This window comes from Archocentrus centrarchus, chromosome 16 (assembly GCF_007364275.1).
Source record: "Archocentrus centrarchus isolate MPI-CPG fArcCen1 chromosome 16, fArcCen1, whole genome shotgun sequence".
Lineage (NCBI taxonomy): Eukaryota > Metazoa > Chordata > Actinopteri > Cichliformes > Cichlidae > Archocentrus > Archocentrus centrarchus.
Window position 1 is genome coordinate 34,218,021 of NC_044361.1, and position 137,710 is coordinate 34,355,730.

Consider the following 137,710-nt stretch of genomic DNA (forward strand, 5'->3'; position numbering starts at 1 on the left):
TCAGGTTAGAAATATGATGTGTTTTGTTTCTGTCTGATTTTTGTTATTTTTACTCAGGACTCCTCAGTGATTCCCTCTCTATGCCCCCCACCCCAATATTGGAGACAGGCTCATTTGTCCCACCCAGAAATTACATGGAAAATTACGGAGGAGAAAAATACTTGATTTTGAAATCTTTAACTCGCGTGCTTTTATTTTGAAGTCGCAACATAGCTCATGTCACTGCGCTAAACTTGACTTACTGGACAAGAAGTCAATTTGTGAGCAATTTGTTGCTGCAAACGAGAGGCGGAAAAAAACGTTTTGTCTAGGCCAATGTTTTTTAACCTTCTGTGTGCTCCGCAGGGATGTAAAGTGCAACTGCACGCTGTTGTCAGTGAGGCACACAGCTTGTCTATTAAATGTAAGTGTTATCACTTTTATTTATTTCTGTTGGTTATTTTTTATTGATATTCATTTATTAGATTTGTTTATTTGTTTGTTTGCCAAACAAACCTGGTTTCAAACTGAATACATATTTTAATAGCTGTTTTTTTTTTTTTACTTGATATTAAAAAGTAAATAATTTGTTCATTACATTATCTGTGAGGGTTCTTTAATGTCAGAACATTGTTTAAATAAAGAAAAAGTTCTATTGCCAGTCAATCTACATAAATGCATTTTTGACCAGTATTAAATGTTTTTGACCAATAAACATATCAAACTTTGCACTTGTGCATGCTACTAAATTATTTTTGTCCTACTGAAATGTTGCGCTTGCTAGTACCAGTGCGGCCACCTGATAAAGTAAGTGTACAGCCCTGGAATGACATGATGCTCGATAAAGGACTCAAGCTTTTTGGTTTGGTGGCTTGTCCACGTCTTACAATTATAAAACAAAGAAAACAAAAGAAAAAAGGAAAACATCAAATAGCATTTTTTTATGTTTTGCTCAGAGGATTTACAGATCTGTCAGGTTTCTGATATGTTTCCCCCCCAATAGTAAACTCACTCCTACACCCTTGGATTCTGGTGATCACTTTCAGAGGTCTGTGTGGTCAAATGCCTGCATACATTAGTGAGCTCTTACAGCCATACATGACGTACAGACCACTGAGGTCTTCTGACAAAAATCTGTTGCAGGTTCCTCGCTCTAAACTCAAACTAAAGGAGACCGTGCATTTGAGGTTGGGGCTCCTAAATTTAAGAACGCACTACCATCACACCTGAGATCTGCAGACTCTGCTGAACCATTTAAAGAGCAGCTCAAGACTCATTTGTACAGGTTTTCTTTTAACTAGTGGTTTGTGTGTGTATTACTGTGTATTAGTGTTTCTTCTTGGCTTGTTGTGAAGCACTTTGTGATTTTTGTATCTAGAAATACATTTTACTTGCTTACTTCAATCCAGCCATGACGTGACTGAGAAATTTGAGTTCATCATACATCTGTCATTGCACATCTGGCTCTCTAACACCCGTTTAGACAAACGAGCCTGTGATGAGTTGATCAAATCCTCCCTGGTGTCATTTGAATACTGACACAAGCCTTCATACGAAGGTGTTAGCATGGTCTCTGAGTGTGGTCTGCTCCAGTCTGACTCTATAGAAGTGGTTTAAAATAGATTTAGTCAGCAGGAAGTGAAGCCAAGAGCTTCAGCAGCTTCTTTAGTTAAAGTTTTAAACCCGCCGGCTAGAAACAGCTAAACTGATCAGATATCTCACATGTTGGGTTTCACATCAACCCAACATGTGACGCTCTGATCTAACATGTTACCACATTTTCTCTAACACTGAACTCGGATCAGCAACAGTAAGAGGGACAGCCAATTGTTTTGGCTGAGCCCTTTGAGTTTCCATGAGCCCCCTGATCCCATCGGGCCCTGTGGTCTTTGCAGAGTAACCCATCCTCTGTGTGCACGAGCATGAACCTTTCATTTCACTGAACTAAAGGTCCAGACACCCAGAACAGACACCCTAAAACTTTACAATAAAGAACCATTTGATACATGGTCCTCCAAGGACAACAAACTCTGATGGAGAAACTGGGAACAAACCAGTGCACAGACGCTCTGAGGCTGGGGTTTACATCGATCTCTGGCTCCCCCTGCTGGAGCAGAAGAAGCTGAGTAATTCTCTACATTTGCATCCATTGACTGTATGGGGGCAACACACACACACACACACACAGAGAAATTCCTTAAATTTCACTCACTTACACCAGAGGTCGGTACAGCTGCTATTAAGGGGAAAGTTAACGACCAAAGCAGTTTCTGCTGGCACCCTGCTGGACTGCAGAGGAACTGCAGCTGTGGTGCTTCTGCTGTGACCTTTAGATGATGGTTTGTTGATTTGAAAAAGCACACAAAACTGAATTCAGTTTCCACAATATTTTTATGTCTTGAAGTGAAAATAATAACTGAACCAGAGCAATAAAATGAACAAAATATATGAAAAATAGGAATAACAGAAAGAAACAAAGACAAACTCAAACTTTTACTTTAACTTTTCCTCTGCTTCTTTCAGCTTTATGAGCACTGATAACAGCAAAAATCAGCACAAAGCTCTGACAGAAACTTAGTGATGTGTGAACACTGGCTAGATTTAGTTAGCAAGTACAGCTGCTGCGCTCTGGACAGCAGAGACAGCCTGAGAGGACTGAGAGTGGAGAAGGTTAAAGTGTGAACTAAAAGCAGAGGTTTGGTTCTTCCTTCTGAGATTAAAGAAATAAGACTGGATGAGATTCAAGCTGTAAGATTCAAATTTCAAATGCTGGTCAGAATGAAGACAGAGGTTCTTAGGGAGACTCTTCCTGAAGTTTGGCTTTTTCTCTTGTTCCTGAAAATAAACAGAAATCATATTTGATGCTCATCATTTCTTTATAGTATAAGTTAATTAGTAGTATATGTTAATCAGTGGTGTTTTTCATACCTGAATCAGTGGTGGACTTTCACTGGAGTGTACTGTACAGGGCACCTGAAATTAAGAAAACTGTTCTCAGGTCTGTTTGCAGATTGATCCGACAGCCACACAGTGTCCACAGATTAGAGACCAGAGGCAGTTTTTAAACTCTAAACCACACATCCATCGTCTGCATGTATATTCTATTACCCTGGAGTCACACAGGCCTAGAGGCCTGTATATCATTTCCACCTCTACATGTTTATTGTTGGACTCTTCTAGAGCAGCTCTGCATGATTCACAGCTCACAGTAATTCTGGGTGAAGTCTGTCTGTGTGAAGCAGCTTCTGTCCTGGCTAAAAGCTCACTTTCTCCTGATCGATCAGCTTCCAAAATCAATTTGTCACGTTTAAAGTCAAAACGATCATTTCAGACGACAATAATTTGTTTCTCAAACAGGACTCACAGGAAATAGAGGCGGGCATGGTGACCTCTGAATAAACCGCCTGAAGCTCCTCTCCTGCTGCTGCTGAGGCCGACCGGTGATGGTTTTCCACTTCAGGTTTCACATCACAACAGAGACAAGAACCGAAATAATCAGGGAAACATAAATGTCGTGTTTCAGGTTATGGAAGACAAACAACAGGAATTACAGAACGATTACATTAATAAACCTGAGCAAACACAAAAACTACAGAATGTGTTTGAGGCTATAATTCATCAGGTTTACAGTTCTAGGCATTCCAGGATCCATGTGTGCGGCATTGAGTCATAGGCTTTCTTGTAGTCAATCCAGGCGGTGCACAGGTTGGTCAGTCGGGTCTTACAGCCTCGAGCGACTGCTCTATCTACTAGTAGCTGGTGTTTTGCTCCCCTGGGCTCTCTGCCTATCCCTTTCTGGGCCTCGCTCATGTATTGTGCCACATGCCTACTCATCTTAGCTGCTATGATGCCTGACAGGAGTTTCCATGTTGTACTGAGGCAGGTTGTGGGCCGGTAGTTGGATGGGACTGGTCCCTTCTGGGGGGTCCTTGGGGATCAGGACTGTCCAGCCCTCAGTCAGCCATTCTGGGTGTGTCTTAGCCTGTAGCAGCTGGTTCATTTGTGCTGCCAGGCGCTCATGGAGTGCAGTTAGCTCCTTTAGCCAGTAGGTGTGAATCATATCAGGGCCTGGTGCTGTCCAGCTCTTCATGTGTGAGACTCTTTCTTGGATGTCTGCCACTGTGATGGTTACTGGGGCCTGTTCAGGGAGGTTGCTGTGGTCTGCTCTTAGATCCACTAGCCACTGAGCATTGGTGTTGTGTGACGCATCCACCTCCCATATGCTCTTCCAGTATTGCTCCGTCTCCAGCCTTGGTGGGGGTGCTATTCTCATATTGTTCCCCTGCCACTGAAAGTATACCTTGGATGGTTCGGTGGAGAACATCCGGTTTATTTTCCTGGCTTCTATCTCTCTGGTATACCTCCTTAGGCAGTTAGCCAAGGCTGTCTTTATAAATAAGATGTGCAAAAAACAAATGAACGGCCATAAACACTTTGTTTCTCTAACAGAACTCACAGGAAGTGGAACTGGGCATGGCAGCCTCTGAATAAACCATCTGCAGCTCTTCTCCTTCAGCTGGACCGTCTGAGACCTGCTGAGGACGTTTCTCCACTGCAGGAGCAAACATCATAACAGCAGAGCAGAACATATCAGATTATTTGTGTTATTTAACAACAGAAACTCAAACCTGCAAACTCTACTCCTGCTGCTCAATAACAAATGCATCCTTTTTTAAAAAGTCGTATTTTTTAATGAATCTTTCATCCAGAATTTTATATTAAAAGAGAACCTTTAAAGGCTGTTATTAATCATTTAAATCCTTTAGGGATTTCTTGACCTGTGTAACACTGAGGGTTACAGAGCTGACCTGCAGACTGACAAACACATGAATTAAAAAAAAGACGAGAAAGATAGAAAAAATAGGGAAAAATTAAACAAAAACAAACAATAAATTAATACATTGAACTAAAGAAATAAATTAATAAAGTGAGTGAATTTCCCTCAAAAAAATAATAGTGATAATAATAGTTTAAAAAAAGGAAGTGGAGTCGGGCTTCACAGCCACTGAGTAAAAGGCCTGAAGTTGTCCTCCTTCAGCTGGCTGATGATGGCGCCCTTCAGACAGAAGAAAAACATGACACAGAGCTAAAGAACAGACGTATCAGCTGCAGCAAGTCTAGATTAAATATTGGAATTATTCAACTCCCAAAACAAAGAGCAGGAATTACAGAAAACTAAAGTGTGGAAATAAACCTGATGAGGGCACTATCTGCTTTCACCTTTGCAACTAACCGCCCTAAAAATGAACTTGAACTTTTGTAGTTTCAGGACTTCATGTTGTAATTCTGCTATGTTAAACTGGCAGAAACAGGAGCTCACTCAGACAGAACAAGACGACTCCTGCAATGACCACCAGGATCGCGATGACACCGCACACGATCAGAAGGATCTTTGGAGGATGGCTCTGATCGTGAAGGTCACTGGTTGGATACGTGCTCGCTGCATAGGTCAAACTGTTCTCCGCCCTGCAGGTGATCTCTTTGTCCTCCTCCAGGTACGGCACACAGCTGGTCACATGGTACGGGCCAGACTCTGACGCCTCTCCCTGGTTCTCTAACATGTACGCGGAGGCTGACAGCCAGACAATTTTAGGCAATGGGTTGCCTTCAACTTCGCACTGCAGCCTCTGGGGGGCGCTGTTTGAGCCACAGGGCATCTCCACCACAGAAAGGTTCAGGATCTGAGGTTCACCTGACAACAAGCAAAAAAGAGATGATTAAAAATGATTTTTCTGTGATGTGAAGGCTGCCTTGGTGCCTTCCACAGAGATCCTCAAAGTGAGAGCCGAGCTTCTTGTATTTCTGTTCAGACGTCCAGCAACAGAAAAACACTTTTAATTATTCTCATTTTTTCTTTGTGTTTATCTGTTTTGTATTTTATTGCTGTCTTTTAACTGGAAACACTTTGTTCAACTATATTGTCTTCTTTTAAAGTGCTCTTTAAAATAAAGTTGGACTGACCCTGAAAAGGATAAGCAGCGATGGATGGATGGATTATAATTGGTTGGTTATATATTTACATGTTTACTCACTTCCTGTTTTATTTTGATAGTGTCATGTGTTGTGATTTGGGGCTATATGAATAAAACTGAACTGAATTGAAACCAAAGCCTTAGTTTGCACGAGTCCTTCAGTCCAACACGGAGCAACCTTACCTTCAACATAAAGCTCTGTCTTTGCTTCTTTAACACCCCACCGCCCATCGAGCTCCACTCGGCAGAAGTACACCCTGTTATCGGTCAGCTGTACCTTCCTGATGAGGAGCGATGCATTCCCCTGTCGAGGATCTCCTTTCAGGGAGTATTTTAAATCAGCAGATGCACAGAGTTTGTCTCCTTCAGTTGACTCATTTTTAACTGAACACTCAAAGAAAGGGGGAGCGTGTGATGTCCTCCATTTAACAGTGATCATCCCTGAATAGTCCTGCTGTTTGGGGGTGAAGACACAGCCGAGGACAGCATCCTCTCCTCTGGAGACTGTGACCACAGGAGAGACGGTCAGCTTCCACCCGGCCGAGACAGAACCTGGCAGAACGTATCTGGATGGTTAGGTTTCATGTTTGAACTCAGTCTATCATTAAAACTGTTTAATCTCTTGATGCTTCTGGTCCAAAGATGATCTGTTTATTGATCTGTGGCCTCATTTAAATCTCTGGAGTATGTCAGTGATTTTCCTGCTGCTTATGGAGGTGTACTGCAGTTTGGGCTGCTTCACCCTGTGGTGAACTTTGACCTTTTTGTTGCCACACATTGTTTCCTGCCTCTGTCTAACCTCTGTGCTGTGGTGTTCACCACCAGCCTCTGTGTCTTTCAGTAGTGAAACAGAAATACGAAGCCAGTCGTTTTTGTCAGCCACTCGTTAAAGTCTCTGAGTTAAAGGGGCTGTCTGTCACTTCAGCAATCATCTCTAAGTGAATAAGAGTTAAAGGATCATCCAGCTCTGAAAGTCAGGCTCTCTCTGCTCTGATGAGTCTTATAACTGCACTGCAGCGACAGAGCGATTCCCCAAAGTGCCTCCTTTAAAATCCTGCTTGAAGCCAGAATAAAGGCTCTTACCTGAGACGATCGCACACAGAATAAGAGACAAACACTGCTGCCACATCCTCGGGCTGCACACAGACACACACAAATATAACCTTCAAATAGCCCAACATCAAACTCAGGAAGTGAAAAGTGTCTTAAGTAAAGTGATCATTTCCTGCCAGTTGAGAGAAGTGAGAGAGACAGAGGGCACAGTGACCACCTCTACCTGATTTCACAGTTTGCTGCATGTTTTCTTTGTTTTCATGTTTCTGAATTGTGACTTTTGCTGCTTGGAGTCTCGAGCTCTTTATGAAAGCCTGCATCTGCGATGGAGCTGCTTTTCTCTCTCTCAGTGCACGCAGTGAGTCGATGCTCTGATATCACTGACTCGAGCCTAACCTGAACATGTGACAGCTTTGCTGTCTCACTGAGACGCTCATTTCCAGCTCTGTGTTTCTGTTCTGGTCCTCTGCTCCATCCTCGCGTCATTTGAGTTCCTGGTTCCTGTTTTGACTTCACTGTTGTTCTTGTGATGACTTTCAGGTTAGAAATATGATGTGTTTTGGTTTCTGTCTGAGTTTTATTATTTTTATTCTGGTCTCCTCAGTGCATCCCCCCAGCTCATCTGTGCCTCCCGCTTCCTGATTTCTTTTAGTCACTGCAAAAAGAGCTTCAAAGGTTACTCCAAGCAGAGTTTCAGAGTTAAAGAAACTTTGAGTCAAACACAGGTTTTATGCATATTTAATGCTGGCAGAAGCTTAGTTTAGTTCATATTTACACAGGGACAAGAATATTACATGAAGCAGGCAGCACAGCATTTATAAAATAAGCTCATTTGCAATGGCTGTCCCCATAAACTCACAATAATAGTCTGAAAAAAGGCTTCTTTAAGTTTCTTGAAGACTTTTCACCTCTCATCCAAAAGGCTTCTTCAGTTCTACCATGACCTGGATGACTGAGAACATATACCCTCTTTGTGTTTGGCCCCCAGTGATCCAGTGCAATGTCCCTTCAGAGGCCTTCAGGTCCTTTTTTATTTGGAAGGTTAACGATATCAGAGCTAACATAAATCCCTCTGTTTCTTCCTCTGTGTTATTCCCAACTCTGCCATTAATCCTGCAGAACTTCTCACTAATATCATTAAATGTGGCTGATAGCATGAAGCCTTCCTCCTGTTCATTTGATGTTGTCCCCACATTTCTATTCAAAAAGGTTTTCTACTCCACTGGGTCATGTGTATTAATAATCACTGGTTACTGGCTCTGTCCCCTGGTATTTGACCTATGTTGTTTACACTGTATTTATTGTTACCTCTCACAGACATTTTGGGCACCTTTAAAGAGGTCTCATATCAATGTTATGCAGATGATATCCAACTGTACTTTTCCTTTTCCCCTCTTAAAAAAACGATCTATTCTTCAGGACTGTGCTAATGCTATGAAGAGCTCGATGACTGCTAATTATCTTTCACTCAAATTCAGGTGCTACATTTGCTCTCAGTGCTTAGATGCTCTTAGCTTTGATAAATGTGTTAATAGCTTTTTTCATCAGTGAAATATTGCCTGCCTCAGTTGAATCGTGTCCAAATCAGTGCTTTTTATGCTTTTATCTCCCCACGATTGGACTACTGTAATTCAATGTATACTGTTCTCAATATATGATCTCTGGATCGCCTGCAGTTGGTCCAAATTGCAGCTGCGAGGCTACTTAATCGATCCCCTGAGTGGTCTCATGTAGCACCTATTTTGTCATCTCTGCACCGGCTCCCCATAAAGTTCAGACTTCAGTTTAAGATCCTGGTGATCACTTTCAGAGGTCTGCGTGGTCAAATGGCTGCATGCATTAGCGAGCTGTTGCAGCCATACCTAATATACAGACCACTGAGTTTGTGGTTCCTCGCTCTAAACTCAAACTAAAGGAGAATGTGCGTTTGAGGTTGGGGCTCCTAAATTTTTGTGTGTATTACAATTTCTTCTTTGCTTGTTGTGAAGCATTTTGTCCTTTTTTTTATCTAGAAATACATTTTACTGCTTACTTCAATCCAGCCATGATGTGAGTGACTGAGAAATCTGAGTTTATCATATTTCTGCCACTGCACATCTGGCGCACCTGGCGGCACTGTACCACTCATTTAGACGAGGAGGTGTCTGCTGACACACGTCTGAGTGTGGTCTGCTTCAGTCTGACTCTTTATAAATGGCTTAAAATAGAATTCAGTGTTTCTAAATCTTCTTCATGTTTATTATTTTCAAGCTAGCATGAAAATATGTCATACTTTTAGACCCAAATCCTCTTTAAGGTTAACTTTTTTGGCAGTCCTTTAAAAAAAAATGTATTTCCAGTTATGGAGTGAAACTATGGACCCATCGAGAGGAAGCCTTACACTGCTGCAGTTTAAATCCATATATATATAAAATAATTACACAATCCAAGTTAGATGAGCTGTAACTTTCAGTGACTCAATTTATTTAGTTTCTCACCTGTTTTTGAGTATGTGACTCTAATTTCTGTGGCACCTTTCAAGATAATTACATAGTGCTTCATAACAAACTAGCATAACAGAAAAAGAAACAAAGTTTACAGGCCTGAAATGTAGAGGAATTCTTTTGAGAAAAAAAAAATGTCAAGCTGGGACAAAGGTATGATGCATGATCTGCAAAACATGAAGTCAGCCCCACTCTCACCAAGGTTCAGTAACCTCTACCCAGCGCTGCCTTGGTCGCCGATGCTGCTGTGCACAGACACCGTGCAGGATGCACTGAGCCCAGCGCCGCTGGGATCGAGGTGGTTGGAATGTGGGAAACACGGCTGCTCGTGTAAGGCTGAGAGGACGGCCGTGGCAACTCAGCCTGGAAAAGTTAAGAAGCTATGAATGTGTGTGGAGACGTTAACTGGCCAATTAAAGATCACAGAGACTGCTCAGAGATCATCAGGTTCTGCTTTGTTTTGTTGTTTTTAATTTTGATTTGGGTTAAACGTCTAGCAAGTTGCATTTTACTGTGCAGCTGCCGGGTCTGTGTTTATTGATCGGTGGGCATGTACACTTCATCACTCTACAGGTAGATCCACAGAGCTCCTCGGGACATGTTTACAAAGCAGCTGGAAATCTGGGCTGACAGGAGACGAGAAATCCAAGCTGATTTATCTTGGAAATTCAAACTTCTTAAACAACAGTAAACACTTTAATAATGTGAAGTAATAACTGATTTAGAATCTGAATTGAAATAATTGCCAGTATTGATTTGACCTTGACCCTGAATCCCATGAATGAACTCGTCTGAGGTGATTTGTGGTTGTAATTTTTGAAAAAGAGTAAAAAAGGGGGTAAAGTTAAAAAAGATGTATTTATTTTACTAGAACGTGGTTCACTGATATGATATATGATATGTGATATGATATGATATATGATATATGATATGATACAGTCAATCAGTGAACCACAGCCGACTCTGTGTTCTCATTCAGCGTAGTTTGATTTTCACCTTCACAGCAGGCCTTACTGTGGTCGGCCTGAGATAAAGCAAAGGATGGAGGGCTGCCCTCACTGAGTGTAGAGACTCTCGGCCAATCCCCAAGTTTGTCTGTCATAGCCGGCACACACCTGCTGCTCTGCACGAGTACATGAAAACTAAATGCGGACCACAAACACCAAAAGAAGAGGACAGCAAGTCTCTCTGGTTGCGGGTACAGAGTGCAGATTGCCAGTGGAGGGAAGCGTACAGCATGCAGCTGCTGGGAAGTCAACAACATCTGAACCCAGTGAGCTGCAGCTCACTTCCAGCCCACCAACCTGACACCAGACACAGCAGCAGGTTAGAATCACGTAGAACAACATTTATACATTTCCTAAATCCCCAAATGAATACACACATTCCCATGAAAACAATTTCCCCCCCAGCAGAGAGTCTTTATCACACTGAAAACATGCTGTAAATAAGCTTTACATGTTCACTCTGAAACTCTGAGCATCACCTGCTGCTGACGGTTTTAGTTTTTAGTGTCTCAGCTGCAGACTCGCTGCTGTTTAAAGCTTTGAGAGTAAAGATTACACCGTGATGGCCCCCTGCTTTGGCCAGGGCCTGCTGTTGTCTGTCTCTGTGCTGTCTTGCAGGTTCCTGGTGGGCGGGGTTAATAAGTGCACCTGGGAGCACCTGACCTCTCCCTGGAGCATTTAAGAGCTGGCTGTCTCAGCCATTCATCCAGCACCACGGTTATTTGTTTGGTTGGCTTTATCTTGGTTTGTTAGGTTTTACAATACGAGACATTATGAATACTTCGTGTCCATTCATTCATCCAACAGTGTGGCACAGTGGGGCTTAACTTAGCAATGTTTTTTAGGTGGTAAAGACTGAACCAGAGATTGGACCATCCAGAGTGAAGGCGGAATCATTGATTTTGGAAAAAATCGTACAATTATTTAACATGATTACTCAGTGACTTTGTAAACACTCTGTATTTGCTGCACAGTGAATGGCATCTGCTGCACTTCTACAATCTCTTGAAAATAAATACTAAAATAAAAATAAAACACAGGATGTATAAATAAACTACGACGTAAATACACTATAAATTATAACTCAATAAATAGAAAGTTAAAACCAGTTATCATGATGATGGCATCAATAAGAAGAAGAAACAGGGCCGAGTTATTTGGACTAAATACATTTTCTCCCATGTTGGTGCACTGCAGCAGCACGCACAGATCCTGCACATGTACACAAAATTATATTAAATTACTTCCACTCCGGCTGGCCCGTCACAGCAAACAGAAAACACGTTCAGTTTCAGACTAAATGTAATTAACACACAACGCATCTCACACAAGAGCCACAATGTCGCTAGACACTTAATATAGGTCACGCTGTAGCTCCCATAGACTCAGGCTGCAGCATGCATCAAGAGTATACCTGCAGAGTGTAATGTGACAAAATAATTCTAACAATATTTTTTACACCGTGTAGTTTTACATGAGGAAATGTTTCCTGTTCTGAAAACACGTCGAGTGTTTTTGTTGCTGTGGCTCAGATCTGAGATCATTCATGCAAAGAACACAGAAACATGACGGGAGTAAAAATAGAACAACGGAAAATCAGGCGCTGACATGAGAGGTGTCTGGGAGAGACTGACTCACACACACACACACACACACACACACACACACACAGCCGTCCTGTTTCTTTTTCTTATCTCCTCTGTGCTCTGATCATGGATGCCCGGCTGGTCTGCAGCTCTCTGACTCTGTTGCTGTCCATCACAGGAGGTGAGCTGATTTACACACAGAAACATCATCTTAAATATTTCAGGATGTGATGACATTTCTGTGGTTTCACTGCTGTAAAAATATAGATAGATTCTTCCAGGCAAACAGCAGGACTTTAGACTTTAGACAAATGTCGGAGCAAGTTTCAAAATAAGGTAAATGAATAATCGGTGTGCTGAGCACTGAATAATTATTTCAGTTTGCTGTATTTGACATGAATGTGTCTCCTGCGTCTCTGGATCACATCAGAGTTTCACAGGGTGCCTTAAACCTGCATTATTTGTAATGTCTACCAGAGGGTGACTGCTCCAGTTATAAAGAGTCTGGTTGTGCAGAAGTCTGAAAATGAGCCTGCAGCTCACCTGATCACTTTCCTGATGAGTTTATGGTCTCAGCTGCAGCTTCTGAGTCTTAATGAATGAAACAAAGTTCATATTTGAAATTGTGGTCCTGTTAGAGTCAGAAAGGAGGGTAAAGCAGGGTGTGTTGAGCACCCAGTGGCTGAATCACCATGAACCATTATAAACACATGCTATTAATCATTTTGCTAACAGCACCTCAAGGACTCTAACAGCCCATAACAGGCCTGATACGCCATCCTCCCAAAACGCCCTGACAGGACGTCCTGAAGAATGCAGTTAAATATCCACAAATGATGTGAAACCTGGCTGGGCAAAGTTGTTCACACCCTCAAACATCCTAGACAGGATAAAGTGCTTATCCGGTGTCCACAGCTAGGACAAAAACAGTACTGTACGGACAGATTCTCCTCTGCAGTACCCCAGAGAGAGAGGGATGTGTGAGCCCCTTGAAGCTGGACCACACCCTCTGAGACCACCTTTGAGACCACCACACCAGTCTCCAAACCTCCATATAACACTGCAGAAGCCAAAACAGGCCCACAACTACCCAGAGCTTTGATTACGTCTCTCAGCTGGTTCGAGAATGCATCTGTATCCTCCCAGCAGAGCTCAGGAAGGTCTCGGCTTCTTTGCTGCCCCCTCAACACAGACACAGATAATGGATGGCAGAAAGTGGATGACAGACGGACAGCAGTTGAGAAAATTTTCTGTGTAACGTAACTGAAAGTCAGAGGTCAATAGTGCAAATTCAGTGTGACCCACGGAGACACAGCTGATGCATTAGTGGGTTTAGACCTTAGACGAAGTTGCAGAATAAAGCCCAGCACAGAAACCAAACCAGAGACCGACATTACTGCAGAACCTCTACAGCAGGGATCCTCACATCCAGGCCTCGAGAGCTGGTGTCCTGCAGCTTTTAGACCCGTCCCTGATCCAACACACCTGAATCAAATGGCTGAATTACCTCCTCAGTATGCAGTCAAGTTCTCTCGAGGCTCTCGAGGCCTGAATGTGGGGATCCCGGCTCTACAGCATCCAAACCCAAACCACAGGGCTGCAGCACCAGCTAGTGGCAGGTGCCTGCGTAACACCTCAGATCCTACAGTTAACCACAGAAGTGCATGGATAACCAAAACGTTTAGTTTAACTTTCTTCTGGGGCTGAACTGCAAAGGCAGAAACTTACTCCTTCCTCTTATAACTGTTTTTATTTGAATCTGTACCAATCTGAGCAAAATTTCAGGAAAACTATAAGGCAAGCTGTAACTGTCAACATGCCCTTAGCTTGTTTTTATTTACTTACTTACTTACTTTTACTTTATTGATTCCACAATGGGGAAATTATAGTTAACAGAACACCCATCCAAGAAAAGACAAACAACCAGACAAACAGGGAGATAATCACCGAGAGGCGCTGCCGTTACGAAAGAGGGAAACAGAGCAAAAACATTAGGACAGCTGAAAAAAATCATCTCATAATTTGCTCCATAATGGGGGCACATATGAGGTTAGAAAAACCTCTGCATAGTAAGCACATATAGCACATAGCATGGGAGCACTAGGGTGGGGAGGGGCAGGGTGGAAGGAAGCCAGCAGAGGCGAGACGGGGGGGGGGGGGGGGTCGGGCTACTGTGGGGCTGAGTCAAACTCCCCCCTCGGCTAACTGTTCTGATGAGATGTGGAATGTTCATCAGCAGCTTGGTGTAGAGAAATCACTTCACACAGGTCAGAAGACAGGACAGCCGGGGGGGGGGGGTAGAACATCTGTTTACAAAACATCCAGGAGAAAACTGAGAAAACCAGCAATCCAAGGCTGTCAGGGAGCCAAATCTCAGATTCTAAAATTGTTTTTGGTACAGGCTGTACTGATTAATTTGTTGACAGCCTTTAGTCTTTCTGGCGCCTGGTGAAAAATCCAATCATCCAAATTTTCTTGGTCCATTCCTTGCTGTGCCGAAACAGATACGTCTCCAAGATCTAATCCTTCCAATTCAGCTCCAGATATACTGAGTCTGAGTTTGAGTTTGTACTGGTTTTCATTCCCGTCACAAGCAGCCTTACCAAGGTCCAAATGGCTGCCCAGACTTCCCGAATTTCACGATAAGCCAGGTATCCCCAAGTCCAATCGGGAGAAATCCTGGTATCAATAAGCCAAACATATATGCCACGTCCTCAATCGACAGGATGGCCAGGCACGTCAGCTTCCACTCTCCACAGGAATCATAATGTAGCCAGCCGGGTATGTCAGTCGGGTAAGAGAAAAGAGGGTTCTCCTTTCCCCAGTCTCCTCATGGTGAAAATTTGATCATCAGTAGCGTTGAGAGACCAGCTGACAGATCCATAACTTTAATTTCCAGTTCAGAAGATGTGTGAAGAGAGGCTCTAAAACAGCGAAGCAGCAAGCAGGGTAAACAAGGACGGGTTAGGGAGAGAAGAAAAATGTGTCCGTCTCCGCTGAGAGCAAGAGAAAAAAAAATATCAGTTTGAAGATTATTTCACTGAAAGAAACTTGCATGAACGCGTCAGAAGGCTGTAGAACTCAAACTCATCTTTAAGTGCCAAATGATATCAGAACATCTTGGCGTTGACATTAATTTTTTTAAGTTTTTCTTAGAGACTTAAGACCTAAATTTACCGATGCCATCCCCCACCCCCCCATCAGCCCTCAGCTCTGCAGATGACGGCTGGTTCGTGAAAGTTCAGCCAGAGGTACGAGGCATCGAGGGCTACCCGGTCGTGCTACCCTGCACCTTGAGCCACCCACAGCACTCCCAGCATTCCTCCCTGCAGGTTGTGTGGCGTCTGGGCCACGGCCAGAGTGCCATCATCCTGTACCGCTGCACCAGCAAGCCCGGGACCCCTACCTGTGAGCCGGGGCCAAAGCAGGACCAGCGCTACCGGCTGGAGGGAAACCCAAGGGAACACGACCTGTCGCTGCGCATCAGTGGCGCCACCCTGCAGGACAATGGACGCTACTACTGCCGAGTGGAGATTCAAGGGCGAGAACACATCAGCTCTGAGGACAAGATGGGGACCAGACTGCGAGTGGAAGGTATGATCCAAATAACTAACCACAGCTAACCCAGAACCAGTTCAGTCCATTACTTCTTCTCCTCCAGCATGGTCCATCGTTCATTTTGAAATACAATGCAGCAGAATCTGGGATGGTGGTAACAGTCTTGTGACACTGGCACCAGTTGTTCTATGGTGGAAACGCTTGGATTACTTGGAGTTCTAGATGAGGCATGCCATGTAAGTGGAAAGGAGGTATGAGATGCTTCCTTTAAACCTCACAGATCATCTACATTTTTCAGAAAAACAATAAAAGTAAAGCTCTACACATCAACCTTTGAGACCTCTGCTTTCGCTCGTGACCCTTGGGCAGCCCTTTAGAGGGGCCAGATGCCTGGGTTTGAGCTTCCCTCACACAGGTCACACTGCTACAGGACAAGAACTTAGTCCTCCTATTTAAATACATGTTACTGAGAATACTTTTGTCCTTAGAAGTCTAAATGCAGGACTTTTATGTGATACTTTGTTGAAATACAGGATGATTAAATTCAGGATTATTAAATTCAGCAAGTGCATCAATATCCAAAATTACTGGGCCAAGTTAACCTGGTCTGAACTGATGCTGAGAACCTGTAAAATCAGTGCGTGTGAAGTAGGATTCACACTTCAATAGTTACTTCCTCCAAAACACTGACATATCTATTGGACCCCATTCCTAATAGACTGCTACCATTAATTGATACTTCAATCTTAAATGTGATCAATCTATCTTTATTAGTTGGCTGTGTTCCCCAGGCTTTTAAGGTGGCAATAATGATGACACACATCAATTAGTTAAACTGCAGGAATATCTTAAAACCGTAAAGTCCTGGATGACCTCTAATTTCCTGCTTCTAAATTCAGATAAAACTGAAGTTCTTGTACTTGGCCCCAATAATCTTAGAAACATGGCGTCATACTTACTCTGGATGGCATTACTTTGGCCTCCAGTAACACTGTGAGAAATCTTGGAGTCATTTTTGACCAGCATTTGTCCTTCAATGCACATATTAAACAAATATGTAGGACCACTTTATTACATTTGCGCAATATTTCTAAAATTAGAAACATCCTTTCTCAGGCTGATGCTGAAAAGCTAATTCATGCATTTATTACTTCTAGGGTGGACTATTGTAATTCATTATTATCAGGCTGTCCTAAAAGCTCCCTGAAAAGCCTTCAGCTGATCCAAAATGCTGCAGCTAGAGTACTGACAGGGACTAGAATGAGACAGCAGATTTCTCCCATATTGGCTTCTCTTCATTGGCTCCCTGTTAAATCTAGAATAGAATTTAAAATCCTTCTCCTCACACACAAGGTCTTGAATAATCAGGCCCCATCTTATCTCAAAGACCTCAAAGACTTCTAACAGAGCACTTCACTCTCAGACTGCTGGCTTACTTGTGGTTCCTAGTTTACTTAATAGTAGAATGGGAGGCAGAGCCTTCAGCTTTCAGGCCCCTCTTCTGTGGAACCAGCTCCCAGTTTGGATTCAGGAGACAGACACCCTCTCTATTTTTAAGATTAGGCTTAAAACTTTCCTTTTTGATCAAGCTTATAGTTAGGGCTGGATCAGGTGACCCTGAACCCTCTCTCAATTATGCTGCTATAGGCCTAGGCTGCTGGGGGGTTCCAATGATGCACTGAGTGTTTCTCCTTCATTACCTCTTTTCACTGTGGTTATACCCCACTCTACATTTAATCATTAGTTATTATTAATCTCTGGCTCTCTTACACAGCATGTCTTTCGTCCTATCTCTCTCCCCTCACCTCCAACTGAACTGAATAGGATTAAAATGTATGAAGGGTTCCGCAGAGTCTGATTCCTCCTCCTCTTCCTCCAGCTCCTCCAAAGATCCTGACCCTGTCGGTGGAGGGCACTGAACAGTCCGGGTACAGAGCTCTGTGTCAGGTCCGGGGATCCCCGCTGCCGGACGTGCAGTGGCTCAGCCCGGATGACCTGCTAGAGGGATCTCTTGTTGGGCCAGTGGCTCAGGGCTCTGCAGGTCACTACCATACCGTCAGTCAGCTGAGAGACGTAGAGCCGGGCCAGCAGTACACCTGCAGCGCCTCCAACCCACTGGGCAAAGAGCAGGCCACCCTGTACGTCCTGCCCCCACAGCCCTCACTGTCTCTGGCTGTAGCTTCGCCTCCTCTTCTGCTCCTCCTGTCAGTGTCTCTGGGAGCAAAAGTCCTCCTACTAGTGGGGATGGGGGTGTGGATGGTGCAAGGAGGAGCTCTGCAGGGAATCAGCTGCAGGAAAAAATGACCTGGTCTCATTTAGAGACACTTCACTTAGTGTATGAGCATAATGTGGCTGTGAGCTGATTGAAGACTCTAAATGAGAAACTGTACAACCCAGAATGGCTGTAAAATATAAACAGTTTCATGCTGAATTTTAATAAACACCTAAAGTTCATCTTATCTGTAGCTGAGCTACATTAGTGTATATCACGCAAGTCGCTAATTAAAAAAAGAGTTATGGCAATAAATACTTCTATCCTTATTTTTGCAGAAGTTTAGAATTGTTTTAATAATAGAAAGCTGCTTGTTTTTCTCACATGACAAGTTTTTCGTGTTAACTAAATTAACTATTAAAACTTTTTAATTACCCAAACAATGTCTGGTATATTTTGAAACTATTACATATACATGGAGGAAATACACTTGCAGACAAACAGAATAACACAACATGGGGTGATTAGTTTGATGGGAAAACACCAGGGAGCACAGCTGATCCTAACCAGCCAAAACAAGATCATTGTAATTATTGTAGGGTCGTTACCTTACAATAAAAAGCACCTAGAGGTGACTGTTTGCTGTGATTTGGTGCTAAAGAAATAGATTGAATTAAATTGAATCAAAGAAGCAAAACTAAATACAACACACAAGACAAATAAAACAAGTGGATATCTGATACAGTGATGGGGGCATAACAACAAGATGCAGGGAACACAGGAGGGCAAGGAAACTGATCATTATAATTACAAAACACAAAAGAAAACACAATTTAGGCTGAAAATAAAATAATGGAAAACAAAACAAGAATCACAACATGAAACTCTAAAGAACCCAGAACAAACTAAGAACAAAACATAACATTAAACTAAAGTGAAAGTGAACTCACCCAGGATCACCAAAACTGGATCACAGAAGATTAAGAAAAATCTAACCTTACTAGTAAGGTGTACCCAATAAAGTGTCCAGTAAGTATACATGTACAGAAAGTTGAATTATTTGTTTTCTGTTAGAAAAGATGATGCATTTCACTGAAAATCTCTTTCCTTTAGGCAATAAAGCTTTTAGAAAAAGATGATACACTTTTTAGAAAGAGTATCATCTGCAAACTGTTTGACTGCAAATGTGAAATTCATGTTATTTGCTTCAATGTCACAAATGTTGGTGTTTGACATTAAATCTATTCAATGGTAATGTGTTTTCCCTTACTTAAATTCTGAGACAATCTACACATCTCAATGATTTCCATTTTTTCTTTAATTAAAAAGTCCAAATACTTAAACAGGCTGAAGTCGGACTGACAGTCTGTTTGACAGTGAAGCCTATTTTGGGAGTTTAAACGTGTATGAATTTTACATGTTTTTGTGCAGATTCATTGGAGGAAACACATCAACGTCCATCCAGGTTCCCACAGTAAAACAGATTTATTGATGTTTAAATGGATCCATCATTGACTGCAAGGACGTTCACAACAAAAAAACAAATCACAAAAGTGGTCCATAAATTATCACCTCTGACCAATCAGATTCAACCCTTCTGAGTCTAAACCACTAAATAAAATGAAGCATCAGACTGCAGAGGTTATATGTTGAAAGAGGGCAACAAACATGCTTGTCTCCACACACTAAAATCAGACATGAATTTACACCTTCAGTTAAATATAAGGATCTATCAGAATAAAACAGAGAATGCTCTGATCATTTAATGAAATTTGCTAAAATCAAACAAAACACAGTCAGCAAATGTAAAACACACATTTATCCATAAAGTTGCTTCAAAACAAATGCAACAAACTATGAGAAACCCATTAAAATCTCAGATTATTACAGTGAACAGACAGATATATGAGATATAATCCCTTTAAACTTAAAATATCTTTGCTGCATGAAGGCGGCTCCGTCACGGCTCCTGGGCAGGTTATGGAGTGCTGCATTTTCACTGATCCTTTCATTTACAGTCTGCTTTGAATGAGATTTAGATTCTCTGTTATAGTACAGCCAGTGAAAAAGTGTGTGAAGGTTGATGGGTTTAGCTTGAACAGTATGCATCTATGGTGTGAATTTGGACATGCTAGGCTACATCGTTCTTGAGTTATTGTATTCCCAAGAGTTTCAGAAAGCTCAACTTCTGACCTTTACCTTCAGGTCAAGGTCACCGAGATTCCGATATGTCTTGAGATGTTTTAGTAGATGCATCTGTGGTGTGAATTTGAAAATCCAAGGTGGTTTCGAGTTGTGGCCAATGTTAAAGATTTTGTGGAACAGATGTGGCGATGCAACAACAGCTCGACTTTTTCTTCAAAACAGCAAATGAAGCTCAGCTGTAACGTTACAGCAGCATAAACTGTGAGTCGTGCTGTCACTGGAATTGAATGTATTCTGTTGGTGATGCAGAAAATGTAAAAATGTTTCTATGTTTGTTAATCTGCTGCTAAGCATTTTTGTTCTTGGAAGATCTTTACTCTACAGAAACTGACGTTCTTTTGTTCGGCCCAGTCATTACATCGCCCTGCTCAGCGGCATTGTAAAATCATCTCCTTACAGGCTTGCTGTTACTTTTATTATTATATTCTGAATTTTGAACCTGAGCTCATCCAGTTTTGTTAGGCTAGCTAAAATCAAACCTTCACTGGCACCTGCTCAGTCCTGTGTTACCCAGTTCACTAATGTACTAACTCCTGTTATATTTTGGTCCAAATGTTACCTGTTTCTGGATAAAATATTCCATAAATATCTTATGCATGACTTTGGACTGTGGGAGGAGGCTTAAAGTCACACAGGAACAGGGAGAGCATGCAGACCTTCTTGCTGTGGGGTGACAGCTCTAACCACTGCACCACTCTGCTGTGAAATATACTTTATATGTATTTTTTTTTTTAAAGCTGCTAAACATACACAGACATACACACAGTTATTGTCATCGCAGGTATCTACAGCACTGTGGAGCATGCTTGTCAGATGGCTGCAGAGAACTGGAGAACACAGGAACAACTCCTTACTCGCAGGGACCGCTGTGGACGGGCCTGACAGAGAGCACAGAGCAATCTGCACCTTTACTTCATGCTACTAACAACAGAACAGAAAACCCTTTGACTAAACTGAAATGCACATACTCTAATATCATAGTATGGTATATATAAGTGGAATAACATTTTGACCTGTTTTTCCTACAGTGCCATAAAAATATGAATAACAGAGAATGGCAGCTACAGTATGGATATATATATATTAACCTGTCATAGTAATGGCTTAGCCGGTGCTAACATGCAGCATAACTTCAGAGATGTCAGTGTCTCACTGCTTAGCTTTGGAGTGCTTTTGTCCTATATGGGAAGAAGGGTTGGCTTTTTGTAGCAGATAGGATGAGCATCTGTACAGCATTCTTCATCTCTCCAGCGAAACTCCTTCCCTTGTACCACACTCATGATGGCACACTGACCGCCATCCTCCCCACTGGGCTCATTCTGATCCCAGTTGGTCTCGATGACACTATCCCCATTCAACCAGTACCACTCCCCATTCAGGGAACGCCTCCTCATGCCGATCCACACATCCTGCATGCTGTTGTTACTGGTTGAATTGGTCTGGGGAAGTTTGGCATAGACTTGTTTCTGGAAGATTCTTTTAGACAAGCTTATCAGCTCCAGGTTGTTTTCTTTGCAGTTCTTCAGAGATTCACGCCAGCCGTCGGCTTTTTGTCCCACTTGTAGAACCTCAGGAATCAATGCGCAGCCCCTGAAATCTGTTCAGGAGCGCCGAAAAAAGAGCAGACAGCTGAAATTAGAGGGAGTGTTTCATAATGCTGGTATTTGGTAATAATTACGTTAAAACTCCTGTCCCTACAGAGGCACAGGAGTTTTACCGTAATTATTCTCACATTATATATTTGAAGAAATTAGTTACATGCACGCATGTCTGTCTTTGCTCCTGGGCTTTTGTTTCTTCGGTGTTTCTTTGATTAAATCTGTTCTGCCTTTGATTTCAGAGCAGCTCTCTGTTACTGCATTTCATGTTTTTTATGATCCATCCTGTCAGCTGCTTTGTGTGTTGCTGCTGTGATTCCACACAGACCTGCTATAATAATACTTTTAATTTATAATAATGCTAATTTCTGCTACCAGCCCATCTCGATGAATACAAATACTGTGAGAATGCTCAGTTTTTAATGTAATTTGAGAAAAGGAAATATTTTCTATATTCTACATTCACTGCAGTACTGTTTAACCGTAAGTGGGGATTAAGTGGAGGTTGGTGTCCCTCACCTGGGGTTGAACTGATGATGGGTGCTGGATTCCCAAATATAGTTGTCCTATTCTTTCCAGCAAAGTAGACAGCCATTTTGGAGTAAGAATGCCAGATGACGTGTTTACCCGATGGCAGAGAAATGCTGGTAGAGGTGTAGTTTGTCCCCTGCAGGTCCTGCCAGTTTGGATTTGATATAGTATCATTTCCAACACGAACCCCATCAGCGGCACTCTTCTGGACCACAATCACCGCATAGTTCACGAAGTCAGCGATGGCTGTCACGACAAAACAGGCGCCGAAGTTTGCCTCTGGGATCAGAGAGATGAGTAAGCCCGGACGGTAGAAGATGGCTGTGCCGGCTATCTCATGCATTGGTGTGTTGGCGCTGTAGGACACGACACTGGTGGAGTTTCTCGTTGCCAAAAGCACCAATGTCTGTGCTACAGCTCCTGTGGTCAGAAATGGAGGAATTAAGTACGTCAGGTTCTGGTCTGGGGTGGGCGGCAGGATGGTGTACAACATCCCGCAGCTGCAGGCGGCCCGGGTCGCACAGGGGTGACCAAACAGGACAGCCACCGGCTTTTCGGCCGTCACATTTTTAAATGCTTTATTGCCCTCCAGCCAGATCTGAGCAAGCTGCCCTGCCTGCAGTGAGACTTGTGTTGTCGCTGATCCTGTAATGGTCACTTTGTTTTGGCTGTCACCACCGTTAACGATAATGAGTTTGAACGGGTTTCGCTCAGTTACGGTTTGCACAACTAAGTTAGAGTCGGTGGTGTCAGTGATTTCGGGTATTGGAGGGATGAGGTACGTCGTGCTGAGTTTTTCTGTGGGTATGACGAGCGCAGTCTGCAGACTGCCTTGTTTAAGGTTGACTGCTTGAACAGTGATATCTTTATTGCTGGTAATGGTGAGAGTCCTGTTTGAGATATTTTGCTTATCGAGTTCCACTGTTGCATTCAGAGAGACATTCCTCACCTCTCCAGCCATCATTGTAAATGGCACTTCAGAGTTGTTGTACTCTTTAACTTTGACACTTGTGTCATCAACCAAAGCAGTGATTTGGACCATGTTTTTAGGTGTGCTGGGGTGGTAGATGGCGATGTTCTCTGGAAAAACAGCAATAAATTTCATGCCAGTGTTGTTGTAGGGTTCAGTGTCTGTGGATTCTGTAGAAAGAAAAGATAGTAGCTGTTTAATGATACTGCAGCGAACAAGGGAGGAAATAAAACTCGGGGTAAATCATGGAGTTTCTTCTTCTTTCAGCTGATCCCTTTAAGGGTCACAACAGTAGATCATCTACCTCCATCTTACCCTATCTGTAACTACCAACCCACTGCATGTCCTTCACTACATCCATGAAGCTCCTCTGAGGTCTTCCTCTTTTCCTCTCTCCCTCCTCTGCACATGTCCAAACCATCTCAGCCTCTCTGACTCTGAGCTGTCCCTCTGATGGACTCGTTTCTAACCCTGTCCCTCTGCTCACTCCCAGAGAAGATCTCAACATCTTCAGCTCAGCCTCCTGTCTTTGTGTCAGAGCCACCATCTCACTGTGGAATCACAGAGAACAAACTGAAAACTGCAGTCACATGATGAGGAGATGGTCATGAATGATGGATGGCCAAATTTAAATCAGGTAAGGTTTTTGATTTGATCGCTTCGCACCTGAAAGGGTTGCAAAATATGGAAATCATCTAAAAACTGAGGTCAAAGCTGATCGCAGCTTTGTGTTAAAGATGATCGTCGCCACCCTGACCTCATGAATGATTCATGCTCTTATTGCTTCAGGCTTTGATTCACAGTTCAGAATGATCCTTATTTATCTTATATATCTTAGTTTTGCCCTTCAGGTTGTCGACTTCTCCCTCACAAACAGGAGGTTTGATCAGCAGGTGGGTGGGGCCTCTCTGCCTGGTATAACCATATTAGGGATATACCGTCTATGACACAATAAAGATCCAGAAGCAGAAAAAATGTCTAAAATGTGAGTGTTTAGAGCAGGTTAAAGTCTGAGCTCATGGCACCAGGATTTTAATCTGGAAGAACATCTTTATGACAGAAATCAGCAAAAACAGAGTAGGTCCACCTTAAAACAATTTAAACAGGTGAATTTTTTAAAAAAAAGAGAAACTTTTCTGTTTGTCTCCTGTGTTTAACGTTCTCACTCGTCACTATTATATAAATATGATTAAAAAGAAAGGAACTCTTCCCCCGTAAAGCTGTTATGAAGGGGAAAATTACCTCCAGAGACCAAAGCAGGTTCTGTATCAGGGTGTAAACATGTTTGTGTCCGCTGGAAAGAATAAGATTATATTGGAGGTTGGAGTAATGCCAGCAGGCTACAACTAAACAGCTAAAGTTTTAAAGGAGGAACATGCCAGTAACCCCCACAGGGGCACTGGTTTTGGAATGAAGGGTTGCTCACAATAACGTAAAAGTAAAATAGTAATTACAAATGTTGAGTTTGGCATTTTAAATTCTTCTAATATTTTTTTTATCCTTTAGCTCCACCTAAACAAACATCATGCTTTGTTGTCCATCTTTATATACAGTCTGTGGTATTTTGCATGTTGTACCTGTAACCCCCCCCCCCAAAAAAAAAAAAAACTGCAGGTGAACCAAAAGAAGCTCAGGTGTGGTGATTATTGGGTTTACCTGAGCTCCTGCCTGCCAGCAGCAGAAGGAGGAGGAGCGCCACGGGATACATGGTGGTGAGAAAAAAACCTGACGTCTCCCTGCAAAGTGCAAACACACGTTTAGCTCTCAGAATAAAGAAACAAAGGTTTTAACATCACGTTAATGTGAGTCAAACGCTTTTGTGCTGAGGAGGCAACAAAACATCATCAAACAAGGCATGAATCCATAACTGATAAAAACACTGCAAACAAACATGGATTTGATGTAGCGTGGACCAAAAGCCACGTTTAGTTTCCAGTCCATTCAGTTTTAAGGCCTTTCTTGCTGTACACATATTTAACACCAAAGTACATCACAAACAGATGCAACAAAACAGATACACAAGATCAAAATATACAAATACAAAATAAATAAGGAGAAAAATAAGATCAGACTAAATTAATCGTGTAACTATGACAAATGTAAGATAAAAATCAAGAATTTGATTAAACAAAACCCAAAGACGGCGAGTTTTTGATGGAACATGAAGTCTGCTGATGATTGTAACAATAAACATGAAAGGGTTAAAAGCCCTGGATAAAATATTTAGTGTGAAACAACAAACTGCTCTGTAATCAAACTGCTCTGTAATCGATCCCTGATTCAAGCAGCAAACGTTAAAAACAGCCTAAAATCATCGTTTTCTGTCTTTGATAAGGAATCTTACCTGCTGGTCAGTGGTCAGCGGCTGACTGTGGGGAGTTTTCCAGAGTCACCTTCTTTCCTCTCCTTCAGGTATGGAAATAATCGTTTGTCTGTCAAATTTGAGCTGCTTTGGAAGCTGTTTGCATGACATGCACATCAGTGCGGGTGTGGCAGGTGTGGCAGGTGTCGACAGCCTCCTTCTGAATGCTTTGATTTAACTTTGATTCGCAGGTCACATTTCAGATGTAATCAAACATCACATTTTCAGGAAAAGACGTCTTTTTAATTTCACCTCTGTGTCATTTTAAGCAAATATAAACGGATGCTTTCTTTCATCTGATCAGCTGAAGGCTGTGTAATTATAGCTCTATTGCTGTAAAACTGCAGGGCTTTCAGCCGTCAGGGTGGAGGTCACGTCGTCTTCATCAGGTGCTTGTTTCTCACCGGGGTAATGAAGTACACATGAGCTTCAAAATGTGAGGACAGAAGCGTCTGTTTGAGGAGCTGAGGACATATTTTAAAAGTGGAGACTTTTTTGAAACACTGGATGATAAAAATGCAAAAATGTAATATTTGATCACACAAAGACATCTTGCCTTTGAATTCATAACGTTTTCTATATGTTAAATGTCTGCCCATTTCTATCCACCCTCATGTTTTCTGAGCCTTTCTTTTTCATAGATCTCTATGGATACGTGTCACACTCAGTATATTATAGCCGTTCACCTGATTTCCCAAAACCCTAACCCAAAGCAGAAATTCTGAGCTAACGTCAAATTAAACCCATTTTCTGGGTTTCTTTGCGTGTGTTTTATTCTGTAGCACTCTAACATGATGCGGTGCAGGGATACAGTTTGCGGTGTGTAACAGGGATGTTGGGTGTGGTTATGCGCCACAAGCTTCTGCTGCAGGGTTGATTTGGTTGTTGTTTCCTGAACTGACCTGGCATCAGTTTGAAAGTCAAATCAGCCTGAGTGTCATAAACTCTGGACCTCGAGTCTTATTTTCTAGGCACTATTTAAATTGCCTGGTTAAAGGACAGCACGTCCCACCTGTGGCATTTAAAGTGTTTCATTTCATTTGTATCGCTGCGCCACATCATGTTAGAGTGTTATAAAACACACGCAAAAGAGTAATGTCGACCCTGGAAGAAAAAACTGATTTTTCCTCATTTTCTCAAACATCCTGTTAAAATAGTTTCATTTGGTTTTAGTGCAACAATTTAATAAAACAAAATATTATATTATCTGAGCTCATCTGGACTTATAGTTCTCAGTTTTTCCACAGGGGGTGCTGTTTCCAACTCATTAGCACTGAACAATTTATGTCCTGATTACAGCCTGACAGGGTTTCTGTGTTTCTTTGGAACTAAATTAAAGGAACACACACACCCACACCCACACACACACACACCGTAATCCTTGCTTCAAACCATTAGGTTGTGTTGTTGTTGTGTAACTGTGAGAGCTCTTATCTAACAACTGTCAGAGCAGCACTTTCCAGGACAGGACAGCTGTGTCTCTGAGGGCTGCAGAGGGATCTTTGTAAGAAAACTCAGGTGTTTTTCAACAGCTGGGGGATTTTTTTGTTTGTTTGTTTTACAGTATAAAATGTAATGTCACAGCTCACTCAGACCCTGTGAAACACTAAACCAGGGATCCTCACATCCAGGCCTCGAGAGCCCCTGTCCTGCAGGTTTTAGATGTGTCCCTGATCCAGCACACCTGATTCAAATGGCTGAATTACCTCCTCAGTATGCAGTCAAGTTCTCCAGAGTCCTGCAAATGACTTCTATATTTGACTCAGGTGTGTTGAAGCAGAGACACATCTAAAAGGCGCAGGACACCGGCTCTCGAGGCCTGGATGTGAGGATCCCTGCACTTAACAGTCATACAGTACAGCACTGGTAATCTCCACAAGGGAAACACAGAGCTCATGTTACAGGTCATGAGGTACCTGCGCTCACATGATTTCCCTCCTGTCACCAGGTTCTACACACAGACTCAAACATTCAGCATGAGCATCGCCTTCAGCCGTAGGTCGCAGCCTGTCTGCTGTGAGCCTTACATCACTGAAACATGAGCAGCCCGTATTCCGACTTACTGAGAAAACATGTCTGCATGGCAATGCTTAATGTCCAAAAAGAAGATGGCCAAATGGCAACAAAAAGCAGTAATAGATTCCCTCTTTTACTGGAGCTCATTCATCAAAATCTCTTCATTTTCTGTGTCATATAAACAAAGATGTCACCAAAGATACATGCAAGGGAAACGCCCACCCTGTTAACAGCATTCCCCTGCTGCTAATGAAGCCCCCACCCACCCTCCGATTTCATGTTAAAGACACTGCAGTGCACAGGTTTATAGATATATCCAATCCAAATTTATTTATAAAGCACAATTAAAACAACAAGGTTGGCCAAAGTGCTGACATGAAAAAAGGGTAACACAAGGAAACAAATACACCACACACACACGCGCGCACACACATGAATAAATATATCTAAGAAATCACAAATATATAAAAATATGGTATTTGGAAGATACTTTGTAATTATAATTATGTCACATGACTGTTCAGCCAATCAAGGATACGGTAGTTTTTTCATGCTTCCAGAGGAAACTCTGAGTCGTGGGCTTGCAGCTCTCTCCTGTGTCCTGACCTGGACTGAAGGAACACGGCATTCTGGGAGAGAGCAACGCGCCCTGAAAGATAATCATTTAGAGCATGTTTGGCTTTTCTGTCTTATTCTGCTTGCTTTTCATAGAAGATATAAAGCTAATTAGTGTGTGGCAATGAGTCGCAGTGAAGGAGTGCACCTTAGCCTTCAACACTGTGTTTGGTGCTGAGAGATGAAGTCACAGAGGCGGTGTTATCACTTTCCAGAGCTGTGGGAAGCTGCAGAGGCACCTCTTCCTTATCTCGTTTCATTAATATACTGGTTCAAATGCTTTGCAAGTAAATAAATCCTTCATGATTCTTTGTTCTGAGTTCTGTGTCTGTTTCCTGGACTGCAGCCACACAGATCACATAAGAGGGGAAGATGGAGGAGACAGGTGAATTGTCAAAGGTGCTGCCACAGCATGACAACTCATAATCTTTGAAAATGAACCTTGAGCACACACTGTTGCTGTTACGGTCAGAGACGCTCTCCTCCCTGCAGGGTAAAATCTGCAGTCTGCTGAACAGAGAGGCCTGGGATGATGTCACAGCCTGAAATACTGTCTCAGTCCACAGCCGTGAGAGTCGATTATAGTTTGACATCATTACAGTGAGAATATTTATTAAAAAGCCCTCATCTTTTAAAGTAGACCCTTTCTCATGTCCCCACAGTACAGACCTACAAATGTCCTGTGTGTGTGTGTGTGTGTGTGTGTGTGTGTGTGTGTGTGTGTGTGTGTGTGGTTCCTCTAATCTGTAATCTGCCTCTGGATTACAGTTTGCAGGAAGTCTTAAATAATGACATCACTGTGCTGCTGTGGCCCCGCCTCTCTGTGATCTCACACACAGAGCGGCGCTCGGACCTCGCTGACAGCAGCAGCATGGCCACGTTCGTCTCAGTGAGTACATTTTATTTCTTTTATATCTGCTTCATTCACGTCTCAGGATCATCGAGACCTTTTTTTTCCCTCTGTTTGATGACAGTGATGAACGATTCTGAACCTGCTGTATTTGGACTTTATTCCAGTATTTGATTCCAGCTCAGGATATTTTCCTGAAGTCTGTTTGTTATATTTATATTTCCCAGATTTTCCTCTTTCACCAAACAACAAAACAAACATGTATTACACATTCTGACCAAAAACAACGAGTTTATGACGGAGCTTCAGCTGCTGGACTGAACTGTTCCTGTTATTTTGTCCTGCCTGGTGGACGTGCACACACTGCTGAAATGTGCAGGACTTCAGGTGTTTAATGTTCAGACATAAATTCAAACTAATTGTTATTTTTTAAGTTTGGATTTTTTTTTGCTTTTGAAATTGAGGACGTTTAGTTTTCAGTTTATTTTTAGTCAAATTTATTCAAAGGTGGGGGACAGTTTAATATTTGCTCTTTAATAATAAAATGTGGCTGTCGTTGAACATGGTGACAGTTTTTGAATTGTCAGTTTGGGAAATTCAGGAAATCTTTTGCAAAGAGGGGAAATTTTTAGAAAGTGAAGAAAATGTTTCAGGAACCTTTTAAAAGTCAGACTTTTTTTGAAAATGAGTGGTTTTTAAACATTACTCCACATAAAGACAAAAACAGTGTCTTTGAGTACAAATAGTTTTAAATTTGAATCTGTCCATGTCCTCTCGTTTCAGCAGAAAATACAGGAACTATTTCTGTGATTTCATTAAAATCAAATTCCAAAAATGATGCTCCACCCATAAAATAACTGCTTGAGGAATTAATCAGTATGAAAACAGATGCTGTCAGGAAGCAGCCAGTATTTAGAGGCTCTGTGTGCTGCTGCTGTTGAATGAGGTCTGACTAAAGCAGAAGTAGGTCTGTGGCGGCGGCGGCGGCCCCTGGGAGCCGCCCTGCAGACGAAGCGCTCAATTTAGACCCAACGTCCTCTGAGATCAGCTGACAGGAAACAGATCCAGTCTGTCCTTGACAAACATGAATGCATGAATACTAAACTTCAGTCCTTAAATAGAAGTGAGCTGTTCTGCTGCTTATGACAGGGGGTTATTTTCAGCAGTAGATTAATCCAGCTGTGGTGCATCCTATAAAAACAGATAGCTGGAGATGTTGTAACCCTTTAAAGGACACACTCCTCTTATTTCTGTGTTTCAGTTGGTGACGTGTCACCACTGCCCCGTCACCTCAACTCGCCGCGGTCTCATCTACAGAGACTCTCTCTCAGCTCTGTCCAGGAACCTGAGGGCGCCCGGGGTCCCCTGCCACCCCCCGGGCCCTTGGGCCCGCCACAGCAGACACCACTGCAGACTCACCAGGTAACACATCGAAATACAGTGAAATACATTTCACTGTGCATTGTGTATAACTGTGCACGTGACAAATAAACCTCATTTTATCTTATCTAACTTCACTGAGAACCTCTGTCCTTCCCCACAGAGCTGACCTCCCAGAATCCATTGGTCTGGCTGGCTCCAAGCCATCAGGCAGCATGAAGCACCTGGTCTTTGCTCACCTGAGGAGGATGCTGACTCCAAACCCAGCCCAGCAGCAGAGAGGCCTCCGCCTGCCGGGCTGACCTCTGAGCAGCTGCCGGGAAGCAGGTAGTGGTGGTGAGTTGCAGTGGGAGCTGCTGGACACCAGAGGGCACCACAGAGGTTCAGATGGAGTCTGAGGATGGAGGTGATCTAACGTGATAAATATTCCCCTTTCCCTCACCTCCACCCAGCACCTGTGGGATGGAGCCTGGACTAACCAGCCCTCTCTGAACAATCCCATCCTCAGCATCAGGAGGAAGGACAGAAGCAGAGGAGTGAAGGCAGCTGACCAAAGCTTCTCCATGGCAGAGGGCCTGAACACCACAGCACCGTGGCTCATGACTCAAACTGATGAAGACACTAAATATAAAAGTATAATTAGTGAATATGTTTATCTGCTGGAAATGAATCCCTCTAAAACATTTCTTTATTTGAGACATTTGCTGTTTTTTGTGTTTCAGTGTGTGAATCACTGAGATCCACTTCTTAACTACAAGCAGCAGCAGCAGCAGTGTAGCTCAGGCTTTAGGAGGAATGATTAAACTGAGTTTAGACACTTAAATTTAAGATAAATATACTTGATTTAACAAGTCTTTAATGTTTCCTGATGTTTGTGTGTTACTTTAGCTCAGGTAGGCACTTAAAACCGTGTTAGGTGGTTAATAACTGTGTAGCTACAGCTGAGCTAACTGTGACTGTGGAGTTATAAAATATTGCCAAGTGTAATTTAATGAAACAGGAGAATAAACTGAGTGCTTTGGATGTTAATGAAACTATATATTTACTTCTGTTCCTGCTTCTGTACAAAGGTCTGTGTGCTTCACAGGTTTATGACGCTGAACTGAGATCTGTTTAATACCTGAAATAAATACAAATGTGTTTCCAGCTTCTGCTTCTGAGTGTCTTCATTGATAGTTTGCTGCTGAATGTTCACTCAGCTCCATACAGTCGGGATGCTGTGAGGGATGTAAATAAAAACTGAATGCAGTAAATCTCATATTTTATTGACAGCAGAACATAGAAAAGATATAAGAAGTTTGAGAAAATGAATCACTTTAAGAAAAACTGAGCTCATTTTGAATTTGATGGCAGTAACAGGTCTCGGAGTTGTTGCAGGGCTGTGCAGCATCCTGCTTCCAGTTAACCTGATTGGCTGATAAATGTTCCTCCAGCTCTTTCTTTTAGCTCCACTTTACCTTTCCAGCCTTCTGTTACCCTGTCCCAACTTCTGAGACGCGTTGCTGCCATCAAATTCAAAATTAGCTCATATATATATATTTTTTTTAATTTGTTCTTTTCTCAGTTTAAACCTCTGACATACTTTTTATGTACTACTGTGAATAAAATGTGGGTGTTAAGCTCTGTGAAAACCTGGACACAAGCGGAGAGTACGGTGGTAACGTTAGACGAGTCTTTATCAGGAAACAACAGTCTTTGAAGCCGGTTTGGCGGCTGAGGCAGAGTCCCCACAGGTTTCTCTCTCTCTGCTTCTCGTCCTCTTCTGTAGGTGAGCCTCCAGTCTCTCACTCCGGGTCAGCTGGTGTGCTGGAGAGAACAGGTGAGCTGGCAAGAGCCCAGTCATCCGAACATGAAAAGGTTTTTGAGGAGCCGAGCTTGTGTTTGCAATGAAACAATCTTGCGTCGACTTGGGAGAAGCTCCAGTGTCTTACAGTCAGGATCTACAATAGGTGAGTAATTAGATGCAGGACCACAGGTGCTTGATTACATGGGCGGAGAACTTTCCTAGATCGTGCGTCTGGAAAACAAAGCAGAGTCCCCACTGGAGGAGGAGGAGGAGAGAGAGGGAGGGAGCAAAAGGGCAGGTCAGCCAGGAGGACACAGATCGGATGGGATTATGAGGGCATTTGAAACAGCTGATGGTGGAGGCAACAGTTCAGGGAACTCATGTTCAAGAAACCAGTTTGAGATGATCTGAGCTTTGTGACATGGTGAGTTATCCTGCTGGAAGCAGCCATCAGAAGCTGGTACGCTGTGGTCATAAAAGAATGGACGTGTTCAGCAGCAACACTCAGGAAGGCTGAGGTGTTTAAATGATGCTCAGCTGGCACTAAGGGGCTTAAAGTGTACCATGAAAATATCCCCCACACATCACACCAGCAGCAGCCTGACCTCTGATACGAGGCAGCATGGATCCATGCTTTCATCTTATTTTTTCCAAATTCAGACCATCTGAATATTGCAGCAGAAATCGAGACTCATCAGACCAGCCAGTATTTTCTCAATCTTCTGCTGTCCGGTTTTGGTGAGCGTGGGTGAGTCGTAGCTGACAGGATGTCTGTGACTCTGCATTGTGAGTTTTTCAGTGTTTTTGTATTTAGTTTGTTCTTGGTACTTTAGCCTTTCATATTCCAGCTTTGGTTCCTGTTTTCTTTCCATGACTATTTTCAGCTTAGATTGTGTTTTCTTTCATATTTTGTAATTATAATTATAACTTACTGTTAACCCCCTGACTTTCAGTTTTCCTGTCCTCCTATGTTCCCTGTATCTTTAGTCCCTGTCGCTGTATTAAATATCCACTTGTTTACTCGTGTTGTATTTTGCTAGGCGCTTGTCTGGTGTGTATTTAGTTTCTCCTCTCCAGTCTTGTTTTCCCTGGTTAGCTTCAGCAGGCCTCCCAGGTGTTTTCCATCTCCCTAATTACCCCATTTTGTGTTGTACTGTTTGTCTACAAGTGTGTTTCCTCCATGTATTCCTGTTTCGATTATATTAACTCTGTTTTCACCATCTGGACTTGCTGCTTCGCTTGAATACGTTTATTTAAATTTGTCTCGTTGTGGGTCACAGTTCCACGACAATGACACAGGAGTTGCACCTGTGTGCTCTTCTGCTGCTGCAGCCCATCTGCTTCAAGGTTCAATGTGCTGTGCGTTAGGAGATGCTCTTCTGCATACTTTGGTTGTAACAAGTGTATCTGAGTTGCTTTTCATTCCTATCAGCTGGAAGCAGTTTGTCCTCCTCTCACATCAACGAGCTGCTGCTCACTGGATATATTCTTTCTTTTCCCTTTTTGAATGCCCACAAATCAATGAACTGAATGACATAAAGAAGAGTTGGCTGAAATTCCTCCACAATGATGTGTGAGACTGACAAAAGTTATACATAAAATGATTGTTTCCAGTTTTTGCTGCTAAATGTGGCTCCACAACCTATTGAATTATGGGGTGCACAATAGTTATCTTTAAATGTAAAATTTCTAGGCATGCTGTTTTTACAGTCAACCCCACAACTGGCACTTTTACAGTTTGTTTCAATATCTATACTTTATAATTCAATTGAATTTGATTAAAGTCTATTCATAGACCCAAACTGCATCTTTCACAACAACAGTCCTCCTCGTTTTGTATTCTAAAGAAAAGACCAGAGACTTTGGTGAATGAAAAACTACTGCTCAAACTGCACTGCACCTCAGATCTATGGGACTGTTGGAGAATTTAAAGGTCAAAATGAGTGTTTCACAGATCTGAAACTGTGTTTTTTACATTCTTACACTTCTCACGGACAAAGTTCCTGTGACAGACCCTGTATGGCTTTTCAGTCTCTTGTGTGTTTCATAAGTAATAAATGCCTTAAAAATCTTTGTTTTAAACATTTACTGAATTCTGCTGGTTAACCAAATTCAGGTTTGATAAAAAAATATATATATATCAGCTGAAAGGAGGACATTGTTTCTATCTGCAGTAAGAAGGAGCAGCAGCAGCAATCTCAGAGCAAAGCAGAAATCAGTGACATGAAATATGACATTAACCTACACGCAACATTAAAACAACCTGGGTGGAGGTGGGTTACAAAGCAGCTTGCAGAGCTGAGATTTACCATTTGGATGTTTTGGGCTCAGCTGTTCAGCAGCCTTTCTTCACAGTTAAAAATCAGAGACTCTGCTGCTTAATATCACAAGAAAAACCAAACTGGAAGCTAAATTCAGATTAATCTGTTTTCTTCATTATGTGCTCTGATGAATATTAATCAAACTGCTTCTTCTTCCTTTCTGAAAAGCTGAAACTCATTTTCAGAGTGAGAAGAGAAAGTGGAGGCAGCAGAAGGTGGAAATGTTGCAGCTCTCCTCTGGCTTCAGAGCATACAGGCTACTGCGACGTCTTAATGTAGGCGCAGAGGAACGAACAATAAAGAGGATGGAGTCACATAACTCCCGGTAGGTCAAAGGTCATCTGAAATGTTCTTTAGAAAGCTGTGCAGTCTCCTGCTGACAGCTCACCATTTAATCTGCTCTGTTAATGAAAACCAGAATGAGTGAAACTGTTTTTACCTGCAGAGCAGCAGGAAATTACCTGAACCTGCTCCAAGTGTCAGCTGAATCAGACCAATGCACTTATTACTTTTAATAATAATTACAGGAAATGATCAAATCCTGTAGTAATAAATGTCAAACAATATATTTTAAGCTGGGCAGTATCTCAATCAAGCTTACAATACTTAATTAAACCTGTTCTGCAGTTCCTTATTTCCTGTGGCACGTCCCCTGTTCCGGTGCTGCATGTTCATTTTAAATGTCATCAAAATCTGTGATTTGTCCTCAGTAAACTTTGTGGTGTAAATGTTCCACATTAAAAGATAAGAACCTAAAATTATTAAAAGAAAAACTAAAAAGTACTTAAATTAGCACAGAGGTATTCCTCAGGGTTCAGTTTTCGGTCCTCTGAATTTTAACTTCTATTCTGCTTTTCCTTATTTTCTGTCATGCATACACTACACAGACATATTTTTCAGTCCCATGGCCACAGGTGTATAAAATCCAGCACTGAGGGACGCAGTCTGCCTTTACAAATGGGTAATTTGAAGGAGCACACTGCTCAGTACAACAGCATGCACCATTACAGGTAGGCACTTTGTGATTTTTTTTTCCCCCTCCTAGATGCTCCACAATCAGCTGTAAGTGGCATTATTGCAAAGTGGAAGTGTTTGGAAATCACTGCAATTCAGCCCTGAAGGTGCAAATAAACGAGAGAAGCTCAGAAGATACTGAGAAACATTTAATCCTTTTAATTTCACATGATTACAAATATTCATAATGAGGAGTCGTTTCAACATTTTAAGAAAGTTTCTCGTGTGTTTCACAAATTTATGAATTAATCATTTCTAGTTATTTTTGCCTTGTAACTACAATATCACAGTAAAGCTAAAGCTCATGCATGAGTTCATCAGAATAATGAGACTTTTTACTATGTTAAAACACAGTTATAACTAAATCATATTTGACTTGTTCAGAGATTTTATTTACAACTCATGATTTCAGAACTCTTCCTGTTTCTCATGATTATTTAAATTTTTGTATAACATGTTTCTTTCTTCTCATTTTGTTTATTTCTTCTTTCACTGAGGACTTGATATGAACTCACGATCCTGCCAAAGCACGAGTATCATAAACTTTCTCTTGTGTGTCATAGACATGAGCGCCCACTCCTCCTTTCTTATCTGCTCTTTCATAGCGTAACACTGATAAATCGTCTCAGCACTGACAGCTTTTTGTGCTTTCTAGCTTTTCAACTGTTCAAATCGAATGAAGTGTTTGTCTTTGAGTCCAAACTGCTGCGCAGCATCACATAAAACCACCTCCACTGTTGTTTTTCTGATAGAAAACCTTGAAAAAGTCTGCGATGGCTGCCAGGGGCTCTCTTGTGGCTTTGTGGGAAGAACAATGACTTTTCTGTAATGAAATAATCTGTCAGGATTACAGAGGCCGACAGCTCCAGCAGGAGGGAAACGCTACACAAACACTGATCTGCTAATCACAGATAAGCCGTGAGAAGGTCGGTTTGCTGTGAAACTGTGTCAGAGCTGAATCGTCCAGCGTGATTTAATCTCACTTTAACAATTATTCTTTGTTTTACATCCACAGCTGAACTTCATTAGGATCTCTCAGGGTTCCCACAGGAGGAGGAAGGCTGCTGCCTTCATGAGCTGTCCTACAGAGTGGGGAAAATGTCGAGTCTTCCTGGAAATTCTTGGGTTCTCTCTCTGAACTGCATGTTTGAGATCTCCCCAAAGTGGCTCATTGATCGCTGAGGTCAGAAGACTGTGAGATGGATGCTCGAGAACCTTCACTGACGGGTTGAATTGGCCTTCTGCTTCAGATCTTTGTCCAGTGTTTTCTGATGATATGCTTCATTCATGCTGCCATCAGTTTTCGGCTAAATTCCCCGTGTCTCTGTATCTCACACATCCCCAAAGCATCAGAGGTCCACCTCCACACTTTTCATCGCAGGCCTTGTTGACCGCTCTCCAAACCTGGTGTTTATGGTTGTGACCATACAGTTCAGGTTTGGCCTCTCTGACCAGGTGCTGTTTGGCTTATTGTAAGCGTGCTGTTTGGTAGCGTTGATGCAGTTTTTAGTTGGAGCACCCCCTCATTGTGGATATGGAAACATTCAGAGTGCTTCTTGCAATGAAGGCTGCATTTCGGCAGAAGCAGGCTGAGGATTCTGGCAGTAGGCTGATCTCTTCGTTGGCCTACCTGAACGTTGCTTGGTATCAGTCAGGAGCTGCTGGAGACCAAAAACAGAGTTAAAAGTGAAAACAGACTGAGATTCAGTCTGTTATTGCAGGCTTGGAACATTCTTGAAAACGCTGCCCTCCAGGAGTTCAACAGATCCTCTTAAAACCACACTCTCCCAGCACTGCTGGATCCTGTTATTGCAGAACTTCCTTTCACCAGTTTTACTATGGAAGATGATTCAGTGGGAGAGCCCGGTCCTCCTGCTCATGGGAATTTTAACAAAACATTCATGAAATGTGATCTTTTTGTTTTTGTCCTTTTTGAATTTGTACACAGAAAGTCAGCACAACTTTAAAACAAATGCACTGAAATAGAAAGTATGTCCCTCTGTCCTCTGATGGAACTCAGCACACAGGCAAACTAACGAGCCGGAATTTCAATCTTTTCCTGAACCGAGTCAAGGAATTTCTGTGTGAGTTTACTACATCAGTAGTAAAGCTAACAGTCGGGGTAACAGGTGCTTCCAAACTTGGTCTGAATGTATGGTCGATAAATTCACAGAATAAAGTGGTGCACTCTGAGTGACCAACAAGACTGAAGCACACTGAATAAATGCACAGACCATTCATTCTGCTGATGGCTTCAAAATTATGTGCATCAACATGAATATATGATTTTGCAGCAGTAAAATCACCAGTTTGTTTAAACGTATCAGACGAGTTCTCGGAGCATAAATGAAACAATATTTGAATGGAAAGATTTAAGGTTTATTTATTAGCATTCATCGTGTTGATTACTTCAGGCATTATTTTTTTTATTTTACAATTTTTTTAAATGTAATTCTGCTGATCTTCCCTATCTGAAATAGTTATAATGATCATGGTAAAATAGCTGGAGTTGTGGATGGTTATATGATGCTTATTCCTGAGTATCTGTACCTCTATAGATGCAGTCCATCATTTTTAACATAGTAACAAAGACAATGCTGACATAAAAAGATAAACACAAAAATCATTTAGACTAAAATAGAACTTGATTTTATTTAAACATACCTCTGATATATAGATTTGACCTGTTTGTCCTTCTTATTCTAAGCCAGATGTTTACCATCTTGGAAAGCACCTCACTGGGTTATTTTTTCTTATGGAAAAACTGGAATCTGGTTCTTTCTGTAAACACACACCTGGCCAATAAATGAATTAAAGACTTGTTTGTGAGAAAGCTGGATATAGAACGTTTTTATGGGAGCTTCCTGCGTACAGTTTTAAAAGCTTCTCTTACTATCAGTATTTGCTTGAAATAAACAACACAGACTGGTAAATACTCAGGCAATAACACAGCATGCTGCACTAAAAAAAAAACAAACAGGAAAGCTTTGTAGGTCGAATCTATAAATATTGATGTTTGGAAAATCCGGAACAAGTATTCTGACCTTTCACTCCAAAGGCTGCATGAACACAGATTTTAATAAGTAAAATTCCTGCATCGCCTAAAAAAAGGAAAATAATAGCTGTCAGTGGAGAGAGGACCTGCAGTGCGCCGTATCAGGCTGTTGAAATGTTATTACATGTAAGTTTTGTGTGCTTTTGTTTATTATTCATAATTATGTTGTTTTGTAATGAATGTATTTTTATGTTTTTTTTTCATAGGTTTTTCATAGGTAGAGTGTGCAAAAAGCGCGGGATTTCCCTCTGAAATGGAGCGAATTATAAATTATTTTAAAACTATGCGCATTCATTTTGCCTTCATCGTTCTTCGGATTACCGGATTCATCGGAAAGTTTTCGGTCCCTGACACCAACAAGCTCACGCTTTGTTACCGGCAAACTCCGCCCACTGCGCCTTCACGCTCGCTGATTGGCGGTAGTAAAACCATTGTTGCCGCGTCAATGGAAAAGGGAGCTGCCAATCAAAAGGGGGCGGAGTTTACGTCTGGACTTTATATATTCCAGGCAGTGGTAAAATAGTGGCGGAGGACAGGGGTGAAGAATAAAGGAGAGGAGGAGGCAGAAAATCGGGAACTGGGAACCGGCGCTTACAGACTCAAACTCGAATGATCCAGCAACACGCAGGGGAGAGGAAAAGGAGCTCGGACTGGAAATGGAGGAAGACAGGAGCGAGCAGATGAGACCGCTCCTCACATCTGTAAGTTCCCAATGAAGTGTACCTGTTAGCCGGCGGCTAGCATCTCCGCGGGCTGAGGCGCCTGCTCGCCCGCCGAGGAGTTTTTAATCCAGCGTGATGTCCACTGTCAGAAAAGCGTCCGAAAGGCTCAGAGCCGAGCTGTCTCGCGGGTCTGAGAGCCCCCGGGGAAGCCATTCACCCGGCCGGAGACAAAGGTTGGCAGCCGACCGCTTTTGTTTTTAGGGACCACGCTTCTGCCAGGAAGTGAAGTAACGATGCGCGCTGGGCTCAAGCTTTGCGAAACTGCACTCAAAAATGCTCAAATGATCGTGGAGAGACTCGCAGTCAAGTCTGTGAAGGTGATGCAATAACCAGAAGGGTGAGTTTGACTGACATGTGACGTGACTTAAAATCGGCGCGCGTCACATCCAAACAGATGCGCTCATTTTGTCTCAATTTCTTCTGTATTCGCTTGTCAGTCTTCTTACCCTCTTCATCACCAAAATGTGCAGTTTTTCCGCGTCGTAAATAAAAATTAAAACGTGCTGATGGTTAATCAGACTTCTCCTTGTGTGGCCAATAGAAAGTTCATTTAGGGAAGGCGGGCACGTGTCTTCAGTGCGTGCGTTTGCTGCCAGTCACCAATGGTAAAATTAGCAGATTTTCCCGTTGACTTTGGCATATGCAGTTGAGCTGTATCTGGAGAGGAAAACAGTAACTGTCAGGATTTGTCAGTTCATTCAGTAAATCGGGGTATTGAACGCCTCCCTCATCTGTAACGACAGAGCACGTGGAGATGAGTGCGCATGGTGTGATTCACAGAGGCCGGGAGGCTATGATGATGCTGTCCTGTGGCTGATGTCTGGAGAGGGGCCTTAATGTGATTAAAAAAACGTGCTCACCATGTTAAGGCTGAATTACCTGACTTGGAGCATAGGCTGGATGCTGCTCTGCTGTTACCCTGGAGACCGGGTCATGGCAGGGTCAGTTTAAGTGAAAACTTGTCTGATTGAACCTGCCATCTGCCTGCCTCTGTGAGGAAAAGATGCTCTTCACTGTGTGGGTGCTGAGCCACATGCTGTTGCTCCAAACTGCATCAGACCCCTGAAGGTGAAAGCTGCCACATTTCTTTCCCTTCTCGGACCTCAGCTCCATTCCTGATCAGAGCCCGAGGCTCCTCCAAGTTTGATGTTACTGTTAATATTTCAAATTGAAAGCCTGCTGCAACTCATGAGAAAATATCAGAGTAAGGATCAGGTGAAGTGTTGTTTTGGGTGACGTGCAGTTTTTTTTTTCAGGTTTTTGCAGTGTTTCTGACCGTTAGTCTCTCGGTCTCAGCGTGCCTCACATGTTCAGACTGCAGGAGTAACAGGGGAGGATCAGATGTCTGTTATTCTTTTATGAATCACTCCCGACAAAAACACTTAATTTCACTGAACATGGTTTCTGATCCAGGAAATTTCTCGTTTAAAAACGATCACTGCAGGCCAAATAGTGCATTTCTGGTGACTGGTTCTTTGTAGGAGTACAGCGTGATGATTCGTATATGCATCTTTATGTCATGCTCAGTTGATTTGTCTGGGTTGGTTGCCTTCTCATCAGCAGCCCTGTAGCGCTTCCTAGTGTGTGAAATCACTGAATTAGGCTTCAGAAAATCTAAAAGGTATGTGGCTGGCATGGCTCGGTTATCTTACAGAGGGGCTCGGGGGGGTCTCACTCTCACTCTCCCAGTACGGACCAATCTTGCTGCTGTTAGATGAAATTGGTCACAAAGAGGTTGCTGCGACAAACACCTCCTGTGATTGCTTTGGTCACTAGCAGGTTGCCGCAGTTGCCCATAGTTTGCATAAAAGACATCAACTTGCCTGCGAACATTTGCAAACTACCCACTAAGTACTAATGAAACTGTGGAGAGTGCAAAGCAAACTGGAAAAGTTGTGCATTTTGAAATGTCTTTGTTTGGGCACTTCACCATTTCTGGTTTGCTTCACACTCTTTCAACTTTTAGTACTGCTCAGTGATGAGTTAGTGAGATCAGCTGCAGACACACTGGCAACTTCCATGCAATCTACGGGCAACCACAGCAAACTGTTAGAGACCAAAGCAATCACAGGGAGGTTTTTGGTGCAGCAACCACTCGCCAACTGGTTGGGGAATGGTTTAATTCATTTGCAGACGTTTGTTTTTACAAGCACTGAAATCCCAGTTAGATGTTAGTTTATTTTTGTATGTAACATGAAGCTTTTACAGTTGTTTACTCGTCAACAGGCTGTAAGGACGGAGACAGCGGTGATGTCACAGATTTATAATGAGGCAGCTGCAGCTGTCAGACTGTCAGTCAGTTCCTCTGAAACATTTACTGTAGTTACTGCAGCATCACTGTTACATCACACTGATCTGGATGAAGCTGCAGACACAGAACACACTGTGGATGGAAAAATGTCCGCATCAGAAGATGATGTGAATGTTTGAGTGAAGGTGAGACTGAAATGATTTGAAGACTTGAAAACTGAACTAAACAGATTTAAACTGACTTAAATGTCGACATTTTGAAATTTATGATGTCTGAAATTCAGAGTATGAATCTCGACATATTTTCCACTCAAAATCACCAAAACCAGTGATCATAGACTCTATAACGGAGCAAACTGTGTCCGAGTCCACCTGCACAGCAGGAGGATCCAAACGGATCAGGATCACGGATTCAGATCCGATAAGGTCCAGATCCAGTCCAGGCTCCAGTCATTTTCCATCTCATCCAGTCTGGATCTGTTCATAATGGATTCATTTTCCCGACACGATCTGCATTCTTTAGTTAAAATGCCTCATCCTCCCAAACTGTACTGAAATATTTCAAACCTATAAAGCTGAGACATTTATCATAACATGTTTGCCTTTACTGGTAAAACTTTACATTCATCACAGACTTGGATGCTCTGAAAGTTTTCAGGTAAATATGAACCTATAACTGACCTCTGACCTTTAACAGTAACTCAGTGAAACATCTCTGCTGTGGCTGTCAGAGAGCCATCATCTATCAGTGAAGCTGATCTTAGATCAGATTAGAAACAAACTGGAAACATTAAAGCAGTTTTTCTGTAAATCTCATTTTTATCCGGTAACAGCATTAAATCCTCCATTAAATAAATGAATAAAGTGAGGGTGCTATTCCATCAATAGATTCTATTTTTACTGAATAATTATTTAAACGATTAAATGGTCATAAGAACTGTCATAAACTGAACTGTCATAAACTGCAGCAAAAACAGTTTTCATTAAACTCCGGGGTCTGCTGCTGTCTCAGTCTCTCACACACAGGTCGGTCAGTAAACTCAGTCTGAACTGTTTCTCCACAGTTTTATCTTCACTTTCTGTCTCCTGCAGTAACAGGAGAAAGAAATGATATATTTTATAACAAACTTTTATTCTGTCTATGATGATGTCAGAGTGGGTCAGACTGATTAAAGTGACTCGTCATGCTCCACACTGACACGTGCGATCCTCCATCCATCGAATTAAAATAGAGACTCCTCCCTTTATTTACCCGTTGCCATGGTGAATCCTTGATGATGGCACTGATGATGGCTTTCTTTCACCCTGATCACCCTGATTTAGCACGCTCTAAATCAGGGTGATCATACTCAGAGCTGATTGAACTAACCCTGATCAGCTGTTCTGGAACGGGAAACTCAGAGTTGCGGATCACAGAGTTTGTTTTTAAACTCAGAGTTTGTTAAACCTGCTTCCTGGAATCAGCCCCTGCACAAAAAAGTCCAGTTAAACATGACAAAGTATACCTAAAACATGTGCAGATCCCAAAAATAAGGCTTTTAAAAGCAGATTTGGAAAAGAGCGTCAAAGAAGAAATTTCATTTAAGAATTGTCACGTCTTCTATTTTGCCGGCATCGAGGAATTTCTCGATACCAGTGAAAGGATATTTGATTCATGGAGTCATCGTTTGGTTTTCTGGACATCCAAGTGAGCCTTGATGTCATACTAATACTGAGGTGTACAGTATATACGCTGCTCTTTCAGCTGTTGGATAACATACAGTATATATAATAGAACTGCATGAAAACCTTCTCAGATCAGCTCATCAGTTTCCTAGTTGTCAGATGATGGGTCACATTTCATATTTGATCCCCCACCTCCCTCTGTAATTTTACTCCCATGTAAACTGTCCTTTTGTTGGCCCATCAGACACATACCAGTGCACATTCCTGCTAGATGAGACGATCTAGTTGCTGCTGCTGTGCTAAGTTGTAAAATCGTGTCTGATGCTCTTCCTGTCTGTTCTGCAACGTCTCTTAAATCTTTGGGCTCACCTACCTGTTACTCAGATCAGCTTTCATGTGTCAGGTGTTGAAAGCAGCACAGCACCATGTTATATCTGGTTACTCCAACCCAGTGGTTCTCAGGCTAATGTTTTACAGCTAAGTGTCCGCAAACCACAGCACTTTGATTCAGAACCACGGACCATACTAAAACTGCACTTCAGTCATCAGAAGTCCAGAGCTGCATGTTTAAACTAATAATCACATCTCTGCAGTAAAGCATGTCAGAGAGCCAGGTATCCGAGGTAGGCTGGGTTTTCCACTATTTCAGAGAATTCCCCATTTGTTTCAAGAGTAGGAAAAACAAATTTCGTAAAATCTGTGCGACAAACTGCCACCAAAAGTCTAAGCGCTCTATTCCTGATCGAGGATCTCACAAAACTGTACACCGAGTTTGCAGCAAAAAATTATGACTGTTAAGAATCCAGATGAACCGTAAAGTGTGCACCAATGTTACAAATTTGCACCAATTTTACAAGTTTCTAGTAATCAGGTCAGTATGTGTACAGTAATCCCTTTAGGCTCAGGATGCAGACTGCCCTAAACACACAGTTTTTTTCTACTCCTGGACCTCTAAGATGTCAGAGAGATGGGATATCCTTATATGGATAACCTGGGAAGGAGTAATCAGCAGGACCACAGGGCCGATATGTGGAAGATTCCTTAAGCCAGGCTGATCTTCCTCATAAGGACCTCTGGTTGTGATATGGCTCAGAGGAGAGCTGCCAACTCTGCAATGCCTCCAATCGAAGCCTGCAACACATCTTGTTACGCTGTGATACAGCACTGGGCCAAGGTCAATACAGGTGGCACCATGACCGGGTCTTGCAGAAGCTGGCAGAGATCCTGGAGGTACGCAGGCTGGAAACAACTAGAGAGCGCGCATCATCAACACCAAGGTGGGTGATCCATTTCATTAGAGAAGGAGGAGGAGCCCATAACATCATGCAGGTGGGGAAATCAGCCCTGACTGAGATCACCATAACCAACCTGTGACCGGACATCTGTCTCTGGTCTGCCATGACCTGGGCAGCGATCATGGCAGAGGCCACTGTTCCATGTGAAGGAGGGATGGAGGCAGCCCTTCAGAGGGAGAAAGACTGCTATCTCAACCTTACAGAGAGAGGAAGAAGGGTGGTCAGCTGCCTGCTACCTGGTGGAAGTTGACTGCATGGGATTCATGGGAGCATCTATCCAGCGCTTCTTGAAGAGTATGGGTGTCACTGGCCCCAACCTCAGAAAGGCCTTGAAAGATCTGAGTGAAGAAGCAGAACAAGGAAGCTTTTGGCTTTGACTCAGAAGGAAAGACCAGATGTGGGGAAAGTAAGGGTCCTAGGGTTAGCTACAGGGGGCGGCAGTGACACCTCCCTGCCGTTGCTCCACCTCTGCAGTCAGAGGTGCAGCAAGCAGCAAGGTCCTGCAGGTAGTTACTAACCTGTGCCACCACCTATGGTCATCTCAGTAAAGTTGGCTGAAAGGAGGGGGAGCTAAAACATGAAGTGAGGTGCTGCACCAAGGCCCAGTATAAGATTAAAAAAAGGCTTAATTTAAAGTGCAAATCATGCAAAGCTGCTGTGGTCCAAGAACAAAAAAACAGACTGAAAATAAGGAGAGTGGCAGAATAGTCCAAGTACCCCCTATATGAGAAACAGTGCTATAATCTAGCCTGTAGATGAGGACTCAGTTAAAGGGGACAGGGTTACATGGAAATGGGTCACACATTTGGGGCAGCTGTTCACATTCAGACTGAGATGACCCAGCTGGCTTTACTTTAATAGTTCACAAGCCAGAAAACATTGGAGCCACATAAAATGCCACATCATGGGTTAAATTTCTCTCCTGTTGTACCTGTAGATTTGCATCCCTCGGGCCTCGTGTTTGTGGATGTGTCTGATTCGCGCCAGTGTTTAATCTGCCCATAGGGGCTCCATGGAAACAGAGGTGAAACTTTTCACTCCCTCCATTCAAATCGGCCTCGGCTGTGAACAATGCGAGCCGTGTGAAGCCGTGAAGTGGCCTCTGAGCTCTGATGGAGCAGGTTATTGTTTGGTGCAGATGGAGGCGGAAGTGGCAGCTCTCTGAAGGCTTTCAGCGCCACAATAATGCAGCAGTTATTAGGCTCTTTGATCCAGAGCAGCAGCAGGGTGGGTACAGGGTGAGCTAAACATGGGCTGATGAGTCACTTATGAAATGATCAACCACTATTCTGATGAGTTATTTATATAGGTGCCCTCACACTGGGGTCCAAAAGTCTTAGAGAGCGCGGACCTGAAACAAGTCAGTGGCATTGTCTGTCAAAAGGTCAGATTTCCTTGAGTTGTATCTTTCCACAGCAGCAGTGTTCAGGTGTCAGCTTGCAGCCTTTGTTTCACTTCTACACATAAATCTGAGATAATAGCTGTGCTGTGATTTTTGCCTGTATTTACATTTACAGAGAGAAAGTTACACCCAGCAGAGCTGCTTTTAAGCTGCCTTCATGCATGAACGCAGACAATGGGGCCGGGAAATTGTTTCTCACATGTGCTCCAGTTCAGGCTTGTTCTCGCTGCACCAGGTGCTCAGTGTGGTTCAGGTGAAGGAGCTGCCTCCTTCCTGCTAGGTGTGAACTTACTGGACAATTACCTGCACTTTTCTTACAATTGAACAGTTGGACATCACAGGGAGCTAGCAAGCTAAGGACTTAGGACAGACAGGATCACGGTCCAAAGATTTTTATCTTAACTAGGCTCACAATTAAGAGTTGAACCAAAGCTTCCCAGCCTCCGTCAGGCTGTGGGAGTGCCTGGAAACCACAGAGTTTATGTGCAGATCCAGACTGTGGGCGGATTACTGAAAACCTTCATCTGGATCCAGAGCAGGATCGGGGTGGTCGTCTCCCTCGAGGAGAGCAGAGATGTGTGTCGTCTCTGAAACGGCAGCAGTGCTCACAGCGATCAATGTTTCTCCGGAGTCACTGCGGTGAAGTGAGCCGTTTCCTTGGAAACGTCCACAGGTGTGAGCTTTGCCGATCAAACAAACCTGAATAACTGTCTCTGAAGATGAGCAGATAAGACAGAATGAAGGATTACTGCAGGGACACGACCTTAATATTCAGGAGAACAGGAGGAATAAGGAAGGTGCTGCTGCTGATTCCTGCTTCTACTGTGGAGCAGTGTGTGCAGGTCGGTGAGGCGTCCTGAGGGACTCGCATTAACATCAGCAGACTCGTCCTCGGGAGTCTCGGCGCTCTCTGATGGGCTGTTAAAGCGAAACCCAGCAGGATGGAAACTCTGTCTGCAGGGAAACAGAATGGAAGAAACTGTGTGGGGTGTCTGCCCTTAACCGTTAACATCACCTGCTTACTGTTGACCCTTTTCTATAATATTTATCATAGATGCAATAATGGGGATTAACACTGGCTCAGTTCTTTTTACAGTCACGTGAATAGAAAAGTAAAAATATGGCGACCAGGCTGCTTAATGGTGATCAGACTGAGCTGTCTGAGATGTTTGCTTTCTCTGAAGGTTGTGACCCATAGTTTGTGTGTTAGGCCTCAGGCACACTGGCATACAGATTAGCTGGCATCCTCTGGTCACTGCTGAGATATGTACTGTTGTTGCGTGGTTGCCTGAGGTTGATAACAGATTGATGCTGTTGCCTCTAATCTGCATGAAAGATGCAGACTTGTCTGCACACGCTCGCTGTTTCCAGCTGCAGTGACGTTTGACAAAGTGCAGCACAAACTGAAAACACACCCCTGAAGTGAAAGCTGTGCCTGACCGCTGCAACCAGCGTGTTTCAAAAGGTGCAACTTTTACTTTGAAGGCTAATGGGCTCCGTTTCCAAAACTTTACTGCTCCAGTTTGCATCGCACTTTTTCCAGATTGTAGGTATGGCTGCAACTAACAATTATTTTAATAACGGATTAGTTAGTCAGTTCTTTTTTTTTTGATTAAACATTTTTAATTTCCACCTCTTCATTGAGAAATGGAATATTTGGAATGACAGCAAATAATTGCACAAACAACAGGCTGCTTCTTGCATTTTCATTGGCTACACTGTACACCAGCAGTGAGAGGTGGTTTGTGTTAATTGCAGTCTTCACTTCTTTCAAAGTGTCTTCACATTTTCTTTCCATGAGCTTTGTAAAATGTGTCCTGGAGGGAAGAGTAACACGGATTAAAGGTTTGGATCATTTTAGTGACAGAGACCTCGTGGCTGTGACGCATGTTGAGGATGCTTTCGGTCGACACAGCTGCTTCCTGCTGTGTGATGTCACTGTTTGCTGTTTTTTTTTTTTTGGAATGAGAGAGAGTATAGTGTGAGTATGTATTATAGCACAGTTTAAACAGCTCAATAAATGCCTTGTTTTATTTGGTGTATTAGTTTAAGTCAGTAAGTAGAGTAGATCTGTTACTTTAATCCCTGTCTAAATGCAGTTCATCCTGCCTCGCTCCCACACAGCCCAGTCTTCACTCACACGTTGCCAGAAAAACATGAAGCTTAATCATTAAATTATTACCATCGTTGTGTGCAAGTTTTTCTTTATAAACACACATCTAAACACTGCTGAAGCTAATTAAATTGAAATAAAAAGTGGTGCACACACACACACACACACACACACACACACACTGTCATTATCCTGTTAACAAGCAAACACAGCCTCAGGCGAGCTACTGAAGAGACTAACGTTACGTTTCCCCTCTTCAGAACGGGACAAACTCAGGATATTGTGGTGACTCGCCTGCTGTTCATCCTTATTGATGACTCCAGCAGGTTTTTGTTTCAAGTGCTGTATCATCACTGTGGTTCACCATGTCAAATCACTCTTGCAAATCTTGCATGTTACACATTTTCTATGTGAAGCATGAAGGGCTCCCACAGTTTTGAGGACTTGAGTGGAACCATTTTCTCTGCGTTGGTCACATTTCATTTGTAGAATTTATTTACTTTCCTTTTTAATTGCCTTCGAAGATACCGCCTCTGCTCTGGCTCCGCCTCTGCTCTGGCTCCGCCTCCACTCTGTTCAACTCTCTCTGCAGGTTGAGGTTTTTTAACTTTATTAGCAGCACTGACAAAGCTCTGCAGGTGATGTAAGTGGCTCTGGGACACAACTCTTCAATAATGAAATTTGTTGCCGGCACTTTTAATAATTGATTTTTATAGATTTACTGATTCATTGTTGCAGCCCTAATCACAGCTGACAACAGCGAGCTTTTTGAGACAAGTTGGCATATTCCATGCAAATTACAGGTGACCGGTTTTCAGTGCAGAACTCTCTTTAGGACCTCTTTGTGGCCAATGACATGCTAGCAGCTGCCAGCAACTCCTTGCCAATTGGTTGCAGCATGTGCACTTTTCACCAGCGGCCAGTGGTTGCCAGATAGTCACCAACTGGTCTCTAGGCCTGTGTGATTGCAGGATTGACGACCAGCAACTGCTCACCGTCCCATTAGGGAATACACATTTTTCCCAAGTAACTGGTATTTGCCAGATGGTTGGCAGCCACTGGCCTTTGTGACTGGGGTCTTACCTGCAGCAGGTGACAGGAGGCTGTGCCCCCAAGCAGCAGCTAAAGCCATGCAGTGCTGTGGACACGGGCTTTGCACACCTAAAGTATCCATATAGTTTTGATCGGATGCTGCATTTAGAACATTTTCACATCCTTACCTGCTGTCAGGCCGTGTGACACGCTTTCATTTAAAAAGAGCCGTGGCTTCAGGTCACCTATGTGCTTCAATAAACATGTTTTTGTTTGGCGCCAGTATATCAGTACAGTGTAACTCTACAGATAAAGCGATCTCTTTCCAGAGCGAGCCTGGTGAAAGTTTCATGTTTAGTTTAGATAATTTCTATGTTGTGAAATCAGAAATGCAAATTTGTGCAGATTAGATAAACAGCTGGAACACACAAACCTGGGAAAGCTCCCAGAAGATTCTGGTTTTTAATCCTAAAACTCTCTCCAGCAGAGTGCAGGAAGCCAACTTTAAAAATAATTCCTTCCTTTGGAGCCCTCAGTACCAGCTTTTCTTTTACCTTCAAATATCTGAAAGTGGTGAAAATATGATGTGCAGAGTATGAAATATAACTCAAAAAAATTCAGTTTACTGTGACTAAAACCAGCTGGAAGTCCCCACAGTGCCAACAGTGTTTTGGTTTGGAAACGATTAAAAACTGTTTAAGTTTCCGATGAATATCTGATGAACACCAGCGCATCTCAGCCTGTGAGCTGGTTGGTGTTAATAATGGATAAACAGACACACTACTGCCAAAATGTCAGATTCTTCTTTAGAAATAAATTCTCAGGAGTGTCTGAACCTTCTCGTGTTCGAGAAATCATGATGATGTCAGTGGCTCCTAAAGCTCTGATTGGCTAATTTTTCCTGGCAGTGAAATGATCACCAGAAAGAGCAGAAATTAGAGATGTGAGCGGCCTGGGGACAAACCATATGAGTCGTGGTGTATCATGTGGAGGCCGTATGTGTCCCATGATCCAACAGTGTAAAACTAGCTTATCATCAGGTGGAGACAAATTTAATACAACAGAGAACTCCCATTCTGAGGACTTCCTGTTCCAGGGGGTGCTCAACAAAAAATGTAAATTTGGTGGGGCAAACGTTTTTCTTCTGGAAATGTTCATCACAGCTCGAGACAATAGACATGCTTCCATTTTTGTGGTGAAATACCTTTCTGTGAGTATTGGGGACATCACAGCGTCCTGCTTCTTGATCTGGGGTGCGAAGCGGGCAGCAGCCTCCTGATAGCACCAGCTTCAGCCACCACGCCCAGCTGCTTCTTCTGCACGCTTCTGTTGAGCTTTAACTTTTAACGTCTAGGTAACATTTGGAAATGTGTTCCATCATAAAGCGACCAATCAGTGTGCATCACACTCGCATTAATGGCGTGACTGGAAAGAGGCATCACTGCCATTCTAACATTTCATTTCATTTTTTTTCTTTTTGAAAATATAGTTCCCTTAAAAAAAAATCCAAGTCTTTTTGGAATCTTGTTCACATTTTATTTATTTATTTGGAGATTTTTCTCTTGTATGTCATTTTTTTGAGCTCTGTCGTGTAAATTTATGGCTTTAATCTTAGATCTTTTTTTTTTCCTTGATGAATATTAACCTCCCCTGCCGCGCCCTTAATTTAGATTCATATAAATGCTTTATTTGAGTATGTCACTAAAATGTGTAGCAGGATAACTAATTAAGCGAGGGCAGCTATGAAGAGGATGAACAGTAGAAAGTGGTTGTTCCTGATGATGTACCTGTGGAGTTGTGGAGATGTTTGGGAGAGAGGACAGTGAACTTTTTGACCAGATCATTTAAAACAATCTTGGAGAGTGAGAGGATGCCTGAGAAGAAGGGTACTGATTTTCAAGAACAAGGATGATGTTCTGAGATGTAATAACTACAGAGGGATGAAGCTGATGAGTCATACCATAAAGATTTGGGAGAGAGTCTTTATGGATCCAGAGAAAGCAGATGGGGTGCTGAGAGAGGAGCTGTGGTCCTGCATGAGGAAGTCAGGAGTGACAGAAGTATGTGAGGGTGGTGCAGGACATGTATGAGGACAGAGGCGGTGGTGAGCTGTGTGGTAGGAGTGACAGGTGGGTTCACGATCTGCTCTGAGCCCCTTCTTGTTTGCAGTAGTGATGGACGGGCTGACAGATGAGGTCAGGCAGGAGTCTCTGTGGACTGTGATGTTTGCAGACGACACTGATCTGCAGTGAGAGTTGGGAGCAGGTGGCGGAGAGCCTGGAGAGGTGGAGGTATGCTCTGGAGAGAAGAGGAATGAAAGTAAAGGCAAAACAGAATACGTGTGTGTGAATGGGAGGGAGACAGGTGGACAAGTTTAAATACCTGGGGTCAACCATGCAAAGCAGCAGACAGTGCACAAGAGAGGTGAAGAAGAGAGTGGAGGCAGGGTGGAGTGTCAGGGGTGATCTGTGACAGAAGGAGAGCAGCAAGAGTGAAAGTGAAGGTTTACAAGATGGTGGTTCTGACACAAAGACAGGAGGCTGAGCTGAAGATGCTCAGATCTTCATTGGGAGAAGCACTCTATTCTTCCCTATTCTTTGAGGACTGTCTTTGCGGTACCCCCTGCTGGGATATATATATATATATATATAAATTATATATATATATATATATATATATATATATATATATATATATATATATATATATATATATATATATATATATATATATATATATATATATATATATATATATATATATATATAATATATATATATAATATATATATAAATTATATATATATATATATATAGTTATTATATTTTTCTATATATTTATAAAATATATATATAATTATATAATATATATATATATATATATATATATATATATATATATATATATATATATATAATTTTAATTTATTTTTTCCAGTTATATATTTTTTGCAGTTTTTCCCGCTGAGCTGTCGGGCTTTTAATGAGGAAACTCTGATTTCACAGAAATTGCTGGAACTTATTTAGGCCGACAAGTTTAGCTTGGTACCAGATGTGGACCATGCAGAGTTAGGCATGTTGATGTGAAGGATCCTGGGTAATTATGTGGTGTATTTGGGGCTCAGGTGGTAGAGTGGGTCGCCCACTAATTATAGTCGTGATGGTTCGATGGCAGCTCCTCCAGCACTGCTGTGTCTGAATGGGAGGCTCAGTGTTAAACAGAGTTGCTCGTTAAAGTAAAAACACATTCATACGAGTGGCATCATTTATCATTGAACTGGGTCATCGAGGAGGAAGCTACATTTTTTTTTTTTTCTCAGTGATTTGTAGTGCATGGGGGCGTGCTTTCCTGCTTAAATTTGTTATTCTTTCATTATAAGAATTCCCGTCACATGCTGCTCAGACTGGGATCTTGGATCTGTTTGTGAGCTTTTGTATTTTATCCTTCAGGCTGTTTCACCAACATGTCTGATTTTGGACGGCAGATTTGGAGTCCTGCAGAAATCAGATTTTGCAGGTTGGAAACTGAGGTTTGATTTCCAGCTTCACATATACGAGGCTCAGACTACAGTGCAAATCAGGTTTCACAGACATTAAAGGCTGAACTTCATCCAACATAATGTGATATATTCCCCAGGTATGACACCACATACCAAATCCAAATCAACTGTAAAAGAACAAGGTTCTGTTTTTTTTATTTTTGTGTGTGAATTTTCTCAGTCGGGAACTCATTATTGTCATTATTCCTACGCCACATAAGTGGTTTCAGTCTGTTTCCAGCTTCCTCCTATAGAAGCCACATTGACACAGAAGAAAGGACTGAGGCCTGTTTAGCTCTGATCAGCCTTGGCCATCGCTCACAGGCAGAGACACATGCCATGGGATAATACAATCATGTCACATTTCCGCACTCCGGAGGCCAGTCCTCACTGAGGCTTTGTCCTTCCAAGGAAGGCTGATCGTTTCAGAGATTTATCTGAGCAAACTGCTGTGTGTGTTACCCAACAGCTGTGTGCTGAAGTCAGCAGTCCCATTTACAGAGTAACACTTTCACCTGTGGCCATAAGTTTGAATATCAGCAGGGACGTATTTGATCAGTGCACTCGTGAACAAAGCTGTTCATTCAGCAACGTCTCAGTATCCTGGTAACCGAGTATCTGCAGTTTGGACCAAACCAGGAGGTTAAAACCTTTATTCTGGGTTTCACAAAGCTTTTTAGACCTAATGAATCAATAAAACCAGTGATATAAAAAATGACGATATTTTGAAGTACTTGTTAGTGGCCATCATCTGGAAATGCTAATCGTGGTCCCATTGGTCTGTTAAGCTTTTAAGGTCCATCTGCAGGTTGTCAACAGTTGCCCTGCTTTCAGATTTATCCAGGCAGTTGCTGAGATCTCGGAGTGCAGATTCAGGATAAGCAGGAGTTCGGATGAAGGGAAAGTTTTTAGGGTGCAGAAATGTTAAATTTAAAAAAAATAAAGTTTAACATGGTGAGAAATCATCTTTGGATGGCCTCAATGACTCTATCAACAAGATGATTGTGGACCTTTACCTCCAAAGCTTTTTCTTCATTACCCATGGTCTCAGCGTGGTTTTCTTTCTTCTTATTCTTTTATGCGACACTGCAGCTTCTACATCAATGTCTGCTTCCTCCTCCTGTTTCTGAATTTCTACATTTGCCCAAACAGTCAACAGCAACTCTGGTTCCTCAGAAATCTCTTCCTATGTTTTTAAGCACATCTTGAGTTGTCTTCACCATCCTGTGGACAGAGGGAATGACGTCCATCCAGTCTGGAGGTTTTTTGACAATGGTGATGTCAAAAACCCGGGGGGGGGGGGGGGGGGGGGGCTTGTCCCACTGGTAGGGTCTCCCATGGCAAACTGGTCCTGGATGAGAGTCTAGACAAAGAGCGGTTCAGAAGACCCCTATGTCTGCAACAACGAGGGAATAGTTTACCCTGCCCGGGATAGGGTTACCGGGATCCCACCCTGGAGCCAAGCCTGGGGAGGGAGCTCGAGGGAGAGCGTCTGGTAGCCAGGCATTAGCCTGTGATGTCCGGCCGGGCACAGCCCGAAGAGATTACATGGGCCCGCCCTCCTGTAGGCCCACCACCTGCAGGAAGTGTTGTAGGGGTCAGGTGCAGTGTGTGTCGGGCGGTGGCCGAGGGCGGAGGCCCTGGCGGACGGATCCCCGGCTATCAAGACTGACTATTGGGGCATGGAATGTCAGCTCTTTTTTTTTTTTTTTCTCCCAAATATGGTCGTTTCTGGCTCCATTTCTGGAGGCAGCAAAAAAGCTCAAATTTAAGATTCACTATGTGAGTGATGTCATGGTAACGGTTTCTGTTTGGAGCACTGAAGTATTTTTACTTTTAGGAATGTTCTCTGATCTGAACAGAGTACTCTTGTGTACTTTGTCAGAGTACTTTCTGTGTAAGTCAGTCTCCCGTGGTAGCTGCAGACATACATGCACGCACACACAGAGACACACACGCCTCGTGTCAGTTTGTGTGTGTCTTGTGTTTAAACTGAGTGCTGGTGGCCCACCGCCGCTGTCTGCTTGATTCATTTCATGGCTAGTGAGTCTATTATTGACCAGTGGCCTGGACTCACCCTTTAAAAGTGTGTGTGTGTGTGTGTGTGTGTGTGTGTGTGTGTGTGTGTGTGTGTGTGTTGGCAAGTGTGAATTTTCCCACAGTTTCTGGTGTGTTTAGTAAATGCTGCTGCAGTCCAGATGTTTTTCCTCTCAGCTGGCTCTCCTAATATGGGAGCATCAGCACAGCTGACATCTCTCTGGTCTCACGGGAGTCATGGGAGTAAATCTATGTGTGTGTGTGTGTGTGTGTGTGTGTGTGTGTGTGTGTGTGTGTGAGAGAGTGTGTGTGTGTGTGTGTGAGAGAGAGAGATCTCAAAAATATTCTCTGTGCTCCATGTTACCCTTGCTCTTTCTCTGTCACATCACTAAAATCCTAAGTGATCTCAGCCCTGTCGGTCTGCACAGACCTCTCTTCAGTCTGCTTCGCTGCAGGAACACTCATGCCGCTGCTCAGATGATGAAAGGCTGAATATTAATGCAAGTCCTCTTGGACTGAACCAAAACCACTTGTTCAGAAGATGAGATGTTTGTATCAGTGCAGAGCTCACGGTTTTAATTTGCATGTTTTCATACATGAAAAAACACACTTTCTGTTACAGTGCATTTTCATGTTCCCTCCCTTCATAAGTCCATTAGGTTATTTCATCTATCAGGTGATGTTCAGAGTCCCAGTTTAAGACCAACAAGCACTGAATTAAGTCCACAAAGGTCATAAAAAAAGTCATGATGCACTCGTAGATTCTGTTTGTCCTGATGAGATTTTAAGGGATAAAGAAATTCTGATATTAAAATGTATCTGCCAGTATTCTTTATTAGCTTATTTTTAACACATATATGTATATATTTCTTTTTATCTGTTTTAATACTAGACAATACATCCGTAGATGCTGATGCATGTATGGGACCCAGAAAGGCACATTTTAACCATCTGACCTCCTCTCTTCCTTTGTGCCAGCACAGCTCGTCTCTCCTTAAGTAATCTGAGTCCCATGGGACTCTTCGGTGTTCCTGCTGTTGTCTCCTGACCTTTGACTTGCCTCTACCGTTGCTTTTTAATCTCAGTGATGCAGGAAGCTGATTCTCCTGACCTGGGAGTCCCTGTGGGAGAGTCGAGTCGGGTAAATTGGATTTGCTCACAGGGAGAATCGGCAGTGCTGGAAGAAATAAATGAAGTCGTCTCGTGTTTCTCAGCATGTGCGGCTTCGTGTTTCACCTCCGGGACTGCGTTCAGTCGGGAGTTTTGCATCTGAAAACAATAATGGATTCCTTTTTACTAGAGCAATACTGCGTACGTGCCTCAGAGTCGATGCCAGTTCTTTTCCACTTGGCTCAGGAATTCTAATGGGAACCAAGAACAAGCTGCTGCATGAGCACAGAGCACATGTGCACATAAACACATGACGGAGGAGGTTTTACATTTCCTCCACTGTTTTATCACACACTCAGACACACCGAAACACACGCTCATCTGGCCTCTGAAAACCACAAGTGACCGACTCAGCCACAGGACCACAGCAGAGAAACTCTAAATGTCAAATGGAAAATATTCACCAACAGACTTTCCTGACTTCCTCTCTTATCAAACATTTAAAGACAGTTTGATCCAACTTCCCTCCTGCTGTTTACTCACTGCAACTGTCATTTATATTTTAATAACAGTAAAGCATGAAGTGCTGAACCTACAGAGGATTATCAGCTGAACCTGCAGCTCTTCACATTTACAGTGGGGTTTTCTCCCCATGTACAACTTTTCTGTTTAGCTTCTTTCTGCCCCACATGCAGCTGTTTTTATTTTTAGAGAAACCGCTTTTTAAAAAAAAAAAAAAAAAAAATCCTCCTCACACAAATTCACATCATGCAACAGACCAATACAGATACAGACAAGCTTTGTTGAGCCTTTGGCTGCTACAAAGTCACATATTTCACTGCTGGAGTCTGAAAACGATAACAGAGATAAGAGAGGGAAAATACTGGACACAGACCAGACTCCAAACATTAATTGTGGGATATGGAAATATATAGTGCCAAAAATATTCACTCACCAATCTAAATCATTGAATTCAGTCGTTCCAATCATGGATGCTGAGGTGCATAGTGTGTTGAGGTCACCAACTTTCTGCAGAGTCAGTCGCTACAGACCTCCAAAATTCATGTGGTCTTCAGATTAGTTCAACAGTGAGTAGAGAGTTTCATGGAATGGGTTTCCATGGCCGAGCAGCTGCATCCAAGCCTTACATCACTGAGCTCAATGCAAAGTGATGGATGCTCTAGGGATGTAACAGTGCAGAATTCCACGGTTCAGTTCATATTGCAGTAAAAAAGCCACAGTTCAGTAAATTTGGGTTTGGTTCATTTGCATACATGAAAGTATTTCTGGATCAAATGATGATTTATGTGACTAAAACAAATTACTTCAGGGTTCTAGCCTGAAAAAAAAATTTCAGCCCAGTGGTGTGTGTTGGGGGTGGGGCTATTTAGTGTTAGCTTGCTTGCTAATGCTAATTTTCTTTGCTAAACGCTAAATGCTGTGCCAGCTTGCTAATTCAGTGACGGTGAACAGTTGGATAATATTAATATTCTCTGATAATGTTTGGTCCTACGGGTCTTTGAAGGCACCTGAATCTGATTGGACCATGTGACTTGATGCCGATTGGAAGTGTGGATCGCTCTAGTCTGTGTTATGATGCTCTGAAAATAAGATGCACGTTTACCTGCAGCTATTGTTAATAAACATTCCTTAAGTAACACATCAGTGTGTTATCCTTGTGAGTCTACGAAGACAACAACACAAGCTCCTGGGATTTTCTGTTTAACAGGAATCTCAAAATTGTCCTTTGAGCTCCCTTTTTCCTCTGGTTTCCCATCGGTTTCACGTCAGTCGCCATTTAAGCACGAGATTCACGATGTGAATGAAACTGTTTGAAAATGAAAAACGAATAACTAATCCATTTTCCGATATCGGTTTACAAAACAGAAAAACGAACAAGGAAACAGTAGACGGACCAGACACAAAGTCACAAATTACTTTTCAGTAGCTGTGATAGGCCTTGGAGAACAAACTACAAGTCCCATCAAAATGACATCACTTCCTGTTGTCGCAGGTAGTGACTCGCTTGAAAATAACGTGATAGTTCATGCTGAAAATGTGATGACAGATATTCCAGCTGATAAAGCACCTGGATTATAATGTTTTTGTGTGCTTTTTATGTGATTACACCCAAGTTCACGTGCGTGAAGCCAGGTGAGCAAATACTTGTTGTATAAGTTTGTTTTTGTAGTCCACAAATTTTAAAGGGAAGGCTAAACAATATGGCAGCGCGCATAGTCTCAGCGGCTCAGTGCTCTCCCTTCGGTGCTCTGTGAGATTGTGTATTTGGTTATGTGTGGGTCAACCACATACACACTATGTTGGGCGAACATTATTACATTCAGACGGCTCTTTGTGGTTCATCGTCATCCCTGAGACGGCACAGAGAGAGGAGGCAGAAAAGAGGCTGCAGAGCTGGCGTTTTCACATCATCTCCAAAACCCCCACCACCACCACAGACTCGACCCCCACCAGTTTGCCAACAGGTCCACAGAGGGCGCCACTGCCACAGCCCTCCTGCTCTCTGTCGTGTGGAGCGGGGGAGAGCTACGCTCAGCTGCTTTTTGTGGAGCTCAGCTTGGCGTTTAACACCATCCTTCCTGACAGACTGTTCCCAGAGGGCAAGAGTAGGCTCCCACCTCTGCATCGGCTCTCCACAGGGCTGTGTGCTGAGTCCACTACTCTTCACCCTCTAAACACATGACTGCACCCCCATACACGCCAGCAACTGCATTATAAAGTTTGCTGATGACACCACCATGGTGGGGCTCATCTCGGGGGTGTGAGTCGGCACACTGGGATGAGGTGCAGTGGATTTTAGGGGGGTGCAATGAGAACAACCTGATCCTGAACATCACTGAGACAAAGGAGATGGTAGTAGACTTTAGGAGGACAACAAATGTCATTCAACCTCTTTTCATTGGGTGGAGGTGGGGGGTGGGTGTAGTAGTGAAGCTGGTCTCAGATTTTCGGTTACTGGGGGTGCATCTGGAGGACGACCTGTTCTGGAGTATCAACATGACCAGCATTGTTAAAAAGGCCCAACAGAGACTGCATTTCCTGAAGGTTCTCAGGAGCAATCACTTGACCCAAAATCTGCTGGTGTCCTTTTACGTTGCTCTCTAGAGAGCATCTTGACCTACTGTTGGTGTATGTAGTTCATCAGCTGCATAGCAGCAGACAGGGAAACACTCCAGCAGGTCATTAACACGGCTGAAAAGCTCACAGGCTGTTCCCCCCCTCCCTCGTTCAGTCCCTGCTTCCAGAGGAGGGCACAGAACATCCTCCGGGACCCCTCACACCCCGGACACACTTTGTTTCTGTTGCTGCCATCAGGCAGACGCTTCAGGACAATGAAGGCCAGAACAAACAGACTGAGAAACAGCTTTTATGCCAGAAAACTCTGAACTCTGTGCTGTCCAATAGAAGTGATGTTGGGTGTGTGTGTGTGTGTGTGTGTGTGCGCGCGCGGCTGCTCTCCTCTAATTATAATTTTATTATTAGGTATTGAATTAAATTCATTATTTTACTATTCATACTTTTATTTATTGTCTGAGGCACCTGGAAGGACTGCATTTTAAATTTTGTTGTGTAACTTGTGTGTACAATGACAATAAAGATTGTATTCTGAAAGGCTGAGAACCCTGAAGGTTGTAAAGCTGCAGGTTTGAATGGCCAGACGCTGGTAAGAGAAGCGTCTCAGACTTTCTGGCCTGTGTCCCCTGAAAATGAAGCTGGCTGGGTCTTCTCACAGATTCAGTCCCAAAAAGATTTTGTCTGAAGATGAAGTAGATGGCAGTACATAACTCACTTGTTTTAGTGGGGGCGTGGCCTCTTTGACTGACAGGTGGATGGCGTTACTCCCATACAGCCTGTGTCCAGAACTTAGCATTAGCTGATAACTTAGCACTCCACTGTCTTGTCCAAATATGGTCACTTCTGGCTCCAACAACTAAACATGACGCCCTCCAAAATACAAAAGTTGGGGTTGCACGGTCTGTAAACCAGTAAATGATGTCATAGTAGCTGAGCTCTTCTTATATATGAAGACCTTTGAGTGAAGGAGGACCCAAACTGCCTAAATCAATAATAAATAAATGACGTTTAATGTACTTGAAAGATGATTGTAGGCATTTGTGAAATTAAGGACATGAAAAAGAACAAAATTATATAATTTGCACTTCCTATATATTATATCATATACCATTATATTCCTCTACTGATTTCCCATTTATTTATTTTTTTGATTTCTTCAATGATTTATAAATTTTAAAAGTAGCTGTTTGTGTTGTTTCTGCATTTTTTTTCCCCTCAGATCAGCTGATCTCCTCAGCAATTACCTGAGTGATCAAGGTGCATTATTTTTACCCCCCCTCAGCAGAAATGTGCAAAGTAATGGGAAAAAAAGTTAAAGTTGAGGAAATAAATTAATAAACAAACCAGGAAATAAGTAAATGAAATAAATAAAAAGTTAATAAATGCATAAGTAAGAAAATAAGTAAATAGTTAATATGGAAGTCATTATATAAATAAGTAAACAGTAAAAATGTAAATATGTTATGAAAATAAAGTGGTAACTAAGGAAATTGAATAAATACATAATTTATCAACTAAATATGTAAATTAGCAAGTAAATATGTAAACAAGTCAGTAAATGGGTATCCTAAATAAATAAATATCACTTTGTCACACTTTCTAATTAAATAGTTGTCGAGGGTTGTTTTGGTGGCTTTAACAGCATATTGTTGTTGTTTGTCATATATTGAGTCATTTTTTGTTGTTTTTCTTGGTTGAAGTCACTGAAGAGGACTTTAGAGTGTCCTGAATGTGTGTGACCTCTGACCTGGAAGGTAAACAGTGTCGGCGCAGAGATGTCGGAGTGGAAAAATGAAGCAGCTGAGGCTGGTTTCAGGTCAGCAGTTTCAGTTTGTTCTCCTTCTGTGTTTGCCTTTTTTTCTGCTCAGAAATGTGGATGACGCATCTGTCAGCCGCCGCCCCGCCTCCTTTTTTTTTCTTTTAGTTTTTTTTTTTTTTTTTTTTTTTCTCGCTGTGTTTGCAGACTTCCAGGCTGGCTGCTCACTCAGTGAAGCAACGCGCTCTGCTATAAATACTTGACTCATAGCCGAGGCTCTGCTGGAGCTCGGTGTCTGGATTCACTTACTGTCCCTGGACGACTTGCAGATCCACGCTTTGCTGTGGGCAGTTCGTGTTTGAGCCGCAGACCTGTTGGATTTATCTCTTTCACAGCTCTTCACGCTGTGGGACGTTTCCCACCACAGTTTTCCTCTGTTTTGGGAGGATTTCTGTTTTCCTGAAGACCTGAAGAGTCTCTGTGTCTTTGGACTGAGCAGCTATGGGAGACTGGGGGGATATTGCCAGTCAGAGGGTGGCCAGAGCCATGTCACTGGTATGTATCTGCTCATAGAAAGCGCTTTGTGTTTCTTACTATCAGATTAACCACACACATTACAGACTGTTTTCAGGCGGCTTCACTTCTTACAGTTGTTTGATGGTTTTGTGGTCATAACTGAGCTTTTTTTTTTTTTTTTTTTTTTAATGTTCAGCATGGTCGCGCAGCATTTAAGGAAATGAGTTTAACAGGAAAAGAGCTGAACCCATGTGTGCAAGAGCAACAACACAAATGCCAACATCCTGCCTCTGCATGCACACAAATGCACGACGTACGTCAGTCAGCCCCCACAGTCGGCTCTGAGTCTCATCTGCTGCTTACTGTCAGCTTCACGGATTTAGGGGCGAGCGTGTGGCATTAACGTGGCACACATCTGCGCTTTTCTTCGGGTCACATCTGGCCTTGACTGGCACCGTTGATCATGTTGAGTCTGGTTCCAAAACTCAGCCAGGTGTCAGCGGTCTTGTGACTTTTGGACTGCATCTGTTTAGTGTGATACCGACCGGTGTTGTAACTGAGCTGCGAGTGCCAAAAACTTCTGCCCAGAGCTCTGCTTCATGAGAAGTGCTCACGCCTCCATAAAAGCTCACACTCACTCCCTGTTTAATTCAGCTTGTGCCAACATTAGTTTAAAAAGAGCCTTCAGAGAACAGGATCGATCCAGAGCAAGTCAAACACTCAGTCTGAAGCTGTCTGTGGATCAGTCAGAGTCCCACCCGGTGGGCTGTTGGCTCTCCGTCACTCGCCCTGAAGCTGATTTACGGTGTAAAAGGACTCTGAGTGGACGGTATAATTAGGAATGCTCTCTGTACGCATCGGTTCGTTTACCATTTGCCTCTCTTCACGTGCAGCACACATCTGTCACAAAGCTTTAACGTGTGTGAAATATCAGGCACACCGATGCAGCGCGGGGGTCAGCGGTGGTCTAAATACAGAGCCAACAGATGCAGTCACATAAAGAATCTGAATAGTAGAATTGGATAAATAATGATGAGCCCAGCAGATTATCACCGCATGTTGTTGGTTTGTGACTCTGACCCACATCTTCTGAGCCACGTGAAGGCCCACACAGAAGTCACGCAGTCAAAGGTAAAAGGTCAGGCTCGTGGGGAGTGAAGCACTGGACGTCTCGTGCTGCCTCTCTCACTAAGCCTGAAACCGGATCTTGAAATGTGAGCGACGTCACCGTCCTTCAGGGTGGATCTTTATTTTTAGAAGCCTCAAACTGAACGTTTCTGCCACGTTATCGGCTCTGCTCTGTTGTCCTTTGTCGAATCGCCCACTGAAACATGGCAGTGCCTCTCCCGTCTCCGCTCTCCCAGAATCTTTCTGCCATCGTTGCTTTGTGGTTGCTGTTTACATCCAAACTTAGGACCAGGTTTCCATTCAGTATCATTATGCAAACTTATCAACAAGCTGCAAGCGTCCACAACAATCCTTTATGACCACAGTGTACCATCTTCTGATGGCTGCTTCCATCAGGATAACGCACCATGACACAAAGCTTCCTCTGTATTATTGTAGGGTCTTTACCCACAATACAAAGCGCCTTGAGGCGACTGTTTTCATTAAGAAATTCAGTTGTATTTGATCAGCCTGGATTTGAACACAGAGTTTCCACTCACACACAAAGATGAGTCAAACGTTCGCGTCCCAGAAGCTTTTTTTTGAGAAATTCTTTTGAAAGTTTTGTAGCTCCTCAAATGCCGTGAAAGAGGAGCAGAAGCTGCAGAGCTCACATGTCCTCACTTCCTGTCGGCTCGAGTGGTGTTGGCTGCGTACAATAACAGTGTTTGTAGTGACAGTAAGGCGGGAACCCCCCGAGTCGTGTGTGTGTGTGTGTGTGTGTGAACTCTTTAGCCCTACTCTGCTCTCAGGCATTCGTAGCTTATTTGGACTGAGAGCTGCAGGCGTCTACACTTTCACCACATCGGGCGTAGGAGGCTCCTCCTCCTCCTCGTGTGTTTGGGTCTGTCAGCACCTCAGATCTGTTCCATTGCATGCAGGGACTTGAGCTTTTACTGTAAATAAAGCACAGAAACATTTTACTCATATTTTAATTCTCTTCTGCCCCTGTGATGCAGCGGTGAGTGATACAGCATCTGAATCACCTCAGAATAGTTCATGATACAAATCAAAATACTGAACAAAGGTTTATTGAAGTTTGCAGGCAGCAACATTTGTAAGTGTAAGCAAATGAAGGAGGTTTTCCATCCTTTCCCAGTGAACTGCTGTCATTGATGACCGACTTCCTAATTCAAAGAGTGAATCCACTGAAACAAGCTGCCAGCAGCAGCGTTAAAGTGCCATCGTGACTCAGCAGAAGTAAAATGGAAGCACAAAAGTTGCCTAGAATCAGTTTTACTTGACCTGCTTAACCCTTTAACCATAAATAAAGTATCCTGGTTACTCTTCAGGTGCTGCACAATACTGTCACACAGTAACACTGAAAAATATTTCCTGCTCGGGTTGTAGTATGTTGGGCTTAAAGTCCTGTTTTTCCTGTTTTTTTTAACCTTGTAGCCTCGTCAGTAACTTCCTGTCAGATGGAGAGCAGTTTTCTTGCTCATACTGAGCTTTGTTGAAGGTTGTTGAAGCTCTTTGTTCAGATACTCGGTCAGCGCCGGCGGCTGACATGAGGCTCTTGCTCGGGGGATAGGGGATGTAAACGCATGGCATTGCTGTAGCAACGATAACACAGTATGACACTTTCACACCGTGTTAAAATTTAGACTGCTGCGATTATGGCCCCGCCCTGCTGTTTTTATAAGTCTGATGCACTCTTACAGGTTTCATTGCCTCAGAGTCCAGATGAACAGGTGTTCAAGTTCTCCGTCTTTGTTTTCACTGACCTGCATTCAGCGCTTTTAAAAAGATGCCCCGAAGGATGCCCACCCAACAGTAACAAGCAGGCGAGAGAGAGAAACGCACACATCGGAGACGTTAACACGCTGACTGCAGGTGTCAGCTGACTACCTTACACCCATACATCAGCTGACCCGCCGGCCTGTGGGGGCTCGGGTCTCTGCAGCAGGTCTGAGTCTGCTCCCACCTGTGATCAACTTTCTCAGCTTCTTCTTCCTCGCCTCTTCTTTGACTCTTCTTCATGGTCTTCTGTTTCGTTTGTTGTTGTCTTCAGTCTGTTTTTACCTGTGTAAGATGACTCACCTGTCCTCACACGGCGAGCTTCTCACCAGCAGAAACGCAATCAATCCAGCAGTCATAAATGTCGTCCTGTTTGTCAGAGTGTGCAGAAGTCTGAGCGTGCTCAGACTCGTCTGTGTTTCAGGTGTCGGTTAAAACTGCAGCGACACAGATTTACTTGTTTCAAAAAACAGACGTGATGAAGAGGGGCGGGTCTGACTATGAAGCTGCTTGGTCATTGGCTGACGACCTGTTAATGTTATTAATAACATGATCAAAATTTATAAAATAGACTTTTAATTTTTTATTCAATCTGACCCCAAAATCTCAGAGACAGAAAACCTTCTTCCCCCAAACACCTGAAGCCTTTCTGCCACCACAGGTGGTTTAAGGTGCTTCCACACCGCCTTCATTTTTCTGACCTGGAAGCTACGTCCACGTTTTACTGTCTTTGGTCTGAGGCAATGATTTTCTGCTGGGAAACGGTGGGCTCTCCTCTCTGGATTGGTTCCTCAAACAAAGGAAGTTCAGGTGTCTTGGAATCTTGTTGATGGGTGAGGTAAGAGACTGGTGTCGCATTCAGGGAGCTCTGATTTCTTCTGCCACTGAAAAGTATGTTGGCCTTATGCTGCCTATTCTAGCCCAGGATGGCCTCACTCAGGAGAGTCTTTATCTCCTGGGTAAATGGAGGTTAATAGTCTCAGTTTGAGCTGAACTAAACTCTGAGTTCCTGGAGCTTGAAAAAGGCGACTGGACTTCTTTTTGTTTCTTGAAGACGTTTCACCTCTCATCCGAAAGGCTTCTTCAGTTCTCAACCAAATGGTGGAGAGACCCAGGTATTTAAACCCCTGTGGGCGTAGTCCCATGGAGGTGGTTATGACCCTCTATTGATCATGTGCGTGAACACCTCCATGGGACTACGCCCACAGGGGTTTAAATACCTGGGTCTCTCCACCATTTGGTTGAGAACTGAAGAAGCCTTTCGGATGAGAGGTGAAACGTCTTCAAGAAACAAAAAGAAGTCCAGTCGCCTTTTTCAAGCTCCAGAGACTACTATGACCTGGATGACTGAGAATCTACACAGACATAAACTCTGAGTTTAAGCTTTCTGCAGACGGGCAAAGGCACACTCCAGGAAAGGAAAGGGTGCACATTTTTTTTTCTAATGCAAGAAAAAAAACAGAGCTTTGTAGCAAAAATAATTTTTGGAAGCCTAAAATTCATTAAAGTTTGATCTATTAATTACTCAGCCTGAGCTCAGAGAGATGGCGAGGAGCTCAGAGTAGGACCAGAAAAGAGCCACATGAAGTGGTTTGGGCATCTGATCAGGATGTCTTCTGGGAGCTTCCCTTTGGAGGTTTTTGGGGTCATGCTGAAGTGGAAGGAGACCCTGAGTTAGACCCAGAACCCAGTGCAGTGATTACTTAACACTAACCTGCTGGTAGAGAGATGTTTGTTGTTGCTCTGTCGCGCTTCCTGAACGGGAACATTTTACACAAAGAGGTCGAACACGTGGAACAACAAGCAGCTGTTTGACTGAAATCAGCTGCTGGCTTTATGACCTCATGCATGTACTTTACACTGTGTGTGTGTGTGTGTGTGTGTGTGTGTGTGTGTGTGTGTGTGTGTGTGTGTGTGTGTGTGTGTGTGTGAGACACGCAAACAGACAGCAGGCTGTAAACTCAGCATTAGAAACAAACCATTGTGAAGCTGCACTTCCTGTCTGACACACACCAGCATCACTCTGCTGTGTGTGTGTGTGTGTGTGTGTGTGTGTGTGTGTGTGTGTGTGTGTGTGTGTGTGTGTGTGTGTGTGTGTGTGTGTGTGTGTGTGTGTTTACACAGTGACTCTGGAGGGACTCGGCACAAGTCGTTGTATTTTACAGCGTGCGCTCTCTTCAGCAGGTTATGGTTGGGTTAGTTTAAGCGGTTTCCTTTTTTCCTGTGGTTTTTCTCCGTCCCGCCCTCCTGATGTCCAGCTGTCGCACAACTTCCTGTTGCACAGTTTGAGTCACGGCGTTCCCAACAGCTGTGGGCGGAGCCAGACTCTGTCTGTCAGTAGTCTTACATAATGAGCACTCAGCAGGTCATTCAGTGGACATTTATCTCCATCATGTTCATTGTGACTTTGTTCAGTGACTGACTGATCGTTGCTGGGGTGTAAGCATTCGTCTCCCTGTGACCTAAGCAGTATCTGCCAGGAGAAAGTTTAGAGCTCAGAGTGTTTGGTGGTGCATCAGTGGGGGGTGCAGCATGCTGGTGGGGTTGGTGTTTAAAGCTGCAGACACTTTGATTGTGATGAATCCACCTCTGTAGTGGAAAGTAACACTGCCCTGCTCTAACCTCAGCAGCCATCCTGATGTCAACCACAGGTTACGTCTCCACATTTTGAGGCCTCTGTGTTTGCATTTTGGCCAGCACCATGTTGGTTTCTTTTTGAGTCAGAAGCGACCATATTTATCTATGTTTAGAAAATGAATTTTACAAAGTCGAACGCGCTGCTTCCTGTCGCTTAAACCCACTCGTGCTCTCTTCTGCAGGGGAACGATGAGGAGGCCGTGCTGGACCAGGGCAAGACCAGCTCCACCCTTTACACCAACTTTGAGAAAGAGGAACTGGAGAGTGAGTTTATACACCAACACAAACACACTCCTGTGTGTTTACAGTCAAACACACAGTAACAAAAATGACTCAGCCCATATTTATACACATTTTATTGCAGACAGACGGATCTAAATGTGGACTGTCAACATGAGGCTCAGGGAGGTCTGTTGAAGTCACGTACACACTGTTGATTAGAACCCTGAGGCACTAGAAAAGGATCATTTTAATGTTTTATTTTGTGTCAAAGAACATGAAAACGGCAGTAAATCGATCAGGTCGCCATGAGGCTGGAGGCAGTGAGGGCGGTGATTCCAGCTGCAGGAAACGTGTTCCCATCAACATTTAATTTCATTTCCGCAGAAAAAGTGGAAATGAAATATCATGACGCGTTCTCCTGGTGTGACACTGAACATGATGTAGATGAATCACATGACTTCAGGGGATCATAGAATAGAATAGAATGGCTTTATTGTCATTATACAGGATGCACAATGAGATTGGAGGGCCACTCCTGTTCAGTGCCATGCAATAGAAAGTCAAACTCTCTAAAATAAAAATAAAATATAAGAATCTAATATAATCTAAAAATATACAGAAAATAAAATTTATAAAAAATATATACAGAAAATAAAATGTATTAAAAATTCAGAAAATAAGAGAATGTATAAAAATATATACATTGTAAAAAAAAACAAAACAAGTTTATACGTATAATAATGAAGATGGTGAATGTTGCGCTTGTGAATGAATACTGGATATTACACAATATAGAAGTGATAGATATTGTTCAGTATGAATAATATAATATTGCACAGAGATGTGGGTGTTGCACAGTTAGAGTGGGTGAGTGTGAGAGTTCAAGCAGTGTATACTGCAAAGGCCTGTGGTTAAAACTAAAGCTCTATGTGACGCCATGAGCACAGCACACAGCCGCTCAGTTTAAAGCATCTGTGTGATGTGCTGATACTGAGTGATGTTGAACTCTTGTCATTTTTACTTAACAGGTAAGAAGTAGTTTTTATTGATAAACAAGGCCTCTCGAGGAAACTGGCACAGAGTTCACCCTTTAACACCGAGCTGTCGTAGCAGGCGCTCTTTGCGTTACTGCATATCTGCGGCAGCTCGTCCTGCCTCTCGGCAACGGCGCGCTCGCTGTTAAAGGGTAAAGACAAATGTCAGAAGTTAAATCGCACCCTCAGGTGAAATGCTGCCCCCTGGTGCTGAAAGTTTTTGTGGTAATTACAAAAAGTACCTTTAACTTAATTTTAGTGGGTTTGTCTTCAGTTCCACTTCTCTGTTTTTTTAGCTGGTGTATTGAGCTGAATTTGATTAAACTTGGTGGAAATGTTTTCGTTGAAGCTTTACCTCATTGTCCTCCTGGTCGGGTTGTTCCATATACTGTATTTTCTTATTTTAGACTTGACCTTTCTGCTTCTCCCCATCAGGTCACAGGGCGGTGTACGTTGGCGTTCACGTTCCGCTGGGACGTCAGAGCCGGAGGAGACACCGCCACCGAGGGCACCGACATCACAGGAAACGAAGGGAGCGTTCAGACAGGGAGGACGGGCGGGAGTCGCCGTCGTACGGTCAGATTTTATTGAGGCTCCTGGATAAACACGCAGGTTAATCATGTGACGGCAGCATGCTGAAGCGTTTGTGTCCCTGCAGACACGCCGTCTCAGAGGGTCCAGTTCATCCTCGGCACGGAGGACGACGACGAGGAGCACCTCCCCCACGACCTGTTCACCGAGCTGGACGAGCTCGCCTTTAGAGACGGAGACATCCAGGAGTGGAAGGAGATGGCCAGGCAAGGACACTCTTCAGTTCTCTGTCTCTGAGCCTGCTTCATGTTCCAGATGTTTTTCCTTCCCACTGTCGCCAAGTGCTGCTCATAGGGGGTCGTTTTGACTGTTGGGTTTTCTCTGTATTATTGTAGGGTCTTTACCCACAATATGAAACACCTTGAGGCGACTGTTTGTTGTGATTTGGTGCTATATAAATAAAATTGAATTGAATTGAACATTAATCTCATAATTTCACATCATAAATCTCAGAACGTCCTCCTGTGTTTGAATAACACGCCTCCTGCTGTGTTTTCTAATAACTCCCCACTTCACTGTGCTTTGAGGAGTAATCCTCCGTGCTGTGTGCAGGTGAGGCCTTTGTTGATTCAGGTTCAAGATGTTTCATCTCTAATCCAGGCCTTTTCTCAGAAGAGCGCTGTGAGGATTATGATGACTTCTAAACAAACCTCACTGGATTTAAGAGGAAACTGATGAAGACAAAGTGGAGTGTTGTGGTTTGGATAAACAGAGCCAAAGAAAACATGTCACACATGTCAGGTTATGTTGTTTATGCAGCAGAGGAAAGTCTGCATCACTGCAGCATTATAGTATTAGCAGAAATCAGACTGCAGGTTTTGGAGCCTGGCGTTCTTCAAATGTTGGGTAAATACTCGGCTTTGCCTGGAATTTATTTTGTGTGTGTGTGTGTGTGTGTGTGTGTTCAGGTGGTTGAAGTTTGAGGAGGACGTGGAGGACGGCGGTGAGCGTTGGAGTAAACCCTACGTGGCGACTCTGTCCCTGCACAGCCTGTTCGAGCTGCGCTCCTGCATCCTGAACGGCACCGTGCTGCTCGACATGAGGGCCAACACCATCGAGGACATCGCAGGTCAGAGCGCTCGGCGGCGGCAGCGCGTTCACCGAGAAATCCAGCGTCAGAGTCAGAGGAACTCGACTCGAATGTTTCATCGCGCGACACAGATTTCCTACACAAAATTCCTCCAAAAGCATTCAGCGTTTTCAGGGCAGTGAGGATGAACTTTGTGTTTTAATCTAAAAGGAGGTCTGACATGTGGGCCTTACTGTGCTCTGAGCGCCAAAACCACCAAAATTCAAACACAACCAGAACTGATAAACTGCTGCTTCATCAAAAAGTCTCTTTAATGGTTTTCAAATTTTCATCCAATTTTTTAAATTCTGTTAGATTTGAAAAAACAAACTATTTCAGAGTCAGTTCTGTGGCTTTAATTTCTTTTATAAAGGATTTTTGAGTCCACAAATAAACAAATAACCAAATGACTCTGGAAGAAGAACATCGTGGGAAAAGTTCAAAATGAGTTTTGGATCATTTTGATGTCACCACAATAAAGAAGGAATTAAAAACACAGCTCTCGGTGTATATAATTATCTCCTGCCAGTACAAGCTCTGGGTGCTGCCCTTCAGCAGGCTTCCAGACATCAGCCAATCACAAGAAAGTTGGCTCTTAGAGAAGGTGGAGCTAAAAGGTCTTGATTTAGAAAGAGGAGGGACCGAGGGGCTGCCACAAAGGCCCAGTGTATGATAAATAGTAGAGTCCAAGAATGAAATCACAGAGGAATGTGTCCACTTAACGTTAAAATAGAACACTTTTCATCGTCTCCTCTTAAAATAAACGTGCAAGTCAAGATCAGCGTTCTCTCCTTTGGCTGTGGTTTTGGTCTCCACCACCTCCTGAGGTGCTCAGCTGTGTCTGCTCTCTGTCGATGGAAAATAATCCTACCTATACTTTTCTTGCTGTTCTGTGAGCACAAACTGTCCACTGCAGCTCATCAGGTGACCTCATGTCCCCCTCCCTTGCAGACATGGTGATCGACAGCATGCTGGCTTCAGGTCAGCTGGAGGAGGGCGTTCAGGAGAAGGTGAGGGAGGCCATGCTGAGGCGTCACCACCATCAGAACGAGAAGAAGCTGAGCAACCGCATCCCGCTGGTCCGATCCTTTGCTGACATAGGCAAGAAACACTCCGAACCCAATTTACTGGAGCGCAATGGTGAGACTGCAGCGCCTCTTGTCATTCTGAAACTCGCTTCTTTAGAGGTTCACCTGCAGGTCTGTGAGGCGATCCGATTCTTTGGAAGCTTGCAGGAGCAGAAAGAAATTCACACCTCAGTTTGACATGTTGTGAGTCTTCAGATAAAATGTTGCCACTGCCAAGACAACTGCGAGGTTTAGTTCTTCTCTGCTGTGTTGTTGTGGAAGTATATTATACTAATAGGAGTGTTCTTGAATTACTTCAGTGAAACGACAAGAGCACCATAATTAGCACCATAGTGAACTAAGGTAAATTTCTCTGTCAGCGATCTTATTACCCCATCAAGATGCAAACCTGCTGCTTTATGTTGCATAATTTAGGATTTCCTTTTATTTATTTATTTATTTTTTTTTTTTTAAAGAAGAGCCTCATAAATAATCTCTGGAGCACCCTCTGTTGCTCCTGGTGATCGTAGCACAGCTGCTGTTTAACTTGTACGTATAATTGTCGGTCAACCTAATCAGTTGTCTAGAGGTCAAAAATGGTATTTAGGTCAGCCTCAGTATTTAAAAAACATAACTAAAAACATTTGAAACACCTTGTAATTCTTCAGCTTTCTTTGTTTTTATCACTGACATTTGGGGTTTTGTTTTTTTCATATCAATGTGCTGTTTTCATTTTCGGTTTCTGTTGTCGGGCAGAATTTAGAGTCTGTCCTGATTGGTCGAGGTAACGGGGTGACAAGACGACTGGTCTCAGATTGCTGCATGGCATCACGTTGGCATGATTTTTGGGTGTTGGTGATGAGTTGTTTTTTTTTGGCTTGAATGAATGCAGCTTGTTTCTCACCTGTACCTGCCTGTGGATGGACCGACTGTAACCTCGTCCTGTTTAATATGACTGGGCTTCCTGCTGGTCAGCGCTGACCTGACTGGACCTGCTGACACAGCGAGCTAATAACCAGCTAATATCATGAGTCGAGTCGGCGTTTTAATATCCGGACTCCTAAATCCTGTTTGTGAGTGAGGAATGTTTTAATGCTGCTGTCTGGGTTGAACTCCGTCTGCAGGCATTAATCCCTCCGATGGAAGACGTGCGTGACGTGACTGTTAACGTTGGAGCTTCTAAATTTCCTAACAGCTGCAGTAGCTTTTAAAAGTTTGCACAGACTGATCCATTCAAGGCGTTTTCCTCAGGTTTCCTCAGGCTGAAGACATCAAAACTTAGAAATACAAAAGGTTACGTAGGACACAAAGCAGCCACCAGTTTCACAGACCAGCTTCCTGTTCCTTTGATAACAGCTTTGACCACCTTCATGAGGTCATCACAGATGCTGATGCTCTGAGCTCCAGCTCCTCGGCCCACATCAGTTGGGTTCAGGTGTGTGGTTGTGGAGGTTAGGTGATCTGATGGTTCACTCTGCTTCTTTATCAGATTCAGCCTGGAGATGTTCTGGTTCACTTCCCTGCTTCCAACTCATGAGTGTGACACTAAACTCAAACCTGATGATGGGATGGTGTTTTCCTTGCAGGATGTTGTGGTCGCCGTTGCCTTGAATTCAGTAGAAATCTCCAGCAGTGTCACCGGCCGTGCTCCCCCAACACCATCACAGCTTCTCTTCCAGGCGTCACAGTGGGAACCAGACGAGCAGATGTCAGTGGCTCCATCTTTGGGCCCCGTAGTTCTATGGTGCCGTGGTGGTAGCAGCTTTTAAGGACACCGTCACCAATCTATTGAAACTGGGTCTAGATAAGGTTAGGTGCTGGTGCTGGTAATAATGATGTGACAGGTTAATTGGTGATTTCTCTAATTTCTCCACAACAGAAGAAAGTCTACTAACATTTTTCCACCAATGTGGTTCTGATGGACAATTGTCAATGGATTAAACACATTGATTTGAAAGTAAAATTAAAAGTGAAGTCTGGAGGTTCACTGCAGAGAAGAGAACATGATAAAGTCTAATAAGAGGTGACGGTGGCCCTCCAAAGCCAGTCCCACGCATGCCCATACCTGTCAGGTGTAGGCAGTTAAGCTCTAAAGCTCTAAACTAAAGAAAAGTTGAGTTGGTGTTCAAACGTGTGACTGAGCCTGTAGCTGATTGCACTGTTAGTTTGCACTGTTTTAAAAAGCCACTACCCCACAGAGGAAGTGATGAAGGCTAATGATACGTGTTTGCTCAGAACCATCATATCCTCTGTTTAGTGCCTGACACGTTTTGCTGTGTCTGTGTTGCTTGTGAGGGCCACTAACTGACTGATCAATCACTTTGAATCAGTGCACAGTGGCTTTGTGTTTTCTCTGCATGCAGCATCGTTCAGCCTCATCATCATCATCTTTCTTCTTTTCCTCCTCAGGGGAGGGTATGTCTTCCTCTCGGCTCTCCCTCCTCCGTCGTTGCTCCTTAGGCTCATTCGAACTCTCCACTCCGCCCCCCTCTCCACGTGTCCCTGGCCTGTTCGGACGCCTCCTCCCTGGTTCCACCTCCTCGTCACAGACCAACCTCTCTCTGTACCGTTATGGCCGCCACTTCTCCGAGCCCAGCCAGCCCGACAGACTCACCCTTCCCATTCGTGCTTCCTCTCCACGCCGCTGCTCTGCTCCTGAGGGGCTGGGGGTAGGAGCAGGGATACCTGAGGTGGTGGTTTACCCCCCAGAAGAGGAGGAAGAGGAGATGTTAGAGATGGAAGATGAAGATGGTGTGGTTTTACATCAGGGCCACCTGGTTCCTCAAACAGGCAAATATGGCACGGCTTTCCTCTGGCTCGATGCCATTTACTCCGACACTCCTGCTCTGAAATATGCCGGCTTTTAAATGAAGCATGCAGACTAAAATCACGGCGGGTTTCACTGAAGTGCTGATGAAGCTGAAGATGGATGATTGGACAAATATACTGGCCATTGCTGGTTGGCTGAGTCCGTGACAGGTGGTTTTTGTGGGGTGATTTTGCATGATTTTTCTAGTTTTATTTTGCTTGAGAATTCAGCTGTAAATATTTCACTTGCAGTCCCACAGGGTGGAGCCTCCTTCCTCATTGCTGTGCTGAGATGGAGAGTAGATACAGTGTAGTACCTGGCATCGTGTGGTCAGGTCACCACCAGGTCACTGGGTTTAATGTTTGCTTTGAGCCACAAGCTAAATGTTCAGAAACCTGGAGATGTTACGTTTCAGATGAAGTCTCCTACGTTTTGGTATCCAAGTTATTCTGTTAAAAGCTTTTTCATCTGGGTGTTTCACATTGGAAAAGGTTTGATAAACAGAGGTGCGTGCCAGCTGACAGATTTCTGAGCTGAACACTGATATCCTTTATGTGGAATTTTAACATATTTCCATACCCAAATGGAAATCTTTAGAGAAAAGCTGTAAGGTCAAAACTTAGGAGAGTTAAATTGAAACTTAATATCAGGATTCTGAAATTATCCTCATGTAGGAGGTCCTATCTCTGCCCCTATCTGGCTTGCCAGAGACCTGGAGTTAATAAACCATCCACTGATAAACCCTTTGAACAGCCCCTGATGTCTTCACAAAAATAAGGTTCAGTTTTTCCCATTCAAAGACACACCAGCTGAGTGAAAACCTCCGTACTCTGGTGTAGTGTAGCGAGCCGTGGGAGCCATTAAAAGGCTCTGACGTTCGGTGATTTTAGACCTCTGGCTTGGATCGAATCAACAGTGTGGTCATCTCTCACTGAGATTTGTTCCCTGTGATTTGCAGCACAGCATTTCCTGCTGCAAAAATCCAGTGAAAAGTCCACAACAGCTTCTGCACTCTGCAGAGCCATCCAAAGCCTTTTGCTGGTTAGATGCTGGATAATGAAAGGGATGCTTCCCCTCTCACGTTACCATCACTGAGTGTTTATCTGAGGTTTGATCATATGATATACGGAACTGCAGAAACCTTCGCCTGACCTTTATTCTTACATAAGAGTCAGGCGAAATGTGTGGAGACTAAAATCCGCTGCTGATCTGAAACAAAATAATCTTTTAAATAATTTTTGTTAAATCTTCACAAACAGCTGGAAAAACGGTTTTCAGCTCTTTTTAACTCAGAACTCAGGTCGTGCACTTTGGCCTTTTGCGTCCTTAGCAAGCATTCGGAAAACTGCAGAGCCACCCAAAACTTCCATGAAATTTTTTTCCTCTTTGCAAAGCTCTTTGTTCCCCGTTTAGCTCCAAACTGCGAGGAGAAGGCTGTTTGTATGAGCGTCAGAAAACAGATCATCAGGATTTATTTTCTCTCACTTGCCTCTCGGGGTTCCCGCAGGGACGCTTTCAGAGAAATCTGGAAGCTTGAGTGAATCTCTTTGCTTCCCCGCGTTAATGATCTGTGAAGGAAACAAACTCGCTGACACTCGATCATCTGACCACGACTCATCACTCAGTTACAGTTCATGTGCCGAAGCCTAAAAAGCTGACTGTAGATAGAAACAGGAAGCAGTCACAGAGCGTGACAGCCTGCAGGTGCTGATGCTGCGAGAACATTTAAAATGGACAGAGTCGGGCTTTGCTTTGTGTTGATTAATCGGTGTTAATCTCAGTGAACGGAGACGTCTTCATCTGGAATCTTCTCTAAATTACAGTCTGCAGGTTCCTGTTGTGTACATTACTGTCAACCATGCACTCTTTAGAGAGGCGCATCCTCCAAAGTAGTGCCTGCTGCTAAACACACCCCGCACCAGCCACCGCTGTGACCGTATATTATGGGGTAGACGTGACCACAGATGTGCTCTAGGTTTGACTGTAGGTGTCTGATGTAACCTCAGCGTGAGGCTGGTCCTGTAACAGAGGAAACTGATCTGCATAACTGAGCGCACCTCGTTCAGCTGCTGCAGTTTCACCTTTTCGAGTCAGGCTTCAGCGAGTCTTTAAAGAACAAACGGCATATTACAACCACCGAAGGAAGATAAATGAAGGGCTGCGCCGGGGGCAGGTTCAAAAATACATTTTAATTTCTGAGATTAAAGTTGTAAATTCACAAGAAAAATAAGTTTTAGAAGGAAATAAACTAGCACATTGTTGTTGTTTTTTTTCTTTAACTTTAAAATCTGAGTTTTTGTTCTCTGAATTTTACCCCCCTACCTTGTGCAGCCTATTTATATATTTATTTACTAATTATTTAATTCTCAAGTGGCCCTAATACACGGCCATGTGCAAGTCCACAAAAAATATGTGCTTCTCCTAATTAGAAACCTCACAGTTGTGGTTAAAGGTGTCCTTTGGAAGGTGTGCGGTTGATGTGGGAGGTTGGAAGTTTTCCCCCAGTGATAACAGAGCTCTTACTGAAGGCACATCATTCAGACCTTTGCTATGACTCAGAATGTTCCACCATCTTTTTATTTATTTATTGAAACTAATATGTAGCCTCGTTTTTCTGCACAAATAAAAATGCACCTAGAAGCAGGTGGATTTTAAAAGTCCTGACGGTAAGTTTGGAGTCAGCTGGAGATCGTTTTGGTGCACACGGTCACATTTACTGTCGGGTCTGGATATCTGCACTGATCAACCGTAACGGGACACGAGTCAGTGATGGTGTGTGTGTGTGTGTGAGAGAGAGAGAGAGAGAGAGAGAGAGAGAGAGATATCCATGTTGGCGGTCGTCTAGTGTAGTCTTCTCAGGTTAAAGTGTCACCCGTTGAGCTGTCGGCGCCTGTGTTCAGCGGTCTGACAGCAGGAATAATACTCAGAACAAAGCGATTACTGCTCAGCCTCAACGAGACGATCAGAGTGGCTCCAACAAACTTCTCATGCCAGTTTCTCTCACTTCATTAGTGCAGATTAAGCTTCAACCTCCAGAGCTGAAACATGAAGCCAAAAAGGTCTAAAACCTGCAGTTCCTCTGCAGTCCAGCAGAGGCGCCAGCAGTGAGTCAGTCCTCACAGACTCCCATGTTAAAAATTTCCAGCAGAAATAAACGTGTTTACAGCCTGATACAGAAACTGCTTTGGTCTCTGTAGCTAATTTCCCCCTCCATAACAGGTGTACGGGGGGAGGATGTTTCTGTAGCTCACCTGTTTAAAATTTGCATTATTAGGCCTATATGTGGCCTATTTGATTGACAAGTAGCTGTAGCTGCTAGGCTTCACCTCAGCTAGCTGGAGTCTCTGAACTGGACCTCTGGACTGTGTTTGTGCTGTTGGAGCCTTTTGGAGCATTTTTAATGCAATGATCTGACCAATGATATGGCTGTTGTGTGGTTCATTGTACTAACTACAGGGGCTGAGACCAATCACAGTGAAATATGGACAAGACGGTAATGATGTCATATTAAAAATACTAATAATAAAGATTATTCAGCTTTATGGAAGTGGCAGAAATGTCCTCATCACTGTGCGGCCTGATGTGCTGACGTCATGCTAAAGAAAGCAGGACGTGAGGAGGTGGGTGCATGTAGATGTTACTAACCACTGATTGCTGTGTGAGAACTGCCAACAGCTGCTGCAGATGTTCAGCCTGATGAACATCTGGTTTTGATGGGTCAGGTTTTTGTGGAGTGAACCTTTGAGGATGTACAGACTGAGCGTTGCTCTCCGTCTCTGCAGGTCTGCTGGCATCGCCTCAGTCGGCTCCTGGAAACCTCGACAACAGCAAAAACAGCGAGAGTCGCGTCAATGGCGGCGGCGGAGGCAGCCGGGAGAACAGCACGGTGGACTTCAGCAAGGTAAAGACCACCGCACCGCCGACATCAGCACTCTCGCCTTTAACAGTAATAATCTGAATCTTGGCTTGAAGTGTCAGTAAACTGGGGGTAAGACTGCAGGGGAGGGGGTGATGGAATATTCCCTGTTGTAAATTAATGAATTGTAACTTCCTGTAAAACCAGCTTTCACTGCATGGCAGCAGCATTAATGTCCACCTTCACTGGCGTTACGTTCTCTGTTTATGATCCTGAAATGGACCGGCTCTTAAAGAGAGCTTTTCTGCTCTGCCTGAGCACTCAAAGTCTTATGCAACATGTCTTCATTCTCACTCTTATGGGTGCGTTTTTCTACACCTGTGCTTTCTATCCAACATCAGCTACAAAGTTTCTCAGGTTGATGGGAGTTACCTGGTTAAATGAAGGATGAAATGAGAAAACTTGGCCTGCGCTGTTACAGCAGGATTACAGAGGGAAATTGCGCAAATTCAGCAACACAAAAATGAATTGAGCGTGTTTAAGACTTCCTCCTTCAGTCCGAGCTGTGACACTATTGGACGCTTTCTTTTCATTAAAGTTTGGTTGAGCTTTGAGCTTCAAAGTTCTGGACTTTGGTTCACAACCATCCGATGCACATCCAGCTGTGCAAACCAAACTTGCCTCCAGGTACAAGTGAACGAACCTGAACCCGAGCTTTCAGTCATGTGACGGCGAGACCCTGAAGGAGCCAATCAGAAGCTGTGTTGTGTGTCTCAGCAGGAATGCGACTGCGTTTGTTTGCTGCCAGGGGCCGGCAGGAAGCCCGCAGTAAGTCACACGTCAGTCGCCGGCTCCGGACCAATCAGTGTAGCCTGTGCTGTGACTCATTGTGGTGGTGCTCTGTGATTGGCTGTTTGTGGCGTTCAGTGATGTGTTTGGAGCTCGCCAACCATCAACCATGTTGTTTCAGTGTTAGATGGAAAAATTATGTGTTTATCAATCAAACTTTATTTGTACAGAGTCTTTAGAGCCCTTCATAACCAACTGAAGAGGTTCACTCCGAGTGGCCGTCCTCCTCGTCCAGCCTGCTTTATTTGGTCCTCAAGTTCTTCCTTCAGCCTGAGAGACAGCTGAAAGCATCTCCACATGATCACACCTGCCAACATTTAGGGGGGTTTGAGAACCTCTTTTTCTAGTCTATTTGTAGCATCAGAAGTAACCTTTTAAATATTTCCCCTAATAAAGTAATAAATGAGTAAAAGCTTTTTCCAGACCCAAGTTCCTGGAGTGAGCGGCAGTGTGCATCCTTCCTGCCGACGCTCGAATCAGTGAAAATCTTTCCAGCTTAGTCGACTCACCGTGATTTTAATTTAGCGTTCTTTAAAGTCTCACTTTTTACGGTCTCCTCGCTGTGACGAGAGCTGAAATGGTCAAACAGCAGCTGCCTGATAACTCTTAGATTAGCTTCACACACACACACACACACACACACACACACACACACACACACACACACACACACACACCCACACCCCTCAGTCAGGGTGTTTTCTGCCTGGTTGCTCTGACAGATGGTTATAATTGTCTATGAAACCCAGTCCAACCACACACAGTAAATCCAATCTGGCAGCTTGTGTGATATTAAACAACTGCAGAAAACCTACTTGTTGATGTGTCCCAGTTATTGATTATAAAGTTTGAGAGTGGCCGGAGTTTTCCGGCAGCAGCAGCAAAGCACCGGGAGATTGTGTGAAAATACGGGAGGTATGAAATCTTAGTTTAATGTGAGAGCAGTCGGATTCTCTGAGCACCAAGGCTCTCACAAAAGCTTGATTCATGGAAAATATGCTGCAGGGAGCTCTGATCTGCTGCTGTGTGCTCATGGAAGAAGGACAAAAATGCAGGACACAAATCCTGGTTTTCCAAATCCAAACCAGGCTGCAGTCGTTCAGTCAGTCAGCGGCAGGGTCCAAAAGAGCAGTCAGAGGTCACACACGGGGAAATGACTCCAGACACAAAGAAAACCATGAGAAGTGCTGGAAAACTTCACTACAAGTAATAATAAAACTGGGAAACCTTTGAAAGGTGACTGAGTTTGATTGTGTGTTTCAGGTGGACATGAACTTCATGAAGAAGATTCCTCCCGGTGCCGAGGCCTCCAACGTCCTGGTGGGTGAAGTGGACTTCCTGGAGCAGCCGATCATCGCCTTCGTCCGGCTCTGTCCCGCCGTGCTGCTGTCCGGCCTCACGGAGGTCCCGGTTCCCACCAGGTAGACCTCAACACCTCATTCTACACACTTCCTGTCATCTCTGTCCACGTCGGAACGATGAGACTGTTTCTCATGTTTTAGTTAAATGTGGTCAACCGCACACACAAACCTTCAACACTAAGAGCAACCACACAGCGAAAAACTGAGCATTAAACCACATCTGGACTCACATCTGGACTCTGCTGACTGACTTCCTGTCCCTCCAGGTTTCTCTTCCTGCTGCTCGGCCCATTTGGAAAAGGTCCTCAGTACCACGAGATCGGACGCTCCATCGCCACGCTGATGACAGACGAGGTGAGCGAGGCCTTCAGCCCACGTTTCAGTGTTAGAGCAGCAGATTTAAATACAACACAAACACACGCAAGGAAGACAAGACCAAGAAAAGTTATTACACTACAAGACAGAAAATGATAAATATTTATAATTAAAACTTACAACTTATCTGACTCCTGTTTTTGCTTTATAAGGAAAAAAGTGTTCCTAAAAGCCCCGGTTGTGTTTGATGGGCTGAACAGGAAGAAGAATTGGGGCTGCTTCACTCTGAGGAAAATCGTTTTCATGCTTAGATCAATATTGTATCTTATTTGAGCTTCAAAAAAGGCTGTTTGACACTGAATTTGCTTTTATAATTCATATGAAAAAGGTGGAGATGGTGGAGGACACAGGGCCATCCTGCAGGGAGTTGGGCCCAGACTGGTGGGTGTTTTTAACCCAAAGCCATTTAATAGTTTAAAGAGAAATAACAGAGTGCGGTGAGCCTGTGAGGCTTTGGTGTCTCAGCGGACACAGTCGGGATGATCGCGGGGAGCCGTCTGCCTCCTTTTCCAGTTCAGCTCCCTGTAAAATGATCTTTCAAAGATGAACAGCTGAAAAGTTGAAGCCTCCATCCTTGTTGTTGGAGATGTGTTGCCATGGAGACCTGCCGTTGCGCGGTCCACATTAAGCTCTGTAGAAGAAGCAGCAGGTCGGCTGATTCCAGTTCAGTTAGAGGCCAAACGGCGTCCTGAATCTGAAGGCTTCACTTTGATGATGCTTTGGCTCTCTGTGTGTGTGTGTGTGTGTGTGTGTGTGTGTGTGTGTGTGTGTGTGTGTGTGTGTGTGTGTGTGTGTGTGTGTGTGTGTGTGTGTGTGTGTGTGGAGCTGTTTACACTCGAATGTGAACTCTGACAGAAAAATGTGCAGTTTTGAAGCAGCCCCGAGCACACCCTGCAAATTACAGTATTTAGGGGGCCGAGTGGGATGATAAAGGGTCACTCCGCTCTTTTTGAGCTAGCTGTGTTTACCATTTGTGTGTCTGTTGTGTCTCTGTGGTTGATGCTGATGTCACTCTCTCCACCTCTGCTGTAGCAATTCAGGGAAATGAGGGGTCATGGAAAACCAAGTGTTGGAGAAGCTTTCCAGAGAAACCAACAGATTTGTATATGAATGATTGAAAGTTAAATTTTCTACCTGAAAACACAGAATCTGGACGCATCATTGTGACTGTGTCCACCTGCATTACTCTGTTACCCCCATTTAAAGTGCAGAGAAAATGTTTCTCATGCATCGCTGCTCTTCTGCAGGTTTTCCATGATGTAGCCTACAAGGCGAGGGACAGGACCGACCTGCTGTCGGGAATCGACGAGTTCCTGGATCAGGTCACCGTGCTGCCTCCGGGTGAATGGGACCCCAGTATCCGCATCGAGCCCCCGAAAAGCGTCCCGTCTCAGGTAAAGATCTGAAAGACCTGAAACTGCAAGGTAATCCCTGCTCTGTCAGAAGTGACGCCTCTGCTCCCGTCTGTCTCTGCAGGAGAAGAGGAAAATGCCGTCAGTCCCTAATGGCTCCGCCCACAGCTCTGAGACAGTGAAGGAGATGGAGCATCACACGGGACCAGAGCTGCAGAGGACGGGGAGGTGTGTGAAGTTCAGAAACATAAATTCCTCTCTCATGGATTAAAAACATGTTAGTGTGAATTAAAGTTAGATTTAATCTGTAAAGAGATAAATAATAAGATAAAACAATCCAAGCTGCATCGGAGAATTCAGACACAAAGCAACTCCACCGCCACTGAATCTGAAGTGGGAATGTGTGGGAATGACAGTGACTCCCTCGTGTGTCCGACAGGATTTTTGGTGGTTTGGTGAACGACATTCGGAGGAAGGCGCCGTTCTACTGGAGCGACATCACAGACGCCGTGAGCCTGCAGTGTTTGGCCTCCATCCTCTTCCTGTACTGCGCCTGCATGTCGCCCGTCATCACATTCGGAGGTCTGCTCGGAGAAGCCACCAAAGGAAAGATAGTAAGAACCCAGAGTGACTTCTAATAAAGACAACATGTTTTAGGACATAAAAGCAGTCTCCTCACAGTGATTTCACTGAGAAACCTGCAGCGTTAGTCCAGTGAAGCGCACAGCAGCCATATTTACATTAAAAATGCTCCAACAGCAAAAACAGAAAGGCTTCACCCGACAGCTAGCAGCTACAGGATCATCATCCACCTGTTAGTCAGAGGCCACGCCCCTAATAATGCAGACTTTGAGCTTTAATCCAGTTTAAGCAGGTGTTATAGAAACATCCTCAGTCTGTAGCTTTTTACCTGGAGGGGTCAAGTTTCTGTGTCACACTTGTGTGAGCTTCATCTCTCTCTCTCTCTCTCTCTGGTAGAGTGCCATAGAGTCGCTGTTCGGAGCGTCTCTGACGGGCGTGGCCTATTCTCTGTTTGCCGGTCAGCCTCTCACCATCCTGGGCAGCACGGGTCCAGTTCTGGTCTTTGAGAAGATCCTCTTCAAGTTCTGTGGGTGAGTCAGTCCGAAGGTGGAAGACAGGAAGTTTCTACAAGACCTTTTCTTCCTTTAAGATCAGCGATGATGTCACATACTTATTTCACCAGCATTACATCACTGTTCATCAACATTACATCACTGGCCTGTTGAACAGAGATAAAAAGTACATTCAGCGTCTCTTTACTTCCTCGTGTTTCCATTTTGTTCTTCTTTAATTTTTGTCCTTTTTGCATTCAGTCATCATTTGATCTGAACACTGATGATTACTAATGTTTTAAATTTTGTAATATTAAATCAGTGGTTTCAGCCTTTTCACCTTTAAGTGTGGGTGTAGTTGTGCAGGGTTCCTGCAGGTCATTGGTCTACTTTAGTTTACCTTAAGTTAAGCCTACAGTTAGCGCTCTAAGAGCCACACTTCCACCCTTCAGCTTTCAGTGGCGTCTCCACTGCTGGACCTCCACATCACGCTGTGGCTCCCCCTGCAGGTGGACCCTGTGTTGTAGCTCAGTGGCATCATGAATGACCCTAAATATGAGCTGGATGTGTTTTACAGACTTGGTTAAGTAGGAGCGAAAGCCCCAGGAGCTCAGCGGGCCACAGATTAACATGATTTTTGTGGATCAGCTGCGTGCCTGCTTTACGCTGCGCTTTTGTCCTCCTGAGCTTATTCATATTATTTTATAATTATTTCGGGGGTTGGGGATTAAAAAAAAAGCTTTTTGTGATGCAAAAAGATGTTTTATAACAGTTGCATAAAAGTTTAACTTTTAACCTGCTCCATTTTCATTTTGATTACATCATCCACTGTTTTATGGGGCTGCAGATTTTTGTCTAATAAAGTGGAGAGCGGCAGGAGAAGCTGTTCAAAGATGAAACTTTGAGACATTTTAAGTCTAAAGTTCAGAAGATTATTTTGTTCCAGCTTCTCTGAGGGTCAGACAGAAGCTTTAAATCACTCAGGTGACCCGCGGAGCGGGTTCGAGTCTCAGCATGTCGCCAATTTGCCCGCGTGTCTTCCCCTCTATCTTCCCCCCATTTCCTGTCTCTCTCCACTGCTAACACCTCACAAGGTGTGGAATAAGTCTGTGAGACAGAGATCTTTGCTGGGTTGCTGTTGGACGCTGTGATCTCTCAGCTGTGCTTCAGCTCCACTGTGATGGTCCACAGCTGCTGCTGGGCGGGAGCAGGGTGATGGAGTTGGAGAGACTGGCTGGAGGAGCAGCTGATTATATTGCTCCATTTTGTTTGACATAATTTAGTTGACTTGAAACATTGTTTTAATAATTCATTTGGGAGAGCCTGCACGAGCATCCCTCAGGGGAGTTACAGGCCTCGTGTGCTTAAACGAGCCCGTCTTTCCTCTCCGTCCGCAGTCAGTACGGTCTGTCCTACCTGCATCTGAGGACCAGCATCGGACTCTGGACCGCCTTCCTGTGCCTGCTGCTGGTCGCCACCGACGCCAGCTCTCTGGTCTGCTACATCACCCGGTTCACCGAGGAGGCCTTCGCCTCCCTCATCTGCATCATCTTCATCTACGAGGCGCTGGAGAAGCTGGTCCGCCTCGGGCAGCTCTACCCCATCAACATGCACAACCAGCTGGACAACCTGACCCTCTACACGTGAGGAACCAGCAAATGTCTGATTATTTCTCTCTGTCTGAGCTCAGGGCCCGAATCATTAGTCTGCAGAAAGGTTTTTCCAACCAATCCATGATTTTTACATCAAAGAATTAAAGATTTAATATCTTTTTCAGGTAAAGAGATGAAATGTCGAATTTTGAATTGCTTTAATGAGCAGTGCAGCTTGAAGTTTAAAGGAAGAAAGAAAACAGCAACCACTGAAAGATCTGCTGTTCTGTCTTAGGTGTCGGTGTGCTCAACCCGCCAACGCTTCGGCTGAGGTCCAGCAGTTCTGGAGCAAGAATAACGTGACCCCAGAAAGCGTCCAGTGGGATCAGCTGAGCCTGGAGGTGAACATGTTATTGCATCAGTGCAACGTTGGCTTCTTTTCATGCCAACGTAGATGTTACCTGATGGTTTAGGTCTAACACTCACTGGCCGACAGCTTCCTGTTATCAGGGAGATTCATCCAGAGATTTATCAGAAAAAAACAGAATAAATCTGTCAGTTTGTGGCACAGCAGCATCTGGTGGTCATCAGAGGTACTGCAGCTCAGCTCTGCCTTTCCCCTCTCAATCCAGGAATGCAAGAACCTTATGGGGGAGTTTGTCGGCTCGGCGTGTGCCCACGATGGTCCCTACGTCCCCGACGTCCTCTTCTGGTCCGTCATCCTCTTCTTCACCACCTTCTTCCTCTCCTCGTTCCTCAAACAGTTCAAGACCAAGAGATACTTCCCCACCAAGGTGAGCCTGTCACAGCTCTGAGAAACGTCTCAGAGGTGGATGCTGGGGAGGCTTTCATCAGCTGCTAAAAATGATTACATTTACTGGCTGTGAAAACGGATCCATATAAAAACATCCTGACTTGTTTGATATCGAGGAGGTTGGAAACGATCTTTTTTTATTGTTCGATGAGCGAAAAAGTCGATAAGTTGTTTTTGGTCTGCAGGTTCGATCGACCATCAGCGACTTCGCCGTCTTCCTCACCATCATGATCATGGTGCTGGTGGATTATCTGGTGGGAGTTCCTTCGCCAAAGCTCCACGTTCCCGACCGCTTCGAGGTAACGCTCCTGTTACAGGTCCAAACAGCCTGCGAAGGGTCGTTTCCCTTTAATCTGATCTGTAATTTGGTGGATTATAATCAGATTTTCCTTCCTGATGCTTAAACCAATCAGTTTGTTTTGTTAAGTGAGGCGCCCTGAGCAGCTCTTAGCTCAGTGTGATAACAGGTCAGAGGTCACCTCCTGTCAGCTGACATGTACGCTATATAAGCTGTGCATGAAGACGATTTGAGGGCCGAGTTCTTCTGTTGCAGCAGAGCTCAAATGTGAAGAGCAAACCAAGTTCTGAAAAAAATATTTCAGGCCGTCACAGTTACTCTTTATACTTCAGATTATAGTGTGTAAAAACAATACATGGTAAGGGTATGGCTAAAATATCAAATTATATATAAAGTTTAGGCCTGGCAGGTGTCGGTTTACACCTGAAGAAACCCTGATCAGACAGTTTTTGACTTCGAGGATTGCAATAAAAATGTTCTCACGCTGCTTTTGGTCCTTCAGCCCACGTCTCAAAATCGAGGGTGGCTGATCTCCCCGCTGGGGCCGAACCCCTGGTGGACGCTGCTGGCCGCTGCCATACCTGCTCTGCTCTGCACCATCCTCATCTTCATGGACCAGCAGATCACTGCCGTCATCATCAACAGGAAGGAAAACAAGCTCAAGGTGAGGAATGACGCGGAAGCCGAGCAGCTCTGTCTCTGCAGGATGAAGACCTCCACCTCACTCTGTGTGTGTGTGTGTGTGTGTGTGTGTGTGTGTGTGTGTGTGTGTGTTTGTTTGTTTGGGCTGCAGAAAGGGTGTGGCTACCACCTGGACCTGCTGGTGGTGGCGGTGATGTTGGGTGTGTGCTCCATCATGGGCCTTCCGTGGTTCGTGGCGGCGACGGTGCTCTCCATCTCCCACGTCAACAGTCTGAAGCTGGAGTCGGAGTGCGCGGCGCCCGGCGAGCAGCCGAAGTTCCTCGGCATCAGAGAGCAGAGGGTCACCGGCTTCATGATCTTCTTCCTGATGGGCTGCTCCGTCTTCATGACCTCTGTCCTCAAGGTGAACCTTTCAGAGGGTTCTTGTATCTACTGCATTCACACTTCATTTCTTCAGCTACAGTCATGATTAAATAAAATGGGACCTCTAAACTTTTTCTGGAACCTTCAGAGAATACAAGTAAAAACTTCCAGCCTGCGTCCGAACCCTGACCTAAATCTCTGAAAGTAATGAGAGTCCCTGTCTGCTCTTTCAGTTCATCCCGATGCCTGTCCTGTACGGAGTCTTCCTCTACATGGGCGTGTCCTCACTCAAAGGCATCCAGGTGTGTCTCAGCATCCCGTCTGTCCTGCTGATGGCCGTGTGAAAGCGTGTCTGACCTCTCATCCATCTGTCTGTCCCGCAGCTCTTTGACCGCATCAAACTATTCGGCATGCCGGCCAAACACCAGCCAGACCTGATCTACCTGCGCTACGTCCCGCTGTGGAAGGTCCACATCTTCACCGTGGTCCAGCTGTCCTGCCTCATTGTCCTCTGGGCCATCAAAGCCTCGCCCGCTGCCGTCATCTTCCCCATGATGGTGAGATGAACCGAGAGACGCTGCGTTTTCTTCTTTCCTTTATAGCACAGGGACTCACCTCCTCCCTCTGCGTTCTGCAGGTTCTCGCTCTGGTTTTCATCCGAAAGCTTCTGGATTTCTGCTTCACCAAGAGAGAGCTGAGCTGGCTGGATGACCTGATACCGGAGAGCAAGAAGAAGAAGGACGATGACAAGAAGAAGAAGGAGAAGGAGGTGGAGTACGCTAAAGTGTGCACAAGAAACCACATGACTCTGCTTCAGTGTTCTCATTGGCTCAACTGTGTGTCTGTGTGTGTTTCCAGGACGCTCAGCGGATGCTGGAGGAGACGGACGAGGAGCTGCCTTACAACAGAGAGGTCCTCAAGTTCCCGATCAAAAACCTCAAGAAACGGTGAGTCTGAAATAAAACACGCTGATGTCTGTGCACTCGGCAGCAGAGGTTAACACACGCGTGTGTGTGTGTGTGTGTGTGTGTGTGTGTGTGTGTGTGTGTGTGTGTGTGTGTGTGTGTGTGTGTGTGTGTGTGTGTGTGTGTGTGTGTGTTTGGCTCAGCAGCGACCCATCAGAGGTGAACATCTCAGACGAAATGGCCAAAAGCGGCATCTGGAAATCCGTTTCCAAAAACTCTGACAGCAGCAAAGCTCTGAAACGCACCTTCAGGTGAGTTAACCTCACATTCAGTGACGTCACTTGCTGCCGCTCTTTGTGATTGGCTCTCTCTCTGGAATAAAGTGTGTGTTAAGACTTCTGTAAACATTACAAACTAAATCAGTGCTGATCAGGTGTTGCTGTGCTGTAGGTAGGGCTTGACAAAGTCGATATAAAAGTCATGGCTGGATGCTGAGACATGATATACCGGATCTCTGTTTTGTACATGCAACATGCAGAATGTCAGTTTAATGAGAACAGATTGATAGATTTGGTGCAATATCAATAAAATTAAATTGGTTTTTAAAACGCGTCTGGAAGAAGTGATGTAAATGTCTCTGACTCAGGTGACAATAAAGTTTCCGTTGTGTCTTTCAGCCACGAGAAGCTGCCGAGCGTCCAGATAAACGTGGAGAACGAGGACGGACGAAGAGTCGTGGATGCTGAGACGGCGCTATGATCCACTGCCCGGGGGTGAAAGGTCGCAGGAGAACCAATCTGAGCGTACCGTACTTCTCACTCTGCGTTGTCTCGATCGAGGTGGACGTTTTATTTTCTCATCGTTTTAAGGTGAAACATGGAGACTCCACTTTTGGAAACAGCTTCCTCAGGTTTTTTCTTTTTTTTTTTTTTTTTTTTTTTTTTTTTTTTCTTTTTTTTTTACTCGGGCGGTCTGCAGCTGCCGTGCTGTGATTGGCTGCTGAAGAAAAAAAAAAAAAAAAGTCGGCGGATGCCTGAATCTCTCCAGACGGATGTTGTGAGAAAGTTTGATTTCATCGTTTGAACTTTTCTGTTTCTGAGTTCATGAAACAGGCGAGGCGCTTCAAACGTTCTTATTTAATCCATCATGCTGATTTAGGTTTTTCTATGTGTGCGTGTGTGTGTGTGTGTGCGTGTGGTTTCTGTTGTACCTCACCTTGTTGCCTACAGCAGAAAAAAATGAATGATGTCACAGCTGCTGTTGTCTTAGTTTCTTTGTAAAGTTTAATAAATCAGTTTGGTGGCGACGGTCGGAGTCACATGACCTTTTTTAATCATTTTGATCATTTCTGGAGGAGTTGGTGAATCTGTCTTTAATGTATTTATTTGATAGTGACAATAAAGCAATTTGAAAAAGCTGGATTTTTTTTTTTTTTCTGACGTCCAGCAGTGAGTTCGTCCCCACACACACTGTTGAAATGCTCATTAACGTGTATTTCCTGTTCAGGCTAATTTCGCCTCAGCCATAGGGGCTCAGAAGTATAACAAGGCAAAACGTCCCAGAAAGATTTTTACATGAATCGTTTTAAAAAGTTTGTGACTGAAAGGAAAAACGCCTCATAACAGACATTTTCATCCACACACATCTCTCTGTGGAGAGCCTGGTGCATACAACAAAACGCAAACAAATGTGTGTATTTAAAAACAAGAGGAACAGCCTTTAAAATGTTCACCTCGTTCATATTTATTTTAGAAGTCTTCATGAAGCAAACATTACAACCTTCAGTTTGAAGCTGCAGCAAAATAAATTAGAAATGCACCAGATCTTTTATTAAACGCTGACAGTAAAGATGATCCCCGGATGGCACACATGATTAAAACCCAGAGTCTGTGACGATCCGTACACCTGATCCTGGATCAGTTACAGAACGGTGAACATGGAGAGCAGCAATGCCAGCAGCAGTGCGACGGACAGCCGAGCTTCCTGTGATCCTCCTGAAAAAGGGAAGCATAAACATCATAGATAAAATATTTCTTTATACTGTTTGTGTGTTAGACCTGAAGTTATGGAACTGGGGGAAAGCTGCCTTTAGCTCAGGTGGAGATTCAGCAACTTGTCTCAGTGGTGAGGAGCAGTGGGCGGAGCCAGAGTTAAACTAATAATGAGAATAACCTTGGCAACAACAGGATCGATTTATGACAGGTCCATAAGGAATGCACAAATTGTCTGGAAATTTGACCTTTTTAAATTAAATATTTTTGTTTTAGAAGTCATGACAAAAATGTGTCGTTTTGGTTCTACTGGGCAGAATCGCGAGCGATGTGGTTTTATGTGGGGACATCGAGGTGGTCAGCACTGTTGCTTTAAATCCAGACTAGACTGAACCTGAACTCGAGTCAGACATAATAGATGATGAGTCTCTGAACCTTAGAGTCCAGAAGAGCTTCAAATGAGGAGAACATACCTGTGGTAGTGGGGTCTGGTGATGACGAAGGTGTAACCAGGGTGAGCAGCATGTCCTCAGTCATGCTGAGCGACCCGTTGTGCGGTGCCGGTTCGATCTGCAGCAGTTTGCACATCAGAGGGTAGATGTGAATGCTATCGAAGGGCTCGGACAAGTAGTTTTTCTTGAAGCTTGGTCCAAAGGCCCTGAAGATGGTCTTCATGTCCATCTCGGTGTTATAAAAGCCGTGGTCACCTTTGTTCACGTAGACGATGAATCTCTGGTACAAAACAACGAGAAGCAGTCAGGTTATGTTTTGGCTTCTTTGATTTTGCCCTTTGACTTCTTGAAGGTAAAACTTTGGAGTACTCACAGAGTTCAGGTTAAATCCCAGATCTGCAATGATCACAATGGGAGGCAACCGCTCACTTTTGGCGAGATGGAAGCTCTCGGGAATCTCATTTTTCTTGTAGACCGTGATATTGGGCACATTGGAGAGGGCATCAAAAACCTCCTGCTCCTTCCCCGGCTTTGGCGTCAAGATGCCAAACCCGCCATAGTCGAGGATCTCAAAGCTGGCAAGCTTGATTAAATTGAGATACTTGTTGAGAATGATCTCGTCCACCTGCGGCTGCTTCTTTACCGTGGTCATGCCGTGGTCGGAGCTGATGATGACATTCAGGCTGTCAGTCAGGTTGTGGCGATCGATGGCCTCCCTCAGGTAGCCAATGGTGCGGTCGATCTGACGGATGATCTCTTTCCTGTCCGGGTGGTCCGGCCCCTTGGCGTGGCCCACATTGTCTGGCTCACCATAGTACAGCGTCACCAGGTCGAAGTCCTCATCGGAGAACCAGCTCATCACCTTGTCGATGTTCTCACGCCACTCTGTTTCGTTGTCGTCCGGATGACCCAACTCCTGCAGCAGTGCTCGGTTGACCGCTTGGCCGCTGTAGTTGGCCCCGCCTCCCGGGTAAAAGAAGGAAGCAGTTTTCAGACCCTGAAATGACAAACATTGAATAAAATAGTTGCACGTTATTTTTGTGATCTGTGATTGTATTACGACCTAAAATAGTGTTCAGAAGTGTTTGTGCTCCAGAGGTGCACAAGAAGATAACCCCGAAGGAGAGATCATCAGATTTAATCCATCTCTGTTTTCCTGTTGTTTTTTTGTTTTTTGTTTTGTTTTTTAATGGGTGAAGTCCATGAAGTATTTGATTCTACTTTTCTCTAAATTAGCAGTTTAGGTGGTATTTTTTGGGTCTATAACATTGTTAGGCAGCTGCTCATTGTGGTTTTCATTTCATTATACCAAACAGGAGTCAATGGCACCTTTAGTTGGGGACTACTTCCTACATTTGGTGCTTTAGTGAATATTTGGAGCACCAGCTGTGGTCTGTGGGGCAGAGGTAAAATAAAGCACGATGACTTCCTCTATTGGTGCAGCTCATCCTTCAGGTCGACTCACCTGGTTCTGGGCAGTGATCCACAGTGGCAGAGCTCCATTGTCCCACCACTCGGATCTTTTCAATGTCTCTTTGTGAGGAACTTTCAAGTTCGTCTTTTGGTCAAACATCAGGTTATGGACGACTTCATGATCCTCCACCCATCGGCCTGAAAAACACACAGGAAGGTTTTAGTGCATTTGACTCTGACTGTGGACAGGAAGCTGCAGTACATGAACTGGTTCTCCATCAGTTCTCCAATCACAGAGGTTCTCCAGAACCAGGACCAGGTTGTGTGGGCTGCAGCTCAGGTCGAGGGGTCACCTACTAATCGGTTCAGTCCCCGTCTCCTGCAGCTCACATTAAAGTGGGCAAGAGCCCCAAATTTCCCCTGTTGCATCCTTCGGCGTGTGAGGGTGAGTGCTGCGAACAGGGCTTAAAGGTGTGTCCATTTACTACCATCACCATATGCAGCCCAAGAGTCCATCTGGCAGCAAGAGGACACGGTTTTTGAGAACAGCAACTCAGTGGACAGAACAATACAGGAAGAGCAAGGCTACCTGGGTAGGAGCAACTAAAAATGAAAATTATGTGAGGAGATTAGATTAAAAGTAATAAAGATTATTCTTGAGCAGATATTAATATACCTGGGTGACCACACCAAGTAAAAATGAAACTATGTAAAGTAAGGGCCTGCCTGGGGTGGCTTGGATGGCATCCACTTGAATGGCAAAGTGTGTGACAAAGTACGGAGGGCAGCTGAGATGTTTGTCATTGTGCTGTGGGACCATTCTGCACCTTGAAGGCTGATCAGCAGCCGCCTCCATCAGCAGACTCTGATTTCCCAGCAGCAGCGTCTGAGTTCAGAATAATCAATCACTGCTTATCTCACGTTCCTTTAGTTACACAAACCTGATACTGAATTTGGTCGGTCCATTTCCCAGGAAACTCAGATCACTGCTACAGCTAATCTCACTGATACTGATTATGATCATCATTCAATCATTTACTTATTACAGGTTAAAGCTGCATTCAGAGGCGTAGTGAAATGCAGTTATCCGCAGAGTGTACTGAAACCTCAGCAGTAAAATTATTTATTATTGAGGATGGTATTTGCTGAGTCACTAAAGTCCAGCTGAGTCTGCCGTCTGCACCATCTGGACATCATCTCACTGAAACGAGCCATCTGAATGGATGTCCAGAATCTCAGCTTCTGATTGGTCAGATCACAGGACGGGTTCCCACTCGACCTCATTCCATCTGAGATGACCTCAGGTTAGAGGAGTGTTTCTGGAACTTTTTGGTCTCTGTGCGGCGGTGTTTGAACTTTCTGTGTGGATATGCAGCGATGAGCTCTCAGACGTGTTCCTGAGCACAGAATCAGGTCTGAGGCCTGAACACCACCAGCATCCAGCAGCTCTGCAGCTGCTCCCATGTGCTCTGCCGCCCCCAGATTCTCTGAACATCAGTGATGGAATCACGACCTGTTTGAGAAACATTTTAACTGTTTCCTCTTTCACAGACTCGTGAACACCTCCCACCTTTACTTCTGCCTTTAAAGGTCTTTTTACAATCAGTTGCTGATTAACCTCAGCAGGTGTGAGATGTTCCTCTGGCTGTTTCAGCACAATTTTTACACAACTTTTCAGGTCTTTGTTGCTCCCGTCTCATTTTTAAATGTCTTGGTCACATAAATGAGTTTATAGTTTCAAAAAGCCCCCAAAAAAAGGTCATTATTGTTTTGATTCCTTCTCCATTTTAAAGGTGTTTATTCGATGTATCGCTGTTCAAAAGTTGTTTTAAAGCTTCTAAAAAAGTAGTTAAACCTAATCAGACACCATTGTGTCATTTGGAGGTTGGAGGTGTTGGTGGAGGGTGAATCATTTTACACCAGAAACCACAGTTAGTCAGATTTTTATCAGTTGACATTATTGGGCTAGAAACAGGTCATGGTTGTGGTTACATGATGTTTTCCTCTCTGCTCCTGCTGACCCTCTGTGACCTCTGTGTTGATTGGCTCTTTTAGAAAGCACCTGCTCTTTCTTCTCTTTGACACTATGGTATTTTGCAGCTTATTGCTGTTGTCTGATTATTATGCCGAACATACTGCAGCCATGAAACATTCCAGTTCAAATGCATTTTTTTCTTTAAAGTTTTAATGATGTTTTGATGATGAGCATAACTCTGATTTAAAGCATGTTCATGAAATGGTGAAAAGACTCAAAATAAGCATCAAAAATTAAAGAACAGCAGCACACATCTGGAAACCTCTCAGCATTATAAAATGCCTCAAAGTAGCAGCACAGAACATTAAATCAATATTTGTATGTGTATAGCACATGTACTTTCCAGTATGCAGTATTCCTAATGCAGTATTAGCTGTAACAGTGGTTGCATTAGTACAGTCTCTGCTTATGAAGCTGAATTAAAAGCTGCAGGTTTGTAACTAATGTTAAAATGAAGTTGCTGTTGTCGTGGTTACCGGTGATGGTGGTGAAATGGGATGGTGAGGTCATGGTCAGCATTGGGGGGGTGATGTATTTGGCCTTGACCCCGTCCGCAGCCAGCTGGTCCAGGTTCGGCGTGTCCACGTCCTGGTCATAATCCCACCTGAAGCCATCGAAGGAGATCAGCAGCAGCTTGTTCCTCGTCGCTGCCTTGCTCAGCGGCTTGCCAATGGCACAGACAATCGCCGTTATGACCAGGAAGAGCTGCGGCCTCATCTTCACGTTCACTCCAACTGACTGTCGCGCAGAGTGAGGCTGCACCTGCCCTATACACCTGTGGACCCCCAGGTACACGGTTAATGTGTAACTGTGGGTCTGATAGAGATCAGCTGATTGTGAAGGACAAGACCTTCGAGCTGCCGTGACTTATCAGGACTGATGTCACCTGTCGCTGCAGGACAAGTACTCACTGAGCCCAAGGACCCCCGAACCACTTAAATCTGCCCCAATAAAACCCCGTTATCAGAGTCATTCAAGAGTCATTCTGAAATCACAGAAGCAAAAATGAAAACTCAGCGCGTCTAAGTCCAGATAAAACTTCAGCTCAAAGGGCTCCAGATGACCAATGAGCTGATAACACAGAGCCAAACGCAGTAAAACTAAATAATATGCAAAGATAAGCAGCTGAAAGTAAATTAGAACAATAAAGATGATAAAAATAACATTAACATTTAAACAAGACTTTGAGTACAATAAGAGCATGTTCATAAATTGAAGCAGAATTAAAGAATAAAGTGATGATGATGATGTTCATTAACTAGACAAAATTTAGAATACAATAAAAATGTTCAGTGAACATGCAAGGAGCAGAGGGAGTGAAGGTAGATGAGTTTAAATGCCTGGGGTCAACCATCCAAAGAGAGGTGACGAAGGGAGTGCAGGCAGGGTGGAGTGGAGAGCAGTAAGAGTGAAAGTTACAAGATGGCAGTGAGATGTGCCCAGGATGGCTCTGACACAAAGACAGGGGGCCAAGCTGGAGGTGGCAGAGCTGAAGATGTTCAGATCTTCATTGGGAGTGAGCAGGAGGCTGTCCCTCCATCACAGGCACAGCTCAGAGTCAGAGAGGCTGAGATGGTTTGGACATGTGCAGAGGAGAGAGAGAGCATATACAGGATAAAGGATGTTGAAGATGGAGCTGCCAGGCAGGAGGAAAAGAGGAAGACCTCAGAGAAGGTGCATGGATGAAGTGAAGAAGGACGTGCAGAGGGTTGGTGTGACAGAGGAGTATGCTGGGATAGGGTGAATTCGAGGTAGATTTCATTAATCACGATTTTCAATAATAATAAGATGAGGATGGTAACGTGTAAATTTCATGAACAGAGATGCAGTTTTTCTCCTGCAGGGGGCAGTAATGCGCCGATGGCGTCCGCACTGCCAGAGAAAGTAGTTCCGGGTTGTTGGGAGGTCGTGTTTCTCGTGCTGTTGACGTCCTTGATTGATTTGGTTGAAATGCGATCAATACTTTGAAAGTGGTCGGTGAGAAGCCCCGTTTCCTTCCGCCGCTGTTTGTCCGGAACTGAGCAGGTGTGTGTGGCGCCATAGAACTTCCGGTAACCTGTGTGTGTGTGTCTGTGTCCAGAAGCTAGCTGAGGTTAGCCGGTAGCCTTGTTGTCGGTACCCATAAACATCAGCACATGCAAAGGTGTACTCTGTTCACAGGTAGGAGAGGTTGGTGGAATAACTGCATTCTCGGTTTAGTTCTCGCGAGTTTAACAGTCGTGCCGCCGGACTGCGGGCACAAAACCTGAAGCTTCAGGTCCTCTGGTTCCTGCACGAGGAACTCCCCACACCTGAGACCCCGGAGGAACCAACCAGAGGAACCCCCGGGAGCTGCGCCCTACTTCGGCATGAAGGAGTCGGGTTTTATCACCGGTGAACGTTCCTCAGACGCTCCCCTCAGGGCTTTACTGTGGAGGAAACCACGAAACTTTAAGTTTCCGCATCTCTGAAGTCAGATTAATTCATGATGTTCCTCCAACGCTGAGAGTCACAGTCCGACCTCCATTTACTGTAACAGGTCATTTAAACAGAGCTTCGCACAGGAAATGATGTCATAACAAGCATATTTAATAATAAATAATAAAGCTGAGTGAGGTTCAGAGTTCACCTGTGGCTTTGACAGACTGCTCAAATGCAGCAGCAGGTGGTGGGATGAGAGGGAACCCGCAACAGTGTTTCAGTTCAAAGGGGTTGCAATGAATTATGGGACACGGCTGTGCCCTGTGATAAAGGAACCAATGAGGCGCCTTTTTTTAGTGTTGAGAAGATTCAGCCTGCTCTGAGCGGGTCAGGAATCCCATCCTGCTAGTCCACGAAGCTCTCGGTGGTTTGCACCCTCAGTGCCTTTCTGACCTGCTCAGTGTTTGTAAACCCAGTCACATCTTTCGGGTCTTTGAACTGCTCCCAGATCAGATCTAAGTGTGCTGAGGGTTCTTACTGTGGTCCTACCTGCTGACCAGAAATCAATCTTAAATCATTACTAATCAAAATACAAGAGAGAGTATTTCCTTAAATTTTATTCTAAAAACAAATCGTACAGGCTGTTGGCTATAGCCTGTGTAAAGTGCTAATACCAGTATGTGACCCACTGGGACACAAACTTTAATACAAGAGCAATACATTTAGGTCAGAGTAATGACAAACTAACCACCTCCTATTACCAGCTTTAATTCATTTTTTATATAAGTAAATACATGCATATAAATATGTAACTGTACATACTTGTGAATAATATCAAACTAAATTTCTGTCATTACTGTGGGACACCTGCAGTACCTTCGCGGGCCACTGTTTTAAGGAATAGAAGACACGTTTGGATGGAGCTGTTATTAAATGTGATGAAAAACTGAGGATCATGTGACCCAGCCCAAAGTACCAAAGTGAAATACTGCAGTACTCGATTACGTGATGGAAGCGTGTCAGCTGATGGGATGTTCTTGTAATGAATGCTCTCCTGTGATGTTTCAGGAATGGCGTATTTGTGGAGTCTGAGGCCGGTGCTGACGTCACTGATTCGAGGTGAGTGTCAGACGTCAGGTGAACGTTGGACGAGTGCCAAGTTTATTTTAACGTTTAACCCATGAACCTCTCCCTCTGCAGCATCCCAGCAGGCCTCTGTATGGACGTCCCCCCTCCTCTCCAGGACCATGGCCACCCTCAACCAGATGCACCGCCAGGGGAAACCCAAAGTGCCTCCTAAAGCTGTCGGCGCCACGTTTGGCCGCCCCCAGCTTAAGGCAGTGATCCTGAAGACCATGATCCGAAAGCCCAAGAAGCCCAACTCTGCCAACAGGAAGTGCGCTCGCGTGCGGCTATCCAATGGGAAGGAGGCAGTGGTGTTCATCCCCGGGGAGGGGCACAACCTCCAGGAGCACAACGTGGTGCTGGTGCAGGGTGGCAGGACGCAGGACCTGCCCGGGGTCAAACTCACCGTGGTCAGGGGCAAATACGACTGTGCTCACGTGGTGAAGAAGAAGCAGTAGACTGACTGTGGGGGGGCTGCTGTGTGTGTGTGTGTGTGTGTAAGAATAAATGTGCCCACTCTGATTTGTCTGACATATTTGTGACCCTTCTGCCAGCAGAGGTGAAGCTGCTGCAGAGGAGTTCCTGAGATGTTTCTGATGTCAGTGTCCAGAATTAAACTCACTTCCTGCTCGTCCTGAAAGCGTTGTTTCATTTCTGTGTCACTTTGGTTGGAGCTGTTATGGTTGAGGTTCTGTTGGAGCTTCTCATTGTTCCTGCAGATGATTTTAATTTCAGAGGGAACCCCTGAAAACAGGTGGCACTGCCTGCAGAATTTCACCATGGGAACCCTTGTGCTGCGTTTCATGTACACCTACGACATCAGGGGTCAGTCACACCCTAAACCCAACAGGAAGTCCACTATGTTGAGTTTAAGCGATTTTGGCACCAGTTTTGCCGTTTCCAGATTTATTCTTGAACAGAGTCCTTGGAGGGTTGTTGAGGTTGACCATCTGAGGACCTCGGCAACGCAGTGAAGCAGGAGAGTTTTCGTCTGCTGTGTGGTGGCAGATTTCAATCATTCAATGTAATTCACACACGTCCGGTCGGCCTCAGACTTGTTTTTGATGAGCGTCCCGGCCTGAGCATACCTGTGTGTGTGTGTGTGGTAAGAGGAAGTGAATTCACAGAACAGGATGCTCAGAAATCCAGAATCTAACAGCATCCAGTTTACCTTCAGGTGGGATGAAGAATAAAATCAAATCCTCCCACTTGAGAGGCAAATAATTGACATTTGATTGTTGCGATAACCTGAATACTCATAGCAGGTGAGTTACCTGCAGTTTGAGTGGTGGTTGGTGCAGCTTAGACCCTCCTGCAGAGGTCAGAGGTGACCGTGAAGCTGCTGCAGGCTGAGGTGAGGTACGATGACGTCCATAGAAACGTGTTTCGTGTCACCTGAAGTGTGAATGAACAGCACGCGCCCTCTCCTCCCGCTGCACTGTTGTTGTAATTCACCTTCCAGCCAGCGGCGGCAGCACTGAGTGAGGTTCAGGTGGGACTCACCTGCTGTTTGGCTGGTTGTTTTGGGCGCTTTTATTTCCTCCTGAGATCGTTGTGAGTCCTCCCTACAAACAGGTGAGAGTTTGATCCGCGCACCTGTAGGCTGACGCTGCTCTGAGATCTTAAAAGTCCGAACCCGGCTCCGCCTCCAGCAGTGCTAACTAGCGTTAGCATCAGCTAGCCGCTCATCAAGCAGCACAAACAGCGAAACATGAGCCGCTGTGCCGCCCGGGCTGCTGCTGTAACACAGCCGGGTTCGGATCCTTTTTGGGATGTGTGTTTACTCGCTGTGTGTTTAAAGTTTCGAGCTTTTCTCTGAACGCTTCAGCTTGAGATTGGAGGCTAGCTGTAAGCTAGCTGTGAGGCTAGCAGTGGGGCTCCGTGATGAAGGACCAGAAAGGTCAGGGTGGGCTCTGGTTCCTCTTTGTGTAATCATAAAGGACCGGCCACACGCTTAAAAGCACCCCGCAGTAAAGCTATGAGGAAATAACCGCCGAGAGGTGCACTGTGCAAAAGTTTTGAGCTGCCTCATTGATTCATATGATGCTGCGAAGGTAAAAACACTAAAACTCAGCTTTCTGTCATTTCTTTAAGCAATCTTCAGGAACAGTTCTCCAGGCTTCTTGAAGGACATTCAGAGCTCTTCTTTGGATATTTCTGCCTTTGGTTCTGTTCTCTGTCTGGATGGGGAGGCCAATCAATGACTGATAGTGTTCACCTGTGTGCTTTTCTGTCCGGGTACGCTTTTACTGCACTGGCAGTGTTCGGGGATGATTGTCACGCTGAAAAACGAAGCAGCTGCCGATCAGATGCTTTCCAGGTGGTATTGCACGGATCAAAATCTGATGGTACTTTTCTGTGTTCTTAACTCCATCAGTTTTGGTCTCCAACACCACCTGCTGAGATGCAGCCCAAAGAGAGCCTCCACCGCATTTCACAGATGGTTGCAGACATTGTTATAACAGCTTTTTGGAAATCACCTTGTTGGTGCAAAAATCCTATTTTATGCTTCCAGACTGTGTTATCTTTGGCTTTTTTTTTTAATAGATTCAATAAAAGAAATGAGAACAAATTGTGTGCAAGTAACAAAAAGCTTAAAGATTTAAAACTGGTTCTTTGCTCAGTTGTTGGTTATGTGTCAATACAACACTGTTCATCCTTTGAATTAGGAGCATTTTTAAACTTGAATAATTCACAGGTCAGAGATCAGAAGCGTAACACAAAAAAGCATTCCTCTGAAAATGGTCAGGTACAAGGACGGGACTGAAAATGAAAAAGCAGTCAATGTCTGCAGAAAGCCTGAGAACTGTTGCTCAAGAGCACTTTAAAATTAAAATAAAGTCTGGCTGCTTGGAAGCAAAATATGGCGAAATAAGAAAAGCCTTTTGCACAGTACTGTGTGTAATGCTCGTATTTAGTCTGGCTTTAAAAACACATACAGAAATTTGCACAGACTGCAGTACAGTGAAGCACCATAAAAGCAGAGGAGGCAGATTATTGATGACTGCAGGACTGATCCTGCATCAGTTTGAACTGAAAATGATTCAGGGTCCAGTTTGAGTTGATGCTCTGAACAGAAATGCTGAGATCTTCTGTAATAGCAGCTTAGTCTTCAGGTGATGCTGTTACTGAACCCAAAACTTTAAGGTCAGTGGGCACCCAGAAGCTTGGTGATGTCAGCATTAAGTAATTATTAAAACTTCATGTATTTAATTTCTTAAAAACATTGAAATGGTCTGATCTCACTGGCTTTATATGCAAATTTTTAATTGCACAGTTTTACACTCACCGGCGAGTTTATTGGGCACATCTGTTTACCTGCTAGTTACCATAAATCAGCCGTTCACATTGATAGCAGCTCAGTGCATTTATGCATATAGACATGGTGAAAATGACCTGCTGAAGCTCAAAGTGAGCATCAGAAGAGGATGAGCCTCAGTCAGCTAAAAGGGGGAGGGGTCTCTGGGGAGGAGGCATCCAAATGGGTGGAGAGGTCAGACAAACCCACAGAGTAATGACGGAGGACGGAGAGATGGGAGGAGAACAGACCTTCCCCCGATGAGGAGGAGAAGGATGATGAGGTTAAGAAGCTGAACGATGCTACGTGCAAATGGAGAGGAAGCAGGGCCATCATGTATTGATCCAGCTAATTCAAAGTGATCAATGAGTGAAACGTCCTTCGGCGTGGAGCACTCAGGCTGATTTTCGTGTCACGGTCAGGAGGACAGAAATGAGAGAAGCTTCTTTTATGGCCTCAGAGGTGAAGGTGAGCTACATTAGTTCAAGTCTGCCTCCAGGACAGTTAGAGCAGCGCTCTACTTCATGTGGGAAAGAAGAAACCTGCTGTTTCCAGAGTTAAAAGTGAGCATTTCAGGTTGATTCGTGTTCGTGTTTGTTTCTCTGTTTCAGTGTGAGGATTCCTTCAGCAGCGTAGACGGAGGAGTTTAACGGGTTAATGCAGCTCCTCCTCTCAGATCAGCTGAACCAGGCTTCAGGTACGCGTGTCACCTTGCTGAACGGATTCCTACTAACAGGGATCAGTGCATCCACCGTTAGCAGGAATTCATGTATGATTGATTTCAGAGGCCTGAAGGAGACGTGTCCACGCTGAGGAGGAGGAGAGCATGAGGAGATGAATGGAGTGAAGGAGGAGCCTGAAGAAGGAGGAGAGGACTGTCAGCTGCTTCCTGCTCAAGGTTAGGCATCAGTGTTAAATTATTCATTAAAAAGGAGTTATATGAGGGATGAGTGCTGATGTTTTGGTCCGATATCAGTCCAACCTGGACTCAGAAAGCTAGTTTGGATATCGACAACAACAGGCTGATCTGTAGACTTCACTTCTATGTTGTTCTGTATTCACTGCGTCCCACCTTCGCAGCAGGAATGCTAACAGCATGCAGGATGTGGAGGTGCAGCGGCCGTACTCTGCCAGCACAGATTTCAGGGATATTAGAACATGATCCCAAAAAAGAAAATTAGCCTCTGAAACTAATCATCCCACAACTGAAGAATGACCCAACGTTACTTAGTATTACAAAAAAATGACCTTAGTGGTTCCTGGTTTTCACACAGGCAGCTTCTGTTCGGCTCCCAGCTGCAGTTATTCAGGACCTTTAATGTGACTGAGTCAACCTCACATGGTACCCGACTTTTAAACCAAGACGCAAAAGCAGAAAATGTTGCACTGTGCAAATTGATCAGCATCTGTACAGCAGGGCGCACAAAATGTAAAGCAGCGTTTCTCAGTCTGAGCTACTGGAGTGACATTTAGGTTGTATGCATCCCACTTGAATGTTTTAATTTATTTACAGTGTGTTATACTAAACATGAGCAGTTACACAATAAAATTGTTACTTTATTGTGTTTTCAGGTGCACTTCTTTCCTCTACAGCAGTGCGTTTTCTGCCCTCCTTCAAAGCTTAGACTCATTCACTGTTTAGTTCAGCTCGAGCTGAGGTAACGGAAAGAGAGTCTTTGGTCAGGAAGATCAGTCTATGAGCAGAAGCCATGTTTTCGATAAGTGAACATCAGCAGGTGTGTTTGGGATGAGTGCTGGCAGGGATGGCAAGTCAGTAACAGCCGTTAGTCTGAGGCAAACTCAGGACCCCATGTCGTCCTCCATCTCTTTTTTCCTTTTCTCCACGTGTTTGTTTTTCATATGAATTATATCTAAATTTAAAGGAAATCCTCCATTAATAACACGATTTTAAGTCTTTTTTTTTTTTTGTCCTGCAGGAGGTGGGGGCGTTCCAGATGTGGAGAGTCTCTCGATACCAGAAGAACCTGCTTCACATGCTTCAAGCGCTCATCGGTCAAAGCGCTGCCACCGCTGCTCGGTATGTGGCCGGGAGTTTTCACGTCCGTCTCGCCTGGCGGATCACATGACCGCCCACACTGGCGAAAAGCCGTACAGCTGCTCACTGTGTGGCAAACGCTTCACAAAGAAGATAAACGTAGCCGTCCACCAGCGGGTTCACACCGGAGAGAAGCCGTATTCCTGCCCCGACTGCGGCGTCAGCTACGCCCAGCTGAGCTGCCTGCGGCGCCACCGGCTCGGGCACGCCGCAGAGAAACCCCACTGCTGCTCGGTGTGTGGGAGAGGATTCGTCCAGCGGCGCCACCTCGTCCAACATGAGCGCACTCACACCGGAGAAAGGCCGTTCATCTGCTCGCTGTGCCCCAAACGCTTCGCCTCCAGGACGGGGCTCGTCGATCACCAGAAAACCCACACTGGCCAGAACCTGTACTCCTGCTCCATCTGCGAGAAGGTTTTCTCCACAGCCTCATCCTTCAGGGACCACGTCAGGCTCCACACAGGGCAGCAACCTCACCCCTGCTCGCTGTGTGGCAAGAGCTTCAACAGGCCAGGTTTGCTGAGGAAACACCTGCAGAAACATGCTGAGCAAATCCAGGTGGTCAAAATTGAAGGTGCAGATGGAGAGGTGAGTGAAGGACACGACAGGAAGGGGCATCTTGAAAAGGTCATCACGGAGGGAAAGTTCACGTGACCATATCTGTTAAACAGATGCGGTCACGGGATTGCAGGAAGTGTTTTGAAAGTGGGATTTGATTTTCTGAACAGTTGCTTCAGAAGTTTTGATACTTTTTATTAGTTAAAGTACGTTCGAGGCTCACTGAGTCATAACTGTGAGGTCTGTCACAGCTACTGTGTGTCGGTGGTTCTTGGACTGCTTCAGAGGTTACCTCACACCTCTTCACAGTTTTTATCTGTCATAAAAAATAAATACTGATCCAATTTTAGTGACCTGAAGGTTGCATTCAGTTGGTTTCAGTTAGCGTCCCAGCCTTCCCTCAGAGAAAAATGGTTAGGAAAACAAGATAAGGCTCTTGTTTATGATTATGGAAAAAAATCATAATCGTGATTATCTTGGTCAATCTTGAAATCACGATTACTCATTGACTTGAAAGGTCCCTTCACCTCTCCTGTAGTCTCTCTGGGATCACTTTGTCTCTTTTATTTTTATTAACTGTGTGACCCTGTGAGGTCTAAGTCATCATCGTGACGACCCCCAGCTGACCTCTGTGTTTGTGATGTGATTCTGAGGGAACAGGTTAGAGTGATTACGGAGGGTGAGTTAAACCTCACTGGGTGAATATTTCTTATCTGCAGACACTCTGGGACACTGATCCTGTTCAGTCGAGTATATTTGGGTCCATGTGGAAAGCTGCTCACAGTGATGGTTTTAACAGGGATCCCATTCAGTCTATAGATGCAGATTGATGTCCCAGCTAGCCAGCATTAGCTAATAACTCCCGTTTGTTGTTTGCGGTCTTGCTGTTCTCTTTTCTCTCTTCAGTTTCCCCTCACCCTCTAAACCAGTCGCAGCAGATGACTGCCCCTCCCTGGGCTTGGTTCGGGTGGAGGTTTCTTCCTGTTAAAAGGGAGTTTTTCCCTCCTACAGTTGCCATATGCTGCTCATCTGATGGTTATGTCAACTGTAGGGTCTTTACCTTAAAATACAAAGTTCTTTCTGTGAATGGAAACAGGTTTGAGCTAAAACATGAAGTTATGGCGCAGTTAAACATAAAGTTTCAGGTTCTTACTCATCAAATTCGCACTTTGTCTTAAACCTCAGGGGGAAATGAATCTTCACTGCTTCCTGTGCCAGAAGGACTTCTCCTCTGCTGAGAAGCTGCAGCAGCACCAGCAGCTCCACCAGAGGGTGCAGCAGTTCACCTGCGACGTCTGCGGCCGAGAGTTCGGCCGAGGATCCCGGCTGAAGGAGCACATGCGGTCTCACACCGGAGAGAGGCCGTACCAGTGCGACATCTGCATGAAGCGATTCTCCGTGCTGAGAGTGCTGAGGAAGCATCAGGAGATCCACAGCAGGGTTGAATGCAGCACCGCCGCGACTCCAGAAGACCCAGTGAGGAGGCAGCCCCTGATTTCAGGGGGGGGGGGGGGGGGGGGGGGGGGGAGTAAAAATGCAGTGCTAGCACGTAATTATTAGGCTAAATAATATCTGTAACTCCCAACAGCCCTAATCTGAAAACAGAACATGACCCCAAAACATTTCATCCATCTGATTAAACTTTAAGTAGAAAAATCGGAAAAGAGCGGAAACCTGTGATCAGTGTAAAAATCCACCAGGGATTCACCTTAAACAGCTGTCATAGGGTGAGAGGCGGAGTTCACCCTGCACAGGTCGTCACTCTGTCAGTGTTAAAACATACAGAGAGAAGACCATTCACACTCACATTCACACCTACGGCCAGTTTAGAACCACCACTTCATCTAACATGCATGTCTTTGGACTGTAGGAGGAACCCGGAGAACTCCTCACAGAAAGGTCCCGGCCAGCCGGACTGACGTCACGTGCTTTTAAAATGTCCTCAGAGATTCAGAAACTGAAGTTGTCTCGGTCAGGAGCATCTTTTTAAAAATTGAATACATGATTTTCAGTAGTTGCAAATGTGCTTTGTACAGTTTTTGTTTCTGAAGAGTTAAGCTGTCAGCACATCCAGGTGCACAGACAGCTGAGAGCTCACTCTGTGGACAGATTGAGCCACTGGCTTGAAATTTATGACCAGCAGGTTCAGTTTTACAAACTACGTTAATGATGCGTTTTAAGGATTTGTGTCTTCAGTAGAAACTGGCGTGCTTAGAGCTGAGAGATGAACTGACCTCGGATCTGCTCTTTGTTCCAGAAACCAGATGAACCGCAGAGTGGTGTGAAGGTGGAGAACGGAAACGAGCAGAACAAAGAGGGAGACTCAGAGACCGGTGAGAAACTCCGGACAGGAAACATTCCTGTTTGTTCAGCGAAAGACTTCCAATAATTAAACACACACTCGCTGCTCAGCCTGCAGATAATCCAGCTCCTCCTCACTTCAGACCAGAGCTCGGTATAAAAGAGTAAATATGTGCACCTACAGGCATTTGACATTTTTAACCTCATGGCAACCACCAGGTCAGCCTGTTCAAAGTAGTTTAAAAAGGAATAGTTCAACATTTTGGGATGATAAAAAATGTCTCCAGTGTAGGGTTAACACATTCGCTTGGCAAACAAAAGGTCACTGGTTCATTTCCTGCCTGAGACCCTTCAGTTGTGTCAGGAAGGGTATCTGGGGTAAAACTCCAATCAGCAACCCGCTGTGATGACACCATGTGACAAGGGAGCAGCTGAAAGTATTAAAAAATATCAAGTTTAAAATCAGGTGACATGAATACCTGAGTTAAGTTCCTGTGACAGCACCGAGCAGATCCTGAACTTCACTCCTCTTCCTGTCTGTCCCGCAGGTGGGAGCACTGATGGCGTGAAGGAAAGCTCCTCCCACAGCTGCTTTATCTGTGGGAGGAGCTTCCCGGGGATGTCTGCGCTCTTGGAGCACGCCAAGGTCCACGACACGGAAAAGCCGCACCGCTGTCCGGTGTGCGCGAAGACCCTCAGCAGCGTCGCCACCCTTCGAGTTCACAGGAAGACCCACATGGCCGACAAGCCTCACGCCTGCAGCATCTGCCCCAGGAGCTTCCTGAAGCCCTGCCTGCTGCGCCAGCACATGAGGACCCACATCAGGGACGGGCTGATCGCTGACCCCGCTGACAAGGTGATGCTCAGGAGTGCAGACTTTAGGACTTTGGTTCATGTCTTTCATCAGAACAAGTTTGTTAAGGTGTGATGGATACAGAAGTCAGGAGATTAAAAACTGCACTCAGATCAGATTTCGAAGAACAGAGTCTGTTTTTCTGCTTCCATTGGATGGGAAGTCGATGACCTGTGGCATATTTCAGGTGTTCTGGTTTGACATGAAGATCGAGGGTGGGAAGGTGGAGGCAGGGATGATGAAGATGAAGAAGAAGGAGGTGGATGAAGGAGTGAGCGAGCAGGTAAGAATAGAGCAGATTTCAGGTGAACTTGATTGTTGGGGTTTGAGGTTTGTCAGCATTTCTGCCTTTTTGAGTTTCATTCCAAGTCTCAGCGTTCATCATAGCTTTAAATATCTGCAGATGTGAAGAATGGGAAGGTCAGACTTTAAAAGCTGAGCAGGAGGAACCTGAACCTTTAACATCAGTGAACTTCAGCTGGTTTCATCCACCAAAGCAGCAGCTGTAATAAAAAGCTGCGACCGCTATCAGACAAAAGGTTCATTAACACGTTTTTAGAGTCGAGGACCCACATTCAGTCTGTCTGACCCAACGTTACTTAGTATTACAAAAAAATGACCTTAAATTTAGGTTCATTTATTCTGAGTGATTTTGTTCTATAGAGCTGAGACATGATTATTCTAATATCTAACTGTAGTTTAATTTCCTCCTTGCTTTTCTTAATGATGCTGCAGGACTCTGAAGGTGTTTCCACCAAAGCTGAGCTGCTCGTCACCAAACGGAGCAACAGCGAGGAGCGTAAAGACGCAGACATGAGCGGGCTGATAAACTCTGATGGTGAGGAAGAGGACTGGAAGCCAACGCCCTTGGGTGCGTCATCACCTTTAATTAATTTCATTCATTAAAGACGTAAGTTTATGAGAGGTTGTGTTTCAAAGAAATCCAGATATTTGAACTCCTGGGATCAATAACTTTAAAAAAAAAAAACATTTAAACACCACCAACGGCTTCTTCCACTCACATCCTGAAGCCGACAGACTACGAGCTCATTTTCATTCGGATGAGCCGTCCTCAGACCAGCAGAAGACCGTCCACAAACTGCAACGTCAAAAATATTTTGTGTTAGCCCTTCAATGGGCTGGCTACCTGTACAGGGTGTTTCCTGCCTTTCGCCCTATGACAGATGGGATAGGCTCCACCCCCCATCCATGGATGGATGGATGGATGAATGGCACCAAATCACAACAGTCGCCTCAAGGAGCTTTACATTGTAACATAAAATTAGGTTTTTCTTTTCCTTTGGAATTTAAATCAGTGGCTACTTTTACTTTTTCCAGACAGTTTTACTCCAGTGTAGTTATGCTCTGTGTGTTTTTTTGTTTTTGTTTTTTAAATAGGATAAAAAAAAAAAAAAAAAAAGGGTATAAATGATGATTGGATGGCCTCCAGTCCTTGTTTGACCCTAGTAGTTTCTGACTGCCCCTCATAAACTCTGCAGATACTTTCCTCAGCAGGTAAGAGCTTTGCTCTTCAGATTCAGCACATAGATGAGCTGAGTTCTCTCTGATGTGTCCCTGACAGATCCTGATGGACCCTCAGACCCTGATGGACCAACAGATGCTCGTGGACCCTCAGACCATGATGGACCAGCAGATCCTGATGGACCAGCAGACCCCCGTGGGCCCTCTGACCCACAGATAGACAGCGGGGCTCATGGAAAGTCGCGGCACTGCTGCCCCGTCTGCGGGCGCGACTGCTTCAAAGCATCAGCGCTGCAGAAACACCTGCGGATCCACTCAGGCGAGCGTCCTTTCCAGTGCCCCACCTGCAGGAAGAGCTTCATCCAGCACGTCCACATGACGGAGCACCAGAGGATCCACACTGGAGAGAGACCCTACACCTGCAGCATTTGCAGCAAGAGCTTCACCTTTTCCAGTGCTCTGCGCCGACACCAGCGGCTGCACACTGACGCCCGGCCGTACCAGTGCCCCGTCTGCCCGAAGACCTTCAAGCAGCGCAGCTCGCTCAAAGAACACCAGCTGACGCACTCAGGCGTCCGCTACCAGTGCCCACTGTGCAGCAAGAGCTTCAGCCGCGCCCTCGAGCTCACCTATCACGTTGATGTGCACTCGGAGGCTCGGCCGTACTTCTGCGACATCTGCCAGAAGAACCTGAGCGGAGCCCGAGTCTTCAGGAAGCACATGAAGAAGCACGAGGTGCAGCCAGCCGGGCAGCAAGAGACCGGGATCTCCTCAGCCAACGAAAGTCTCTGAAAGAGGCGAGAGGGAAGTCCGTGCGTAGAAAACCAATCATGTGTGAGTAACCAGTGAAACCAATGACTCCAGAAGACGTGCTCGGTTAAATCTGCCTTAAAGTAAAAGTAAAACACTTTGGAGACAGTTCGTGATGTTGTTAGCCTAGCCTCGCCTCAGCGCAGGCCACTTCCTGTTACAGCTGTCATTTACATTTCTGTCTGCGGACGTGCTGAGGAAGCAGGATGGAGTGTGAGCTTTCAGTCTGTATGCGAAGCTGGGCTAACGACATCCCGAGGTAACAGGAATAATCCCCGTCTCCAGACGAGCCGCTGGCTGATTGGACCACACTGGCTGATTGGACCACACTGGCCCTTTAACCAAAGTGCTTTTGGTGCCTGAACCGCAGACCAGAGTCTGGATGTGCATCCTAAACTGTGCCGACAACAGGAGGTCACGTGTTTCAAAGAGAGGCGTGGTCATGAAGGGGTCACGTTAGGACAAACAGTAATTATGAACACGCAGTCATGAAAAGGCTTGTTTGACTCATCATTCTTGATGCTTGTTGGATATTTGGTGCTACAAATCAGCAGCCCTGGTCCTGATTTCATTTCTGTAGAGGTAAAATACAGCTGATATATGAAGGTCAAAGGTCAGCCACATAGAGGCCTTCGAGCTGTTGCAGAGCGTCGGTGAATTCACCCAAATCAAAACTAAATTAAATGTCTGTGTTCCAGTTTGTACTCACTTCAAGTCTTCGTGTCAGTAAAGCTGGAAGCGCTCCGGGCCTCTCAGCTCGCCTTCACGTTCTTCTTCAGAGCATCGAGTTTGTTTTGAGGAGCTGGTGCTGCTCTGCTTCCAGCAGGACTACAAAAAAAGCCCGAGTGATGAGGAAAAAAGTCCTCACAGACTGCTGCAACACTTCTGTGTTCACCTCATCACATCCTGTGGGAAAATATGACGAGTTACTTTAAGAACAGAAATATTCTCATCTGTGTTTTTATAGTAAAATGTTTTTAAAAAATTATCACAAAAATTGTTTTACTGAAGTGCCACAATTTTTCTACCAGCAGGTGGCGCCAACAGGTGGGCACAAAATCAACCCCCCTGTCAACCACTCACTACCCACTTTATTAGGTACACCTGTCCAGCTGCTTGTTAATGTAAGCATGGTGAAGATGACCTGCTGAAGTTTACGCTGAGCTTCAGGATGTGGAAGGAAGGTGATTTATGTGACTGTTGCTCGTTGGTGCGAGTGTTTCAGAGACTGCTGATCAGCATCTCTACACTTTACAGAGAAGGTCTGAAACAGAGAAAATATCCAGTGAGCAGCAGCTCTCCGGGTGAAGATGTTGATGTCAGAGGAGAATGGACAGCCTGCTTCCAGCTGATAGGAGGGCAACAGGAACTGAAACAACCACTCATTAGAACCAAAGTATGCAGAAGAGCATCTCTGGGAACACAACACATTGATCCCTGAAGCAGAAGGCAGCAGTCTGATGAGTCAATGTCTGCTGTGACATTGAGCTGGTAGGGTCAGAGTTTGGTGTAAATAACTGAAAGCATGGATCCAGCCTGCCTTGTTTCAGTGATTCCGGCTCCTGCTGGTGTGAAGGTGTGGGGATATTTTCATGGCACACGTTGGGCTTCTCAGTACCGACTGAGCATCGTTTAAACCCCACAGCCTACCTGAGTGTTGCTGCTGACCATGTAAATTCTTTATGACCACAGTGTAACATCTTCTTATGGCTGCTTCCAGCAGGATCACGCACCATGTCTCAGATCATCTCAGACTGGTTTCTTAACGGTAAATTCACTGTAATCAGACGCCCTCCACAGTCAGCAGATCTCAGTCCAGTAGAGCATCTTTGGGATGTGGAGGAACGGGAGATTCTCATCATGGGTGAACAGCACCTGCGTGATGCTGTCATGTCAGCATGGACCAGAATCTCTGAGGGAGGTCTCAGCACCATGTTGGATCAGTGACGTGGAGAAGTAAAGCAGCTCTGAAAACACGAGGGGGTCCAACCCAGTACTTGAAAGGTGTACTTAATAAAGTGGCCCAAAGAGTGGAAATTCCTTCATTACAGCAGCAAAAACACAATTTAAACACAACAAATGTAACAAATAGCTGAAATAAGTTTGTGTATATCTCAGTAAGTTGAACTGCAGTGTCATCAGACTGATATCAGTGAGGTAAGATAAGTGTGAGACAGTTTATACGTCATCCTAATATCAAACTTCATGAGAACGTCTCACTTCCTGATGAAGAATTCCCCTCAGTTGGAGATGTTTGATGACTTCACTGGATTAATATCTCACGTTTGCACCATATTCATTCCTCACTGTTTTCAGTGTCCAGGTTCAGACTGTGGGAATCGGAGCGCTGAGGTGTCCCAGCCGGGAGAAACTTTGCTTTGTCCATCGTCAGTTTATTAATCTGAAACATGAAACTTTCACACAGTTCACGTCATTATTTTATTATTTAAAGACGGGCAGTTTTATGTGACTGTCAGTCAAGTATCTGTGGTTGCAGCAGTGGTTAGTGAGAGCAGGTGTTTACCATCCTGACCTCGGGATTTGAATTCAGTGCTCTTTATCGAGTGAATGCTCTCATTAAGATTCACACGTTAAACTTCATACACGCGAAGCTGAAGATAAATCATGGACTGATTTTTCATGATAAACTAATAAAACCATTTTGTGAGGAACAAACTGCTGATCGTCATGTTTGAATTCTTTGGGCTGTTCAGGGTTCAGAGCGCCACCTCTGGGTGAAGCTGAGTACAGCTAAAAGAGGGAAAGATTAAAGTTATGCTTATTGTCAGTGTTTTTCATGAGTTTCACATTAGTCTGAAACTGTACATATTAAACATGTTGAAACAAGCTGCTTTTTCAGTGTTCAGCGGAGCTTTTTACCCCGTTTGCCTGTTTCTGCTGATGGTTTTATGATGGATTGATTTCCTGCAGCGGGACTCTGATTCTCCGCTCCCGCCAGCAGGAGGCGCACAAACACTTTGTCCGTTTACACTCAGTTCAGGACACACACACACACACACACACACACACACACAATTAATTTAAAAACTAGACAGAGGAGTTTCTGGAGAAACTCGTGTGGCTTAAAGCATCACCGTAGATCAAAGCCAAGCGAGTCTCCACTGAGACTGAGACGGCTCACTGTGAGACGCGCACAGTCCAGCCGGTCGCTTCAGAGTTGGTGAGGAGGAAAACTTTTGGAAGATTAAAGATTAATAATAACACAGTGGAATTATTTACTTTGCAAAAATCTCACCAGTTATAACAGAACTGATCCACGACTTTACAAACAGACTGCATCTAACGAAGGTGTCACAAACCTCAAAAAAGAGTCAAAAATTATAATAATAGTGATTAAGCTGTCACTTTATGGTGAACTCTGTTTTTCTACAGGTGTGAGATGAGGCTCAGCAGTAAAATTGTGTCTTTTGCTGTAACCATAATGTCTAATTATTAGAAATATAAAACGGGGCCGTTTAGCCAAAACAGGCTGGAATCATTATTTAGGCTCGGAGGCTGAGTCCAGCTGACTCTGAACTCTTTTGAAAAGCAGCTAAAACCTTTTTGGTTAATCAGGCTTTCTCTTTTCAATTTTATTGAATTATTATATTAATTAATTTATTTTTAAACTGCCTGTTTATTTTATTGTGCCTTTTTATTGGCTATTACATCCAAAATACAGTTATGATGCACAAAATACAGAAGTGCTTGAGTAGAAGTACTCTCTGCTGCTGCCTCTGACTCCACTGATTTGTCTTTGTAAAGAAAAAAATCTTTGTCCAGAGGGGGCGCTAATGAGGACGCTCAGGTGTCGTCAGGCAGGTGGGGATTCCCGCTGTGATTTATCCGCTCTGACAGGCGCACAGGGGGCGTGGTCAGGGGCCGGGAGTGGGCAGGATAAAAGCTGGTCCTGACCGCCTGCTGCAGACTCATCTGACAGCTTCTGGACCAGACTGCACCTGCTCACCTGCTCCTCAGCTTCATTTGTTTTATTCTCAGTGACTCTGAGCTCTCAGCATGGGGCATTCAAACGCTATTCTGGTGGCCAACGATACAGCGAAGAACACCACAGGAGCCCACGACTGGACTGAGGTGAGACTGCACAGCACGTCCTCTGCTCTTGTAATTTTCTGCAGGCATTAAAGGATCTGCAGTTTGGTGAAAATCTCAGTGCAACAACTTTACATACTGTTGGGTTTAATCAGCACTGGAAAAATCACTCATATTTCACTAAACAGTTCCCCATTGATAAATGTCCAACACCAAAATACACGTAAGTTACGTATTTGTACTGCGTTATTAGATTATTATCATCTATGAGCTGATGCTGCAGCTCATTGTCATGTCTTGAAGGGACGGTTCGCACTGAGCAGGGGGAAAACATCAAAGTCTGATTTACATACTGATAATTTTGGTTTGTTTTTCATAATGAATCAATCAAACCGTCTCCGCTCGCCTGTCTCGATGTCTTAGAAAGCCTCGATTTGTTCAGCCAAAACTCCAAATGGCACAAAGCTCTTTGTCTCTGAGACCAAAAACAGCTTTGTGCAGATTGTTCTGCTCCAAAAAACGACTCAACACATCAATCGGTTGAACAGAAATGGAATAAATTTGTGTTCTTAAAGCTGATGTTGTGGTGCTGCAGTAAATAAAAGCTTCATTAACTGCAAAGAAAGGAAGTGAAACAGATTCAGATGTTTCACTTCCAACAGAATCCTTGAAGCTCATGACTGAACAAGAATAACATGATTACAGTCATCACAAAGATATAAACAGTTTATCACATTCAGGCTGTTAAATTGGGGCAGAAATCATTAAAAAGGCTGTTAGTGGTGATGAGAAACAAACACGTTTATCAAGTCTTAATCTCTATATTTAATTTACTATTGATAAGTCATTCTTTTTGAAATATTACAAATGTATTCTTTATTTTAATCTATTTTTTTATCTTTATTTTATTTTTATTTTAAAATGCTTATGAATATCTGCATAGACTGTATTTAAAAGATGGAGGTAGCCAACGTGACATCACTCATTGGTTTTGAGGCCTCGGTGTTAGCATTTTAGCTGTGGCTTTGTTGGTCTTTTGGAGCCATGTTTGGATGAGAGGGTGGTGCACTATCAGCTAATGCTAGTGTGTTTGGTTAGCAAGCTACTCTGGCTGCAGCTTGGGAGTCATCCACAAATCAGGAGGGCAGTGGTTCGAGCCCCAGGTCCTCCAGTCTGTGCATCAAAGTGTCCTCAATAAGTCACTGAAGCTGATGCTGCCTGATAAAAGCAGCTCTGAATGTGTGTGACGGGCTCAATGAGGCATGTTGTAGGAAGTGCTGAGTACCCGTTTATGCTGTCGCTGCTAATTAGTGTTCAATAACACCCCAATAAAATCATATAGAAGAGGGAAATTAGCTACAGAGACCAAAGCAGTTTCTGTATGAGGCTGTAAACGTGTTCATTTCTGCTCTTAAGTTTTAACATGGGAGTCTGTGGGGACTGACTCACTATGGCGCCTCTGCTGGACGCCAGAGGAACTGCAGGTTGTGCTATATGGGCTGATGCCCATGTTTAATCTGATTCTGTGTAGCGTGGTGAGGTCGGGGAGCGCTGAGTGTTGTGTGTGTGTGTGTGTGTGTGTGTGTGTGTGTGTGTGTGTGTGTGTGTGTGTGTGCGTGTGTGTGTGTGCGTGCGTGTGTGTGTGTGTGCGCGTGTGTGTGTGTGTGTGCGCACACACGACTAACTTGTTGCTCCTTTTGCTGTAAAGTGTTGAAATTAAATTCACCAAAATATGAACGTGAACCTTTAAACCTTTTAAAAAAACAAGAATACTTCAAAGTGACTTCAAGCTTCTCAGTAACAGTGTAGCAAAGCATGTTGTGCATGTTAAATTTGGATGAACTAAAAGTTCCAGTCGTTGCATCTGAGAAAGAAGAAAACATGAACAACACTGACATTACAGCAGCTTTCCTTTCTTCAGCTCTGTGTGCATTTCTGGACTTCCTCTGGGTTTTTTGTGTTTCCCCCACAGTTTGTTCTTGTCGTTATTTTTAACACTTTCACTCCCACATCTGCGCCTGATATCAACTGACCTTGGGGAGGGGAAGTCTGAAGATATTCTGTTCTGCAGCAAACACTCGGTGCAGCAGTAAAATGTGAATGAATCCACAACCGCAGGCCTTAAAGAGATTTAGATGAGAATCATGCAAAGCTCCTCTAAGAATAAAAACATGGAGCTGGACACAAACAGAAAACAGTGGCCTTTAATTTTAAAGAAATGTGTTAGTTTCCAGTGTACGTATCTGAGTATGTGGTGATAAAGTGCAGTAGAGATGCTTGTTGACCAGGCTGATTGTTGCCCTGCAGGTGTACTCCATCGTCAGGTGGATCCAGCTCGTGATGGCTGTGCTCAGGTCAGTGTCTTCATCGCTTACTGCTCCTTCATCCTCCTGATGAGGCATAATAAATGCACACCTTGACTACATTTTACTGATAATGCCACATAAATGTGACTTTCTGATTTGATTTCTGTAGATTTTTGCTTCCTCTCCGCTGCATTTATTATGACTAGAATTACTCTGCACAGTCACAAAACACACAAAATATAAATTGTGATGCAACACAGATTACAGCGGTTTGGGCCACTGAACACATTCATGCACTGATCATTATCCCATAACACACAGCGGGGGTGTCAAACTCAAAGTGGTCCAGAGCTCTGAAACTACTGTGGAGCACCCTGAAGACCTCCGGGCCGCTGCAGAGCGTTCTGAAAACGATCCAAGTGCTGAAGAAAGCTCATCAGCTGGGTCGGATTGTTTGACGTCCCTGATGTACAGAAACGAGCCGTCCTGCAGGACTCGTTTGTAGCGGACTGCGTCAGAACACAATAGGCTTTCATTTCCAGTTCATTTACCCCGTGTGGGAGCAGTGGGAAAGACCTGAGGGGTCAGAGGTCACAGCACTCAGACAATAGAGGTAGAACAGTTCCAATCTGGCATGAAATCTTTTGATTAGAGCTTTTCTTTTTCTCCTCTTTCACAGCATCTTTAAAAAATGCCGCGCTCTTGCACTGAGCAGCGTTTCTCTCTGAGTTTCAATGTATGATTTCAGTAAATATGCAGGAAGAAGTTTAATCTGACCTTTGTGTGTTTATATTTGCAGCATTCTGGGTTCAGGCTCCATCATTTCCTGTTTGATGTTACGGAGACTCAGCCGGAAGCCCGAGGTCAGCCGCTTCTCTGTTCTTTAATGCTCACACGAAATGTGCTATTAGATGTGGTCTAAATTTTAACGTTAGGATCACAAAGAGGAACTGCATATAAAAGCTGGATGCAGTCACTGTGAAATCACCCATTGTTTTATGAAGTTCCCTTTCAGAAACCTCAGCCTGAGCACTTTGAGTGGTGGCTCTGACTGAGAAACAGAGAGAGGGACTCATACTGTTCCTATTGTTTAAAATTTTAATGAGGCCATATTTCCTCAGAGCAGAGAGATCACCAAAGGAGACTCAGATGCACATGGACTCTTTCACTGTGAGCATTTTTATAGTCAGAGTAGCCCAGCCCACCCATCAGATACAAATAAAAATAATACAGATGCCAGAGAAAGACTTCAAGGCAACCAATCGTCATTTTATGGAGAAGAGTCCCTGGGGTCAGTCATTTAGGACTCATCCAATAGAAAAGGTGATGTAACATGTTTGCATTCACCCATTCATACAAGCACTTCCATATGTAACTAATGCTTATCTGACATTCACACTCCAACACTTGTGTCAGAGAGTAACTTGGGGTTCAGTATCTTTCCCTGGTATGCAGCCCAGAGCAGCCGGGAATCGAACCACCAACCTTCTGATTAGGTGACCTGCTCTACCAACCAAGCAACAGCCACCCCACTGACCTCAAAGAACCGCTGAGCAGTACGCTCATTTTCTCATAAATTCTGTCCAATCAGAATCATTTTTACAGCCAGACGAGTCGCCCTCTGCTGGTTATATGTGCAGGTTTAAGGCTCTTCTACATTAGTCAAATTTTTCAGACCCAAACCTACGTCCAACCTTTTTATTTCACAGCACAGTGTAATATCTTTGTTCTTGATGTGTTGGATCAAAACCTGCTATCATTAGGACAAAAACTAGATTTAATTGTGGTGATTTAGTGGCTCGATAGTGCAGTGAAAGCTCTCCAGTTTGATCCCAGGAGGCGACACAAATCCCTTCTGAGTTGTGTCAGGAAGAAAATCTGCCACGTCAAACACGTGGAGCTACGAGCTGCAAGCAGCTTCTTTATGTTAGAAGCTGGAAGAAGCAAACCTTTGGCAGTTTAAATATTTGAAGTGAAAGAGTTGATATCTTTATGATCGCTGTAACTGTAACTGCATTGTTAAATTGGTTCAACTAGTTTCCTTCAGTTGTGAGTTTGTGATGCAAAGATATGCAATGCAGGCACGCTGGGTTCAATTCTGTGCTTAAAAGCAAAGATCATGTCTGAGCATTTGGAGCTCCCAGCAGAGACTTCAGTGTCAGAGTTTATTTATTTTACCAGGTCACATGTTTGAGAACCAGTTCTCATTTAATAACATGACCTGGTGAATGTGGTTCTGGACACCGTTACAGATCTAACACTGGTACTGGATGGATCTACATGGGAAAAATGTTTTATATTGTGTTGTACAGTGTAATGTACTTATTAATTTATAGTCATTGTGTTGTGTTTGTGTGTTTGCAGCTGCAGCCTCTGTTCCTGCTCAGCATTGCCGACCTGCTGCTCGCCGTCTGCTGGCTGATCGGCGCCATTCTGTTCTCTCAAGACTGCAGCGGCCGGAGCATGCACTGCTACAACCTGCACATCGTGGAGCAGGTGACAGCACTACACTGCATTACACTACACTGCATTACACTACACTGCATTAGACTGCATTAGGTCCCACCAAAGATCCCTGTGGAGCTCCACGGCTAATGTTTGTGTGTGAGGAAGACTCCTCAGTTGCATGAGCAAACTGTGACCTATCAGACAGCTCTGAGTACATATCTGTGCACACACAGTGATGGACTGTAGACTCTAAAAGCACTAACCGTCACAAAGCAACACAACGCCACACAAAATGTTCCAGGAACAGCGATGGACTGTACGGTGATTTTAGCGCGGTGGCCAAATGGTACCACTTCCACATTCATCAAGTGATGCACGCTGGCCCAAACATCACAACCAAGTTCAGGTCCAGACAGCACCACAGGCTTCCTTTTGTTTTTTTTAGGGGAAAGTTTTAAGATTTTTCGAGTGAAGTTTGGAGCTGCTGAGGGATTTCCATATCCTCAAAACAAACCTGTGTATTTCCTGAGAAATCAGCCAAAGTTGACTCCACAGTTTACAACTGGAAATATCGCAGCTTCCTCCTTCAAAATGCAACTGAAATAGGGAAGCAATAAAGAAAAAACACAAACTTTCACATCATCAGTTTTAGATGATTTCCATATTGCAATATTTAACACATGACCTCATAACTCTTTATTTGGTGCATGATTTAAAGCAATTACACCCTTTTTTTTTTTTTCTTTTATGTTTTGTTTTGTTTTCTCCTTTTGCGTCATGTTATTGTAAAGGTTTTTAATTTAGGTGTGTTTTATTACTTAAGAGATATTGATTTTGTTCCTGAGCTGATTTTGTCTTGTTAGTTAATAAGTGTAACATTGTTCCTAAAAAAGCAAAATAAAGTATTCTTTAAAAAACAAAAAAAAAAAACAAAACAATTATCAAATTATAAATCACTGTTATCATTAGTGATGTTACACCATCCAGCTTTCAGAGAGATTTTCACATCCAGTGTGTGTGTGTGTGTGTGTGTGTGTGTGTGTGTGTGTGTGTGTACACCTGCTTTATGCTCGGGGCTCCTGGGTTTCACCCGGGGACCGAAACAAACAAATAACTCCTTTAATAACAACGACCTTTACACACACAAACATGCTTCGACCACTAAAGTGGCACCAACTATACACGTGTCCTCCAAGGCTAGAAAGTCTTCTGCTAACAGCACATCCCCTAAAGGTCAAATCACCAAAACACCAAAAACAAAAGGAGGAAGTGGTCACAAAAAAGGTCAGGGCAGCAATCATAATTAAAACTCGAAAGAGAAACAAAAGTATATTACATCACGTAACAGGGCCTAAAATCAGTCAGAAAGAAACAAAAGTGCAAACTGCAAAAATGGGAACACCTGAGAAGTAACCATGCTGGATCGTGATGATCTGTTAGTGTTCTCTCTGCTTGAAATGTTTTATCAGTTGCAGCCACTTCCAGCCCATTTAACCCCGTTCACCCAGAATAAAACAAGCTCCAGACGAGGTTTATTTTTATGGCTGTGTTGCTGTGACAACACAATCCAGCATCCGAACTTTATCCACATGCAGCGAGCGGGCCCCCGCTAAATAACGTCTTTGTTGCCAAACTTCCTGCGCTTGTCAGTTTCAGTTATGAGTATTGAGGTTCTGGTTCCAGAGTAAACAGATCTGTTTACTGTAGTGAGCTGTTCTGTCCTGCTGGCTTGGTTTATTTGGCCCGGATGACCCAGTCCAGATCCTGAACTGGGTCAGTAAGGGGATGAAATAGAGCAGGAGAACCAGGACAAAACAGACTGGATGCAGAGATGTGAAAAGAGGAAAAACCCCAGAAAACATTCCTGACCTACATCTTTCATTGAGAGGAGTCGACTCCCGGGTCAGCTGCTGGTTTTAGCTCTTTATGTGCTCACCGAGGGGATGCTGATGTCTGAGGGTGCAGGGATGTCAGGGGACTCATTTAGAAAATCAGTGCAGTGTACGTGAGTGAGAATTTAACTCATTTCAAACTCTATTTCAGATTTTCTACATGGCCTCTTTCTTCTACACCCTCAACTACGTGTGGAACCTCTACAAAGGAATCAGAGAGAAGTACTACAGCTGCATGGATGGATACCCTGTACAGGTACACACACCACCACACAGCACACCTGTACAGCACCCCCTAAGAACAAAGCACATGCAAGAGCAGCAAAATTAAAGAGGAAAAATCCCCTCACTATATGTTATTTTTACTCTAGATCTCTTTTAGAGTGTTTTTCTATTAACACATATGTGAATAAAAAAAGCAAAAACAGACTGGTTGAGAGGATAAAAAGATGATCCAGTGTTCCATGGCCAGGAATAGCGTATTGTTCCTCCTGAATCCAAACAGACTCTCCTCTCTAGTACGCTGGTATAGACCTTCCCTGGGAGGCTGAGGAGGGTGGTTCCCCAGAAGCTGGAGTACACTCTTTAGTCCCCATCCTTAACAAAGACCCTATAATACAAATTACAGTGTACAGTGGAGCCATGAAGCCTCTTCCTGAGTCTCCTGACGGTCTGTCAAAATCACTTTGAGCCTGCACTGTGGTTTCATCACACTCCTCCCAGACCTGAGTTTTTGCTTTAGCTACTGCCAGAGCAGCACTCCACCTGGGCCTGTCTGTGCCTGACGGTATCTGTCAGCTGCCTCTGAACTCTCACGAACCAATCAGTCTCAGCAGGGCTCCTTCATTTTGATGGCTCCCTTCACCTCTGGTGTCACCCTTCTGGTTACCACAGTGGTAACCAGAAGCAGCTCTGTGCTGCTGCTGCATCAACAATGGAGATGTGGAACATGGTCCGCTCTGACTCGATGTCCCCAGACTCCACTGGGATTCTGTCAAAGTCCTGCTGGAGGAGCATGGCCTCTGTCAGACACTCCCAGCACACTCTTACTACATATCTGAGGATGCTAGGCCTGTCTAGCATCCTTCCCCACCACCTGATCCAGCTCACCACCAGGTGGTGATCAGGTGACTGCTTTCTTCACCCGAGTTTCCAAAATATACAGCTGCAGACCACTTGGGTTCAGATTGGGCAGTTCCTCCCAGTCACACCAGTAAACCCTGTCTGTCCTCACAGGGGTGTTCTGAGCGAGTGATCAACACACTGTTAGTTTAATCTGCTCAGGGTTCTGAGGGTGTTATTATAACCAGAACCTGCCTGGTTACATCATATTTTTGGATCTTTTGTGCAGGTTTCCAACAGAGTGAGCACTGCGGGTAAAGTCCTTGCACTGGTTTCATGGTGAGTGACCACCAACTGTTTGTAACAGACAAAAACTGTGATGTTCATGTCTGAAATTACAGCATTTAATTGAAACCTTCCGTCTAGCTGGATCCATTTAAACAGCTCTATTGTGTGTGTGTGTGTGTGTGTGTGTGTGTGTGTGTGTGTGTGTGTGTGTGTGTGTGTGTGTGTGTGTGTGTGTGTGCGTGTGTGCAGTCTGCTTCCTGTGCTGCTGATGATGCCGGTGATCATAGAGGGAAACCTCAGCCAGTGTCAGGCCAACTTCAGCGAACCCTTCAGGTGAGGACAGAACCTGAACTGTTTACACATGAAACTGATTCAAACTTTACAAAAACAGGAAGTCATTCAAACGTTTTCATTCCACACAGAAGCTCAATACTTTCTTTTCCATATCAAACCAGGTGTCTGATGATGCACACTGGAGCGCTGTTCCTGGTCTTGGATCACCAGCCAATAATCCCAACCTGCAACCGACTGAACACCTACCACATCACCGTCTTCCTCATCACCGTCGTCTTCACACTTCTGAGCATCACGGTGAGTTTATACTCGTTACATGGATGGGCGAATATTTCTCTACCAAACATCAAATGGAGGTGACACAAACCGGCCTCTCCTCTCCTCTCCCCTCCCCTCCCCTCCAGGTGCTCGTGGTTAAAGCTCGTTGTATCTACAGACGGATCGTGACCTCTAACGGTTACCTTGGCAGCGAGCAGCGGGCCTCGTTCAGCGAGATGGACCGGAGAATGGTCCTGTACCCGTCGATCTTCGTCTTCTGCTGGGGTCCAGGTTTGTGTCTTAATCCTGAGGCGGGGGTTCAGCGCGGATTCTGATTGGTTCTTATTGATGACAGAAGCAGTTTGTGAGGTTTCAGTGTGTGTGTGTGTGTTTGTTGTGTCGTTTCCTCAGCGGTGACTCTGGCTTTCCTGCGAGTGGTGGATCCTTCAGTGTGTCAGGGCAAAGCCGGGGTCGTCCTCTACATATCACAGGTCAGCCAGAACCGGGCAAACGCAGACATGAATGTTAAAATGTGCTTTACTTCATCACAAATCATTTTTCTGCTAACTGTAATTTTATCATTTTGTCTCTCTGTGGTTTGTGTGCTCGGTTTCACTGTTTTCAGTAATTGTGTGTCTTGTGGTTTTTATGTGTTTGGGGTCTTTTTTGTATCTTTCTGTGCTTCTTTTGCTGATTTGCATCTTTTTGGTTGATTAGTGTGTTTTCATGGTGCTTCATTTTGGTGGATTTGTGTCTTTTTAGGGTAACTGAACAGTTTTCACAGGGACTTTGTTTCTAAGGACTTACTCATAAATGCTTTTTGTTTGATTTGGATCATTTCACTGGTAGTTGTGGGATCTTTTTGTGGTCTTTGTGGTTTGTTTTTGCTGAATTTGTGTGTCTTTTTTTTTTTGACATCTTTTTTGCACGATATGTCTCGTTGCTTTGTGCCTATCTTTTTGTCTTTTTGTGCCTCTTTATGTGACTTTTGTCATTTACCATTCTTTGTTGTAACTTCATCTCTCATTGTGGTTTATTTTTTTGTGTCTATTTTGTGTCTTCTTGACCACTTTACTGGTCTTTGTGTTGCCTTTTAGTTATTTTGTGTTTGTCTTTTATCACTTCCGAATACAAAGGGTCAAAAATGTCCAGAATCACTGGCGTGATGCCATCTGAACAGAAGGTTTTAGTCCTGAAAATGTCGGGACGATGAGCTGAGAAGCTTCTGTTGTGCTTTTTGTGACCCTGCACTGACTCGAGTGTGTTTTGTGTCTTCAGGCATTAACTTCGGCCTCTCAGGGCTTCTTAAACTGCCTGGTCTACGGATGGACTCGTGTGCACCTCCGGCGAGCCGGCAGGTCGGTTTTATCTCGAGACGTGGACACGCAGACGCCTCTGCTGCGAGCTCAGAGGAACAGAGGATACCAAACTCTGCGAACCATCGCCTGAACGGCAAACTGAGACTGGGGGGACGTTTCTGTCATCTGCCTCGAGAGGGGAGTCTGAAATTCTCGCTTTCGTTGAGGGGAAAAACACAGCGGCTGCGTCTCTGCATCAAACTTCCACCTTTGATCCTGAACCACTGAGGCGAGAAAAAGGGAAGAAGGAGGAGGGGAGTTTACGCCGAGAGGAAGAGCGACGACGAAAACAGGATTTGAAAGAGACCTCACAGGTGTTTGTTTCAGAGGTTTCATGCAGGTCACATGACCCCTGGTGGTCATCCCTGTAGAGTGAACTAAGTGGATGAGTCTCAGTATGATGGATGAAGATTTTCTATTGTTTACTGATATGAAGGTAAAAAACTAACTGACCCCTGCAGCTGACCTGATGTGAAAATATGCTCATTAGAGGTCCAAATGTTCTTCGGTCCCGCCTCATTTTCTGCTCTCAAAATCTTTCAAAAGTGCATTTAATGAGCGTCTGTTAGAGGCAGATCAGTGCAGTCCGAGCTCAGCATCATCTCATATGTTCAGAAAGTCTTAAAGGAGACACCAGGAGTAAAAACTCTGAGCAGATATGAAACTTAAAGACTCTTCTTCTTTCTATTACAAGATGTATGAAATGCTTAAATGACATGGCATCGTATTAAATGTGTTTATTTGCAATAGTAAAATAAAAACCTAAATGTGTATTCTGGACATTTTCTTTCCTTCATACACTCGTTTTAGTGATTCTGGGCGGCTTCGCTTCCACATCACATCTTTATTCAGACAAGAAAAAAAAACAGGTTTTAGGCTGAAGTTTAGGATGTAACACAATAATCATCAACACTCCTTAGTGGCCAGCTTCTGGAAGCCTGCTGAGGAGCTGCTGTTACTTAGTGGGTGTTCAATGTCTGTAGAACAGCCTGAAGCCTTTGGCTTGCAGGGATTTCTTTGATATACTTTGAAACTTTTTGTGATGGTGAACAGTGAAGATAGACAGGAAAGTGTGTACAGAGGGATAAAAGCACTTCTGTGTGTTTTACATTCGCAACTAAGTTTTCTGACTTTTCGTGGAGGAAATCAGGTTTAAAATGCATCTAAAATCATGGTTTCTTTCAGTCATTCAAGCATATTTTCTAAAATCATGTTACAGTTTTCAGGACCACATTTTGCACCCAGATCAAACCACAGCAGCTCATCCAGCTGTGACAGACTCAAACAGCTTTTAGAGACAAAGTGCTGCATTTAGAGACATGTCTCTTGAATCCATGCTGTTTTCATTGGCTCCAGCGATCAGCAGCTTTGTAAAGTCTGAGTTTTCTACATATGGAGTCCAGCTTAGGATTCCTCATGTTGTCTGACGCTGAAGCTCTGCACTCTGATTTCTACTCTGAAGTCAAACACTTTGAAGGGAGCGCTGCACAATAAGGGTGTGTGTGTGTGTGTGTGTGTGTGTGTGAGGCCTGAATGCTGCAGGATGAAGCTGTTTGTCTCTTTTTATTCATCACATTTGAATTCAAACCTCTCCGATTCTCAGCACGTTTCTGTGTGTTTGAGTGAGCTTCAGATGTGAAGCAGCCACAGATGTGATGACGCGCTTACTGAATGCGTGACTTCAGAGACTTCTTACCAGGTTTGTGTGTCGCTGCAGAAACTCTGTGAGGCCGTCACACCGCATGACCACCGCTTCGTTCACAGGGTCGCGCCTGATGCAGGAGCCTCACCTCGCTCGTTATGGGATGTTCTGCTCAGAGGGCCCCATCCTCTGCTGTGGGCATTCAGACACAATCTGCACGGCAATCCTCTTCAATCAGACCTCAGCTTCTCTGGAATACTGAAGTTCAGAATGTGACTGCAGATATGAACCCTGTGTGAGTGTTTACAAAGCTTCATGTTTGAATAGAAGAATAAAACAGAGTGAAATCTCAAGCAGCTGATTTAATTTATGATGATTCTAAATGGAAGAAAGGCTGTGTTTGATTTTATCATGAAAGAAGACATTAATCAGATAATTAGGATTCATATATTTGAAGGACATCATGAACACTTTATAAGTGTCCCACCAAGCCAGCACAGTGATGGTGAGGCAGCAGACTGAAGCAGCTTAGTGGGATTTCGCCATCACGAGTTTGATTTCTTAGACTTCACACAGATTCTGAAGCAGATTTGATTGTGAACTCATTGCATACACTCTGAGGTCTGACGCTGACTTTAAATCTGTCACTGTTCCTGTTTGTTTGCTCGGGTTGGAGGGTCTGCTGCTTCCATCTCATCTCCTCAGCTTCACCCTTCCTACATGTACAGGGATTTAGTGGCTTCCACAGACTGTATATAAAAGATGGATGCAGACACCATGATGTAACCCACTCTAAAATCTGTTTGTGTTTGAATCCAGACAGGACGAGTGAGGGGTGGATCTGACTGAGAGACACACACACACACACACATATGTTAGTGTAACAAGGAATGGTAGAAAGTGGCCACATTCAGAGGACTTTAGGAACAGCAGGAGCCAAGAGGATGGGTAACCATGATGAGGACACAGACACTGAAAAATTTAAATAATGCTGTTGTATTAAAATATTGTGCACCATATTACAACCAGTAAACATTGACCAAAAATGAGGTGTGCGCACAGATACACGGAAAAAAAGACTGAAAACAGGGAACGCAATCCAGGAGTCATGAGGAAAACCAGAAAACACTGGGGAGCGCAGAGCTAAGAGGGAAGACTCACAAAACCAAATCATTGATGATCAATCAGATGTGTTCAGGTTTTAAATGTGCAGCTCAACATTATTATGACCTAATCAATGAGCTTTTCTATCAATGAGGAGCATGAATTTGTCCTTCTGATACTGTGAATCATAATCATGTCAGCTTTCTACACACAGCATCCAGATGAAGTTTTTGGCTCAGTTCAATCATGAAGATCTACCTGCTGACCTGCATTCCTGTCACTGGGCTGCTTCTCTCTTTCTTTTTATTATACAACCATCTCCAGACTGCTTGATGCTCAAACTCTGTTATGACACAAATGTAATTTTAACCCTCATCCTACCCACTGGGGTCCATGCAGACCTCAGAGGGAGATTTCTGTCATATCTCACAGGTGGTTTGATTCAATCATTCTAATTTTTTATTATGATGTTTTCAGTCAATTTGTTCTTGATGATGTCACATCATCGTTTTCTATTTCTGCTCTGACTGATTAGAGTTTTATAAAAATGTTTTGGGGTCTCAGAGGCAGTTTTAATAAAAAGAGCCATTTATCCAGTTAATGTTCTCCATGGGTCCTAAACTAATGGTTCAGGCATGTGACCAGGATGGCTCCTGAATGCCTCGTAGGTGAGGTGTTTCAGGCATGACGTACCAGGAGGACGCCCTGGGGCAGACCCAGGAGACTGCTGTACTGGATGTTGACTCGCGACTGCACCACAAAGATCTGGCGGTTGCGGTGGCTCAGGAAAGAGCAAGATTGGGCCTTTCCCAGACAATTTCAATGCAAGGGGAGCAGGGGGAAGGAGAGGCAAAGACAGATCCAGGAGGAGGTGAGGGCAGCGGTGGAGGAAGGAAGATCAAGTAGAGCAACCAGTTTGAAACAGCCAGGGGCTTGGATGAGTGGATCAATCAGAAAGTCACTTGTACTGACCTCCAGCGTGCTGAGCTACAACGCATCACCTTCCTGGTGTGAGCAGTGTATGATGTCCTGCTCAGCCCAGCTAACCTCTTCACCTGGGGGAAGGTGGAGACTCCAAATTGCCCACTGTGCCCAGCAAGAGGATCGTTAGAGCACATCTTGCACTTGGCCAGGGTCGTTACACCTGGCTGCATAACCAAGTGCTGAAACCAGCTGCAGAAGCATCAGCAAGAGAATCAGCAGCCGCAGCTGAGTGTGCAACCTCCAGCTCAATGGCCTTTGTAAAGGCAGGACAGCAACACAGAGATGGGCGCAAGGAGGTGACAACAGGCATCCTGTCAACAGCTCGGCACTGGAAGCTCTCAGTGGACCTGGAGAAACAGCTGAGATTCCCACAGCATGTCGTCAGCACCACCCTGAGGCCAGATATCCTTCTGGTTTTAGAGCCCACCAAGAATATCATCATCATGGGACTGACAGTGCTGTGCGGGAGGATTGCCTGGGAGAGGCACATGAACGCAAGAGGACTAAATATGATCAAGTGGTGACAAGCAGGGCTGGAAGGCGAGGTGTATGCCCACTGAAGTAGGCTGCAGAGGTTTTGTGGGGCACTCACTGCACAGAGCACTCAGTACACTGGGCATTGCAGGAGGAGCGAGGAGCAGAGCCGTCAAGAACATCACCGAAGCAGCTGAGAAACATCATGTTCCAGGAAGCAGGCTTAGCTACAAACTCGGGGTTTGTAACCTTAACATGGTGGAAACTGTTCCAGGAAGAGAGCTAACCCCAACTCTGAGTCAGTTACAGACTCTGTGAACAAGAGTCAAAAGGCTGTAAGGACGGAGACAGCGATGATGTCACGGATTTATAATGAGGCAGCTGCAGCTGTCAGACTGTCAGTCAGTTCCTCTGAAACATTTACTGTAGTTACTGTAGCATCACTGTTACATCACACTGATCTGGATGAAGCTGCTGACACAGAACACACTGATCAATGATCAATGATTGGTCATACTGTAAAAGCTCACTGATGGAAAAATGTCTGGATCCTGGAGAAGATGTGAATGTTTGAGTGAAGATGAGGCTGAAATGATTCGAAGACTTGAAAACTGAACTAAATGGATTTAAAGTGACTGAAATGTCGACATTTGAAAGTTATGTCTGAAATTCAGAGTACGAATCTCAACATGTTTTCCACTGAAAATCACCTAAATCTGTGATTTTTGTGCTTCGCTGTATCCACCCGATGGAATCATCATTATGTCAATTAGTGCTACTATTGGTTTTCTTTGGGTTTGATGATGTGTCAGCTTTTCTTAAAAGCTTATTTAGTATTAAGTTACATCCAGCCTGTCATTGAATCGACTGGTATTTTCTGACACGGTGTTTAATCTTATTTTGCATGCTTACACAGAGATGTCAGATAATGTACAGGCATGAAAATGAGCCTATCCAACACTGGATAATGACTGTATATGTCATAGTATATATGTCATAGACTGTATTCATAAAATCCAATCTATAGACAGTTAAAAAAAAAAAAAAAGAGTTGATTTAAATGAATCCAGTGTGGAAGTGCCTTAAATCTATCTGAAGTCCACCAGATGACATTAACTGTGGCTGCAAAAGGACGTCCAGTCCTACAGAAGTCTACCTGAAAAAAGGGCTTTCTGTCCTGACCTCTGTGAACACATCGTGGTGAGTTTATGGACTTAGTCACTCATTTTTGGATCATATTGAACAAAAAATGTCTATTTTGCAAATCATATTTCAAAACAGAGCATATTCTGCAGTATGAAACCGCACACTCATTAGCTAACAACCTGTCGAAAGCTGATGGTGGTTTCAGTAAGACCCGCCTTTCCTCCTCACACCCGGGGATTTTTTTGCAACTAACATGGCGATGCAGAAACACTCATTTCAAGGCTTCAAACCAGGACTTCAGAAATAATTCCATATCAGTAGTATATCACCTGCAGTCTCTGAGACCAACTGCCAACAGACTACATCGATTCGTAAAGTGCAGGTGTTGCTCTCAGCGCGTACGAAAACATTTGCCAAGGCTTGAAAGAGGAGTTAGAGAAGTCATCTAGATCCACTGTGAACAACCATCACTGAACAGAGGAGTTGGATTATGACACCAACTGTCCCCCATTTACATAATAATAATAATAATAATAATAATAATAATAATGCCTCAGATGTATATAGCCCTTTTCATGGTACTCAAAGATGCTTACATACCAGTCCTGAGCTCCCTCTCCAGGCACCTCAACCCCCACCTATGCATTACTGTAGGGTCTTCACGTTTCATATAAAGCACCGAGATGACTGTTGTTGCGATTTGGTGCTATATAAAAAAAAATGTGATCAACATCATTTACAGTGTTCCATTCATTGCTCAACCTCTGTAAAAGCTGTGGTTTCAGGTTGAGAGTGAACTTTGTTTTGATTATTTATACTCTGCAGTCATCTTGATAATGCTTCCAGACACTCATTTTTGAAGTCTTTATCTAACTGTAAGTCCGTCAGTTGGACTTAAAAAATGCAATCTGATTAAAAAATAAACAAACAAACAAAAAAAACCAAGACCTGCTGCAAAGTTTTAGCTGAAAAGAGAATTTATAACAGCTGCTGCTTTAATCTTTAAACAAAGATTTTTAAATCCTTAATTACAAACAATTTACTGAGTGGGGCTGACATCACAGCTGATTGTCAAACTTGGGCTCCTTCACACTAGAGTTCATGAGAACTTTTCAGGCTTGTATGCCCAGCCTGCTGCTCTTCATGCAACCATGACTGCATCCCCTCACATGGAAAGAGGTCTTTTGTGAAGTTACTCTTTCTGAGCCTCTGAAAAATGCTGAACTCTGTTTAAATATGGTTATAATTCCTAAACAATTAGTGCAATACTTTTATTGAACCCCTTGAATTAAAGCTGAAAATGTGCATTTGATTCAGAATCCATTGTGGTGGTGTACAAGTACAAAATTACAAAAAAGAAGGTGTCATTGTTCATGAAAATGCAATAGAATTAAATAAGGGAGGTCTTAGTTATTGGGCCACCACGGATCTAAATAACAGCCAAACTGCTTATTGCCAGAGTCTCTAAGTGCTTAAAATCTACTGCTTCATTCTTTTTTCCATTGCAAACTTTATCCAAAATCAAAAGTGCATATTACGTAACATCTGAAAAAGAAACAAAAACAATTCGTCCCATAAAAACTCCTAAACCTTGTGGAAAACCTTCCTGGAAGATCTGAAGCTCTTATATGGCTACAGTACAGCTGTAGACTACATTTTATTTATCTATACAATAAATGTATTTTTTTTAAATAAAGTGTAGTATAATGTAGTGTTAAAAAAATAAAGAATTTTTATGTAACAACATCAGTGTTTCCACGGTGACCTGCTGTGTTATGAATAGGGATGCGCCGATCCGATATTCAGTATCGGTATCGGTCCGATACTGGCCTAAATTACTGGATCGGATATCGGAGAGAAATAAAAAATGTAATCCGATACATTAAATAACGGTTCGCTCACATTAGCTGAATTACAGTGCTCCGTCGTCTTCTTCTTCATGTGGGTTTGCGGCTAACCAAACCAGCTTAGAGCTGCATTACCGCCACCTACTGGATTGGAGTGGGGGATCAGGAGTTAGGGAAAAAACCCTCCGCACATTCTATAAAGTTCGCCGTCGCTGCGACGGATTCCCTTTGACAGTGAGCGATCATCGCTGACATGTTCCGCCTCCACCGCTCTCTGTCTTGTTTGTGTGTTGTGCTCGCTGTGCTGAGAATCAGCTGTTATTTTTTTTTCTCTACTTCAGCTCCCGGACATACTGCTAGTGAGCGCAGCTATTAGCACTAGTGACCGTCCGGTACCGGAAGGACCCCTTCCCCGTCAAAATATTTTTGATACTTTAATCCCTGATTTGTGACTAAATATAGACCTGCAGTAGAAACGTATTTAGGAGAATGCTTGTAAATATAAAGCATTACAAGATTACGCTCAGCAGCCCCCAGTTTGTCAACATAAACACTGATGACAAAACAGCAGCAGTCAGCTGATTTACGAGCAGTCTGTCTGCACAAGCGGAAAGAGGCGGAGCCGGTGAGCTCAGATGGCGCAGAAGGAAATTTCTTTTCGTCTTTTTCGTCCCTGTAACCTCCATAAACCTTTACTGGGAAACAGCTGGAGGTCCTTCATCAACCACCTGATCAGTAAGTGAAGAAAAGAGAACTTTGTAGCTGCTCCATCCACCCTGCTTGTTTCACACAGGGAAAAACTGCAGTACAGAAGTTAAAATATGCAGATGAACCGTTGAAAAAAAGTATTTCTTATCCAGTTACTTAGGTAATCAATATAAGTAAGTTGTAAGTAAGTAAAATTTATTTATATAACATTTTTCACAGACAGAAAGGCACTGTACAATAATTAAAACACAATATCAACCCCCCACCCCCACCCCCAGAAAACACTATGTTGAAAACATAATAACATTACCATATTAAAAGAATAAAAATAAAGTCAGAAACCAGAAAGCCTGGTTAAACAGAAAAGTTTTCAACTATTTTTTAAATGATGCCACAGAGACAGCTAAATGGAGCTGGAGTGGTAAACAGTTCCAGAGCTTTGGTGCCACTGCCTAAAAAGCTCTGTCCACCCTGGTCCTTAGTCTTTTATGTGGGACAGCTAAAAGACTTTGATTTTGTTGTGTGAGAGACTGTTGACCTCTTTTTAAAAAAATTTTTTTTATGTTTTTAAATGCCTAGATAAATTTTAAATATCGGATTTATATCGGTATCGGCTGATATCCAAATTTAAAAGATCGGTATCGGTATCGGACATAAAAAAGTGGTATCATGCCATCCCTAGTTATGAACAGAGAACTCATCAGGCAGTTCTAGAATTCCACTTCAAACATCCAAAACAATTCATTTGTGCAGGAGAGACGATCGAGTTCAGAGGATTTTTGGTTTCTGTCTTTGAGTTGACAAAGTTTTTTTGAGTATATTTGCCTGTTTCTGTTCCCTGTTGAGATACACAACAGCAGCATTTCCATGGAAGCGAGTAGAGGAATCTACAAACCCATCAGGGTATGAGAGAGTTTTTCTTTGTACTGCATTTAAACATTTTAAAGAGGTTGATGTTTTTTTTAAGTTAACAAACTGAGAATCAAATGAACTAATGATGAGTAATTTCTTATTTCTATGCCAGGTGTTGTTTAACACACCAATATATGAAACAGCTGTTAACACCTGTTGGCACGTTCAAGGCTACAAGACTCAGGTAAGATCCACTATCCATCCAAGCCCAAACTGACATCAAATATGTTGAAGTCTGCAAAACAGTGTGGTCTTGATTGAATATCTACTTTTATTTTTAGATTGCAATAATGAGGGAGTTCCTCAGACTGCAGCAAAATAATCAGATCCCACCTCACATCACTGCGGAAGATATGAGTAACCTGTTGGTGGAGGAGAGCAGAAAAACACTTAGAGAGCAGTGAGTTACTGAGACACCTACAGAGCATCCAGCTCACACCTGATAGTCTGTTTGTAACAAAGTGTAAATGCTGAGTTAAAACCTGTTTTGTTTCCTTTCAAGGCTCTGGGAGTTTAAATTGGAGGATCTGGAGGAAACAGAGGCCAAACCTCTTCTGAAACTAGTAAGTCTAGAAAGCTGATGACACTTGTATTGATTTGTAGATTTTTTTTCACTAAGTTCACAAAAGCTCAAAACAAAAGTGCACTTTATGTGTTTTTGTTCCAGGTGTGGGCAGTAAACGTTATCAATAAAATGAGGGACGTTGAATTTCAAGCCTGGATGCTACTCGAATTTCCGAAGGCCACACCTCCTACATTTCAGTGAGTCACATTTGATAAACAATCATTAACAGTTCAACTACAGTGTTTCATTATTTCTGGGTTTAAAACAACACATATAACCTTCATCTACAGAAACCCTAAACTCCTCCACCTGGCCAAAACATACATTGAGCTCCTGAAAAAGAAGCAGCAGGAAAGCCAGACCTCCAGACTGCACACTGCAGAGGAGGTGGTGATAGAGGTTGTTCCCAGAGTCCTGCAGGGCTTCTGGCAGCTTCCTCCCAAACCCCTCCTGAACATGGAATCCCAAAGTCTGAGCATAGTCTGCACCAGTCTTACAAAGGCCACTTTGGACAAGGTCGCCAAGACTGTCAGAGCAATGGAAAGCCAGGCCATCTTCTCCGGCTCCATTAGAGACGACCTGGTCCAGACCATCCGGAGAGAAATAAGGGAGAAATACCCACTCCACATTCTGCTCCACAACATTTCGAACTTTGCACCAGAGCTTCTCAAGACGATTTCTGCTGTAGCAAAGAAGTACATTTGCAAGCTCTTTGAGGAAACCCCTAATCAAAGTCTGCCAATGTCTGAGGTTCAGAAGAGTGAGGAACCCCCTGCTGAAAGCCTGCCTTTAACTGAGGTTCAGCCCAGTGATGAACTCCCTGCTACACCTCTATCCTTGACTGAGCTTCAGCCCAGTGAGGAACCCTCTGCTACACCTCTATCCTTGACTGAGCTTCAGCCCAGTGAGGAACCCTCTGCTACACCTCTATCCTTGACTGAGCTTCAGCCCAGTGAGGAACCCACTGCTACACCTCTATCCTTGACTGAGCTTCAGCCCAGTGATGAACCTCCTGCTACACCTCTATCCTTGACTGAGCTTCAGCTCAGTGAGGAACTCCCTGCTACACCTCTATCCTTGACTGAGCTTCAGCCCAGTGATGAACCCTCTGCTACACCTCTATCCTTGACTGAGCTTCAGCCCAGTGATGAACCTCCTGCTACACCTCTATCCTTGACTGAGCTTCAGCTCAGTGAGGAACTCCCTGCTACACCTCCATCTGTGTCTGAGGTTCAGAAGATTGAGGAACCCCCTGCTGAAAGCCTGCCTTTGTCTTGGGTTCAGCCCAGTGAGGACCCCCCTGCTAAACCTCCATCATTTAAGAAGGCAAAGAAGAAAAAAATGGTTTTTTTCCAGAAACTCAAAACTCTGTGTTGTTGCTGTGTCCGTCCTACAGCAACTGACTGATTATCGTTCTCCTTTCACCTCCTTTCCCCTTTTCTCCTTTACTCTCCTTTCACCTCCTGACTCCTTTCACCCACTTTTTTCCCCCTCTATCCTTTATTGTTGATATGGTGCTATGCAAATGAAACTGAATTGGATTGAATTAAATTGAATTAACTGAACTGAATTGAGTTGTATTTTATTGTTTTGAATTGAATAAATGTTAACATTGCTTCATATGTGCTACATTTGCTTTGTTAGTGTTCAGAATTAAATTCTGTTCATAGCAGGACATCAGTATATTCATCAGGACTTAGGAGCATGAGTAAAAGCAGCATTTAGACTCTGCAAAGCTGATAAGAACCACACACATCGTCAAGAATTTCCAGATGTGTGTTTTACAGTGGTTTATTTAGGAACAGAGCTGTATCAGTCTAACATAAAAGTATCAGCACGAAGGGATGTATGGGGAAAAAAGGCCCATTTAGATAAAGACCCTTGTTGTATGACTTCAGAGTTTCACTCATTAATTGTTACTTAGACTTTAAAGTTACAATTTGCTGCTGTGTTAAAACAACAAAATATTTGACCAGTTACACCTTACCGAAACATTAATTTGACAATTTAAAAAAACAAAGATAAAGAATGATTATCAGAATATCATTATGCAGCCTATATTTAAATGCATAGAGGATGTATGAATGAGAATGTACCAAAAGACTTTGTCAGCCAAGCAGCCTCCAAGAGGACCAAAAAGGAGTCTCCCGTAGGTTCAGGCAGGGATGCGTGCACCTGGGCTTGACATGCTCAGGTGTGCTGCATCTAAAATTGGGTGGGCTCCACCCAGTAGCTACCTGAAAAAGGTAGACACCAGCAATAAGAAAACAAGGCCAGCCCAGTGGCCATCACAGTCGTGTTTTTCAGTATTTCAACATTTTTTCCAGTTTGCATTTTATTATGTGTATTGTGTGTTTTTGAAAAGGATTTTTAACACTGATTTTTGTGATCTAAAAGCAAACCTGATTACTGTAATTCATATTATTATGAGCTGTCTTATGAGTGAGGTTAACTAACCTCTGGGGCTGCTAAATCAGACTAACCATGACTGGATTCATGAAGTGTAGATAACTTACAGCTAGCTGATTGACCTTAGCCTGATTGCTTGATTTTGCATGCAACACTGTTGCATGCAAAAAGCCTTCTGAGTGGATGCTTTCGGTATCCAAACTAAAGGGACGAGCAGCCTGTCGCAAAAAACCTACAATCTGTCCCCATACTTTTAGTTTAATCTATGAAAAATAAGGGAGTTTGACAGGAATAAAATTGTATTTTTCAACAACAAGGTGATTCCCAAAGACTTGGGATATCTCAGCATGGTGTCCAGTGCCTTCTTGAAAAAAGTGAGGAAACTGGACAAGTGGAGGAGAAACAAAGTAGTGTCAGGCCTTAAAAAAAAAAATTATCTGAAAGTCACATTTCTAAGAAATAGAACAAATTCCAGCAAAGGCACAGCAAAACTTGCATTTCATTGAATTATTTTTAATACTCAGATACTGTAGTGTCTGACACACCTGTGTGAAACTGCATGTATGTTTCTCTGGTAAACATATAGGAGAATTCCAGGAAGGGGCCTCTCAGGTTTGGAAGCTCATCTTCCCTGTTTATCTTGACCAAATAAGTAAAGGTGTAAAACTGAGGATTCTCTGGTTTCTACCAGCTTTCTTGGGGGCTCAGTCTATTGGTGACAACGTGTGTACCAGATGTTAAAGCCTATATAAGGCTGTAGTTGTCTTTGTTCTGGGTGTAGAAGATCATTGGCTTTCTCTCATCCAGATGTCTTGAGCATCTGCATTTTGACATTGTCTTTTTGTAATAAACCTTATTTATAAAGACTGTGTTGACCAAGAATTCCTTCAATCACAACATCATGGCATCAATGTCAAGAAACCACAATACTCAGTGAATCCTCCACTAATGGCTTATGCCAGGGATCCTCACATCCAGGCCTCGAGAACCGGATTCTGCAGGTTTTAGATGTGTCTCTGCTTCAACACACCTGATTCAAATGCAGAAGTCATGAGCAGGACTCTGGAAAACTTGAGTGCGTACTGAGGAGGTAATTCCACCATTTGATTCAAGTGTGTTGGATCAAGGACACATCTAAAACCTGCAGGACACATCCCCGACTCCGCGGGGATAGGCTACGTCTTAATCAGCCTTTCACGGCTAGTAAGGGCATTTAATCTGCGCTTCAGCGGCGATCACCCAGCGTCAATGGTTTATTTGGCAGGTGCTTTTGCAGAGCAGGTTTGCCTATACCGACATTTTTAAGATCCCTCTATGAAGGTTCATTTTTGTAGAATACTGCACCAACTCAGGCGTCAAGTATAAAAGCCACACCGATTGCTCGGTTCAAGTCTGATCAAGGCGTACGTTTAAAAATGCCACAACTCAGCCTTAAAACGGCAGCCAGCAGAAAGACACAAGCAAATACAACGAAGCCTACAAAATCCGTGGTTTTACTGTCAATGTTTATTTCTTCTGGTAAGCTGAGCTATAAGTTATATACTGTTTTGAAAAAGGAATAAGCTGATAAAGCTGACAATTAACCAGTGTTTATAGTTTTAACAAGTTTTACTGTGTTTGGTCTAAAAAAATGCACATACCAGTGAATCATTTGCACTTTTTCTCTTTTGAGAATCACACAGACTGAGCAGTCTCGATTAAACATTACAAGTCGAACTAATAAACTGAACTTGGACATTGTTTTAATACTTTGAAACAATAATAAAAGCTGCAGCAAATAAAATTTGAGTCTGTGATGGCCAAACCTGTGGCCACACTCCAGCAAAGTCGGTAACACCCTTATGCACCATTCATACAAACACATCATTTTAGTTTCAAATAAATTGGTTGGTTTAAATACATTTGTTCTATTTGTAAGCGCGCACATTTAGTTCACTCGTGTATTTTTCTCAACCTATGGTTCATTTTTGTTTATGCTCATGATTAGTTCTTGCTTGGTTTTACCGCTGCTTGCCTGCTGTGATCCCTGGCAGCTGCCTGACAAAAGATGTTTTCAGTTTGGGAATGTGTGAGAATCACTACTTTTCCCCTCATCTCCAAATTTTTCCCACAACATTCACACCAGAGAGTTCAACCTTTGTGTCATCAGACCCAAGAAGCTTGTTTCTCAAGTGCAATCAACTGAATTTACCACAGGTGGACTCCATTTAAGCTCTAGAAACAGCTGAAGGATGATCAGCATAAACAGCTCCATTTTGAGCTTCATGGCAAAGGCTGTGAATACTTACGTAAATGTGATTTCTTGGTTTTCGATTTTTAATAAAGTTGCAAAACCCTCAAACCATTTTCCACATTGTTGTGATGGGGTATTTGTTTTGTAGAATTCTGAGGAAAGACATTAATTTAATCCAATTTGGAATAAGGATCTAATGTAACAAAATGTGGTAAAACTGAAGCACTGGGACACTTTTGGGATGCACTGTATACAATGGTTTAGGCCCCAAAAATTGGAAGAATTTCCAGACTTGACATGACAGAAGCTTTGGATTTAATTCAACATATCCTGGTAAATGGAAGAATTCATATCAGACAAAATCATTTGAAACAACTTTGTCATCTGGTTAGCATTTCAGGGGTTCATTGGTTTCTTTGATAATGGATTCAGATGGGCCAGCTGTGCAGAGGGATATTGAGCAGCTAACTGTTGGCATCTACAGCATAAAGGCGGAGGGAGGTGAAGCCACTACTCCTCCAGCAGATGTTGGGCTTGTGGTTGAAGGAGTTGAACTTCTCCAGGACCTGGGTGATGTTGCATCTGCATGTGCAGTCTTAATGGGTGTCATATATGCAATGAATCTGTGCTACCCGAAAGAACTAAAAGTCTTCTTGGAGGTGCTTCAGAAGATCTTCGTCCAACTTTCAACGAAGGGACTGATGCTCAGCAACAAACTATATGAACAAACTGTATCTTGAGCTTGAGTGTAGCACTAATATTTACCATTGTAAATACAAAAGAAATGCAGCTGGGGACACTTTAAATGAGAGGGCATGATTAAATAAATGATTAAAAGCATGAATGATCCATCATTATACATGTCATAAAATGGCAGGTGATAGTTTCAATACACCAATTTGGATAAATTGTTGCATGATTTGGTTTGCATTTTTCAGTTGAGTGAAATGTATTTTTGTTTTCAGTTTTTTCTTTGTTTGTTTTTATAATTGACACATTTCCAAGTTGTGAGTGTGAATCCTCAGAATTATTACACTATGTTCTGCATTACTATTCTCATGACTGACGTTTGCACTGTGAATTGTCCTTTAAGACTGCATTTCTTTGACCTTGCTAAGGCTTAATGTTGTAAAAATATGAGACATTTGAACATGAAAGTTTGTTATTGTTTGTCAGTTGATGCTTTTGTGACTGTTAACTTGGTTAAAAGAATGTTATGTTTAAGATCTCTGGGGTTAAATAAAGATAACAAAATTACATTAGACCTACTTCATTCATTTGTGTGGAACCTGTTGACAAACTTGAATTTAACTAGAAAAAAAATGAGTTAAGTTTTTTTTTTATTACTTCATCAGTTGATGGAAAGCAAATTTTAGTTGTTAAAGTAACATAATTTGTTTATGTTGAGGGGGGAAAAAAGCAAAATAAGTTCACTGAATGTGTGCATGCTTTGTCAAACTAACACAAAAAAAGTATAGTTAGTTCAGCTAACTTCTCTTTTGTCAATCTGAAGTGATTTGAAGTAGTTGGATTAATTCATTCATTTCATCTTAATTAAACTCATTGTCATAAAGTCAGGTTACTATATTCTTTTTTCTTTTCAGCTAACTAAATACAATTATGTAGAACCAGTTGAAAAGAAAAAAATATGTTAAGTCAACGATTTTTTTTTTCTCAGTGTAGCAACCCTTCTGATTGGAGGAGTCGCCTCCATACTCATCCTCGCTGTGCCTGAAGGTAAATCTGTTGTTACAGCACAATGACAGTTTAATTTTTACAGTCTGTTTATCATGTTTGCTTCTTTCTTGTTTTACGCCACATCAATTATTTGTATTTTTTAATTTACACAGTGAACATCTTGATTTTCTGCCACAGCTCTTTATTAATATTTGTCCTGACATACCTTTTCCTCTGAGTTTACACTGTTTCCAGTGTGTAACGAGATTGTTTTGTGCTTTGTACAGTACCACTCGTTGTTGAGATCAATGATCCTGAATAATCTGTAGGTTGGTTTGTAATGATCTCATCCTTGTTATTCTTAAACCTTCTGCAGCA

General features: G+C 43.8%; 8 protein-coding genes and 1 long non-coding RNA gene across 12 annotated transcripts; 5 read left to right on the top strand and 4 right to left on the bottom strand.

Moving 5' to 3' along the window:
• Positions 1-2,926: 2,926 nt before the first annotated feature.
• Positions 2,927-7,080, bottom strand: siglec15l (sialic acid binding Ig-like lectin 15, like). Its single transcript, XM_030749610.1, has 6 exons — positions 7,035-7,080; positions 6,135-6,503; positions 5,300-5,671; positions 4,436-4,531; positions 3,344-3,433; positions 2,927-2,952 (listed from the first exon to the last, which is right to left on the bottom strand). Exons 1-6 carry the CDS (start codon positions 7,078-7,080, stop codon positions 2,927-2,929), a joined length of 999 nt encoding a protein of 332 aa, XP_030605470.1.
• Positions 7,081-12,191: 5,111 nt separating this feature from the next.
• LOC115795076 (sialic acid-binding Ig-like lectin 15) lies at positions 12,192-18,167 on the top strand. Its single transcript, XM_030750850.1, has 3 exons — positions 12,192-12,261; positions 15,285-15,674; positions 17,518-18,167. Exons 1-3 carry the CDS (start codon positions 12,207-12,209, stop codon positions 17,940-17,942), a joined length of 870 nt encoding a protein of 289 aa, XP_030606710.1. The 5' UTR covers positions 12,192-12,206; the 3' UTR covers positions 17,943-18,167.
• A 2,657-nt stretch (positions 18,168-20,824) lies between these two features.
• On the bottom strand, positions 20,825-22,695 carry LOC115795133 (macrophage mannose receptor 1). The gene is made up of 2 exons (XM_030750936.1): positions 22,173-22,695; positions 20,825-21,652 (listed from the first exon to the last, which is right to left on the bottom strand). Exons 1-2 carry the CDS (start codon positions 22,675-22,677, stop codon positions 21,234-21,236), a joined length of 924 nt encoding a protein of 307 aa, XP_030606796.1. The 5' UTR covers positions 22,678-22,695; the 3' UTR covers positions 20,825-21,233.
• A 12,939-nt stretch (positions 22,696-35,634) lies between these two features.
• Positions 35,635-39,594, bottom strand: LOC115793972 (uncharacterized). Its single transcript, XR_004021144.1, has 2 exons — positions 39,277-39,594; positions 35,635-37,159 (listed from the first exon to the last, which is right to left on the bottom strand). It is a non-coding gene; the product is annotated as an uncharacterized LOC115793972 (long non-coding RNA).
• A 21,190-nt stretch (positions 39,595-60,784) lies between these two features.
• On the top strand, positions 60,785-88,207 carry slc4a7 (solute carrier family 4 member 7). Of its 2 annotated transcripts, XM_030749194.1 has the most exons (26): positions 60,785-61,124; positions 66,812-66,893; positions 68,321-68,461; positions 68,544-68,682; positions 69,385-69,545; positions 70,497-70,646; positions 73,022-73,402; positions 77,204-77,322; positions 79,390-79,547; positions 79,754-79,841; positions 81,110-81,256; positions 81,339-81,442; positions 81,654-81,828; positions 82,193-82,326; positions 83,685-83,930; positions 84,175-84,280; positions 84,512-84,673; positions 84,879-84,992; positions 85,494-85,655; positions 85,785-86,036; positions 86,230-86,298; positions 86,380-86,553; positions 86,634-86,765; positions 86,855-86,943; positions 87,108-87,212; positions 87,579-88,207. In XM_030749194.1, exons 1-26 carry the CDS (start codon positions 61,071-61,073, stop codon positions 87,658-87,660), a joined length of 3,726 nt encoding a protein of 1,241 aa, XP_030605054.1. In that variant the 5' UTR covers positions 60,785-61,070; the 3' UTR covers positions 87,661-88,207. The 2 variants fall into 2 exon arrangements, with proteins under 2 accessions (XP_030605054.1, XP_030605053.1); XM_030749193.1 differs by lacking the exon at positions 73,022-73,402 and having other exon boundaries at positions 60,787-61,124; positions 70,497-70,685.
• Positions 88,208-88,821: 614 nt separating this feature from the next.
• LOC115794975 (ectonucleotide pyrophosphatase/phosphodiesterase family member 7) lies at positions 88,822-93,632 on the bottom strand. Of its 2 annotated transcripts, none has more exons than XM_030750700.1 (5): positions 93,269-93,632; positions 90,810-90,955; positions 89,718-90,341; positions 89,411-89,624; positions 88,822-88,901 (listed from the first exon to the last, which is right to left on the bottom strand). In XM_030750700.1, exons 1-5 carry the CDS (start codon positions 93,507-93,509, stop codon positions 88,822-88,824), a joined length of 1,305 nt encoding a protein of 434 aa, XP_030606560.1. In that variant the 5' UTR covers positions 93,510-93,632. The 2 variants fall into 2 exon arrangements, with proteins under 2 accessions (XP_030606560.1, XP_030606561.1); XM_030750701.1 differs by having other exon boundaries at positions 88,822-88,895; positions 89,366-89,624.
• Positions 93,633-94,672: 1,040 nt separating this feature from the next.
• Positions 94,673-96,957, top strand: mrps12 (mitochondrial ribosomal protein S12). Its single transcript, XM_030750280.1, has 3 exons — positions 94,673-94,817; positions 96,261-96,311; positions 96,393-96,957. The coding sequence occupies exons 2-3, from the start codon at positions 96,263-96,265 to the stop codon at positions 96,773-96,775; spliced, it is 432 nt and encodes a 143-aa protein (XP_030606140.1). The 5' UTR covers positions 94,673-94,817; positions 96,261-96,262; the 3' UTR covers positions 96,776-96,957.
• An 826-nt stretch (positions 96,958-97,783) lies between these two features.
• LOC115794978 (endothelial zinc finger protein induced by tumor necrosis factor alpha-like) lies at positions 97,784-110,351 on the top strand. 2 transcript variants are annotated; one of them, XM_030750705.1, is made up of 10 exons: positions 97,784-97,892; positions 100,227-100,312; positions 100,401-100,513; positions 101,553-102,259; positions 103,415-103,705; positions 104,487-104,562; positions 105,079-105,386; positions 105,571-105,666; positions 106,119-106,254; positions 106,966-110,351. In XM_030750705.1, exons 3-10 carry the CDS (start codon positions 100,450-100,452, stop codon positions 107,655-107,657), a joined length of 2,370 nt encoding a protein of 789 aa, XP_030606565.1. In that variant the 5' UTR covers positions 97,784-97,892; positions 100,227-100,312; positions 100,401-100,449; the 3' UTR covers positions 107,658-110,351. The 2 variants fall into 2 exon arrangements, with proteins under 2 accessions (XP_030606565.1, XP_030606566.1); XM_030750706.1 differs by having other exon boundaries at positions 101,556-102,259.
• Positions 110,352-111,619: 1,268 nt separating this feature from the next.
• On the top strand, positions 111,620-122,346 carry tmem116 (transmembrane protein 116). The gene is made up of 11 exons (XM_030750299.1): positions 111,620-111,767; positions 114,033-114,079; positions 114,831-114,894; positions 116,396-116,527; positions 118,523-118,627; positions 119,723-119,772; positions 119,971-120,054; positions 120,177-120,312; positions 120,420-120,564; positions 120,685-120,764; positions 121,552-122,346. The coding sequence occupies exons 1-11, from the start codon at positions 111,693-111,695 to the stop codon at positions 121,720-121,722; spliced, it is 1,089 nt and encodes a 362-aa protein (XP_030606159.1). The 5' UTR covers positions 111,620-111,692; the 3' UTR covers positions 121,723-122,346.
• Positions 122,347-137,710: the final 15,364 nt, after the last annotated feature.

Coding starts and splice junctions, on each gene's coding strand:
- siglec15l (XM_030749610.1), bottom strand. CDS start 7,080: ATGTGGCAGCAGTGTTTGTCTCTTATTCTGTGTGCGATCGTCTCAG. Junction 6,504..7,034: donor TCTGTGTGCGATCGTCTCAG/GTAAGAGCCTTT, acceptor ACGTTCTGCCAG/GTTCTGTCTCGGCCGGGTGG. Junction 2,953..3,343: donor CATGCCCGCCTCTATTTCCT/GTGAGTCCTGTT, acceptor TCTTAATTTCAG/GTGCCCTGTACAGTACACTC.
- LOC115795076 (XM_030750850.1), top strand. CDS start 12,207: ATGGATGCCCGGCTGGTCTGCAGCTCTCTGACTCTGTTGCTGTCCATC. Junction 12,262..15,284: donor GTTGCTGTCCATCACAGGAG/GTGAGCTGATTT, acceptor CCCCCCCATCAG/CCCTCAGCTCTGCAGATGAC. Junction 15,675..17,517: donor GACCAGACTGCGAGTGGAAG/GTATGATCCAAA, acceptor CTCTTCCTCCAG/CTCCTCCAAAGATCCTGACC.
- LOC115795133 (XM_030750936.1), bottom strand. CDS start 22,677: ATGTTGTACACCATCCTGCCGCCCACCCCAGACCAGAACCTGACGTAC. Junction 21,653..22,172: donor CATCATCAGTTCAACCCCAG/GTGAGGGACACC, acceptor GCTCCTGAACAG/ATTTCAGGGGCTGCGCATTG.
- slc4a7 (XM_030749194.1), top strand. CDS start 61,071: ATGGGAGACTGGGGGGATATTGCCAGTCAGAGGGTGGCCAGAGCCATG. Junction 70,647..73,021: donor CCGATCCTTTGCTGACATAG/GCAAGAAACACT, acceptor TTTCCTCCTCAG/GGGAGGGTATGTCTTCCTCT. Junction 86,037..86,229: donor TCATGACCTCTGTCCTCAAG/GTGAACCTTTCA, acceptor CTGCTCTTTCAG/TTCATCCCGATGCCTGTCCT.
- LOC115794975 (XM_030750701.1), bottom strand. CDS start 93,509: ATGAGGCCGCAGCTCTTCCTGGTCATAACGGCGATTGTCTGTGCCATT. Junction 89,625..89,717: donor TGGGATTTAACCTGAACTCT/GTGAGTACTCCA, acceptor GTTTTGTACCAG/AGATTCATCGTCTACGTGAA. Junction 88,896..89,365: donor ACCAGACCCCACTACCACAG/GTATGTTCTCCT, acceptor TCCCTTTTTCAG/GAGGATCACAGGAAGCTCGG.
- mrps12 (XM_030750280.1), top strand. CDS start 96,263: ATGGCGTATTTGTGGAGTCTGAGGCCGGTGCTGACGTCACTGATTCGA. Junction 96,312..96,392: donor GCTGACGTCACTGATTCGAG/GTGAGTGTCAGA, acceptor CTCCCTCTGCAG/CATCCCAGCAGGCCTCTGTA.
- LOC115794978 (XM_030750705.1), top strand. CDS start 100,450: ATGAATGGAGTGAAGGAGGAGCCTGAAGAAGGAGGAGAGGACTGTCAG. Junction 105,667..106,118: donor ATGAAGGAGTGAGCGAGCAG/GTAAGAATAGAG, acceptor ATGATGCTGCAG/GACTCTGAAGGTGTTTCCAC. Junction 106,255..106,965: donor CTGGAAGCCAACGCCCTTGG/GTGCGTCATCAC, acceptor TGTCCCTGACAG/ATCCTGATGGACCCTCAGAC.
- tmem116 (XM_030750299.1), top strand. CDS start 111,693: ATGGGGCATTCAAACGCTATTCTGGTGGCCAACGATACAGCGAAGAAC. Junction 120,313..120,419: donor TCACACTTCTGAGCATCACG/GTGAGTTTATAC, acceptor CCTCCCCTCCAG/GTGCTCGTGGTTAAAGCTCG. Junction 120,765..121,551: donor TCGTCCTCTACATATCACAG/GTCAGCCAGAAC, acceptor TTGTGTCTTCAG/GCATTAACTTCGGCCTCTCA.